Here is a 144179-nt window from a genome sequence, read left to right on the forward strand (position 1 = left end):
AAGAAGACACTATATAGCATCTCGTAGACCGGTATAATGTTCATAGTTGAAAACTATGACAACCAGGAGTCCTTTTGATAATTAAAATGATATTTTACTTATATTTTCTTGTTTAGATTGTCCATGTTTGTACACACGAAGTATTTCTCGTCATCGATGTTTTGTAATATCCCGAAATACATTTTTCATAATTCTACAAATGCACACATGGTTGAGAAGTAACGGTTATTCAACCAAACTCTGATCTGTCTTAGACGTTATATCCCCGTTTAAATCTCACATACTTTAGAGTCACTCTATTATATATTTACCACGTTTTACAGGTTTATAGGTTAACTTCTTGTTCTTCTTTGTTTAAAGAAAGTGTATTGACCCCAGAAAACAAATATAACAGTGCCATGGTATTTTAATCTGTCAAGGCAATGCTCGCATTCCAAACTGATTTATTGTTTCGACTCAGTCTTGTACAGGAATATAACTTTAAGCAATAATATTTGTTATCATCTGCAGGTAACAATAAATATCTGATCAAAGTACATTTCCAGTTGACAGATACCTTTACTGGGTGTATATTAGAAAATAATAAAATTTGTATTAAAATATGTTTTTAAAACCCCATATGAATGTTCATGTTAATAATTGCATCAGCAAATAACTTCACAAATACTTTATATATAGAACATCTAAATTATGTGTGGGAATCCAATAAACATTTAGGTACGATAAAACCCCGAAAAAGGTGTAAACTTCAACTTCAACTGGGATCACTGTTTTAAAATGGAGAAAATAGCATTATGTATGGCTAAAAAGTGTTATGTGAGAACCTAACCTACAAATGATGTCACTATTTCTCAGGTATATATCCTACCAAATTTATCTACCCTCAGTTTTGCCATGTACATCTTAATTAATATTAACCGATATTGTTATTTATTTGTCCTGTTAACAATTCCTCATATATTGTTTTTGAGAAAGGTGGGTAGGTTAATCAAAGGGGTCGTTACACAGAAACACTTCAAGATGTTCAAGATGAAGACCAAAATGTCGTTTCTTTTCTTAAAGTTACAGACCCAACACTAAGGCATATTGTTCACTATTACAGACGTTTCTGATACCTGATATCATACTTAGTTATATTTACAGTTATATTTTATTGTTCATATTATTAATTTTCGTACATCCGAAGTAGTATCCAGGCCTACCGGGCGCCATGACCTACTTTCCCGTGATCACGTGACCTTGGTAGGAAACAATGGCCTTTGTATAGGTGGGTGCAGGTGTCTGACCTGGGTAGGAAACAATGGCTTTTGTGTAGGAAACAATGACACAATGGTCTTTTGTGTGGGAAACAATGGCACAATGGTATTTTGTGTGGGAAACAAGGGGCCTTTGTAGTGGTGGGTGCAGGTGTCTGACCTTGGTAGGAAACAATGGCCTTTGTATAGGAAACAATGGCCTTTGTAGTGGTGGGTGCAGGTGTATGGCCTCGGTAGGAAAACAATGGCTTTTGTGTAGGAAACAATGACACAATGGCTTTTGTATAGGAAACAATGGCCTTTGTATAGGTGGGTGCAGGTGTCTGACCTTGGTAGAAAACAATGGGCTTTGTGTAGGAAACAATGGCCTTTGTATACGGGGGTGCAGGTGTATGGCCTCGGTAGGAAACAATGGCCTTGGTGCAGGTGTGCGTCCTTGAACTGAGCTGGGGGTGCCTCCCTCGGGTATAAAAAGGGTGCTTTTGGTTTCATTGTCATTCGTTCGCCGAAAAGTCTACAAATCAACGTTCATGTTTGTTGAAAGAAAATAGGCTCGTATTTGGGTATAAAAAGGGGTGTGTTGTTAGTAGCGTCATTTGCTTGCCGAAAGTTCTGTGAAGGATATCTATTTTTGCTTTTGGAGAAAGAAGACGATGGCATCGGGATATTCGAGCAGTGTTAGTAGCAGCAGCAGTAGCGACGAGGACGACGTCTTGGTCTGCAAATGTTCAGAAAGACATACAATCAAATGTAAAGGAGTGACTACCAAACAAGATGAGAAGAAGACGAGTATTCATTGTACGGATCAAACGGATGCTACACGTGAAATTGGGGTTGGAACTGAAGATGGCGAACTCGTGGATGAACCCACAGATCAGACGGATGCTGCCTGTGAAACAGATGCTGCCTGTGAGGAAGGATGCTATTCGAGACGTTACTTGTTCTGTCATCGTCCCGAAATGAGACATTTCTATACCCGGATGCTGACGTATGCTCGGTGGCCCATACAATTACGTCAAAAACCAAAAGAACTTGCCAAGGCCGGTTTCTACTACACGGGAGACCACGATGCCATCACCTGTTACTGTTGCGGACTTCGCATCTACCGATGGAAGAAGACAGACGACCCAGTGATGGAACATTACAGACTCTCTCCAAGATGTCCCTATGTGAACAACATGTTCAGACATTAAATAATTCAGACACTTGTGTGCTATGTTTTCATGTTGTATGTTGTGAATAAAACCGTGAATAACATGTTTTGCTTTCTTAGTTATGTCCTGCGTCCATGAGTGTGTCTCTGGACGTGTCCCTATGGTAGTGACACTGGTAAAGGGTAATATGTTGGTAACGATGTTTTTTGGGGAGCTCGCACGACGAGATTCGTGTTTGGGAGAAGGGGCACTGGTCATATGTATCACACACATTCAAACATTCCTGTACCATATCTTTATGCGTCATAAGGTATATAAATAAAATAGTTTTGGAAAACTCGTCATTTGAGGTAGAACCTTCAGAGGAGCAACATGTCAGACCAGTACAAGTTATATGTACCCGACGTGGATAAGTGGACCCGTTTCTATAAACTGCAGGCAGAGGTAAACTTCAACCTCATTTTCCAGTGCAACGTGGTGGGAAATGTCAGATGATGTACAGTGTAGATCGATGCCTAGAACTGTATGACCCTACATGGAAAAAAGAAAAAGAGGAACAGAACAAGCCCCCCGGCACCCAAAGTCGTCATGGTGTCCCCAACACAACAGGTGGTAGAGCAAGCCAAGGCCGAGCACAAACGTAAACGTGAAGAGAGTGGCGTGGAACAGACACGACGAGAGCAGACAGGGCAAAAACGGCACAAGCATTTTTGAGAAGACTATAAAAGGGGGCATGGCAGTTTCAACATCGTCAGTTCACGTCGAACACTTCAATAGTCAACATCATGAATCAGAATTGGTTTATTCCGGAACATGTCATGAACAAAAGATCGTGTCCCGTATGTCCAAAGACTTTTTCAAAACCATCAAATATGCTACGTCATTGGAAGACCTTCCATTCAACTCAACTCCAGGCTCCTATGGCTCCTATAGCTCCTGCTCCGGCTCCTATGGCTCATATAGCTCCTGCTCCGGCTCCTAGGGCTCCTATAGCTCATGCTCCTCTGGCTCCTATAGCTCCGGCTGCTAGGGCTCCTCTGGCTCCTCTAGCTCATATAGCTCCTGCTCCTATGGCTCATATAGCTCCTGCTCATAGGGCTCCTATAGCTCCTGCTCCGCTGCAGCAGCAGCCCCTAAGATTGTTACATCCGTTCACCATGATCGTGTCGGGACCCCACGTCGTGTGGAAAAACATGTCCCAAGATGCCATCGAAAGAAACATGAAGACATTGCAATGGAAGTTATTTAAAGACACGTACTCTCGCTTTCTGACGTATATGCATTACTTTGACAAAGGCCCCAACACGAGAAAAATTCTACAGTTTGTGAATCCAGACAGAGATCTCAGACCACAGATTCGTTCTAAATTAAATCAGTATCGTTCCTGGATCGGCGAATATTTGGACGAACAAGACGACGACGATACCGACGATGAGGATACTGATGATGAGCACGAAGATGAAGAGAAATGAACACTCATATTATTCACATGTCGCCCTTAAGGCCTCTCGATGTAACCCAATGTGTGTCCATTGCATGTGTAGTTGTCTCTAAAGAGACCAGCGATTGTACTTTAGAAAAAAAAAAAAAATTAAAAACCAAACCACTGCGGGTTTTACTCCATGACTAGATTTGTGATTGGATATTTCTACCGCTACTTTATAGTAGCAAGAGTTGTGTGCACAGGACATCACATACCACGGCCTTTGATATACCAGACATAATGCACTGGTTGGCTATAGCCTATTTGGCCATCGATGGAGATCGATCCTAGATTGATCACTGTATTTACCCATTTGGTAATTAAAAAGCCCTGTAAGAAGGCTAGTAGATAAATTTTCTGTTTAAAAATGCAGCTATTTCCCTTTGGTTAACACGTACTACTTGTTAAACCCATGGCGGCGCGCGTGTCGCCGACTTACACTAATGGATTAATCACGTGTGACATCTCTCTCTCCCTCCCTCTCTCTCTCTCTCTCTCTCTCTCTCTCTCTCTCTCTCTCTCTCTCTCTCTCTCTCTCTCTCTCTCTCTCTCTCTCTCTCTCTCTTTCTAGCTGTCTCTTTCTCTGTCTATCTCTCTCTCTGTCTCTCTCTCTCTCTCTCAAACATTGCGTTTGTTTTTTGTGTATTCTACTCTATAACTAGATTTGTGATTGAATATTTCTGCCGCTACTTTATAGTAGCAAGAGTTGTGTGTACAGGACAGCACATACCACGGCCTTTGATATACCAGACATAATACACTGGTTGTCTCTAAAGGCTTGTACTCTTGGGAAATACTCGTGTTTAAAATGTAGTTAAAAGAGCATAGGTTAGGTTGGAGCGTTGAGTTGCAGTCACGCGTTCTTTCTTCATAGGAATGGGCTGTAGTGTTTCACACACACACACACACGCACGCACACGCACACGCACGCACGCACGCACGCACGCTCGCACGCACAAAACGTTTGTGTTTAATTATGAAATACTGGCCCCATAAGGGGTATGAGATTGTATATATAAAAGATCCCTTGCTACTCATCGAAAAAATGTAGCGGGTTTCCTCTCTAAAACTGTCAAAATTATGTTTTTTCATCCAATAACCGATGATTCATAAATCAATGTCCTCTAGTGATGTCGCTAAACACAAACAAACTTTGACGGTCAGTGTGCATACCATAACAAATTTATTCTGCTACTTAAGACGGGCACGCGTCGGTATGTCTTTTGCAGTTCACCTGGTTTCATAAACACTCGGAGAGGCGTAATAAAATGCCTTTGTATGAGGGCTGATGAAGAGGTCTGATAAAGTACTCCTCTATTATAAAGCGAATGAATGAATGGCTGAATGACGGCAACAAAGAAAACGTCGACAATGTGCTAAAGAAATACAAATGAATGAAAATCATCACACACGCATTTTGTCTGGCGAAATGAAAGCCTCACTTTAAACCAGTCAGCAAACAGTTACAGTCCTTCCCCACGAGACATATTTTAACGGCTATTATTTTGGGTGTCTAGAATAAAACACTGTGAAAAAACATCCACGTGTATGTCCACTGTGAATACAAAAAAAAAAAACACAATAGACGTTATACAATGAAACCAAAACCAACGTCACTTACACCTGGCCTGTACATATTGTTATTATTAATTGTTGTTGTTTCTTTGCTTTTATTTGTTTGCTGACACCAGTTTGTTTGGTAATATGCAATACATTGAACTGAATACACCATGATCGCACACCTGCACCAAGGTCATTGTCTCCTACATAAAGACCACACACCTGTACCAACCTACACAGAGGCCATTGTCTCCTATACAAAGACCATTGTGTCATTGTTTCCTTGACCATTGTTTCCTACCGAGGTCAGACACCTGCACCCACCACTACAAAGGCCATTGTTTCCTATACAAAGGTCATTGTCTCCTACCGAGGTCAGACACATGCACCCACCACTACAAAGGCCCCTTGTTTCCCACACAAAATACCATTGTGTCATTGTTTCCCACACAAAAGCCATTGTTTCCTACACAAAGGCCATTGTCTCCTACCAAGGTCACGTGATCACGGGGAAGTAGGTCATGGCGCCCGGTAGGCCTGGATACTACTATCCGAAGTGTCTCTGGTCATCCTAGTGTTATTAATATCACTAAATGTATTTTTTTATATATTTGAAAAACGCACGTGCGTCTGAGAAGTAATGGTTATGTGGTAGAGGTTTAGTCTACTTTTTAAAGTATTTCACCGTATTAACGTCACTCTGTTGTAACTTTATCGAAATGTGTTGCGGGTTTGTAACTAAACTAACCTTAGTGTCTATTTTCACGGGCCGAAACTATGGACTGTGTCTTTAATTTTATTTTATTTTCAAAGGTAATTCCAACGTAAAACCATGCCGTCTAGTTTACAGAACTATTATGTGCACAATGTTAAGCTATGTACGCAATCTGTACTGATTGTGAATAACAAATTACAATTATGGCTATTATCAGATGGTTATGGAAGGATGTGTTTACTGGAAATTGCGCTCCACTTGTAATGTTAGATGCTGTATTTACAGCTAAATGAATGGCATATGATATATACTGTTTGTATTAATATACTGGTTGTATTCGTTTACTGTGTGTATTAGTTTACAGAAGTTAAGCGCCTTGTCGCACATTGCATATATTATATACACTGTTTGTATTAAAGGGACATTCCCGAGTTTGCTGCAATTTTAAAGATATTATCGACTAACAGAGACTTTTTATCGATTGTAATTACATATCAAATATATTTTTCTTTATAAAATATTAGTGACTATATATTAAACGTGTTTCTAATATTTTTACTAGGTTAAATTTCATTTTATTTCATAAAATATATTTTACAAAATCCAGTTTGGGCTTCTTACAAATATTAAGACGACCAGGAACACATTGAATATACAGACACTGATATTCTAAACAATAAAATATATTTAATATGTAAGTTTAATCGTAGAAATATTTTATTAGTCGGAATGAATGAATGTTTAACGACACCCCAGCACGAAAAATACAACGGCTATTAGGTTTGGCCGTCTTCCTTTACCATTCTCCTTTCTCACAACAAATACAGGGATGTCCTGATTAGGCTGAGAAAGGTATACGTTATCTTCCCATTGATCAGCCAACTTGTGTTTGCCATCAAACGCAAGGATCTTCACCAAAACACGGTCACCTGGCTGTACAACTGCACCTCTCACCTTCATGTCATAACCTCCCTTCTGTCGTCCTTGTGCAATCTTAGATGCTTCTGTCGCAAGTTCATATGACTGCTGAAGTCGTTCACGAAGAGCTGTTGCATAGGATGTCAACGAATGGTGTTGTTGATTGGTGTTAATCCCAAAAGCAAGGTCAATCGGCAATCGAGGTTCTCTTCCAAACATGAAGAAAAATGGCGAATAACCAGTCGACTCATGTCTAGTGCAATTATAAGCATGGACTAGGGGTGCTACATGAGTCTTCCAGTCCTTCTTCTGGTTAGGATTCAAAGTACCAAGCATGTTGAGCAAGGTTCTGTTGAAACGCTCACACATGCCATTCCCCATCGGATGGTATGATGTGATCCTCGACTTGTCCATTCCTAAAATTAAACAAAGCTGTTTTAACAATTTGCTTTCAAAATTGGCACCTTGATCACTATGTATTCGAAGAGGAATACCATAGTGCATCACAAAATGATGATAGAAAGCCTCAGCAGTTGTTTTTGCAGTCATGTTACGGGTAGGTATTCCCTGAGCATATCTTGTAAAATGATCAGTTATGATGAGAAGATGTTGGTAACCTCCCTTGGACGTTTCCAAAGTCAGAAAGTCCATACAGACCAATTCCAAAGGTTGTGTACTGGTAATACTTACAAGAGGAGCTCGAGCATTCGTTGGGGTCTTCCGTCGTAAACATCTGTCACAGTTCTTGATCCAGTCTTCAACATCAGCTGACATTCCAGGCCAAAAGAATCTGTCTCTAAGAAGTGACAACGTTCTATCACGACCAGGATGCCCAATGTCTGTATGTAAACCTTTTAAAGCATCATTTACATACGCTGATGGAAGCACTAACTGAAGTGTATCACAACCATCTATTGTTACCTTCCTGTGAAGAATTCCTCTTTGGAGAACTAACTTGTCAAACCTCCGATGCAATGAAGAGTGAACTGGAGTATGTGGATAGTCTTCACGGCTAGGCTTCTTCTTAGCTCTAACAAACTCTATCCAACTCCTCAACACATCACCCGACTGCTGAGCCATTCTCCAACCCCGATCTGTCATTCCATGGAAATCTGGTTCTTTCAGGTTAGCATCCACAACATCTGCTGATAAACACAAAGACTGTACAAAAGGTTGAACATACAAACAATTGCAAACAGCTTTGATTGACCCTGAGTCGATCTGTGTGGATTCCTGCTTTGCTTGTAATCCTGGCAATATTGATAACCCGTCAGCATCTGCATTATTCAAACCAGACCTGTAAATAATATCAAAGTTATAAGATGCAAGAGCAACTAACCAGCGATGACCAGTGGCATCAAGCTTAGCAGAGGTAAGTATATAAGTCAATGGATTGTTATCTGTATAAACAGTAAATTTGTTGCCATACAAATAATCATGAAACTTTTCAGTCACCGCCCATTTCAAAGCGAGAAATTCTAAGCGGTGAGCTGAATAATTCTTTTCCGACTTACTTAAACCTCTACTAGCATAACTGATAACTCTCTTGACGCCACACTGTTCTTGATAAAGAACGGCTCCTAGTCCTTGGCTGCAGGCATCAGTATGTAGTTCAAAGGGCTTGGTGTAATTGGCATACCCAAGAACTGGAGGTGAAGTCAATACTTCATTCAACTTTTGAAAACATTCCTCCTGGCAATCTCCCCATTCCCATGGTTTCTCGGGTATATTCTTGCTTCGCTTGGACTTTGTAGAAAGCACCAAAGCATACAAGGGTTTCGCAATTTTAGCAAAATCTTTTACAAACTTGCGGTAATACCCGGCAAAGCCAAGAAACTGTCTAACCTCATTGTGGTTCTTTGGTGTAGGCCAATCCTTGATCTTCTTAATATTGTCACTGTCTGCCTCAATACCTTGCTCTGAAACAATATGCCCAAGAAACTTAATTCTGGTCTTGAACAGCGAACACTTGCTTGGTGTTAACTTCATCCCAGTCTCCCTTATTCGGTGAAAAACTTGTCTAAGCCTGTTCAGATGTTCCTCGTAGGTGTCTGAAAATACAATAATATCATCAAGATATATCAAGCAAGATTTGAGATGGAGACCTTCAAAACATTCATTCATTAGCCGTTGATATGTTGCAGGACTGTTGCAGAGACCAAAAGGCATGCGGTTATACTCATAAAATCCTAATGGCCCAAATTCTGAATATAAAACACATTAACACTATTATTTGTTTGTGAAATTGATTTGTTTATTTTGCAGGTGTTGGTATTCTCACTATGGACAGGAGCATGGCAGTGACTGGTGAGTCTCTTGTCTTAAAATATGAAAGTGAGGTGGCTATTACAAAGCGAGTTACATTTACAGTGGACGGCAATTTACAGGGCGTCTGTGAAGATCTTTACGTTATTAATGGACGATGCGGCTCTGGACTTGGACACAATGTCACCAGAATCTCTTCACGTGTAATCACGCTTGAGATACATTCATTCAGTGCCTCAAAGCATGCTGGGACATGGCGTGTACAGGAAGGGTGAAATACATTTTCAAATAGTCTGATTATAAAAGGCCCATATAGAAGTACGTACTCTTTTTTTTTTTTTTAAGTTTGACATTATTACATGACTAATTTACTCTCGTCATTAATTTAAAAGAAAGTAAGCTTTCAGTCGCTGAATTTATTACATAACTAATTTACTCTCGTCATTAATTTGCAAGTAAGTAAGCTTTCATTCATGTTTCTCATCTATCACTCATTATTTAAAAAACCCACAAAAAAACCCCACATTTCTTCCAAAAATTCAAATTGTTTCGACCGTGTCTGTCAGTGTCCCCCGGTTCTGTCTTCCCCAGCTGTCCACATCATTGCCTACCTGTTTGAACTTCCTCCTCGGTTGCACTTTCTGTGTACTTCCTTGTAACCACCTGGCACCCTCGTCTTCCGTAATTTGGAGGTGGACAGCGAAAGAAGTTGAAAGATAGGAACTGCCAGAAGGGAACAAATGAGAAGGAATTCAAAGGGGGGGGGGGGGGGGGGGGGGGGGGGGGGGGGGGGGTTGGTGGAGAGAATAATTAAATTAATAATTAATCTTTTGACAAAAATCTTAAAAAGATTGGCAAAGTTTTGGGCTGACACCAATAGGAACCCAAGAAATACTTTTGTATAATATATACCGGTACACTGTCCATTAAGTTTAAAAGACAGGTTATTCTATTTTTTAACTCTAATTATTCAATTCAAAACCATGGTGTTTTGATGTGCTGATTGTCATGACGCGTACTATAATGCATGCTATGAACTATGAGCAATTGCAATGTCATTGGTGTGATCACCACATAGAATTTACATATACTACACCTTGAAGAAGTAACACAGCAGTTTTGGTTTCATTGTGTGATTAGAAGTTACCACACCAAAATTTTGAAGCATCGCCAATGTCCCTAAATGCGTTATGCTTCATTTAGGTTGCTTTCTCATGCATGGTGTGCGCAATAAACATCTGATTTGCTTGTCTTTCATTTAAGAGTTTTTTCTTCACAGTTTTAGAACATTTTCATTGACAATAAATTTCAGAAAAATGCAAAAGGTATGCTACATTTGTATGCCTCTACTGTAGTGAATAGTATTCATAATCCATTCATAACAATTGTGTTAATTAAGAATCAGTTCATTAAAAAAGAAACATATTTTACAAACTATTCACTGATATGAATGTAATGCCAATCAGTATTGACATCAAGTGTTAGCGATGAACGTTGGTAAAATGCGGACCGAACCAGAATGCTTGACAAACTGAATTTGTCTTTTAATTTTAAATTTTTTGACAAAGAGTTCACCGACTGTGCATAGTTAAGAACATATAGTTTATCATGTAGTGGCCTTAAACGTGGAAAATGACGAACAGCATATGCACTGTAAAATACTTTTGTAAACGCATGCGACTGAACGTAGTTAGAAACGTTGCACTCTTTCCTGTTTACTGGAGGGTGCTTCACTTTGGTTTACTAGAATTAATTTGTTTTACGTCCACATTGTTGATTTGTTACGTTACAATTGAGAGAATTAACAATTGAGGTGCATCTCGCCTCCCGCTGCTCTCGCCCCTTTTCTGGCCCTTTAAACATACCGAACAACACTTTATGATTTACATGGACAAGCCTGAACAGTTGTTCCTCTTCGCGCTCATCCCACCTGCCCTTTCTTAATTTTTTGAATGGTGAACCGTCGTTAGACATTACAGAAATTCTAAAAAAATTGACAATAAATTTCAATATAGCAGACGATTGTTAACCGGAAGTGTACGCTGGGCCGCTTGTGCGAAATACAAATAAGACTTTATAAAGTCGAAACTTTAAAAAGTTTTATAAGCATGGGTAGAGGCTCAAACTTTATAAAGTGTAGACTTTAAGTTAAAGACTAAAGTTTGAACTTTATTAAAGTTTGGACTTTAAGAGTTGTATAAGCACGGGGCCTGGAGTTCAGATTTAAAGTATCCAGCTGTACTGTTTCAAACATGTTTAACACTTGGATATCATTTATGTATACATATTTACAAGCTTTGGTATTTTTGCCAAAGTTGGAAATTCTGAAATCACATGTTCCAGAGTACTTTAATTTTTTTAGTGATACCAGAATTGTTTTAGATTGTTCCGAGATATTTATCCAAACTCCTTCTTTGGAAAACCAATCATTGACATTCCAATTATAAATTGCATAATACCTCTAAAGTTCTCATTGGAATAAGCATGACTGGTTGTTTTAATTTCAAAACTATGGGGTGGTAGTGCTTCTGATGTTGAAATAACCAGAGCGAGTGGTTTACTGGAACAATTAGAGCCTGGTGATGAAGGTATGGTATAGATAAGGGTTTTATACATTTGAAGAGATGAAGAGGAGTGGATATGTACTGTCCACCATTCAAATGTAAATAACAATTTTTGAAAACTGAAGTCGAAATAACAAGATGAATTGCATCTGCCAGAATAGATGTAGAAAGGAAAATGGAACAGATGCAAACATTCTGGATTCGTCAGGGAGTTATGCCACTTGCTCTTTGTAAGACAGCTGATGAGATTGTTTTTGTGTGTGGTGCATTGACAAATTTATTGCCACCATTAATAACTTAAAAATGTTATCATGAGTTTTCAGTCATAGCAAGTGTTCTGTTTATTCCCCTCAATAACAGTTAAACATATCCTATTTTTCTCCCAAATTATAAAAAAATGTAAGTTGGAGGTTGCTAGAAAAAATAAATTGATACATATAACATTATTGGAGGTGAAAGTCCATATTAAACTACTACAAAATCTTCAGATGATCAGAACTGTTTAAATGACTAAAACATTGGGGAGTGTCCCTTTAAGTTTCAAGAACATATGTTTAAATTTCAAACAACCAGAATCTATTTTAATAGTTTCTTATTTAGCTGAATTCACTACTAAATTGGATTTGTAACAGGTATTTAAAGTGTCTATAATAAGGTAAAATGGCATGAAAGTTTTCAATGAATCTGTTCGTTATTAGTCAATTTTAACAGTCACGATGTAAATAGTGATGACATTACATATGTTTTATAAACCTTTTAGCTAATTCATACTTATTTTCGCTGATGTTTTGTTTCTTACTATGTAAACATGTTATTAGATGAGTCTTTTTCAAATTCAATATATCTTCAAACGTAGTTTCTCCAGATGATAAGATATTGGACGAATCCATACCATAGGTAATTGATGACAGAATAATAAACCATTTCCCAATGACACAAGTACATGATGCGGTGGTTACTGCATTGGGTTAGCCACTGTGATCGAAAGCCTGTTGTAATCGATAAATGTCTACTATTGTTTTTAAATAACATTTTGGTAAAACAGCAGACACATACCCCCCCCCCCCCCCGCCCCCCCACCCCATGTCCGATAAACATTCAGTACTGGGGTTTTTTAACATCACCCTATCCTACGCGTTTTGGTTCGCGTTTTATCCCCAGCCAGGACGAAGTGAGGATTTTACCCGCCCATAATGCAAAGTTTAAAACACGAAACTACATGAGAAATACATGTAAAAATAAGTACAAAATTAATTTTACAGCGTAAGTTGCATTATATGCTTCTTGAAAAAAATACCTTATGACGTTGATGTAATCAGGTATTAAAAACACTTCATCAGGACCATAAATTATTATATACCCGACTTTGACCAAGTAAGTGTTTTTTGTTAAATTACTTTGTATAATATTTTATGATATTATGATATTTTATTGCATCTTTATAAACCACTTTTAAGATTTAAAAAGTTTCATTAATTAATGTTCAATTATTTCAAGTCTGTTTTCAAATTTATATTTTTGCGTTCAGTGTCGGGAAAACGCTTGTAACAGTATAGGCTACGTGTTAATGTTGGGACGCTAATTTATGGAAACAAAACAAGCTTTCTAATAAATATTGTAAATATTCATCATATTTTACAGTTATACTACTTGTATTATTATTATTATTATTATTATTATTATTATTATTATCTTTCTTCAATTTTTCTTTCTCTTTGACCATAGCAATACTTTTAGGGGTTTGTATGTAGACTAGTGCGTGCCTTAGAGGGTTTTTGTTTGTTTGTTTGTGGGTTGTTTTGTTTTTGTTTTGTTTTTGTTTGTTTTTGTTTGTTTTTGTTTTTTTAGGGGTGGTGGTTTGTTTTTTTGTTGTATTTTTTTGTTTGTTTGGGTTTTTTTGGGGGGTTTTGTGTGTGTGTGTGTGTGTGTGTATATATATTGTGGTATATTGAGAATAATTAGATTATCCTGTCGTCAAGTGCCTATGATCCATACTGGCGTTTTGGCAGTCGAATGTAAACGTTACCTACCCACAGGGGAGATAACCCTAAAGCACAATCAATTACTAAAAGAGGGATTTCAACTTTCCTAAGCACCGTAACTGGTTAATCCATCACCAGGTACATCTGGCGGCCAGTGAAGGAACTACAACATCCAGCCGCATGCGCTGCTGGCTGCTACTCCCGCAAACAAAATGGTAGCCAGGGTTTTATAAAGTTTTTCACAGAACAAAAATAAAATAAAAACATCTCCCCCCCCCCCCCCCCCCCCCCCCAATCCCTGATTTGTGTGATCAAAAGGACGATCGCCAACTCTTTTTTTCATTTGGCCTAACATCAAAATACGGCGTATTCAACTTGCACTAAGTATGAAACGAAATAAAATAAAATAAGTAGAAACTGATGTGCAGATATTATTTCGTGTTTGTTGTACCGTAGGCCTAATAGAGAGTTACGCGTCATACTAGATTACCCACGATCCATAGCGGCCGGCCATGTTGGTAGGTAAACAAAGCATCAACACCTAATAATAGCTAGGCCTACTTGTCGAATCTGTTTGTTAGTTTTCATTCGTCCTGAACCAACATAATGCCGACTACTTGTGGCGTTGTCAGTTGTAGTGCCCGCTACGGGAGAGACAATAAAGGATTTGTTTAAGGCTTACTATCATTATCACGCGTCAGGGTGAAGAAACTAAAGAAAAAAGTGAAAGACGAAGGAGGCCTTGGCTTTCAGTTATAAACCGATCGGACCTAGGACATGTACTATTGCTTATCTTGATAAAATTGTGTTTGTGTGTTGTGCCCTTACAAATATGTAGGCCCTACCCATCAGTTGTTCCATTTGACTGAAGAATAGAAATGCCATCACACACCTGTAAATATGTTTTATTGGGATATTTATAATTAGCATCTGAATACCCCTGGAAAAAACATACATTCAAACCAGATTCACTTGAAAAACAATTATCTCCAAAAAAAACTATATATGTTAACAAAAATAATCCTCCAAACATGTTTGCAGTTTATTACTAGTCACTGTTGAGAATATTGGTCATTTTCAGGCATTGATTAGTGAATAACCCTAACTGCACTGATGAGCCCTGGGGCGAAGCATGTTAATGAACTAGTTAATGGTCCAAGAAATGTTGGCCGCCTGTCTTCTACCTAGTATTTGTGTGCAAAAAAACAACAACAAAAAAACAAAACCCCAACCGATTTTCATATGAGTGGTATGTGCTGCCCAGTTTTTGGAACAGTTAAAAAAAACCCAAAAAACCTGACTATGTTCTCCACCAAAAAAATAAAATTCATTATAGTCATTTAATAAACACCATTCAAAATACACCACTAAAGCATATGGTTTATTAATAACCGGCTATTGGATGTCAAACATTTGGTAATTTTTACAAATAGTCTTAGAAAGGAAACCCACTACTTTTTTTCAAGTGGCAAGAAACGTACAAAATCAACACTTATCCGTTTATCCTGACAAGTGTAAATCTACTCGGGGTGGGGGGTGGGGGGGGGGGGGGGGGGGGGGGGGGGGGTGGGGATAAAATGTACCTCTGTGTATTGTTCAATGCATCTTCATTTCGAGCAGTCAAAACCAATGTCCATGTACTTGAATAAAACAAACCAGTTATTTGGACAGGTGACAATATTGGTGGACATGTATATTTCTAGATGTACTTGTCCTGTGGAGTAGTGAAACATTGTGCTTATTTCTATCGCTGGCAAGGAATATTTTATATGCACCATCCCAGAGACAGGGTAGCACATACCACATCCTTTGATATACCAGCCGTGGTGCACTGGCTGGAACACGGAATAGCCCAATGTGCCCATAGACATGGATCGATCCCACACCAGACCATGCACCAGACAAGCACTTTACCACTGGACTACATCCCAGACCCTAATCACAACCAGGTATGACCAAGGGATGATTCAGTTACTACTTGAACTTCTCAACAAAAATAACAACAACCCAGTTAGAGTTAATATAAATATATTAAAATAAAATAAACAAAAACACATGTTTAACAAAGCTTCATGGTACCAAATTACAAAGTTATGTTCCCCCTTTTAAATTGACAATTCTACAACATTAATTTCAGCCTTTCACAATCAAACATAAATAGTTAATTAAATTCATACAATGCTCTTATTCAGCGTTCACTGTGTTTAAAATTAACAGCTGTCAAAAGTTCACTATACATCCCAAGTGTCCTTCAAATGCTCATGTTGACTTCATGGTCACAAAACTGTTCCACTATTCCATTGTCCATGTTTCTCCAAATCAACGACAGTTATTGTCTCAAACTGCAAAATCACTAATGACTGTCACGTCTGTTCGTCTCCCGAACTCGTCTACCTCCCATGGCTATGACAACCATCTCAGCCTCAAAACCACCAACAAACAAAACTAAAACTTACAAGAAAAATGGGTCAACATACAAATATTGTGTTCAATAACACGACCCCTAAATCAACTGTCAGCGACAGTTCTGCAAATGTGCACACATGAAATAAATTAATTTCATAACCAATAGTTACCTTTAACTATGCGCCATACACCTTAAATACTAGCCATATGCTAGTCACAAAACGAGTCTACTACTATTTTGTAGGCTAATAAACAGTGGAATCTCGGAACATAAATTGTGAACCACTATCCTAACATAAGTTCTTAAAATACCTCATTATGAACATTTGATACCTCCAATATTTTCTATATATGTTGTAAAACGTTTAAATACACGCTAATTAAATCCATAATATTTAACTATTACCTAATTATATACAACAACTGGTTTTTTAACTACACCATACAAATGCTCAAAGTGGCGCAATTTTGATTAAATGCTATTTAAAATATTCTGCCAAATATTTCACTTTCTTCACTGCCACTCCCTTCCTATAGTCAATAAAATACCACTTTCCAGTGGGTGCTTTCTTTAATTCCATACAAGAAAAATGAAACCATTCAAATGGCTTGTGGGAACAGTCTGCTGAATCGCATGCAATCATTGGTGAATCATTAGCAGAATTATCGCAAATACAATATAGTGCTGGATCTTCATCTGATTTGTCAAGTGTAGCACCAGCAGTTGATGGATCAGTCGACAGTTCTGATACACTGTCTTTGAGCAAAGTACTCTGAGGATTTTTCATTTTCCACATTTAAACTTGTGTCAAGTGACTGGACCGCAGTTGATACTTTTTTTCTTGCTCACCAGCTGTTTACTTTTGTTGACACTGTTATATATATATATCTCTTTTTTTGTTACATCTGTCATCATATTACGTTATATATACAGTAGGCCTACATTTATCCCAGCAATAACTGTCCAGGTTTCCACTCTGCTCAACCCCTACCTCTCGTTCCTTCTTCTCTATCTCTCTCCAATTAATATCAATGGATTTGTGTTGTTTTTTGTGAGTGTTTTTTTTTCCCCTCCCATTTCTCTGAGCAAATCTTTACTATACGGTGAAAGCTGATCGTGGGCTTACGATATTGAATTTGTTCGAGTGCTAGAGGGAAGTCGGCATGTTCCTCGAATAAGGAAGGATAATAATGTAAATATACTTCTACAAAGTATGCCTTTTCTCCATCGGGATCCGTTCGTGACCAGTCTGTTTTCAAATTCGTGTTCATCTAGAAACCTGTACATTGCATTTATATCTAAAAACAATATCTGTGAAAATTCTTTTCTGTCATTATAACGAAGATGAAAACCCACCGCGCAGAGCACTTTCTACGAAATTAAAAATGTTAGGATCCATAAGATCAATCGTTTCTCCAGTCATTTTCAGACACGCATCTATCGACATGCCTGGAAGCGACACATACCACACTGGATCTGATGATGATAACTTGTTTAACGTGCCCATATACCACTAGGGTTTCGAACACGCCCATCCCGAGTCCGACCTCCGATAAGATCGGTGACCTGACTCGGGATGGAGGAGGGGGGGGGGGGGGGGGGGGGGGGGTAGAGTTGAAAATGGGCAGAATTTTGAAAATAGCAATTAGTAAAGAAAACAAACACAAAAAAAAATTACAAGCCAAAAATAAAAAGAATTGACTGCTCGGCCGAATAATATTTATATAATTTGGAGCATTTTAGAAGGACGGTCCAAAATTAAATAAGAGAAAGAAGAGAGGATCGGACTATTTAATAATAATTAAAAAAAAGAGAGTAATTTCGACATAATCTTTTGAACGCAGATCTAAAAGTTTAAAGTCCGATCGATATGTCCACGTGAGTGGCCTCGTTAAGGCCGTTTGGGTGCACAACTTATAGGGCCGAGATGGGTTACATCCCGTCAAGAAAACCCCTAGATTTACAGTCGATAGACGTTGAAGGTTTAGTGCTGTGCTGAAATACAGATCTTGAGAAGCCGGATCCGTCTGAACGAGAGAGAGTATCAGACTAGGGTATAGTCCAGTCGTCATGGGTTGGTATAGTGGTGCGGACGGGCCCGACTCCGGAGGATACGAGATGGTATCACTATAAAGCAAATAAAGTCTAGAAAAGAGTAGTAGGGGCCGACCCCGCTTCCTATTTCTTCTTAGAGTGGGGCGGTCAATCTTCCAGTGCTGCTAGGACAGGCTCGGACATGTAGAGACTAAACGCGAACAACCGTGGCGTTCTGCAGAATGGCCGTCATACGAGTCACGAAAAAACAAGTCAACATAATCAGACGAAGAAATGACGTGGAGGCGAGGAATCACGCTAAAAAAGAATCCAACCTGGTGGTGCAGACTGTCGAAACGAGAAGCGTTCCAGCGTTCAATCAGTTCCAATGGCCGCATACATCCCAGTAGAAAACTTCATTTCGCTGACAAAAACAACAAAATGAAGGATCCCCAAGTCGAGCACACGAAAGCACGTGCAGTGTGCACCAGCGAAACAAACACGTCTTACCGCGTGGAGCTCCAGACTGGGAATCACACTGGATCTAATCCATACATCTCTAAACAACTGCCTCGAAAACAGTGCATAACATCGGCCAGTAATAATGTATGCGACGTTGATAAAACTTGAAAGAATCAATAAAGATCAAATATTCTATCGAAAATGTTAAAAAATGCTCATCATTTTTGGTATACACTCTATTTTTCTATTTTTAAATAATCTGGCAGCGTTCAGGATTACATGTGCATCGTAATTTTGTAACTTATGCAATACTACTGGAATTCGCTTTTGAGTTTGAAATTTAGATTGTATGCATTGTGACATGTTCCACAAAGGCGGCCCGTCAAATGGCAGTGTCCTAACATTTTATCTTGACCCAGTGGGTTTCCGCACAGGTAACATGGGGTACGTCCCGCCTCCTTTAATTTATACGAAGCCTATGATAAGTGCATCTTGTACTTTCTTTAAACAAAATATGAATGGATGAAATAATGTTTAACAACACCCCGACACACACACACAAAAAAAAAAAAAAAAAAAAAAAAAAAAAAATCTAAGTAAAGATATATTTGTTTGCTAGCTATAATCACACACAAAGACAAACACTACTGAAGTTTAGAATTTATTTCAAGAAACACGAAGTAACACACTGGAATACACAAGCTAAAACAACGTGTAACAATTGGAAACCATCTTAATCAAAAACTAATAGCGTGTCTGTTGGAATATCTATATAAGATACAAATATCATTAAGATGAGTTTCTTATTTAAATAAATAAGAGTTATGTCAGTCTAGAGAGCTATGCTATTTAATTTTCAATTTAGTCGTTACTAGGTGATAATATAAAGATACTTTTGGGTGTTAAAATTCTAAACTTCCAAAATATATCTCTGTTTGTTTGTTGATATTGTACGAGAATTGCGGTATTAAGTTTCATAGCTATCCGATCAAAATTCAAGGTGAAGGCAGGCTTTCTAATGTTTAATAAAACTTATTTAATAAATATATAAATAACATTATATATCGTCTCGCTATTAGGTTGTTGAAACTTCCTCACAGGATCCTTGTACCAAGTTTCAGAATAAACTAATCAAAACTATAGGGAAAACAGACTTTGAAATCTGAACATAATTGTTTACATTTTAATAATTTAAAAAAATCACCAATTCACAACTTCTAAAATATCGCTCCACTAGTTTATGAAGATTGACCCTGGGAATCATTGTTTTTTGCCATTGTTAATGTTTCCAGCTATCAGACCCTTGTTGACGATTCAACCTTTGTTGTTTCCAATATTACACTCTGTACATCCAATGCACTTCTGATTGTCATAAGGTTTGTGCTAGTGTTAAATATATATTAATTCAACTATCAGACCCTTGTTGACGATCGAACCTTTGTTGTTTTCAATATTACACTCTGTATATCCAATGCATTTCTGATTGCGTTAAGGTTTGTGGTAGCGGCTTTGCCTAATTTCATTTTATTTCCCAATATATATTTGTCTTGTGCATACTCATTGAGAGATACACATTAGAACGATTAGAAACACACTGAATATATGAAACAAAATAATGGATTTAACAATTTTAACCACTGAAGATATTTCCTAAGCTGGAAGCAATATAATGGCAGCAAACTCCAGACAGTCCAAACACCAAAACCCCGAACAACAAAAACGATGTGTATCAACACTAATCATATTTTAATGTTATGTAATCTAATCTAAAAAACATTTACTCAAATATCTATGCAAAAGATAAAAGCATTATTTTTGTTAAGGTTTTATCAAAGATAAAATACTGCAGCTTGTCCGGGGGCGTTTGCAACTTTTAGGCAATTCCAGATATTAGCCCTTTTTCTTTACGAAGGTTACACCGAAACATTAAAGACAAAAACAAATAATTGTAGATTTTCTATTTTCTAAAGGACTCCTACTAAAATCATTAGTTTATTGGGGGAACGTTTATTCATGAGGTAGGTATCGTACAGTCCAGTTCTATACACCTTTATGAGTACTAATCCATTCCTGGTCACAAACGCATAGCACTTTTGTTGCAGTTTTGCACTGATGTGCAAAGACAAAAACAAAAAAACCTACAAAAACAAAACAAAAAACAGAACACGTATAAAAAGTATGATGAAGGAGAACAAAAAAATAAAATAAAATGAAACCTAATGACAAAGCATAAATGATGCATAATCATGAAACATTTAGCTATATACACCCAACAGGGGCGTTTCCAACCCTTGGCAATTCCTGATATATACTTCTGCTCTTTTTTTGGTAAATATATTCAATATTCAACAATGCAGATGTTTCTCATTCATGCTTGTGACAAGGTTTATTCATGAGGTTGGTACTGTACAGTCCATTTCGATACAATATATGAATATTAACACCTTCCTGGTTACATTAACATAGTGATTTTGTTAAAGGTGTGCACTTAAAGGAATATGCAGAACAAAAATCATATTAAAATATTGACCTCAACTAGGATGAAATAAAATAATAATAATAATAATAATAATAATAATAAACAAAATAAAATGAAAGGCAAAATTCGGTAACTAGTCCAGGAGCCATAGGCTGATTTCTTTTGAGAACCTGCATTTGCTGGATAATAATAATAAAGGTAGCTATTCATGACAGGTTTGATTTTAAAAGAGATTTACATCAAGCTGGATGGATTGAGAAAACAATCTAATCAAATGAACACTTGGCTCCAGGATTAAGTTCACAGAATGTAATAATAAAATACGTAAAGCATCTTTGAAAAATCTATCTATATACACTAACAAAAGCAATTCATATAGGTAATGCAATTCTTTAATTTCAGTATGCATTTAGAATATGTCAAATGGTGGCATACAACGGTTCATATATAATTTGGATACTATTTTAAAATATGTACACAAAAATATAAACACTGTTTAGGTAGAGGAACAATGAAAGGTAAAATTCCGTAGCTAGTCCAGAAGCCAAGGCAGATTTGTTTTGGGGGGTGGGGGATGGGCGAATCTGCATGTGCTGGATAATAATACTATGGGTAGCTATTGATGACAGGGTCGGGTTTTAAAAAGGAATTAAATCAAATTGGATGGATTGAGAATAACATCAAATGAAATGAAACCTTGGTTCCATGACTAAGTTCACAAAGTGTACCAATAAAACACATAAACTATCTAAAGAATACTTAACTGTGACACATCTAACTATATATGTCAACTAGTGGAAACTATTTTAAAATATGTACGCAAAAATATGAACACTATTTAGTGCATCTTTAAAGAAACAATAAAAGGTAAAAATCCGTAACTAGTCCAGGAGCCACAGGCTGATTTCTTTTGGAAACCTGCATTTGCTGGATAATAATCATAGGGGTAGCTATTCATAACAGGTTCGGGTTTTAAAATGATTTACATCAAGTTGGATGGATGGAGAAAAACATATCTAACAAGATTAACCCTTGGCTCCAGGATTAAGTTCAGAAAGGTGTAACAATAGAACTCGTAAACCATCTAAAATTCATCTAACGAATACGTAACTATATACATTATTAAAGGAATTCATATAGGTAATGAAATTCAATGTGCATTTAGAATATGTCAAATAGTGGCATATAACTCTTTTACAATATGTACACAAAGGATACAAACATTATTTAGTTAAAGAAACAATGAAAAGCAAAATTCCGTAGATTGATATTTTTTTTTTTTTTTTTTTTTTGGGGGGGGGGGGGGGGGACTGCATGTGCTGCATAATAATGTCAGGGTCGGGTTTTAAAAGGACACTTGGCTCCAGGACTAAGTTCACAAAGAGTAACAATAGAACTCGTAAACCATCTAAAGTCCATCTAAAGAATAGTTACTGTGACACACCTACACATATCAATTAAGTAAGGAATTCATATACGCATTTAGAATATATGTCAAATAATGGCATGTCATGATTCATTATATAGTTTGGAAACTATTTTAAAATATGTACACAAAACCACGGACACTATTTAGTTAAAGAAGCAATGCACAGTAAAATTCCGTAGCTACTCCAGGAGCCATAGGCTGATTTCTTTTGTCAATCTGCATTTGCTGGATAATAATAATAGAGGCAGCTATTCATGACAGGGTCGGGATTTAAAAAGATTTACATCAAATTGGATGGATTGAGAGAGAGAAAAAAAAACCCTAAGAAAATGAACACTTGGCTCCCGGACTAAGCCCAAAACGTTTAACAATAAAAACGCAAACCATCTAAATGAACACACGTAACAGGGTCGGGATTTAAAAGGATTTACATTAAGTTGGGCGAAAAAAAAAAAAAACCCCTAATAAAATGAACACTTGGCTCTCGGACTAAGGCCACAAAGTGTAACAATAAAAACGCAAACCATCTAAACTCTGTCGAATGAACACACGTAACAGCGATACATCTAACTATATACATTAAGAAAATAATTGATATAGGTAATGGAATTCTTCATTGACATAATGTTATAGTTTTAAAACTTGAATGTATGTTTATGTAATATGACAATTTAAACCCATTGCAAGTTTGCTATTGGGGAAGCTAGAAGTACTGTTCACTGTAACATAGTAGTGGTATGTGTGTGCCCATTCATACATAGTATGAACACGTCATATCTAAATTGAATAGGTACACCTGAATTTGACGTTGTAGTCAAATACCAGATGAACAATTTAAAGTTGGTTTTGTTTACTGGCACCACTAGAGCACACTGGTTTACTCATTATCGGCTACTGGATGTCAAACATTTTGTAATTTAGACATATAGTCTTAGAGAAGAAACCCGCTACATTTTTCCATAAGTTATTTTACATGCACCATCCCACAGACATAATAGCACATACCACGGCCTTTGATATACCAGTCGTGGTGCACTGGTTGAAACGAAAAATAGCGCAATGGGAATACCACATGATGACATTACATATTTTCATTATCAGTAAATGATGTTCAGTTACATTTAAAAAAATTAAAATTCTGCATTAAAATTAGTTTTGGGTAAAAGGATAAAGGAGCAAGCGTGGACTCCTGAATAGTGAAATAATTCATATGATGTTGTCTTGAATGGTGACATAATGTTTAGTAATTTGCTTTATAATGTAGGTACTAAAACATTAAAATTAAGTCAAGTATGAGACATCATTGTTTTCAGATAAAGTTTTGAACATATTGTTTTGGTATTTCGTAAGGCACTTACGTTATGGCTACACAAGGAATAACACGTTTTACTCGTTTTTAGGAATACACAGGTAAAGTTTGTTTGGTTTAACGACAACAGTAGAACACACGGATGTATTAATCAACAGCTATTGGGTAAGAAACATTTAATTTAATTAATCGTAATTTTGATATATTGTCCTGGAAATAAACCCGTTACATTTTTCCATTAGAAGCAAGGGATCGTTGATATGTACAATGCCACAGACAAGGCAACACATACCATGGCTTTTGATATACCACTTATGCCCACTGGACCGATGGGATCGATCCTAGACTGACCTGGGAATGCAAAGTATACAGTAAAATAAATTGTAACCATACAGCTCTTAGTTCATAACTTGAGTATGGTGTTCTTTTAAAAAGAAAGGTAAACAAAGAAAACAAAAACAAAACACGAAAAGAAGCCCCCACCTACGAACCACCCCGCTCCAACATCTCCCCACCCCCACCCCCCCAAAAAATTAAAAAAAAAAAAAACTAAAAAAAAAAAATGGAGCAGACAAACGGTTGTACTGAATGATTTTATTTATGGGAAAAACTAAATGAAATAGAATAAAATAGAATAGATTGTACTAGAAATAAAACAAAACAAAAAGTTAAAGATAAAAAGTAAACTAAAAATAGAAACAGAATTATGAAGAAGAAAATGAAAAATCAAATATAAGACAATATAAATAAAAATATCGTTAAAAGTCGTAAACAATCTTAAAGATGCAGTGTCAAAGTTGCATAATGGCAGCTTCAACATTTGTTTTTTCATTAATTTAACAATTCATCAGTTAACGTTTTATGCAAACAAACAATTGCTATTTTTAACAACTAATGTAAAACTAGTGAAATACTGCACTTCTAACTATGATACTGCAACTTTAGTCTGATTTCTGCAGCAATTGTATTGAAAAAAACAAACAAAAGAAACCCAAATGTAAAATACACCTTAAAAAGAGCCTTCTTTACTAATACAGTTGCATACGAATTGTAAAAGAAAACTGTGGAGTTCTAGCATTAGCATGTTTCTGTCTTCCATATTCAGATACAATATGCGGAAACATGCAGGGTTGTGAACTTAAATTGTGGTTTCTGTTAGTTATTAGGTTCGTTCTGCTCATCTTCGGCTTTCTTCTTTATTTTCCTGGAAATAAATATAATCTATCATTTGTGCCTAATGTTACATGGGACAAATTGTTATATTTCTTTTAAGGTTATGATAACACAAATATCAATGTGTTATGATATCAAAGATTAGTATTGAAATAGCCGAACTAAATAGAGGATAATAAGTTATTACCGAGTTATCAAGACATTGTACTTAGCAAATTACAAACACAATTTATTTCACGAGTGTCGTAATCTTGGTAACAACTAGTATGATAAAACCTCATACAAGCTATGAAACAGTTATTGTGTAAAAATAATGCCTACAATTACATCCGCCCATATCATTCCAACACGGAATGATTGTGCTGACGTGAAGATAGAATGTGTCATAAAGTGAACGAGATAGAAAGCTTTTTTCCCCACAAACATGGTATGAGAGTGAAGATGCAGAGGACAGGCACATTCAAGGTAAATCCGGTTACAAATCTTGAAATTTACTAACACGGATAGATGGCTTAACACAATTTGAAAAAAAAAATTTGATGGTTGATGGCTGAATGCATTCAATATCGAAAGGTAAATATAATGAAGGATGTCGTAAGAAAAATTATAACGTACAGCAATCAGCAGCGGGTGCTAATTTCTGTAAGGGGACAAGGGGGCCCTAATTAAAACAACAATTGTGCTAAATCATTGTTATGTGTTATATATACAACACACGCACGCACACACACACACACACACACACACACACACACACACACACACACACACACACACACAAACAAACACACACACACACACACACACATTAACTGCTATGTGAAATTAAATTACATTGTCACGGGATTAAGTTACATTTTCGAATGCCCAAACAGTTTAATAATAATAATAATAATAATAATAATAATAATAATAAATATATCACAGATGTTCTAGAATACGGTGGCCTGATGACTGAGAACAGTGTGTTTTTGCAATCTGGCCATTATAAGTTATTGTGTGCAATCCCGATGGCAAGTGGTAAAAACATTAAAAAAATAAAAAATCAGAGTAGAGAGTACATAATCAACTCGTGTCTAATCAATACTATATATATGTTTACATCTGTCAAATTCCTTATATATGTCTTTATTTGAAGTCAAAATCACACAATCATATATTGTTAAAATGTTGTATTGTTTAAAGAAACCAGTAGAGCACATTGGTTTATTTATTATCGGCCAATGGATGTCAAATATTTGGAAAATCTGACATAATGTTAGAGGAAACTACAATTTTTGTTTTCATTAATAGCAACGGATTTCTAAGCGCCATAAACCAGACAGGATAGCATACAACTTTGATATACCAGTCGTGGTGCACCGGCTGGAAGTAGAACGCGCCCAATGGGCCAACGAAGGGAATCGATCCTAGACTGACCACGTATCAGGCGAGTGCTTTACCACTGGGCTTTTGTTCCATACCTATAGCAAGAAGACATAATCTACAAGAACGACACCAGCAGTGGCATGCTAAATGTTGGAAGTCTTTTCTTAAAGAATAGTATACACATGCAAAAATAATATAAATGTTTATAACTGTGCTTAAGCAAGAAATTAAAAAAAAAAAAGTATGTTATAAAGAAATGATACTCAATAAAACAATTTAAAATCTGTGATTTCGCCCATTTTTCCATGATCGTGGACAATCATCGCCTTTACATCGTGAAACGAATGTCACCCTTATCCCCCAATCAGGAAAAGTTTTAGAAGCTCTAAATGGAAGTAACCATATGGAAACTTCAAATCGTCCAAGCTGTGAACCGTGGATTACATCCGGAAATAATAAAAGAAAGAACATATAGCAAACACGAGTAAATTAATGTTTGAAAGGCATTACTCAAATTTCCCCTGCGTGTGCTGTAACCTCACCGTGGTGCAGGGGTGTAACATTCTCTTTGCGAATGGCCAATACAGCACAAAATTGAAGTTTTGAGTAAAATTCAGTATCCGTAAAATTCTGTGATATTTGTGTTTTTGCACAGTTCTTTACACTGTTCTTTACACTGTTTTTGTTTAAACCTTGAATTTTTATATTGATGTTGATCATCACTTTATTTATTTGCATTACCATAGTTTGACACCCAATAGCCGATGTATTTTTCGTGCTGGGGTGTCGTTAAACATTCATTCATTCATTCATTCATTCAATACTCAAATTTCTACCCAAACACTTTCCATGTAACCATAAAGATCACAAAGTATTCAGCAGAAACATCATCAAAATAAGGACAGTTGCATGAAACGTGTCAATATTTATTATTATTAGTAGTAGTATTAGTATTACTATTATTATTACAATGTCCCAGCCATTATAGTCAACACTATAGTCCCTTTAATACATTTCCAACCGAAAGGTAACAGATTGGTTTTGAGAACATATTTCGAAGTAATTTCTTTGAAATAATGGCCTAAATATAGAGCAACACTTATTAGTTGTTATTATAGAAAATGTTTGACTACACATATAATTATATATTATTTAATTACCTCTTATAAAGTGTCCACACAGTAGGAATAGCAAGAGCCAGAACAACTGCGATCACAATTCCCGATATAGCACCTGCACTTAAGGCCGACATGCGTTCTGGTTCATCTGGAACAGCTAGAAATATACAACACTATCAATTGACATAGATATACTATGCACTGCTATAAGGCTTCCACCTAAGCCACCAATGTCCATACAAATCAGAGGCGTCTTGACAATATGTGACTGCTACCACGATTGCCGTATGTAGACATACTGTCATTTTGCTGGTTCACTATTTGTACAATGATAATTCCCTAACAATGACAGGTCCTTTGATTAAAATGAACAATGTTCAGAGTTTACTTTCCAACATTCATGATACTGCAGTCACATTTGTATCAACGAGCTCTGCACCGCATGCACTGTTTTCAATCATTTATATGTTCTGCTATTTTGATTGATGTTTTAAAAATAAATTGTCAAATGTTACTTTTCTGTTCGCAAATACTCATTGTTGTGTTTAGCAAACATTGTGGTCAGGTGTTGAGAATAAAGAGTCTGAACACAAATTAGTAAAATAAATTAAATTTAACTTACAGATTTTCTCCATAATTACTGCTCTAAAATACTGTCACAACAACAAAAATAATCCCACAAAAATGATGGGAGGGGAACTATACCCCATATGAGGACGGCGATGTATGTCGTTTTAACTACTCTATATGGCCTGCATATGTGACAGCCTCCCACTCCCCTCCCCACTAGACTGCTGTCTCTCCACTAGAGAGTGTGCTCTACCCCTATGTTTTTCTCCAGACATCTTTCCTATAGGCTACATTCTAATGTTTTATACTAGGTCAAATTTCATACATATCATTTTCATTTGCTTCCAAACAGCAAAGGACATTTTAAATAGCTAGGTAAAAAGAAATCCCGTCAAGAATCCAGAAGGTATTTATTGATATAATGCTTTCTATTTAAATCATGTTATGGTAAGATAAATATCCGCATATATACACATATACAAATGCACACACATTAATATTATTTCAGCCCATATGATATTTATTGTGCATGGATACAAACTGATGGTTTCTCGGGTGTTAATAAGAACATATTTCTTTATTTGTGTTAACCAGTAATTCACAAGTGTCTCTGAGTATTTGTTGGATGAGGAGAAAAATTCCGGGTTCCCTACTAATAGAATACTGAATAATTAGACAATGACAATAATCCCCATCAGCGTTAAACAGTATACAAACTCCCACTGCCCATCAGCGTTAAACAGTATACAAACTCCTACTGCCCATCAGCGTTAAACAGTAGACAAACTCCCACTGCCCATCAGCGTTAAACAGTAGACAAACTCCCACTGCCCATCAGCGTTAAACAGTATACAAACTCCCACTGCCCATCAGCGTTAAACAGTAGACAAACTCCCACTGCCCATCAGCGTTAAACAGTAGACAAAGTCCCACTGCCCATCAGCGTTAAACAGTAGACAAACTCCCACTGCCCATCAGCGTTAAACAGTACACAAACTCCCACTGCCCATCAGCGTTAAACAGTAGACAAAGTCCCAATGTCCATCAGCGTTAAACAGTATACACACTCCCACTGCAGGGTTAAACAGTAGACAAACTCCCACTGCCCATCAGCGTTAAACAGTAGACAAAGTCCCACTGCCCATCAGCGTTAAACAGTAGACAAACTCCCACTGCCCATCAGCGTTAAACAGTACACAAACTCCCACTGCCCATCAGCGTTAAACAGTAGACAAAGTCCCAATGTCCATCAGCGTTAAACAGTATACAAACTCCCACTGCAGCGTTAAACAGTACACAAACTCCCACTGCCCATCAGCGTTAAACAGTAGACAAACTCCCACTGCCCATCAGCGTTAAACAGTAGACAAACTCCCACTGCCCATCAGCGTTAAACAGTAGACAAAGTCCCAATGTCCATCAGCGTTAAAGAGTATACAAACTCCCACTGCCCATCAGCGTTAAACAGTAGACAAACTCCCACTGCCCATCAGCGTTAAACAGTAGAGAAACTCCCACTGCCCATCAGCGTTAAACAGTATACAAACTCCCACTGCCCATCAGCGTTAAACAGTAGACAAACTCCCACTGCCCATCAGCGTTAAACAGTAGACAAACTCCCACTGCCCATCAGCGTTAAACAGTAGAGAAACTCCCACTGCCCATCAGCGTTAAACAGTAGACAAAGTCCCAATGTCCATCACCGTTAAACAGTATACAAACTCCCACTGCCCATCAGCGTTAAACAGTATACAAACTCCCACTGCCCATCAGCGTTAAACAGTATACAAACTCCCACTGCCCATCAGCGTTAAACAGTAGACAAAGTCCCAATGTCCATCAGCGTTAAACAGTATACAAACTCCCACTGCAGCATTAAACAGTAGCCAAACTCCCACTGCCCATCAGCGTTAAACAGTAGACGAACTCCCACTGCCCATCAGCATTAAACAGTATACAAACTCCCACTGCCCATCAGCGTTAAACAGTAGACAAACTCCCACTGCCCATCAGCGTTAAACAGTAGAGAAACTCCCACTGCCCATCAGCGTTAAACAGTAGACAAAGTCCCAATGTCCATCACCGTTAAATAGTATACAAACTCCCACTGCCCATCAGCGTTAAACAGTATACAAACTCCCACTGCCCATCAGCGTTAAACAGTATACAAACTCCCACTGCCCATCAGCGTTAAACAGTAGACAAAGTCCCAATGTCCATCAGCGTTAAACAGTATACAAACTCCCACTGCAGCATTAAACAGTAGACAAAGTCCCACTGCCCATCAGCGTTAAACAGTAGACGAACTCCCACTGCCCATCAGCATTAAACAGTATACAAACTCCCAATGTCCATCAGCGTTAAACAGTAGACAAACTCCCACTGCCCATCAGCGTTAAACCGTAGACAAACTACCAATGTCCATCAGCGTTAAACAGTAGACAAACTCCCACTGCCCATCAGCGTTAAACAGTATACAAACTCCCACTGCCCATCAGCGTTAAACAGTAGACGAATTCCCACTGCCCATCAACGTTAAACAGTATACAAACTCCCACTGCCCATCAACGTGTTCTGGCTTTCTGTTGAGTAATCTTGCGTAAGATCATTGATAGTGTTTGTCAGTTGCTAGGTAGATGGACACGCGAAATTGGATTGAGAAATAGGTTTATTTTCCGGGCAGCATGCCTCGAACATGCTAAAACCCTGACAGATGCACGCACTTAATTAAAATAAAAAATGCAATACCATAAGTGAACATAATAAAGTGACTCTCAATTGGGCCTCTAATTAAAATAATAAAGTGACTCTCAATTGGGCCTCCATTTTCTGCTGCTATAAGTTATTATTCCAGGATGAAATGTACCTTCTTCCTTCATCAAGAGTTCTTTTCCAATATTTCAAAATATCCTGTTAAAGGTTTTCTACCATAAATATGTATGACCAAACACCTGTTGACGGTCTTGGAGGAAGAACGACGGACACTGATTAGTTCATAGGGTACTTAAAAAGGAAATCTGTTGGAAGAAACTCTCTTGAAGAAGGAAGTCCATTCCATCATTGATTGATTTTACTACACACAGTAGATTTTCAATCGCTTCTTAATGAAAGCCGGTTGGCTGATGTCATTCGTTGACCATAAAGCGCAGCGATTCAAGGTTCCGTGACATAGAGAGCGTCAACATTGTTGACATTATATATTATCACATGTGCTACACTTCAAAAATGCTTTGCAACAGACTGCAAATTTAACCGATGATAAGCAACACAATAAGCACTGCGCAATTTCTTTACGTTCTACGTTGCATACTTATATGTGTATAGATGCAGTTTTATTTATTTAATATTTGTCTTCAATTATTTTAAGGGTCAATCAGGTAAGAACTGACAAAGACAAAGACAATGTGCACTCTGTAGGTCTTCTTACGTCTTATTGCATGGCCGCCAAGTGTCATTTTGTTAATTATTAGTCTACTTACACAATCAATGCAGTGTATGTTTACTCTGTTGTACGCATGTTGCTCTTAATTTACCACATTACAAACTTATTTACTGTTACGGTATAATTATATGGCTTAACGTGTTTCCTTTAGTAGTCTCCTACCGGTCCAACCGGCCGGAGGCACAGGTTTCATCGCCAACTTCCTGTCTGTATCTGTCTGTCCGTCCACCTCTCCCACATACAGTGTCATCACCAACCTTCTGTCTGTGTTTGTCCGTCCATCTCCCCCACATACAATTTTATGCCAACCTTCTGTCTGTGTCTATCTGTCCGTTCAACTCTACCACATAGTTTCATCGCCAACCTTCTGTCTGTGTGTGTCCGTCCATCCCTCACATACACAGTTTTATGTACTTTTTCGACAGACTCAAGATATTAAGCTAGAATTTTGTATATAGCTTTACAGATCAGGTTTACGTTTGATAGTGATATTAAAAAATATATAACAGTCATGACCTTTGAACTTCGGAGATATGAACATTTGTTGTGTTGGTAGGGGACATGTATTCTTTTAGCAATGCGCTAAGTATGCTTGTTTTAATACAGTGTTTAGTGCATCTTGATCCCTTGCCATGTACTAAACATTCGTATTATCTTCATGCAGTATGTCTAGAATAGAATAGCACCATTACACATAGACAGTGTTCAGTGCATCTTGATCCATTGTCATGTACTAACATGTGTAATATCTCCATGCTGTATGTCTAGAATAGAATAGCACCATTACACATACACAGTGTTCAGTGCATCTTGATCCCTTGCCATGTACTAACAGTTGTAATATATTCATGCAGTATGGCTAGAATAAATAGCACAATTACATATAGACAACTAGCAGTCGTTGTTTGTTGCTACTATATATATTAGGTAGTCTCGTAGAAGTCGCTGGGACATTTTGAAACTGGTTCATTTTGTTAACTATATAGATCTATATGGTTCGAATGGGTGTATACCACCAAATCAAGTCCCATAGATGACAACAGTAACACATGTGGCTAAAACTCCTACATGCAGAGTATCAATCGAAATAAATACTACCACACCTCACCCTTAAAGTGAATCAGAAAAATCAAGAGTCAAGATGCTCATTTCGGAGATAACAGGTAGCGTGTATGACTACTATAGTTCCGCTTAAAATTTTAGTATGTCTTTGGGGTTTTTTACAGGTATTCCATACATATTTCAAGCACAAGGCTACTTGACAGAGCGTTACTAGATGAAATAAAATTGCATACATTTTTTGCCCAGATTGTGGGTGCACCTCGAACTTTGACCCTGACAGAAATTATTTAGTTTAGTACTACCTACAAGACCAAATCAGTTCCTATTGCTGATCATGTTTACGTTTACTAACTTATGTACGCAGCGTAGCAACACACCCAGAAAGTACATCAATAAAATGTGACACCTCACATCTAATCTACCTGGAAGAAAATGTGTGTTGTATGTGCATATGTTGGGAGGGGGGGGGGGGGGGGGGGGGGGTCACATACAATTTAACAAATTTAATTAATGTTTTTATTAGCAACCGTCATTTTTGCCACTGTATAACAAATAAAAGTGTATTTATTTATTGTCAATGGATAATAGTATTTGCTCAAATAACCAATGTCACATAGTATTACCAATCACGGTACACCTCAAACTTTGACACAGAACTCTATTCTTCCGTACCAGGCAATCACACGCAGGGTTCTACACTGCGAGTAAAATGCTAATATTTGTTAGTAAATTTTTTCACAGACGACTTTTGGATAAAAAGTAGTAGCCAATTTGTTAATACAGAATATTGGGCCTAGTAAGTATAAACAAGTTGAACATGCATATTAAATGATCAGTTATTAATGTCTTAGTAATTAGTATAACATGGTTTTGAAAACAAAGTATATTTACTTCCTATATTACTTCCAGACTCTAGTTAAGATCGTCTGAATTCGTCATACTAGAACAAATATCCCATTTATAAAACCTACATTGTACCGACATTTAGGATTAACATTTCAAAACAGTTGCAAATGATATTTTCATATCCAGAACATTATAGAAAAAAACAAGCAAAATGACAAATCTTCTTTGCTCGCTAAAATACCGGCTCTCCTAGATATTTGTCCATCCAACTACCTCGAACTGTCGGTCAAATAAGCACATATTCCCTGCCAAATGCTTTCAATCATATTGATGTCGTTGATAATTATGTTGGAAATCTTTCTTCCCATCTAGCATTAATTTATGGAACAATTTATCAATGAATGTTAAAAATTCCACATCTATCAGTTCTTTAAAAAAAATATATATATGTAAAAGCAAAATATTTGGTAGTCCCTGCTCATTTATGTGAGGGCGAACAAAGATTCAAATACTGCACTGCAGACTTCGATTAGGAATAAGTGATCTAAATGGCATTTACACGTTTCGTTGGTTAAAATCCATCAATGTACCTGTGGTCATCACGTTGATGAGTGGGATAATGTCCTGTTATTTTGACCTCTATACAATAGAGAGCGCCAGACCTACATCTACTTATCTGGGTTAACTTATTTACATTTAAATATCAACACATTAATATATGGCGATCCCAACTTAACACTATAAGAAAACCGTCTGAAATATATAATCACATATTAAGTTTGACAGGTCAAATATACAATAGTTTTTTCAACACTAAATGCACATCTTATACTTTCTAAAATGGCCTTGTTGACCAGCGAAAGGTCTTTATATAGTCTATGCCTGTTGACCAATCCCATCTGTTAATATAAACAAAAATAAATATTGTTTAAACCAACATATACTATTAAAAGAAAGTAGGGGGATGTAGGAAATATCAGTCAATTAAAGAAGTATCAAGAGGTATCAGTGTCTAGGAACAGATGTATGATAATGATATAAGGAATTGGGAAGACATGACAACCGACAATTCATGTTGGCTGCAGACTGTATGGCTGCAAACGACCTTGAAACAAGATAGGGATGACACGTGAAAATTTAATGTTCACGTCTTTTAATCAATAATGGGTACCGTATATCTTCGCCTATAAGTCTTTTTTTTGGTTACCAAACAATTATTTTATAAGTTAGGGGGTCGACTTATAAGAGGGTAAGACAATTTCACCAACAATTATTACCGTTTTAGGGATGATTTTGCAAGTTTTACTGTTGAATTATTTCCTCTATTTATACTCAGATACAGTAGAATCTCGTTGGCTCGACCTCACAAGGGTCCAACATACCGAAACGCTTGAACCAAAAATTAAGTCCCAAGTTTTTTGTTCAGAAAACACTTATATTAACAGTTGATGGGTCGAACATGTCCGTGGTAGACTACAGGCCTTCACTAGAACCCGTCTGTGTTATTAGCTATATTTCCCTTGAACTGATGATCCACCATATACTAAATGGGAAACCACCAAAAAGGACCAACTATTGCTGCACTTGCTCAGTTGGTTATTACAACCTTTAGATTAATTATTTAGGCAGAATGAATCATAGATGAATCAGTGAATCACAATAATAGCCATGCAATCCTTTCTTTATGTTGTTTGTTAAGCGGCTATCGGTAATGATCTTTCCTAGTACAGCTAATGTTACTATACCTGTTAGATGAACCGTGATACCAATCAAACATTTAGTGCACAAATGGGCCTTGGTATCAAGCGTTATATTGAACGCGTATGCAAGACCAGTTTTAAATGATATTATGGGCGAGTTAATCAGCTGTCATCACTTTAGCAACCACACATTTACATTCCCATTGCATTTCAACTTATTTTTGTGCTTATATCCAATTAAGTTTCAAGCACACTGTCCTGGGCATACCCATCAGCTATCTGGGTTGTTTGTCCAGGACAGTGGTTTAGATGTTAGATGGTTAGTGAGAGAGAAGAGGGTGTAGTAGCCTTACACCTACCCACTGAGCTCTTAAGAACTCGCCCAGGGTTGGAGCCAGTACCGGGCTGCGAACCCTGTACCTACCAACATGTAGTTCGATGGCTTTGCCACCGAGGTCTGTTTACATTACCAACATGGAGCTCGACGCTGCACGTCCTTTCGTGTATTTGACTTCAGAATCCTCATTTTGTTTTGTTTTTGTCAACGAAATGGAGTCTTCTACTGCGATGTATGTGGCCATTGGAACTGATGGAACACTAGAACACTTCTCGTTTCGACAGCCTGCACCACCAGGTTGGAGTCCTTTTTAGCGAGATACCTTGCCTCCACGTCAATTCTCCGGCTGACTTCTGTCGACAAGTTTTTCTATCATTCGTATGAACGCCACAGAAATATCCGATGTTGACCAAATGGTTCGGTGGAACTACCCGATAGGTCAAACACATTCTCGAGCACCGACGTGGTTCGAGCCAACGAGATTCAACTGTATGTTAATTTGAAAAATGTATTTTTGTGTAACTTATATTTTTGGCATAAATCGGTTTTGGTTATGGGGAAATCCATGCGATCTCACTCACAGGCCAAGACAGCAGTCCACTTAGTTAAAATAACAGCAATCACTATTAGCAGTGTTGAAGCCAACAATATCCCAACTGCCCTAGATGTCCCAATAGACGACTTCGGAATTCCGAACTGCACATGTACGACATTGCGGAAACAGACCCGATCAAAGGTCAATACCACATAGAAATGGTTCGTTTTCATCGCCAGTGACTTTAAAATAGATTGTTCTGTAAATAAGACATGCATTTTCGTGAAATACTTGTGGGATGTCATATGAATTTTGTAAACGTATATGAATAAAATTTTAAAAACGTTTGTCTTCAGCACAATATTTACAAATTTATTGATTTGTAAATCATGGTTGGGGGGTTAATTTCGTTTGTCACGTTGTGTTGATAATTTACTAAGTGCCCTTACATGCACATGGTGAGGAGTGGGTTTTGGAGGTCGACCTCCTCCTCCCTTACTCAAGCATATTTTCTTTTTTTTCCAATATATTTTTCTGGGGAGCATGTCTCGACCCCTTCTATAAACTTTGCTCGCCACAGTATAGACCTCCCCACTGCTAAAATGCATGCACACGTGCCTGCCTTAATAAAGTTTTCATATGACACCTACAACACATCATATGAGTAAGCTGGGGGGAGGGGGGGAGGGGGAGTCGGTCGGACAGACCCCCACTACCCGATGGGACTTACAGTGCAAAATTGGTCTATTTATATCCACGACGAAGTGGACAAATTCTCTAAATTTAAATATCAATTATTTTAATTAATGAATGTGTTTTGTGATACACAATATGCTGAAGTTCATGGATAAAAAACCAAATTGTCATTGTCATTGAGATTGTTACGAAAAAAATATCGCATGCTGAATAGGCGTCTATTATTTTGACAAAATAAATACAATAAAAGCATACTTTTAAGGTCATAATACATAAATTATGGTTGCATATATATTTAACTAATACAATGTAATAAAGAAAATAAATGTTGAATGTATAACTATTAATCCTGAGCAAATCAAAAGAATTAGTATGGTAAAAATGTAACATGAGTAACCGTGGAATTGCCCACATGTGTGTAGGAAAATTGAAAATAAAATGCTTTGCTAGGTTCATATTCTACACCACCTCCCGATCCAGACCACGATACACCCGTTAGTACCGGTGAAGAAAGAGATACAATGTTTTTACCATGTATTGTTCATAGACGAGTTTGAATTGCACCCCACTGCAACCATATTTGACTGAACATGATTACAGTCCGGACTCCCATTTTTGTTGGAGGGCAGACTGGTTTTTGCTCGAATTAGACAAAAATGCCTGAATCTGGATAAATACATTTATTCATATCACAGTAAAGATATACCCTAGTAACATGAGATGCAGATAGCACCTTATTTTTAATTCTACTAGGATTTCATTGACAGAGCTTTTCTTGTACAGTTGTCTAGTATCCGTCCGTTGTCCATCAACTTTACAAAAAAAGTGTTCTACTAGTTTTGACTGTATATTTGGCTACCAAATTCCTGGTTGGGCTACCACATATCTAAATGCGGTAGTCAGATGGGTTTCTCCGCAATCAAAAAGATGCTTAATTCATCGAGTTTTGACATTCCTCCATGCATGTGTGTACTCTGCTGCCACTATTTACTAACATAAACAGTATCTACATTAAAATCAAAGAAACAATATTAGATACTTTTAAGCAATTATGTTACAGCAAAACAATGACAACGCCTAAAGGACTTTTATATTGAACATTTTTTAAACTTAGAATCTGGCAGGTATCGAAAGATCGAACGACCAGAAAGAATATGTAATCTGTGTAATGCTAATGCTATAGAAAATGAATAATGCTTTATAATAGTGTCCACAATACAAACATTTGCGTTGTAAATATATAAAAATGTACTATTATAAGAAGCCAAGTGTGTACCGTTTTGTACAGTTATTATCCACTGGTAACAATAAGGAACTGAATAACCTAGGAACATATTTAGTGCAAGCAAATACAATTAGAGATGATAGTTAATGTAATAAATGCAACTTTATTTGTCCATGATTATATTATATAAACCACACCCACCATTTATTTTTTTGGCACGTATATAATTTTGTATAACTATGTTGTATTATTTATGTTATGTATTCAGCTGATGAGTTGAGTTGTAAAACTCAAAACAAATAAAGAACTCGAACTTGAACTTTAGATGTTTAATTCAAGAGGGTTCTGAGGATAACTCTAATTAATAGACACCAAGGGAACCTCACACAAAAGTTGGTGCTTGTATCCGCCAGGTAAAAATAATCTTTAAAAATGGCGCCAAACCACATAACTATAACAATTTACGTGTACTTCAGTATTCAAGAACAATATCGTGGGCTTTTTTTATTTTTATATTCCTTGTATGTTGTCTGTTAAATAATCTTTACACCTCTTGTTTTCTTACCCGGAAAGTCAGCAACTCCAATCAGTATGTCAAGCACTTCATTCTCATTCTCGAAAGATGGATGAATCAATCTCACCGAGACATGTACATGGCCAGTCATGGATTTGCCATTCATCGTAAGAACAGCAATGGTCTTCACTAGAGGAGAATCACACTCAGTATCATCAGTGGTAATAACTGGAGTCAGAGTCTAAAATAAAGAACAGCAATGGTCTTCACTAAAGGAGAATCACACTCAGTATCATCAGTGGTAATAACTGGAGGCAGAGTCTAAACTAAATAACAGTAATAGTCTTTACTAGAGCTTCCTGTCCTGGACGGAAGAGCCGGTTGAGGCAGGTACTTGTACCCATGACAGGCGTGCGCTACAACAGCTTGCTCTGAATGTGCATGTTAAACAATTTTCCAAGTTCCAAGTTACTAGAGGGTAGTTACACCCAGTATCATCAGTGGTAGTAACTGTAGTCAGACTCTAAAATAAAGAAAAGCAATGGTCTTCACTACAGGAGAGTTACACCCAGTATCATCAGTGGTAATAACTGGAGTTAGAGTCTAAAATAGCGAACAGCAATGGTCTTCACTATAGGAGAGTTACACCCAGTATCATCAGTGGTAATAACTGGAGTCAGAGTCTAAAATAAAGAACAGCAATGGTCTTCACTAGAGGAGTGTTACACCCAGTACGATCGGTGGTAATAACTGGAGCTAGAGTCTGAAATAAAGAACAGCAATGGTCTTCTCTAGAGGAGAAAAAGGAAGGAAAAGTTTTATTTAACGACACACACAACACATTTTTATTTATAAGTAAACGATTAGGATTTTGTATGCAAATGAGGTATCACTTATACAAAGTATATGTGACACATAGGTATATGGCGTCGGACATATTGTTAAGGACCACACAGATATTGAGGGAGGAAGCCTGCTGTCGCCACTTCATGGGCTACTCTTTTTGATTAGCAGCAAGGGATCTTTTATATGCACCAACCCATATATAGGATAGCACATACCACGGCCTTTGATGTACCAGTCGTGGTGCATTGGCTGGAGCGAGAAATAGCCCAATGGGCCCACTGATGGGATCGATCCCAAACCGACCGTATATCAAGCGAGCGCTTTACCACTGGACTACGTCCCACCCTAGCTCTCTCTAGAGGAGAGTTACACCTAGTATCCTCAGTTGTAATAACTGGAGTCAGAGTCTGAAATAAAGAACAGCAATGGTCAAACAGTATCAGTATTTGGCACAAACGATTTTGTCGTTCTTCTGTCAATTATGCAAAACCAATAGCAACATAAACGACGGATCGTTTGTGCAAACACTGTTATCACTCAAACAAACATGTGTTGGCTAATATCATTGATGTATTTCGTTATAAAATGCTACCTATATGTTAGCATACCACCAACATATTTACAATTTACGGAAGTTTGCCAAACTCCTGACGTCACGATATTTGGTGTTTGAAGCACGTCACACACACACGCACACACACACACACACACACACACACACACACACACACGCACACACATGTGCATATGTATACATCTATTATTTAGTAAATGCATTATATACTCTTGAAAGTACAGCTTTATGTACTGTTTATATACATGCATATACAATACAATCTACAGCAATGATTCAAAACCCACAACCTTCACCTTGCTTATGTTTTTGGGGACAATAAACAATAAAAAAAAACATTAAAAAAAATATAGATGGGTGTGATGAAAATCTCTGTTCCAAGAAAATCGAAATAATAATTCTGCCGAATAAGGATTCTCTGCGGAGTTCGACACGATTATGGGACATGTCATACCCAATTTGTCTTATCCCTGGATGTTTCGTACACACTACTGTTTTACACCCTTTATACATTTCATCCCCTGGTCATTTAAGACACCTTTTATGTTGAATTGTACATGCATATTGTTTGGTCTGTCTTAGTTGTTGTCTTCTGGGATTTTTTTTTTTTTTTCTTTTTTTTTCAATGTTCTTCATTCAGTTATAGTATACGTTGTAAATGATACCCTGGAAACAAAACTCAATGAAAATTTGTCACTAGATGAATGGGCCAATAACTCAACAACTCAATATAAAACATGTCCTAAATAACCAGGGGACGAATCATCTAGGGCATAAAATGTTTGTGTGTATGAAACAAATAGGGTACGAAACATCCCGTAACCTTCGACATTTGTATAGCTTCTTTCGAACTGAATCGGGTCTATTAATAGAGAACACGATGGCATTCTAGTGACTGAACCTAGTGTTGCACAAAATGTCCGCTAATATTAACTTTGTCACTGTCAAAGCATGGCAATACATAACCTCATCTGGTTCAGGCAAAGCAACCTGTGCAGCTACCCTATTGATTTAGATTAAAACACATTTTCACTGTAGCAAGAGCATGTAGTATTGTACCATGTATTAAGGGCATGCACTAATCCAAATGGACATTAATAAATGTTTGCTAAATTATATTGTGGTTTTAAATTATTTGACAAATATCATCTACCAGGGATTCTAGATTTTTTTTTAAATTCACTTGTCATAGGGCCAATGGATTTAAAAATTCACTGGCCATATAATGGTGAACTATTCACTTGCCAAATTTTAAATGTTGATAAAACAAAACAAAAACCCCCCAGTAAATTAAAATAATTAACTTTTTAATGTACATTTTGCATACTAAGATCAAGTTCAATTTACACAACATGCTCATTTGGCATATTTTATACTATGTTTAGAAAAACATGCAAACAAGTTTCATCTGTTTGGAATAAAGTTCCCCATTAATATTTAAAAATAATTGTTTCCACTAAAACCACCTAAGTTATAAAAACAACCCATGTTACCTATTACAACAATTAACAGCATTAAAAACAAAATAATATTTTATCACTTATAAACAAGCATATATTTATTTACTTATGAATGGGAACTCCCCCCAAAAAACCCAAACAACAACCCTAAAACAAAAACAAAGACAAAACAAAAAATGAAAAGAAAAGAAACGAAAAACGAAACAAGAACCTTATTATTAGCATAAAATGTATAATATATTACAGTTTATAGCATTCAAACCCCCACCCTACCCCACCCCACCTCACTAACCACACCAAATAGTAATTTTTCAATGTAGATACTTTGTTAAATTTATCTATTGTATAGTTAAAAAAAAAAAAAAAAAAAAATGTATGAGATATTTTATAAATTAAATTAATAATTTCCACTTTTAAAGTTTTGTAAACGTAAATGGTGGCTTGCAACCTTTAAACTACTAAAAGACTGGTTACCATTTTGCACATTACGCTTGCACTGTATTAATATTAGTATTAAGAGTAACAAATGTTTGGGTTCCAGTACAAAAACGAAAATGGCAGTGATACCATGAACTTTTAGTTTTTTCATTGTTTACACTTTATAACTTGAATAAAGTTGCATCGGTTGGTATATTGATGTCATGGATTGTTCAAAGATTACTGGTGGCCAAATATTTGTTAGTGAAATATTGCATCTGACAGTAAATTTAAAAAAAGTGACTTGTAGATGTTTCTTAAAGGGAGAGTAAACTCAAACAAGAGCCTTATTTGTTGGAAAGATGCATAACCGGACCACCAACACATACTGACACTTTAACAAATGAAAAACGTGTAATTTTAGAGTTAGTAAAAAAAACATGAGTATAACTTGGGGCAGCCATTTTGTTTCGTTTTTGTGACGTCCGGTGGTATAGCTTGGGACAAAGTAACGTCAGCTCCGTACATCTCCTCTATGCACAGTGTAAACAAACGCTCTAATTTACGACAAGGCACTTCGCTTTCATCAACCTGACTTGTAAAACAACATAAATGACTTGATAGTATAATAAACTATTTAACTAAATATATTTCAATTTGCATCAATAGAACAAAATGAAGTTACAGTATTTTTCTCTTTTAAAAATCCAAAGAAAAAATGCATATTATTAGGCCTATTCAGGGTTCACCCTGGATAAAAAATACCTGTAGCCAAAATATTAGCCAAATACAATTTTTAGTAGCCATATTGAAAATGCTTTAGCCAAATTTGTTTTACGCAGTACTGTATAGAGTATTTACATATGAATATGAAAATGTATCTTTTTCAGCTAATTGTGTACAAACTGGAATAAATAGGAATAACAAAACCTCAATGTGGGTAGGGGCAGTTAATATATTACTTCGATTTTTCAGCGGGGGTGGGGTTGGAATGGGGTTATGCAATATCTTCAGAGTTTGAAGCCAGTACCCATACCCCCCCCCCCCCACACACACACACACACTTCTAAGGCCTATGACATTAAATTAACAAACATACAGAAATATGGGGGTGGGTGGATGTTTATGGAGGGTGTTGTTTTTTCTGTCTTTCTTTTTTCCCAAATAGAGCTCATTATTTCTTTAAATAGCAATCTTTATGTTAGTTTGAATTGCTTTTTTTTTTTTTTTTTTTTCATAATTGAGATGTATTTCGGCCCTGAACTGGCATGTGTATTCAAACTGATACGCATTATCGGTCTGTTTTTATTACTTTGGTTCAAAGATTTTACAAAGTGAAAAACAACAAGTTACAGATTTTCCAGACAATGCATGCATGAATGCATGTCGTTAAATTAATAATCGTGATTATTAAAATAAGCAAACATTATAAGGCCTACGCTGTATTCTGCATGACACCGTTTTTCGTTACCGGTCGAGAGATGGCTATTACGCTAATTGAATATTTGGTAGTATTATTATGTTTGAAGTGTCGGATAGATTATGTAACCGTTTGTTCACATCAGAAGACAGAAAATGGCTTAGTCAAAAGTTTAGCCACTTGCAAATTTTATTAGCCATTTTTTGTAAAAATTAGCCAATGCCTCATTTGGCTACCGACAGCGTGAGCCCTGCTATTCGTAGGGTACGTTCGAGCAAAAACGGCCACTCACAATACCCAAGTGATAATTTTATTTTATTTGGTACTACGTAATTAGTCAGTTTTGTGATTTTAGATGGGAAAGTCTATATACTTAATCAAGGGTTTTATAGAATTACAAGGTACTTACAGTAATAAAGCAGGGCAGCTGATAATGTCCATTACGATTTGAGGGGTGTCCGCGTGGTATCACACAATACCCTGTGATCTTAATAAAAGAGACACATCTTTTTAGTGTGTCTAGACACAGTGTCCGGGGACCGTCTAAATATACACCTGTCAATCAGGAACCACAGGCACAGGCCATGGAAAGAAAATACCAATTAACCAAGAAAACACTCTGATTATTATTTCAGTACGAGGGTTAATTTATGTACACAATATAATACAGTTTAGTTATTTCAAAACTTTGACAATGGTGGTTTATTTTGTATTGAAAAATAATATATACTTGTAGCTGGCTTACTGGGATGGATATTATATTTCATTATTTCATTATACAAAGGGTCAAAAGTAATTCACAAGACACCTAATTTGCAGAAAAAAACTAGAAATTCTTGTTTACACACACGTCTTTCCTAATGCTTCTGACATCAACACATATTACATTATTTCAAAGCTAATTAACTCCGATAAAAAAACCCAGGAACATTTAAGACACTCAAATCCCTTCCATCAAACTGGCTTTAATACTTTATATTACTCAATTTATAATGTCAGTAGCATTACTTTAAAGAACACAGACATTTAAAATATTTTATGAAAATAGGTTGCCAAAAATTATGATTTGAAACAATGTGCCCAGTCAGTGTAACATCTGTCACAAAAAAATATGAATTGTTTATTTGAGAAGAAAATCATGTCCTTTGAAATTCTCTTAGCACTAGTCAAGGTAAAGATAATAAACATGTCAATGAGTCCTGAAATTATGTGATTTGAATTTGAAAGCAGAAAGGAAACTGTAATATCCGTCACATGTAATGTCTATCACAGGAGAAAGTGGAGTCAGTAACGTCTGTCAAATTCTGATAAGTCCAAAAAAGTCTTCATTTAGCATCTTTACAACAAAAGGTACTGAAATAATAATCAGAGTGTTTTCTTGGTTAATTGGTGTTTTCTTTCAGTGGCCGTACATGGATTAATTTATGTACACAACATAATACAGTTATTTCAACATTTTGACAATGGTGGTTTATTTTGTATTGAAAAATAATATATAATTGTTGCTGGCTTACTGGGATGGCTATTATTACAGAACATTGCGATGCATTCGCAAAAATCGGGTATGTTTTGTTTCTTCAGTTCGAAACCTAATTCCTGATGTGACACGTTAGGTATTACGTAACCACCAGCTCGCCAGAGGGCATATTCACTGGGATGGTACAAAATGTCTGCACCCGTTATATATAATAGTCGTCACATTTAACTGTTTTATTAATTAACTATACAATTATACTTGATGATATTAAAACAATAATGTGCATTATATATCGTTGAATATGTGGTTCCTGATTGGCGGGTGTACATGTATATTTAGACAGTCTCCAGACACTGTGTCTAGACACACTAAAAAGACATGCCTCTTTTACTGAGATCACAGGGTATTGTGTGGCAACCGTAATGGGCATTATCAGCTGTCCTGCTTTATTATTGTAAGTAATTCGGTAAAACCCTTGATTAAGTAGACCTTCCCATCTAAAATTGCAAAACTGACCAATTACATTGTCCCAAAGAAAAGAAAAGTATCACCTGGGTATGGTGAGTGGTCGTTTTTGCTCGAACATACCCTACCAATAGGCCTAATAATATGCATTTTTTATGTTGTTTTACAAGTCAGGTTGATGAAAGCGAAGCGCCTTGTTGTAAATTAGAGCATTTGTTTACACTGTGCATAGAGGAGATGGACGGAGCTGATGTCACTTCGCCCCAAGCTATACCATCGGTCGTCACGAAAACAAAACAAAACAAAATGGTTGCCCCCAGTTAGTAGGAATAATCATGTTTTTTTTATGAACTCTAAAATTACGCGTTTTTTTATTTGTTAAAGTTTCAGTATGTGTTGGTGGTCCGGATATGCATCTTTCCAACACATACGGCTCTTGTTTGAGTTGATCCTACCTTTAACAGCGACAGTGACACACTGATGATCAACAGTTGATGCGGAAAAACAGCTGCCAGGAACAAGCGCGTCAACGCCCAGTGTTGCACGGCCGTGGTGAACTGAATTGTGGAGGGCCCCGTCAGCTCCCTGTGAAGTCCGTGTCTGAAGACTGTGTAAGCGGCACATGGAAGCAGTGCATAAGCATGCCAAACAGTTGCGCTGGAAGGTCATGATGATGGGAACGCATACCGTCTGTGGATCTGGTATCTCTACTGCAAATAGCTCATGGAAGACCGCGGAAAACCGCTGCAGTCAGTGCTCTGATGAAGTAGATAGTCGGCACTTCTCTCGAGATGAGTAAGATGATCATCTCAATGCAGTCGCACAAATCCTGTGACCTACAGGTACCATATCGCCCATAGGCACGGTTGCAGCAAGCACCGTGACAGAAGCCGTAGGTGGTTGCTGGTCTGCAGAAGAACTGAAGCAGCTGATCATGAGAGCTGGTAATCCCCATAGACTGGCGCAGGAGCCGTCTCGGCCGTCACACAGGACCGTAGACACCGTAACGAGAGCCATCGATAGTAACTGGTCAGCTGCAAAGACAGTAGCTGAAGGACTGGCAGGAACCGCTGGACCGACATCCGTAGTGGCAAACACTGCAGTTATATCTGTCAGCAAGTAATTACAGTACTTCTGCAACAGTCCAAAGGAAGGAGGTGCGGCAGACAAGACCAGCTAAGTCTTCTTTGCCCACTGGGCGAGGACCCGAAGGTATCTGGTAAACTCCGATGGTCCAATTAGAAGAATGGATTGAAGACTTTCGTTAAATTATGATTTCGTTTCCGACTTCCGTTTCCGAATCCAGAAAACAGAAAATTAAATAAAGAATACGAGTTTCTGGTTTCAGTGAAAAGGAGCATGGTCTGATGTTGTTTTTTGGGTTGGTTCATCCTGGACAAAATAACTGGAAATATATGATGAATATGTTGGAAGTCGTCGAAACATTGTAGCAGAGCGTGGTTTAACTTCGTTTTCGCTGCAAAAAAATCCCCAAATAGTAAGGTCGTTTTTGAATTCGGAAAATTGCTGAAAACTGGGACACGGAACGGACAAGTATAAATTTGCAGGATGGACAGTTGAATGCAGAATTTAGCGATGAGGTGAGCGATGATGAATATTCAGATAAGATTATTCATTTAAAGAAAAATAAGGCCATGGCAAAAACATTCACAAAAACTAGAAATAAGTTGTTGAGATTAATGGACGAAGATTTGCCAAGTAGGACACAGGTTAGGGAATTAAGTGAAGAGTTATTTTCGGCTCAGGAACGGACACTAGATAGCATGATAGTGTTGTGTGATGTGTAGAAACATCATAAAGATAAAGAAAATATGAACAAGCTCAGTAAGGAAATGGATAAATTAGAAACTGAGTTTTCAGTTGCTGGTGAGTTGGCTCAAGAGTATTTGAATAATAAAAGGGCAAATAACTCATGTATAAAGTATGCAGTTTCGAAAGAGGTATATCAAGAGTTGGAAGCAAAAATACATGTTGAACAGGTGCGCAAATAGGTAAAAGAGGAACAGGATGAAATAGATAAAATAAGAAAAGAGTTGGACAGTCGAATGTTAAATAGTACAGCGAGATTGTTGGATGCAGAAAACAAAGTTCGTAAAAATAGAAAAATAGTTGAAGAAGAAATGGACCATGAATTACGCGCATCATGACGTAACTCAGACACAGACAATTATAGAACTGGTTATCAATTCAATTCTAGTCCACAGGCAATAGGTCATGATATGTGGAGACAGTTGAAGAAAGTTTTAATTCCCATTTTTGACGGTAATAAAAAGACTTATGCCAAATGGAAAGCTGCATTTGTTGCTTGTGTAGATCAAGCGCCAGCAACACCAGAGTTCAAATTGCTTCAACTTCGTCAGTATGTGTCAGGTTAGGCTCTCAAGGTTGTCGAAAACTTGGGACATTCTGCATTAGCATATGATGCTGCAAAAGAAAGATTAGAAAGAAAATATGGTGGAAATAGACAATTTCAAGCCCATGCGGGTTGGAAATTCAAAGGATTTAGAAATGTTTGCTGACCTCTTGGATGTTGTAGTTATAAATTTCAGAGATGCAGGCCATCATGACGAACTTTCCGATGGATCATTGTACTTAAAGTTACAAAAGAAAATGACAGAATCAATATTGGCTAAGTACAATAGATGGATTTTTGAAAACAGAAAAACTGAGTGTGTTGAATTGTTACGGCAATTCATTAATCAAGAGGCTGAGTTTCAAACGGTTGCTTTTCTGATGTACCAAGATACGAAGTGCTGATTAAAAGGAAGTCCAGTCAACGATCATTTTTTGGCAATGACAAGAAACCAGAAAATACCAGACAAAATTATAGAATGTGCAAAGTGTGTTCTGGTCCGCATGGTGTATGGGCATGTGACAGTTTCAAAAATAGGAATATTCAGGATAGGTAGGACATCGCGAAACATAACAATCTATGTTTTCGGTGCTTAGGCGATGATCATCATGGACAATATTGTAAGCGGACAAGGATCTGTGGAATTAACAGGTGTAAGAGTACACACAACAGACTTCTGCATCAGACCATGGAAAATTATCATACAAGAAGAATTGTCAATAGTGATAGTGTATCAGTATCGGTGAATGACAATCCAATTATTAGCACAGGACTGACAGATAATGAAATGGAGAATGATCAGTATAGAGAAAGGTCTCACACAACAAACACAGTTAATTCAGATTCGGTGAAGTTCGTTGCTATGAGAACAGTTCCGATAGTATTAAAAAATGGACACAAAAAGTTGACAGTGAATGCTTTGTTGGATGATGCAAGTACCGGTTTCTCGAGCAGAGTTGTGGACAGACAGTATGAATGTGCTTTGGTGGATTCGTGGTCGAAGCAGAAACTTCAAACCCTTCATAGCAAATCGAATTGGAGAAATTCAAAGTTCGACAGACACTATAAATGGCGTCATGTCCCAACAACAGGTAATCCTGCAGACATGCTCTCTAGAGGAATACCTGCTTCAAAGCTCGTCAGTGAAACTTTCTGGTGACTTTCTTGGACTGAATGAAGAAAACAGGCCCAACATGAATTTTCAAGTTGCTATAAACACTTCTGACATTGAGGTGAAAATGCCTTTTAGGACTTTATTTGTTGCTCATCAAAATGATCTGAAATGGAGATTGGATCCAAAACAATTTTCAAGTTGGAGAACATTGACACGAGTTCACGCTTGGGTTAGTCGGTTTATCAGGAACTGCCAGATGTCAAAAGATGAAAGATTGTATGGCGAGTTGCAACCAGATGAAATAGAAGATGTAGAAATGAGTCAGATAATCTTGATACAACAAGAGTTTTTCCCTGAAGAGTATTCAGTCCTCAAAAAGGGGAAAATATTACCTCTGAGAAGTAAACTAATTGGGCTACAACCGTTTATTGATGAAGATGGAGTTCTTCGCATGAATGGACGTCTCAAATTTGCACATTTCTTACCGCATGATGTTCGAATGCCAATTATATTGCCTCGAAAAAGTTGGGTTACAAAGTTGATTGTAAAACAACATCATGAAAAAGGGCATCATGTTGCAGGAACTAATCAGACACTAGCAAGTTTGTCAAGTTATTTCTGGATAATATCAGCTCGTGAAGAGATTCGTGAGTGGGAAAAAGAATGTCGAAGGCGGAAAGCTACACCTGCAAGAAAAGTGATGGCTCCTCTTCCTAATATCAATGTGCAGTGGATTTTGCTGGACCATTTATCACCGTTCAAGGCAGAGGAAAACATAGAGAAAAGCGGCATCTCTGCTTATTTATATGTTTGTCATCAAGAGCCGTACATCTTGAAATGGCTTATGGATTAGATACTGATTCATTTCTAAATGCCTTATATCGGATGACAAGTCGACACAGTGTTCTGGAAAAGATGTTGTCCGACAATGGAAAATGTTTTGTAGGAGCTGTAAAAGAACTTCGTGAGCTGGCTGATAAGGACAAATTGCTAAAATCTGCAGCAAATCGAGGTATGCAGTGGAATTTCAATCCTGCAAGTGCACCCCATTTTGGTGGGGTCTTTGAGTGTATGATCAAGTCTGCAAAACGGGTGATATATGCAATTTTAAGTAGTGCTGATGTAACTGATGAAGATTTAGTGACAGCGTTTGCAGGAGCAGAAGCGTTGATTAATTCGAGGCCGTTGACAATATTCCGTTGACACCTAATCACTTTTTACATGGTTGTATTGGTGGACAGTGTGCTCCAGAATCCGTTGACAAGAGTGATTTTCATCCTAGGAAAAGATGGAGAAGAGTTCAGGAACTTGTTAAACATTTGTGGAAAAGGTGGTTAAAAGAATGGCTACCTAGTTTGAATTCGCGGAATAAGTGGTTCAAGTCTGAAAGGGACATTCGTGTAGGTGATGTTGTGATAGTAGTGGCTACAGACACTCTTCGTGTTCAGTGGCCTTTAGGGCGAGTTATAGTTGTTCCCGGGCCAGATGGTCATGTGCGTGTGGCAAAAGTTGAAACCACGAATAAAGTATTGTTGAGACCTATTACCAAACTTTGTCCATTAGAATGTGATGTCGAAGAAAACTGATATTTCTAAATAGTGACGTTTACTGACAGTTCCAGTTTCTGTATAGTGTGTGGACATAGTGCTTATAGTATAAGTAATGAAGGACTGACTTATATTTTAGTAAAATAGTTACAGTGAACATAAATGGACCGAAATAGCATTAGAGATATTGAGTGTTGATATGAAAAAGGGTATTTCATATCGGGGGGGGGGGGGGGGGGGGGGGGGGGGGGGGGGGGGGGGGGGGGGAGATATGGATTGAAGACTTTCGTTAAATTCCGATTTCCGTTTCCGAATCCAGAAAACAGCAAATTAAATAAAGAATACGAGTTTCCGGTTTGAGTGAAAAGGAGCATGGTCTGTTGTAGTTTTTTTGGGTTGGTTCATCGTGGACAAAATAACTGGAAATATATGATGAATATGTTGGAAGTCGTCGAAGCATTGGTAGCAGAGCGTGGTTTAACTTCGTTTTCGCTGCAAAAAAATCCCCAAATAGTAAGGTCGTTTTTGGAAGTAGTCGAAACAGACATCTCGTCATGTCGCAAAATGGGTAGCAACATGGACACACATCATACGGGTCTTTCCCTGCCAGGAACTTCTTATACTTAGTGCAAGTACACACCACTCTGGCAGAACTAGTGTCTGACATATTCAATTACCTCTGCAATGAAAAGCAAGCACATACGTCTGTACAAGAAGCTGCTATTTTTTATTTCCAAAATGGCGACCAAGACTGTTGACCGGCACACATGAGAATTAATAATTTGGAAAACGAACACTTTAATAAAATGATTACAACCAAAATATTGTACAACAATAATGTAACAACATTTAGAAATGTGTTACAGACATCAAAGTCTCAAATAAACCAAGTAAAAAGGATAGATTGCTCAGATTACGACAGAGCAAAACCCAGGACGTCCAAACCATAAGACGCAAAGGAAAAAGAAGGAAGTTACAGTCACGTGACTGGAACAGGAAGGTGGGCGCAGTAGAAGAATTTGCTGTTGGGATGTGCACTATATGATCGAGTGCCTGCTGGGGTAATACACTGCTCTTATATATATGGCTAGCACTTCATCTATATGTCACAAATACTTTGTATAAGTGATACCTCATTTGCATACACATCCTAATCAGTTATTTATAAGTAATTTATACTTGAAAAGTATTAATGACTTACACTTCACTTATAAGTGAAATATACAAGTCATTTCCGTAAGGGTTTGTAAAGGCAGGAAATGAAAATGCTTTCAGTCATGTAGGACTACTGTGAAATGCTGCTGCATGCTTATGTGGAGCACAAGAGAATCATAAGCGTACAATACGGGAAGACCCCCCCCCCCCCCCCCCCCCCCCTCCGTGCTGGATAAAATCTTCACATTTGGGCAAAATTAGCCTGCCCAAAAACCTTCCACTAAGTATTTCCATCATTCTTCTCATAATAGTGGCGGGATTTAGCTCAGTCGGTTGAGTGCTTGCCTGAGGTGTTTGCGTCGCAGAATCAAATCACCTCGGTTGATCCATTCAGCCGATTGGGCTTTTTCTCGTTCCAACCAGTGCACAACAACCGGACAAAGGCTGTGGTATGTGCCTTCCTGTCTGTGGGAAAATGCATATAACAGATCCCTTGCTGCATTAGGAAAAACGTAGCGGGTTTCCTCTAATGACTACGAGTCAGAATTACCAAATGTTTGACATCCAAGAGCCGATGATTAATTAATCAATGTGCTCCAGTGGTGTCGTTAAACAAAACAAACTTCTTCTCATACAGTTAGTTCTAAGTTATGCAAAAATATGGAGTTGAACCCTATAAAAATAGCTGTTAGGTAGTCTTACAAATATTAATAAACATTGTTGTCCAGATTCTAGCATTTCGTTTAATTCAGGCAAAAAAAATCCCCTTACTTACAAATATGTTAACCCACAGAATGGCTTCTTGAACGTCTGTGTAAGTGACGATTCAAACAATAATACAAATACTGGAAATGAAAAGCACAAAAATGTTACCAAAATGTTTGAGTTAAATAATGAATAAGTGTAAATAATAACAATAACAGATGATGCATAACTATTATTACAGAAGTAACAGCATCATTTTCATACACTATTTGTCCCACTCTTCATAGCATACATTATACATTTGAGTCTTGACAGCAATAAAAGACTATAATTCCTCAGAATTAAATATATTGCTAACCTTAAATGTATTCTGTGTCGCTCATACATATAGTTGCATCCAGAGATATTTATCCCAATACACGTTACAGGCAAATCAATTAAGTTTTAAATTTTAACAATAAATTTTAAATTGTTTTAAAAACGTTCAGATGAACAAAGATGTACATAACTATAAAATAGAATTTGTCCCATGGCATATATTCGAAAACTCGATATCAATTCAAAAACTTAATACTGAGCTAAATGCTAATTAATAGTACTTTAATTAAAAACTAAAATTTTGAAATAATGTTTTAAACATGCATCGTGATAAACATACATAAGCATAGCTATACACAAAGTTTTGAGAAATGGGGCTAAACATAAATTTAATGTTTGAGCTAAATGTAAACGTTGACACTGCCGCCGACATCGCCGGAAACGTAATATATATATATTGCATTTTACTTATGTTAAAAAAACAAAAACATTTTTCTCACGATTTATCTACTCTAAAACATTAGATTTTGTTATTTTGCATCATTTGTGATACAGCTTTCCATAAACAACTTCGAAACATTTTATAAAAAACAAGTTTTAGAACATCCTAGGGCGCCCATGAAATATGTGCTCTATATAAAATTTGCAGTTGATTTTGCAGAGCAGACCACCATTTTATAACTTCTAAGATGATAAACTTCAAATAAAAAATGGTTTAACAAGGATAGCAGAAGGGTTGATAAAAAATTTCAGCCTTGCCTTCCTGACTAAAATATCGAACAAGTTAATGGATACAAAAGACAGAATGACTGTTCTTGTTACGTGACAAATGTGGCACCAAATAAGTCTTTTTGTAGTGGAAGATTGCCGAAACAATAAAAACAAAGTGTTTTCATTACTTATAAAATATAACTTCAATTGTTTGTATCAAACATACAAATGGACACAATAGAGGCTGTTAACATACTTGTTAAAATACTTGTTAAAATACGTTACGAAAACTTACTTGACTGTCACCATACACATCTACATCTAGATGTTCACTACGGGGTAATACAATATAAAGCAGAGAAAATCTTACCTGACTGTCACCAAAAATACTTACATGTAGATCATCACCAGGTGGGTAATAAAATATAAAGTATAGTGAAACTTAACTGTCACCAAAAATATCTACATCATCACCAGGAGCAGTGTTCGAGATTAACGGTATCCCGATATCCCGGGGATACCAGAATTTGATTTTGGATATCAGACTTCAATAACCCAGTATCCCACTGAGATGCCATATAATGTTGTTGTTTTTGTTTAATCCTGCGTTTTTATTTTTCGCTGAAACAATGAAAGTCGTCATTTACTGATGAAGTTAAGTAACAATGCCGTTCAAGTCTGTTACGATGTTATTTATGAATTTCATTTAAGTGGAATACTAAATTCTCAGGTAGGATACCAGATTTTGAAATGTTAGTATTCAACTGGGATACTGCACGCATTTATTAAATCTCGAACACTGAGGAGGGTAATAAAATATAAAGTATAGCATGTTCACTGGGAGGGGGGGGGGGGGGGAGGGGGTGTTAATAAAATATAAAGTAAAACTTACTTGACTGTCACCAAACACACCTATATGTTGATGTTCGCAGTGTGGTGGGGGGTGGAGGGGGGTTGTTAATAAAATATAAAGTAAAACTTACTTGAATGTCACCAAACACACCTATATGTTGATGTTCGCAGTGGGGTGGGGGGTGGGGGGGGGTTGTTATAAAATATAAAGTAAAACTTACTTGAATGTCACCAAACACACCTATATGTTGATGTTCGCAGTGGGGTGGGGGGGTTGTTAATAAAATATAAAGTAAAACTTACTTGAATGTCACCAAACACACCTATATGTTGATGTTCGCAGTGGGGTGGGGGATGGGGTGGGGGGGGGGGTTGTTAATAAAATATAAAGTAAAACTTACTTGACTGTCACCAAACACACCTACATGTTGATGTTCACCTGGGGGTGGGGGGGGGAGGGAGGGTGGGGGTGTAATAAAATATATAGTAAAACTTACATGACTGTCACCAAACACACCTACATGTTGATGTTCACCTGGGGGTGGGGGTGGGGGTGGGGGGGGAGGGGGCGTGTGTAATAAAATATAGAGTAAAACTTACTTGACACAATATATATACACACCTATATGCTATATGTTGATGTTCACCGGGGGGGGGGGGGGGGTAATAAAATATAAAGTAAAACTTACATGACTGTCACCAAACTCACCTACATGTTGATGTTCACCTGGGGGGGGGGGGGGGGGTGTAATAAAATAAAAAGTAACACTTACTTGACTGTCACCAAACACACCTATATGCTATATGTTGATGTTCACGAGGGGGGTAGGTGGTGTGTGGGGGGGGGGGGGGGGCGGTAATAAAATATAAAGTATAGTAACACTTGCTTGACTGTCACCAAACACACCTATATGTTGATGTTCAACTGGAGGGGAGGGGGGTAATAAAATATAAAGTAAAACTTACTTGACTGTCACCAAACACACCTATATGTTGATGTTCACTGGAGGGGAGGGGGGTAATACAATATAAAGTAAAACTTACTTGACTGTCACCAAACACACCTATATGTTGATGTTCACTGGGGGGTGGGGGGGGGGGGTTGTAATACAATATAAAGTAACACTTGCTTGACTGTCACCAAACACACCTATATGTTGATGTTCACCGGGGGTGGGGGGGGGGGGGGTGTAATACAATATAAAGTAACACTTGCTTGGCTGTCACAAACACACCTATATGTTGATGTTCACCGGGGGTGGGGGGGGGGGGGGTGTAATACAATATAAAGTAACACTTGCTTGGCTGTCACCAAACACACCTATATGTTGATGTTCACCGGGGGTGGGGGGGGGGGGGTGGGGGTAATAAAATATAAAGTATAGTAACACTTACTTGACTGTCACCAAACACCCAGGACACGTTCACACTTGGAAATGCACAATCAATGATGGTGCTGATGTTAAAATCTTTCTCAGAGCTAATCTGTTCCTGTGTCGGGAGGGCATTCGTAATATTGATGGAAGAGATGCTCAGAATAGCTGAAAACATAGTACAAGAAAATTAATTAACATGCAATTAATAGTGCCATCTAACTCGGACAATGTAAACTATTAATCAACTGTCATTATTAAATCAGAATATAACTTTTTTAAATTTCCATTTAAAAATATTGCTATGTTTAGAAAAACAAATCTAATTTCCATTATTATTTATACTTACCTGGTGCTACAACCGGTGTCATCTCCTCGATTGCAGAATTATCTTCCCTTGCCGGATATATATCCATATCCACACATAGGCAGAGCATCACCCTTGATTCAAAGTCTGGAATAACCGAATCAAGAGCAGAACTTCTAATGCCTTGGCTCTGCTAGCACTAGGTAATATAGCTTAAGTTGTAGAAACATCACGAGGGGTTTATGGATTTTGATATCCTCTGTATGTTCTTGTACACCAAATTTATCTTGCCAACATGTTTAATTACACGATTGTCTTCAAACACACCCAGGTGCATTAATAACGTCCAAACAAACAAAATTTCAATAGCAATGTCGTGTACCCAGTTTAGTGTTATTGTAAGGAGATGTAAAGCGACGACATTGGAATACTGACGTCATTCAAATTAAAAATTAGCTATATTATTGCAATGCTTCGCCACACTAAACTGCTTGCTTTTCTTCAATTTAATTTTCCGAGTGGTTGGCAAATCGTTTGACAGCCGCGTTTTATTTACGTTGGTAACAGACAAATTTCTGTATGGAGCATTAATACAATAACAAGTCCGATGTTACAGGATGTTATAAGAGATTAGACTCTGCCCATGCAGGGTACATGTATAAGGCTTTTGTCCAAGGCTAAATTAATAACCAATGAAATTCGAGTATTTTACTTGAAGGCAAGATACATTGTAAGTACAAAAAATATTTAATTAATCTGCTGCTTGCTTTGGGGGGAAATGGATTTACTATTGTCAAGTCTGGCTCTTTCAGGCAGTTTTTTTTTCATTTCGAAAACCCAAAATGTCTCAAAACATTGTCAAGCTAGACCAATAATTTTTTTCACTTTTGTAATCTACTCTGTCAATTTACTTCTTTCTTTTTAAAAATTTCTCACATAGATTTTGCAAACGAAAAATACACATATTATTTTTAGTATTATTATTGAGCGTTTTAGGCAGTGTTTTCTGTATGCTGCCTGCCGCCCACCAATATCAAGCCTTGCCATAGGTGGTTATGGGTTTGAAATGTTTTGAATTTCGACACTGCATTTCACATACTTTGACAAAATTAAAAAAAACATTTCCAAGTATAAAAATATGTATTATTTTTCAAGATATTAGGACATGTAATGTTGTATCCTCTGGCAGAAACCCTACCATTGACACAGACACACGCACATACACACACCACACACTCACACCACACACTCACACCACACACACACCACACACAAACACCACACCACACCACACCACACTCACTCACACCACACACACACACACACACACACACACATTCTTCAATTTCTTTAAATGTGTTGTGTCTTCACATGAGCAATCTAAGTAGCAGAACCACAACTTGTGTAGTTTAAAGTTGCACTGTTGCATGTCAAACAACCGCACATCCTACACTGATCATCTTTTGCAATGTAGTTCAATGTTCAGTCCATTGATTGATATGTTAACAGTCTTTTCAATCCATGCAAAGGAGAACGCATTTACTCATTTCGCCATGACTCCAGAAAACCGGCACGGTTCATTCCTCAATTTCCCGCCATCCTGGCCATGATCAGTGCACAATTTGTGTAATGCAGATGCCATTTCTTTTATGTATTTTTGTTTTGGTGGGAGGGTGGATTGGTGATACAAAATTGATGACGTCATCTCTTTCTGTTGCCAAGAGCATGTAAACGAATACACAAAATATATGTACACTTGTATATCTCCAACAGAAACACTCACCCAAACACTATAGCTTGACTACACAAGTAAATGCATGAGGACTTGTGACCAACCTAAACGGCAGAACTCGAAATTTGTAAGTTCTGCCTTCGTAGAAGAAACGCAAGTACCGCCGACACAAATCCGGCTGGATCGGTGCATGCAGGTAGGCATCCTTCAGGTCGATGGACGCCACCTATTCTCCCACCTGAAGCACAGCCCTGACCGACTGAACCAGACTGAACCATCTCCATCTTCATAGAAGGAATATTGATGCTTCAGGTTTAGCATTGATCTACACTCGCCACTATGCTTCTAGGCAAAGAACGGATGGGAATAAAATCATGGAGTGCCCAAATCCATCTTCTCAATGAGTAACTGTCTGTCGACAGATGGCACCACAGGTAACTGTGGTGAGGATGTCAAAGGAGGGGTAGACGACCCTGTTGGAAACATGAAACCATGATGCTCTCACCCGAGAACATCCTTCCTTTGCTGAAAGGTGGGCACTATCTGGCTGCACGCCTGACTCAGAAACCAACGGAATCTGGTAACTGTCACCCTAATCGAACACCGACCCTAAAACGAAGTCTGACTCGGGGGTAAACTCGGGCGGAAAATTATTCCTAAAAAAAGTTACACTGTGCGCTGATCCAAGAGGAAATGACGCTGCGTGGGCAGAGTGGTGACTGGCAATGAATCTGCAAACTGCTCCACCACAGGCATCGTTGTAAAACCAGGCGTTACGGAACTCAATTACACACACACACACACACACACACACACACACACACACACACACACACACACACACACACACACACACACACACACACACACCAGTCACCCTTTTCTCACTTGTTTCTTCCTCTCAGTGTATCGGGTCTGTTTCCTGAACTTAGCCCATGTTGTAGCAAACCACGAGGAACACTTGCCACATTGCTACTCAAAAGAGAAAGACCGGCAAGCGCAGCACAGCATGTGTCACATTTGTGTATATCAAAATGCGAGCACCTGCCCTTCACAAACCCAAACAGCCTGGTCAAACTGAACGGAACTGTGTTGGACATCCTACCCCGAGACAAACCAACCCAAACCAACCTTGTGTAAGTTGGCAAGTTAATGAGAACAAACGAAACCAAAAATAGACACACTATACAAGTTACAACATGTAAAATTAAGTTTATATCAAGAGCAAACTAAAAAAGTCTGAAACAATTAAGGAATGTAGAATGTAAGACAAGGTTGATGGTCTACATACCCATGTATTGATGTTATAATATACAAGGGAAGACGATTCTGCAGTGGAGGTTATGACTTGTGTTCCATTGTTGTGCTAGTACAGTAAGTTGAAGACGACTATTGACAGTTTACTTATTTAAATTTTGGATTGAGCACATAATTATATCATTTTTATTTCTAACGTAAACAAGCATTCTGAAAGCTAAAGCAGTACATAATTTTCATCTCCTAAATTCAAAGGCCATAACTCTGTGATAAATTGCTATAAACGTTATACTTGATCTGTAACATAATGTGATAAAGCTATACATAAAACTGTATACAATGGGCCGAATTTACAAAGCCTGTTTTAGACTTACACGTGTGTAACTATGTACATTTACAATGCTTAAACACCTGCGTTTAAGAAAAACAAGCTTCGTAAATTCGACCCATAATCTTGAGGCATTGCAAAAAAAGTCAGACTTTTTTTTATCTCCTACGTTCAAGGGCCATAACTCTGTCAATAATATATATGAGTAAATTACCGTAAAAGGCAAACATGATCTGTAACAGGACATGATAAAGCTTTATACAAAATTTCAGCTGAATATCTCAAGACACTGTGAATAAAAAGCCAGGAAAAAATATATGTGTGACAGATGGATGGACGGAGGATAAACTATAGTCCCCTCCGGTTGGACAGGTAGGGGACTAATAATCATATCCATATATAGAGTCAGCAATAGTACTTATATTTTTAAAGTGCTGTGCCAGACCATACACTAAAATTTCAAATTCCACAATTATAAGAGCCTTCTTAATTCATTGCAATAATATTTTACACCGCTGTGTAAATCAATAATCACGAAAATGCACCATACAAGTATTTAAAAATCACTCCCGTAGAACACCGCCGGGAACGACCGAGTAAAATTCTCAGTAAAAACATTTGCCTGTAAATAGCCGTGACGTCACAGAAACCTACTACAAGATGACTTCCAGTTAAGTGAAAGTAGGACCGACAGAGACTGCCAGGCTCAATTATCATGCGATTTTTCTTTTGATGATGAATAGTGTAGCGATAAAGGCTGGACTAATATTTGTGCAACACAACAAATAATGCCGTATCAGTTTGAACCTGGACAGGAAGTTCCCCAGGGCCAACACGTCTTGGTCCGTAAAGTAAGCGCTTTGACGGCGTGTAAGCGCCTTAAATCAATTGCCGCTACGCCTTGGTTTCAAGCGCTTTAGAAAAACAATTACCACAAGTACGATTACCTCTTGCAAACAACTTGTGTAGCTGTATCTCAAGCACACAATGATAGTAAAATACTTCCTCAGTGCCTACCAATTGACCAGTCTTGTGTTAATTGGTGTTTGGTAATTTTGCCAGACATCTCTTAGGACCGCTAATATCCACCAAGAAAACATGAAAGCATAACAGGATTCCCGTGCCAAGCAATCACGCCTCAAGGCCAATCAAAGAAGATGCCAATTGACAGAATAACCTGTATGAATAAACGATAGGTGAAGCACTTTTTTTAAAGTGCAGTTAAGTTGTTCCCGAAACACAAACGCACATACACACTGGAAGACCAGGGTAAGTTGGAAGATATAACATCTACATACCAGGATCACCTGGTAATCGTCTTCAATATCTCTCTTGACGAATCAGGTAACCTAGACAGATTAGTTGAGTCCGCCGACTCCAATGAACCTAATGTCCCATCCCAACCACCCGTAACTAATACTACAACGATCACAGGCAGTTTGGTCAAGTCCGTTTCAAGTGTTAAGGATAAGAAAGAAGCCGCTATCAAAGAGGTCAATTCCGATTATAACACCCAATCCAGCGCGAGTTTTCCCAAGCCAACCATGGAAGTCAACTCAGCTATTTTAAACGGAAGCTATATAGAGAGAAGAACTCAAGAGGAAACCATCATTTCAGGAAATAAAATATCTAAACCCACTGTGTTCATAGATAATACTGCGACCACAACTGAGAGGAAACCCGACACACCTCTCTTAAAAAAAACCCGGTCCGTTTATCTAAACACAAAACAAACCATAACGATCTAAATGTTTCTAATCGAAGTCTACTTGGGGGAAACACCCCTATCAAAAGAAAAGCGGAGGTTCTGAATTCCTCTCAAGAAGATGATAGATCTAATATAAACCCAGAAATTCCAATTTCTAACAGATGGAACACTTTAGAAAATATGTCAGAGAGTAGCATAGATTTTGACCAAGACTCTCTTGACTATTCCACCCCTAAAAAAAAAAAAAAAAAAAAAGTAAACCAAATTTTCCTTTAACAGATATCAGACAAGTCTGGTTTGATAACTCAAACCCATCAACCTATGAATTCTTGTTTTTACAAAATTCAATTGCTGAAATAAAAGTAAAGTTTGTTTTATTTAACGACGCCACTAGAGCACATTGATTTTTAATCTTATCATCGGCTATTGGACGTCAAACATATGGTCATTCTGACACTGTTTTTAGAGGAAACCCGCTGTCGCCACATAGGCTACTCTTCTTTACGACAGGCAGCAAGGGATCTTTTTTTTGCGCTTCCCACAGGCAGGATAGCACAAACCATGGCCTTTGTTGAACCAGTTATGGATCACTGGTCGGTGCAAGTGGTTTACACCTACCCATTGAGCCTTGCGGAGCACTCACTCAGGGTTTGGAGTCGGTATCTGGATTAAAAATCCCATGCCTCGACTGGGATCCGAACCCAGTACCTACCAGCCTGTAGACCGATGGCCTGCCACGACGCCACCGAGGCCGGTCAATTGCTGAAATCCAAAAACTACAAAAACCACAAATCAAAAATTAAGTTTTTTGTAATTCCCAGCTCCAAAGCGGTGAAACATTCATCAGAGGTGATGAATCTTCACTTAAAAGTATTGGTCTCTTTCTCACCCTCAGGCCAGACCCAGAAAATAACAAAGACATTTTAATTTCATTTCGAAAAATTACCCCCCCCCCCCCCCCCCCAGGAAGGCTACTGCCTTAATGAGGCTCGTCCACCCACCCCATCTTTCTCGGAGGATGAACTTGACTCTCAAATCACCCAACCCATAACCCAAAGCCTAAATATACATGTTAAATTAAAGATATTACATAAAAACAAAAAAGGAATCCAATCTGGGATCGAAAATACCTCTTCCAGCTCGGGCTACGATCACGTCCGCAATGATCACAAATAACACAGTAATAGCCACATCTGATGGTAATGACCTTGCGGGGGTGGGGGGAGACTCCGATATGGTTGTAGACGAATGTAATGAACAAGGTACGGAAAGTGTGCCGGGAGCGGTTACAGGGGGAACCAACCCGGACCACCCAAGTACTTCAAACCCGCTAGGTAAACCTAAATCTAAGTTTTGGGCCGATCCGCGTGCTAGGTCCGACCCGCGTAATGGCCGAACCCCCGGGAAGCACTCAATGGCGTCTGGGTGTGCTCTGGGGTTCTCTTTGGACTCGGACGAAGATGGTTTCCCCAAGTATAACCTAGAATCAGGTAAAAAAAAGAATTATTTGAAAGATCAAGATCAACATACCAAAAAACATAAAAAAGGAGTTAGATTGCCATCTACCAATGCCCACCCTAATCTGGTAAAAATAAACCAAAACTTAAAAGCCAAATTCCCGAGACCATTTCCCAAACCCAGATCACAATGAATGGAAATAAAATCGAGGAAACAACTGGTAAGAAAAATAATAGCTCTTTCTATACAGCAGTGCCAATCGGTAAGAAAAAGGTAAAACCCAATCAGGGCCCATCAAACGTCAACATTGACGAAATCAATACTGTTCAGTTTACCGAGGTTAATTCTACTAAAAGTCTAAAAACAGTTAACCCCTTCAGGTTTATTGTTAAAACTCAAAGTGTGGGATGTACGGGTACTGAGTTGTTGACCAAACTGAGGATTGAAAACCCTCCTCTTTGCATTAAAAATGTAGTGATTTGGAACAACCAGTATATGGACATCTTACTTCATGAAACCTCAAATGAGGAAACCATCTGCTTCAACGGTGACATTTTTGAGCTCTTTCCATATGTCATTAAACCTATAAAGTGCTCCAAGTGCCAACGTTGGGGTCACACCGCTCGGGGGTGCAGGGCGACTCGTACGTCCCCCACCTGCTGCCGGTGTGGTAAAAATTACCCTAAAAGACTGGGTCTTGAACAATGTCGGGAACAAATCTCTTGTGCTAACTGTCGCGGCCCTCATTATACTCATGACAAGGGCTGCCCAGAATAAAAGACAGCCCTTCTCGCATTATCTAAAAAAAATCAGAAACCAGATAATCCAAAAACAATTCCCATTCCAACTAAAACCTTTAGTTACAAACCAATTGTCTCTGGGACTGGGGGACTCTACTCCAACATAGTCAAGAATAATGCTGGAGAGGTGGCCCCCAGCCTGCCGACTGCAATTAATCCCAGTCTTCCTATAACCCCCCTTGATCTTGTCAGGCTCCTCAGTGGTCTCTACATTAATGGGGGCTTTGGTGGGGAAGCAATAGATTCTCCCACGCGCCCCCAGGTTGATAAGGCCACTGGACGGGCTTGTCACATTTTAAAAACTACCCTTGGAATCCATATTAACCAGCAGGACATACTAAATCGAACTTGTTTGTGGTATGGAGTCCCATGTACTGGTGGCTCCACATGGGAGGACTCTAATATTACTGAGGCTGTAGTTCATAATAATAATAGGGAAACAATAGATTAATTATTAATAATAATTAAACTGTTAAACTGATAAATTAATAGAACTGTTCCCAACTATATTATGGGAGACAACTATAATATGGCTAATAAGAATATTAAAAATAATAATAAATCTTGTTCAAATAAAATAGCTGATGGCCTATCCATTCTTCAATGGAATCCCAAGGGCCTTAAATCTCAAAATTATGGAGATGAATTAAAAGTATTTATGTCTACTAATTCAAATATAGATGTTATTTGTGTACAGGAGACATGGATTAATGAGAAACAACTAAATAAATCCATGTTCCCATTTAATATTAAGGGATATACTGCTCTTTTTATTAATACTAATATAATAATAATATAGCATATACTAAACTGCCCAAAATAAATTTACATGATAATATTGAGGCAAATGGAATTACCATTCATGGCAACAAAGATCAAATTGATTTATATAATATATACATTCATCCTGGAGGTAATCAAAAAGATATAACTGATACACATTACAATAAGTTAATTAATAATGATCATAAAAGTATAATATTAGGAGACTTCAATAGCAGAAATATTCTCTGGGGCTCTACTACAACATGTAAACAAGGAAAAATGATAGAACAATTTCTTGATAATCATAATATGGTTTGCCTTAATAACGGTTCCATAACCCATATATCAGACCATAACTCAGCATGTACGTATTGATTTAACATTGGTTTCATCTCCATCTGCGAATGGGAAGTTCTTAATAATCTTGGGAGTGATCATTTGCCCATTTTAACTACATATAAAATGAATAAAGAATGGAGGGAAATACCTAAACATAATAAAAAATGGAATTTTGATAAAGCAGACTGGCAATTATTCTATAATTTATGTAAACAAATTAAAATTAAAGATGTTAAATCTAATAATATTGATAAATTTAATGATGATTTAATAAATAAAAGTATTGTTATATCTGAAAAATCCATTCCGATTTCTTCATCAGGATCTAGGAAACATTCTGTCCCATGGTGGAATAATAACATAGGAGATTTAATTAAAATAAGGAATAAAAAAAGAGCAAAAATGAAAAAAAAAAAACTATTGATAATATCTCAGTTTATAAACATAGTAAATATTTGGCTACACAAGCAGTATTGGTAGCTAAAAAAGAATCTTGGGAAAAATTTTGTTCTAGTATTTCCCAAGAAACTAATATTAAAGAGGTTTGGTCTAAAATTAAACGAATACAAGGTAAAAAATATAATAATCAAATACCGCTAGCTAATAATAAAGATTTTATAACTAATCAACAAAAAGCAAATATATTTGCTCAAACATTTGGAAATAATTCAAGTAATAAAATTTGTTCTAACAAATTCCAAAAAAGTAGAATAGATAAAGAAAACATAAAAATACCACTAGATGCTAAATATAATTCAGAAAAATAATAAATTTAATAAACAAGAATTTATTGAGGGCTTCATCCACAAAAAAAGGTACCGCTACTGGACCAGACAACTTCAGTTATGTATTTTTTAAACATATGCCGGATGAAGCCCTAGATATATTTTTTGAACTTTTTAATGTAATCTGGAGTCAGGGATATATACCTAGTAGCTGGAAGGTAGCCACGGTCTTTAGTTTGCATAAAAAAGGTAAAGACGCCAGTAAACCTGTTAATTATAGGCCTATATCTCTGACCTCTAACGTCTGCAAAACCATGGAGGCTATGGTCAACAATAGACTGACTCTATATCTAGAAAAAAATAGGTTAATTACTAAATTTCAAAGTGGGTTCCGTAAAAATCATTCTACTATAGATCATTTAGTAAGACTTCAATCAGAAATTAATAGAGCGTTTTCTAAAAATCATAAGGTAGCAGCAGTTTTTGTTGACATTGAAAAGGCCTATGATATGGTTTGGCGTCACGGGTTGCTTGAAAAGGTATACAAAATGGGTATTAAAGGTAATTTGTTTAATTTTATTGATAAATTTATTTCTAATAGATCATTTAAAGTTAATGTAAATGGTTATTTTTCTTCTACAACAATATTGGAAAACGGGATTCCACAGGGATCAGTCATTGCTCCAACATTATTTAGCATCTTTATTAACGATTTGGCAGAAACAATGACTGGTAATATAAAATATAAAAGTGCAAAATTTAGTATCGGGCTATTTGCAGACGACACTGCTTTTTGGTGAACCGGTATGGATTTTAATATTCTTAAAAAAGCAATCCAAACCGATATTGATAAATTAGTTAAACGGTCCGAAACTTGTGGAGTCAAACTTTCTGAATCTAAAACTGTTTGTATCTTTTTCAAGCACAAAACTAGAGGCGGGAGCTATAGGCTCAATTTAACTCTTAATAATAAAGGCTTAACACAGGTTAATAAAGTTAAGTTTTTGGGAGTTGTTTTTGATCAGGCTCTTACTTTTAAACAACACATTAGTGAAATAGTAGCACATAGTGGCACTTACATTAATATTCTTAGAATCCTATCAGGAACCAGCTGGGGAGGAGATAGGAAAACTTTAATTATGCTTTATAATGCTTTTATAGTATCTAAATTACAATATGGCGCCCAGGCCTTCTGTTGTGCCGACCCCAATATATTAAACGCCTTGGATGTGGTTCAAAACAAGACGTTGAGAATCATCTCCAAGGCATTCATAACCACCCCCAATGCTAACATACAAGCAGAACTCGAAATTCCCCCCTTAACTCAAATCAGGAATAAGCTATGTTTAAAATACTGGATGAAATCCAAAAATATAACGCCATTTAATCCTGTTAATCAAATACAGACACATCCAGATAGTAAAATTGGATTGGGGTTTAAATCAACAGAGGGAGTGGGGTGACTCGTTTGGTATATTAATGCATAAATTATGTAAATCTCTCAAAATAAATAATCTTTTAAAAGCAATGATAGTTATAAAAAAATTTCACCATGGCTTCAATGTAGGCCCCCAGTCCCTCTTCTTATTAGGGATAAAATATTAGTTAATAATTATGAACCTTTTAAAAATATTGTATTTAGGGCAAATGCAGAAGAAATTTATTTTGACTGTGTCCACATATATACTGATGGATCCAAGGACCCGGCCTCTGGAAGAGCAGCCATGGCGTCCTATGTACAGCCCGACCCTCCCCTCAAACGTTTCGTGGGTAGAACCAGGTTACCTGACCATGTGTCGGTTTACACTGCTGAACTCATGGCTATCTTCCATGCCTTTTTATGGATTAACTCAAATTATAAAAATATTAGTAAAAATAAATATATTATTTTTTCTGACAGTCTTAGCTCCCTTCTAGCGTTGAAGGGGGCGGACTCAGCCAGAAAAGATTTAATACATAAAATATATGCGATAAATGATCTGTTAGTGGGCAAAGGTATCATAACCAAGTTGGAATGTGTCCCAGCCCACGTGGGGATCATTTGAAATGAGCACGCGGATACCAACGCAAAAAAATCGTTAAATGATCTCAATGTTGGTTGTAGGCTTGGTTACAATAATTCTTAAATCATGTCTATGGCCAATATTGAGATTCTTAAACTTTGGCAGTTAGAATGGACTAATAATAATAATACCTGTCATTTACATCTTAAAAATAAAATTAATACACCAGGTCCTACTTCACCAAATATTTTTATAACTAAAATATTAACCAGACTAAGACTTGGAATAATAGCAGGCCTTAATGACACTAAATTTAAAATAAGATCGGTTAAATCTCCTAATTGTATGCAATGTAACCTAGTGGATAATCTTGACCACTATTTATTCCACTGTACTAAATATACTAATATTAGAAATGTTTTTAAGAATAAATGATAGAAATGGGTCTGGCCTTTAACCCACGTAACATGTTAAATCCTGATAAATATAATAGTAAGAAAGTTTTTTCTTTACTCAGTGAATATGTCACTGAGACAGGTATACTTATTTAATAATATTTTTTGGTTGTTAAAAATAAATTTGTACTGAAGGTAAAGGGAGGAAACTTGTTCAATCTAGCTGTCACATTGGTGGAAAACAGAAGAGGTCGATTGCCGGTTTGGACCGACACACCGGGCCCAGCCTCTGGCAGGGCTGTCCCGGAGGTTAGACGGGACTTCTAGCTTAACCTACAGTTATTCCTTCCATGAGTTTTAATTATGACGCTTTTTTCCTTCCTTTTCTTCTCTTCTTTCCTTTTTTTTCTTTTTAATATTTTTTATTTTTAGGTGGATGCTGCTAATTGTTCCCTTTTTTCCTCTCTTCTATTATAGATTCCCTGGATATATGGTAACTCAACTATATTTGCATGAAATTGGCCTTTTTATGCTATAATTCATATTGTGCAAAGGGACCTTGTGAGTTGGTCTTGCATAATGCTTGGCTTGTTTTTAATTTTGCTTGTTTTTTTTTAGAAAATATATATACTATCGATTCCTGGCAGAATCCATTAGTAATTATTTTATATTTTATATTATAAGTTAGTTTTACAATTTTATTATAATGTGAATATAGGCCTGTGGTAAGATGGAGGCCTATATACCTTTTTATATTTATGCTTAATATGAATGGCTTTCTTTCTTCTTTCCTTTTACCGTTAACTGAATTGATCCCTGGCAGGATCAGTCCCAGCTCGGATTTGATGTTTGATGTTTGATTGGGTTTTTTTAAACTTTTGTATTAAATGCATGTTTTTATTACAGACAAGTTTAATTATTAGTTAGATATTTTTAAGATTTATTAAACTTTGTATTATTTATTTTAACCAAATGTATAACATGTTTTTATTTTATACAATTAAAGTGATCATAGGGCTAGATCGCTCCCTTGTATGTTTGCGGTACTATATAGTACCGTGTGCACACAGGGTATTTGTACATTAATGGCTTGTCTGGGCCATCCGTATAAGTGACACATTGGTACCAAATATGTACCTGCGTCGGATGCGAGGAGGACCTTGAGGATCGCCTATCCAAAACTTCATCCAATATACGTTTCACCACTCCTCTCGAGCTCGGCGGGTGAAAACCAACTTACATCGGGATCATCTCCTATGACCCCAATCCAACCACCACCTTGTGGTTAAAATATTGCCATCACCTTATGGCACATCAATATATGGTTGTATAACCAAAACACACCTAGGTGTGTAATAGAGCCCTAAAAAGCTCACTATGATGTTATTTCTCACCACTGGCCGAAATGGCCTCCCATGGCCTGAGGGAGGGGGGACGGGTATGCCAGAAATAGGGCTGTAGGGCGTTGGCGATTGGGTGTTAGGGTTAGGGCTAGGTTTGTCTGGCCTCCCCTGCCCGCCTGCCACTCGCCGTGGGGGTCCGGCCCGGATCGGTGGTGTATATTTTCACCCGGGTGTTGGACCGCGAATCCAGATTGAGCACGATGCCCACCCCAATCGTTAACCTTTCCTCCAGGGCCTAAAAAGAGTTAATATTAAATATTAGTATATTTTGTAAGCCTGATCAAAATTGGTGTTAACTAAATATTTCTCCTTTAACTGATAATATCACTTATTTATTGTTTTTTGGCCGACACACTAAACTTATTTTTAAAGTCCCTGATTTAGTGTAAGTTTCCAAATTAGTCTTTTAGGCTACAACTCTTCTGCCCCTGGTCGAACCGCTGGCCTTGCCAGGGGTGAGACCAGGGGGAGACATGCCTGAACCCTAGTGGATATAGGCATGTTAAAAATGGTGTCAAGTCAAGTATAGCTTACTATAGGCAAAATAATCGCACCCGCCGTCATGGCAGCTGGCAGCAAACCAAGCCAGCTGTCTGCGGAGGGCCGACTGACAGACAACACAGGAGTCCCAACAGTTGAGAAAAGGAAACAAACAAAACCAAACGGCATAGCCCCAAAAAAGTCAAACGGCAAAAACCAAACAGGTATCCCAACAATCAAACTGCCCCCCCCCCCCCCCCCGAGCTACTGCGATAAAAAGGTTAGCCTACCATAAAAACAGAAGCCCAATTAAAAATAACCTCAAAGCAACCAACTTCCTAAAAACAAGGGGGCATAAAGTAGGGCAATTTACCAAAAAAACAGTAGCGCCAGCCAACAAGAAACCCAGTAAAACCACTCCGCCAACTAACCAAACCAACCCTCTCACCATCACCTTCTCCAACACCATCCCCCCACCCTGCCTTACCCCCACCACTACCCCAGCCCCTGAACCCGCCTCCACCCCCTCTCTACAACCCCTACCCCAGCAGGCCCCACCAGCTTACTGTATTAAATAAAAAGATGCCTATAGACGTCATCAATGTATATAGCCCACTGGGAGCAGCCCATAAACAGCTAACCATAAATGACTACAATAAATTTATTAAACCTAATAATAACCAAATCCTAGTAGGAGACTTCAACAGTATTAGCCCACTGTGGGGAGGTCAGCACTCCAACACACAAGGAGACATACTAGAAGACTTCATTAACATAAACAACCTAGTATGTCTCAACGATGGCAGCGCCATCTACTACAACGACCAACTAGCAACCTCATCTGCCATCGACCTTACCATAACCTCTAATAATATAGGGGCAAACGCCCAATGGGAGGTACTTGATACTCTAAATAGCGACCACTTACCCATCCTAACCAACTATAAAAGTAACATAGAATATACCGAACAAGAAAAATTCTTACAAAAATTCAAATTTAGCAAAGCCAATTGGGCAGGCTTTACTAGCGAATGCAGCCAAATTAAACTAGAAACTAATTTAGATATCGATGAAGCGACCACTAAAATTACCAATGAAATAATTAAAATAGCGGAAAATAATATACCCAAAACCAAACAATCTAAAAAAAAATACACCCGTCAGTTGGTGGACGTACGAAATTAAAACAAAATGCGGCTTCAGAAACAGGATGCGAAAACTCTTTAAAAAAACAGGTAAACCAGAATACCACACCAAATATAAAATAGCAAAAAACGAAATAGGCAAACTAATCATTGAAGCTAAACAGACCAGCTTGCAGACATTCTGCGGGGAAATCAATAACAGAACATCTATTAGAGAAATGTGAAAAAAAGTTAAAGCTATTCAAGGACAACGCACAATCGCTACAGTCCTCCAAAAAAATAAAGTGGCTACCACAAATAAACAAAAAGCAGATCTCCTAAGTAAAACATTTAGTAAAAACAGCAGTAACGAAAACTTCCCTAACACATTTTTTGATAAACTTAAAAAAACAAAACAACTTACCAACAAATGATACTATGATGGACAAACAGCCTAACACGGATAATCTAGAATTTAATAAACCACTAACACTAATAGAACTAAAAACGGCCATTAAAGCAAAAAAAAAAGCACCGCCACAGGGCCAGATCAAATCAGCTATAGCCTACTAAAACATATGCCAGATGTAACCCTAGAGGTAGTGTTATCGCTCTATAACAGAATCTGGGAGGAGGGCCAAATGCCCACAGCATGGAAGCACGCAGAGTGTTTCAGTTTCCCAAAGGTGGGAAAGGACCACTCCCTCCTGGGGAGTTATAGACCGATAACACTCACATCGCACATGTGCAAAACGCTAGAAACCATAATCAATAAAAGACTAAATAACTACTTACTAGAGAATAAACTAATTACAAATGTACAAAGCAGATTTAGAACTAAACACTCAACAATAGATCAGATAGTTAGACTCCAAAATAGCATAAATGACGCCTTCCGCAAGTCCAATAAAGTACTAGCAATCTTTATAGATATAGAAAAAGCCTTTGATATGGTATGGCGCCAGGGACTACTGAATAAACTAAAAACTAACGGTATTAAAGGCAATATGTTCAACTTCATTAATAACTTTATTCATAACAGATCAATATCAGTCAGAGTAAACGGACACTACTCACAAAAAAACGAAATAATAAATGGTATCCCACAAGGCTCGGTCCTATCACCAACCATATTCAATATATTTATCAACGACATAACTAAAGCACTTGATGCTAAAAGTAAAATCAAATCAACCACCCCACTAAATACAGCACTATTCGCTGATGACTGCGCCATCTGGCGCACAGACAGAATAACCAAAAATCTATTTAGCCTAATGCAAAACGATATGAATAAACTAAATAAATGGGCCCAGGACTGGGGCATCAAACTATCGGAAACCAAAACAGTCTGTATGCTATTCAATAAAGTCAACTCAGCCGATAACCACCAAATAACTTCAAATAATAAACCAATCCCAAGAGTCAAAACATTTAAATTCCTAGGTGTCACCTTCGACTCAAAACTAACCTTTAGTGACCATATAAACAATATAATCAGACAATCTAAAAATACTCTAAACTTACTAAGAGCAATCTCAGGCACCAGTTGGGGGGCGCAAACGGAAGCACTGCTTATGGTTTACAAAGCATGTATACTCTCCAGGATAGACTATGAAGCCCAAGCCTACAGCTGCGCCGACCCAAAACTACTGCAAAAATTAGATGTTATCCAAAACCAAGCACTAAGAACAATAGCTAAAGTTCCACGTAATACTAGCGGCCAAAGCTTAGAAGTAGAATTCAACATCATGCCACTTAAATACCGCCGCAATATCCAACATCTTAATTACCATCTAAAAATCCATTCACTTAAGTTAGACCACCCAGTCCAGGAACTTACCCCTATAATAACTAAACCAGGACTAGAATTTAATAAAAATAAAAAACTCAATGACTCATTTGCCACTAGGGCTAGTAAACTAGAAATAGAGGTAGGAATTGATAACATACCAGTGGCTCTATATCATATTAATCAGCCTATGGAGTGCCACACTCCATATCTAATTAAAAAAGCCCCAGACGAAACACCATTTCCACCCTTTAAAAAAGTCCTGTTCGAAGCCGCAGCCAACGAAAATTACCCGGAGCACATCCATATCTACACGGATGGCTCAAAAAACCCAGATAATGGTAGGGTTGGCTTCGCAATAGTAAAAGAAAAGATATCTAAACACTCCAAACTTGTTAAATATGCCAGGATGTCAGACAACCGATCAGTCTACACAGCAGAAGTGACAGCCATCTACGAGGCACTAATCTGGATTAGAAATAAACAATATCCTAAAAGTGTTATCTTCTCAGATAGCCTTAGCTCAATCCAATCTCTTCAAACTAATAAATTTACTAGGCCAGACATCTTAGCAGCTATCCACAAAAAAACTCCACGAATTAAACCAACTTAACCTAACAGTAGTATTCGAATGGGTCCCAGCTCATGTAGGAATAATTGGTAACGAAGTAGCCGATTATGGAGCAAAAACAGCACTCTCAATCACCAGTACAATTACCGCACTACCACTAGGAATAACAGAGTTAATGTCAAAAGCAAAAAAACACTACATAAATCAATGGCAAGCAAACTGGGACCTTACAAATAATACATGGCACTACAACATCAAGCCACTAGTCAACTCAATAAGACCTAAATACAAAAACACCTTTGTGGATAAACTAATCACTAAAGTACGCCTAGGTAAATCTTCACAACTCAACAGCTGCTCATTTACCAAACTAAACCCACAATGTAATTGTGACACCCGGGAAGATATGAAACACTATCTCCTGGATTGCACGCTACATACCACATAAAGAAAACTAATGATAGAGTCAATAACCGAAGCCAACCATAATAAACAAATAACGCCCAGCTTCCTACTAAACCCGGATAAACATCTAAAACATAAAGCCTTCAAAGCAGTTTATCTATTCGTCCAGTCCACCAAACCAAAACTATAAAATAAACCAATAATAGGCACTCATAACCATTCACTAGTACGCCCCTAAGAAGGAACTGCTACCAATTCGAACTCTACTCGATGCTTTCCAACCTAGGGGCCAAAGGTGAATAGGTGAAATAAGAACCAATACAGTGTTAATAGATTATTCATAAGGATTGTTCAAAACCACTCACTTGTAAGCCCTTACATAAGAGCTGCAACCAATTTGGAACTCGGACCCGATGCACTCTACTGCAAGTGGCCAAAGGTGGGGAGGTAGCGAACTTCCGAAAATATTAATGTTATTATTAAGTTAAAAATCGTGTTGACAAATTGGACCAGTCCACCAAACCAAAACCACAAAATAAACCAATAATAGGCACCCATAACCATTCACTAGTACGCCCCTAAGAAGGAACTGCTACCAATTCGAACTCTACTCATGCTTTCCAACCTAGGGGCCAAAGGTGAATAGGTGAAATAAGAACCAATACAGTGTTAATAGATTATTCATAAGGATTGTTCAAAACCACTCACTTGTAAGCCCTTACATAAGAGCTGCAACCAATTTGGAACTCGGACCCGATGCACTCTACTGCAAGTGGCCAAAGGTGGGGAGGTAGCGAACTTCCGAAAATATTAATGTTATTATTAAGTTAAAAATCGTGTTGACAAATTGGACCAGTCCACCAAACCAAAACCACAAAATAAACCAATAATAGGCACCCATAACCATTCACTAGTACGCCCCTAAGAAGGAACTGCTACCAATTCGAACTCTACTCATGCTTTCCAACCTAGGGGCCAAAGGTGAATAGGTGAAATAAGAATCAATACAGTATAATAGACTACTCATAAGGACTGTTCAAAACCACTCACTTGTAAGCCCTTACATAAGAGCTGCAACCAATTTGGAACTCGGACCCGATGCACTCTACTGCAAGTGGCCAAAGGTGGGGAGGTAGCGAACTTCCGAATAGATTAATGTAAATATACTATGTTATGTTTTTTATTATTCTAAAATCAGGTTAGGTAAATTGGTAAATAGCACACCCAAATGAGATCGCAGCAAACCAACTGAGTAAGGCGCTAACCAGCCAACCAAAGCCAATATATCAACCAGGATAGGATCACTAACTATCAACCTCTCTTTTTACAGCTCGCCTATTGGTCCAAGTCAGCCAGCCACGACCTAGAACAACCACATGTATATATCGCACCATGCACTTTATTAATGATGAATAAAACTAGCAGACACGGTAAGTCACTTAGGGCACAGAAGGACAACTGGAAAACAGAAAACAGAAGACTGACCAAGTAAGACCAATATAGTAGAAGGGCGCAAGCCCAACAAACCCCTAGTATACAGTTGTCAACATATAGATATACAGTTGCCAGCATATAGATGTAATTTATATCATTAATCTTTTGAGGGGGGGGGGGGGGGAAACAAAATCAATAGTACGCAGAGTGACCGACGCTTATGTGATGTGACTATTCATTACTAATAACCTAACTATCTTTCTTTCCTTTCTTTCTCTCTTTCATTGATGGTAAAATAAATATGTTAAGCACTAGGCTTTTTTAACCAATACATACACCATAAAACACCCTTCAAATTAGATAATTAGAATAGACTAATTCCCCCCCCCCCCCCCCCCCGCCATTGTGTTAACAAAGCTACGCAAGGGCGGAGGGGGAGGGGTGGTCATGATGACCGTTGGAAACATTAGAATAGGGACGTAAAACAATAGATACAACCTAAACACCAAACTAGGATTAGACACAGACAACATGCTCGCCGCAACAGCACACAGGATGCATTGACTAATGATAACAATGCATCCGCCCCACATTCTAATGGCCCAGCACGTGCTCTAATAAGGAACCGGACAAAAGAATACCGGTTCCGAGTACACAATTGCAATGCACCCGGAGGAGGCCGAACAAAAGAATATCGGCAGCCCCTACCCAATCCCCAAATACTTGCTGCTGGGAAATGTACTTGGTGTCACTGAGGAGGAAACTGAAGACCAAACCAACATCAGCGCTTCGACCACCCCAGAACAAATCGCCTTGCCTGCCAGTGTCTACACAATTGCACGAGTCTCCTCTTGGTTGTCATGCCACGACCAGAAGAGGTCAGGTCCTTATCAGGACCCTACGGACAACCTAGGGAGACAACCAGCATCATGAAGGTCGATAAGTAACGAGCTACTCTCGACTCACTAACGAGCTACACTCGATTCAAAACCTATACTAGCTCAATCATTTACCTTTCGACCGACCGTTCAAAATTGCGCCAAAATTACTCAACAAAATTGCACACCATTTTCTCTTTGGCTTTAAAATGGCTCCACTCAAAAATTCCATAGCACCACCACCACCCCCACCCGCCTGCTACCGATTCAATCGGACTGCTGGTGCTCCCATGTACCTGCCAGTGCAGGCGGTCCCCCTCCCCCCCCCCCCCCCCACCTTTCCCGTCATGGACAGAGGGGCCGGCCAAGGCCGACTCTTGTGCCCACGACAGGCGTGCGCTACAACAGCTTGTTCTGAATGTGCACGTAAAACCCTATGACCTGACCTACAGCTGTGAACCAGCAAATGTTTAAAGAAAAAGCTACTCACGAGCTTCCCCAGCAGGTCCCCTCTCGGACCAAGGGACAGAAGGCACACAAATATATGGAGCAACAGAAAATTAACATTACATGGTAAAGTAGTTGCTGTAAATTCACTCGCCACCAGTGGCCTGTGGTATTTATCAAACGTTTTGGAACTTCCGGAAAAATATGCTAAACAAATTGATAAAATAATTTTTGACTTTATCTGGAGTTACAGAAAACATTTTATATCAAAAGAGCAAATTCAACTACCTAAGGAGTTGGGTGGTTTGGGAGTTGTAAATATTCGGTTGAAAATTAAAGCACAAAGAATCAAATTTGTCAGTAGACTTTTGAGTTTAGAAGGTGAAGGAAATTGGAAATCGCTAGCAGACTATTTTTTAGGCCAGTATACAAATTTAAATATTGATAGACATGCTTTAAAATGTAAAATTGTAAACAATAATGCAAACTTCAAATAAGTGCCGAATATTTACAAAGATATACTATTAATTTGGGAAGACCTTGACATAACACGTGACACAGAAAGCTACCAACACATTTTGTACGAACCGTTACATGACACTACAACGATAAGTAACAAACAATATAAAAGTATATGTAGTGAAAGACTAAATTTAGTCAAAGACATATGGGACTTTGCTACGGACGACTTTATGGACTTCGCTGGTTGTTCGACCAAATAAAAGACCTACAGGACAACTTTCCGCGACCTTTATTGTGGACATTGAAAAACGAAGACCCCTTTGATGGTGACTTAGACGCCATCTTTCGCATCAACGTAGGTGATACGAAAAAAGACGTGACAGTCGCGACAACTAGGGACATATATACAGTTATGCTATTAAGAACTCACAAAGATGCATCATTTAAAACCAAATGGTTAACCATTTTTAATGAAAACATAAACTGGAAAAATGTTTGGCAAACACTAAATTCTGGATTAATTGAAAATCACGACTTTGATTCAATTTATAAAATGATTAGAAATGTAATTGCAGTTAGAAAACACCTCTATGACTGGAAGATTGAGTCTTGCACGCCTTTTTTCACTGCAACAAAACAAGACTATTTATTAAACAAATTGAACCCATTTTCAAAAACCTTTTTGGCAAGAAATTCAAACTAAATCCATACGCAATGATTTTTGGAATTAAACATAAACCTGGTAATTGTGCGTCGCAATTGGGAATTTTTCTCTGGAGTAAAGCAATAAGGGTAATTTGGACAACACGTAAATTATTAGAGGGTGATAGGCCATGTAATGAAATGGCACTTTTCAAACATTTGGTTTATTCAAGGGTTGAAACAGAATAGTTTGCCGCATTAGAACGGCCCAATAGAAGAGAAAAATTCTTAAAACACTGGTGTTTCGAAGGGGTTATTGCATCGTGCAATGACGCCTTCGACATTACATATCAATTATGAACATTAATGGCTAAATATGCACAAAATGTAGAAAAACTAGGCCTGTAGCTTTGGGGGCCAGGTCCGCAAACCAGGTTAATTTCTTGTAAATATTTACTCTTTTAAACAACACACACTAAAGAAAGTAAAAGAAAACAAGAACACAAGCATGCACTAAACAATTTATTGATCATAATACAAGCACAAATACTCCTATGTACATAAATAGTTTTAACATTCAAGGAGAACCTGGTTCATTGTAAATAGGTTGGATTTTGAAAAATAAATGGGGCACCCGGCAAATCGTCCGGAAATGTCCGAAACTGAAAAAAAAGAAAAAAAAAAGAGGAATGTTTAACAGTAGCAGGTAACTGTTTGATTGTAATATTGTTATGATTTGATGATTTTTTTTTTATTGTGATGAATAGAAGATTTGGTAAATATGTGTATAATTAACTTATAATGAATGATTATTATATCCATGTGTATTGTGTATTTTTAATCTTGCAGGGTGTTGTTATTGGCATCGATTCTCCCACGAGAGTAAAAAGGTTTTCCAAACGAGACGTGTTGTTTTTAATACATATACCCTGTTACATGTATATGTTTATGTGCATTAATATTTACTCAGACTATATGAATTGATTCCTTGATTACATATACATATGAACAATACAAACTAACTTTTGTGTTGTTTTTTGGTAATGGAATTACAAACCGATTCTGTTTTATAATTCTAAGTGGATCATGCAATGTAGTACTTTGTTAGTGGTAAAACAAAAACACTAATAAAAAGAATATTACCTTCAATTGCATAACTGCTGTACACAAATTCTTAGTGTGTATTACGGAATTGTCATATTTTTTGTTTGACAGTATCTTCATAAAATGCCTAACGTCAACCACATCTATTTATTTTACAATATTTTACTTATCAGATTTGGATTCTCCAGACCATTTTACATTAGAAATAATCTTCATATATAAGTAATAACATAATTTAATTTTTTCACTCCCTGTCCACTTTGGTGCGTAATTGCCCATTAAATATAAATTAATCAATTACACTTCAACACTTCACATTTTCACCAAACATTGAACATGGGAGTACCGAATTTTCAAGCTTTGTCTACTAGAGTAGATAAAGTAGTTCCTTTAGGATAAGCAATGGTAGTCCGTTAGGCGACCATCGATTTTAGTGTCTGGCGAGTATGGTACTAGTTGAAAAAGAAACACACTGAAACTGAATCGAATGTGACAAAACACGCCACGTCTATGTTGGTTCTATGTTTTGACAGCGCCAACATAATGAATAAAGATAAAATTCATATAAAAACATATTAATTTATTAAGTTTTATAAACACATACCGCCTCAAATAACATTTTATTGGGGGTAAAAATGCAGTGTAAATTTAAAAACAAAATTGTTTTTTTTATAAATTACCATCAAACTGTTTTTGTATGTTACAAGTTTTAAGGCAACTGATGGAACATCCCAGGCAATCTGAATGACACAACCGTAATACATGATCGGGGCCGTATCTCTGCACAAAGCAGAGAGGAATAGGCATTTAGCAAAACAGTCGATGCTTCCATGGATCTCTATCTAGGAGAACAGTCACTCCCGAGGAAATCATTTGCTGGGAATTTCACCCCTCTTGTATCACCACAAAGTTTATTCCATGAATCTTGCATCGCTACAAAGAGGACTGCCACTCCTAGACTAGTTACCTAAAGCACGCGAAGTTCTACATTTAGTCTGTTTCTAGTGCATTATCTTTTACCCTGTACTGAAAATGAGATTTAATACGTTTTTTTTATTTTTTTATTTGAGTTGGTATGGGTTTTTATATCAATTTTTACTTTATTCATTATGAAGTTAAATGTTAATTCATCGGTTTTCTTTAACACAAACGGTTATTATTCAACAAAAAACACTGTAGTTTTAATTTTACCTGTGCAGTTAAAACTGCAGTGTGATAATTGGAGAGCTAGTTGAATTTGAGAAGGGCCAGTAAGATTTTTCTTCAAATGGCCCTGCTGGCGACCATGGTTTTGATATTAATTTTCAACCCTGGTATTATTTATTACACTAAAAACATGTTTGGGATTAAGCAAGGGCAAATTTAGCAGTCTCGGGCTGTCAACATTCATTATTTAATTGCAATTTATGACCAATAATACCTCTTCTTTTCTTTTTTTATTACCATGATCCGAAGATATAAACAGAATTTTAGTTCTGACCAAGTTTGACAAAATTTGTTAATAAACTTTAATTAAGGTCTCACTACACAGATCACTTGCGGGTGAGAGTTCATTCATCACGGTCCACTAAAGTTCCTAATTGTGACACAAGCTATGGCTCACATATTCACTTCTAGGAAATGGTGAAGAATTAAAACAATGCGTATGTTTAATGGTATTGTGCATTGACCTTTTGGGACATGGGTGTATAGCGCAAGAGACAGCCGGAGTGAATCGGTTAATGAACCATCTGTTCGGATTGATATCACAGCCAGATGCGGTCATATAGCAAAAAACTGCGACGGAAATGTTCTCAATTTTGGAGTGTAAATAAATGCTTATATAATGTATGTTCACAATGGTGTATGTTGTTAGTGCCAACGAGAACTCGTTCTATTGCCAATCTTCATTTGAAGTTGGGCAATTTAACATGCGTGTCAATGGCAGATAACATCTGTGTAGTGAGACCATAGTGCAAAACATGATATTACTCTCTATCCCCAAAAATATAAGTTTAGCAAGCCAAAATTAAAATGTACTAGTGTAGCATCCTTATAAAAGGTAATTTCATGGATGTGGATTTTAGCCAAGCTTATGGGGGCCCTCTTTGTGTAAATATTGCAAACATGTCAATTTTATTTATTTTTATTATTGTTATTGTTTTTATTTTTTAGCGGGGGTGGGTGTGGGGGGGGGGGGGGGGGGGGGTAAAAATATATATGCTAGTGTTCTGATATGCAATAAATACATTGATCTGAGTGTCTAACATTGAGTTTCTCGTTGTAAAAGGTCAAAATTCAAGGTCACAAGGTCAATATCCAAATTCATCCTGATTTTGTGCATAATGATTTTTTTGACTGTACAGTCATAGTGACAGTCTTGATGGTGTTGTGAATATATAACATAGTATTCTACTATAAAAGTAGAATTTCTATCTGCCATTAATAATGTGTGGATCTTCATGCTGAAATATGCAGAAAAAAACAGGATTTCAACACTTCACTTTGCAATAATTGTTGCCCACAGCAACAATTGATGAAAACAAATATTTTTAATGAACTAGAAAATTAGCTTCTTTGTATGTTGCTTATATCAGAAGTACCAAGGTCATACACTACAATGTAGTGATTGTTTGTTGGATGGCCATCTATTGTGTAGATGACCATTATTAAACCGACTTCAAACCAAGTTTGACAAGATCTGTTAATAAACTTTAATTAAGATCTCGCTACACAGATCACTTCCGGGTGAGAGTTCATTCATCACGGACCATTCAAGTTCCTAATTGTGACACAAGTTATGGTTCACATATTCACTTCTAGGAAATGGTGAAGAATTAAAACAATATGTATGTTTAATGTTAAGCCTTCTGGCTGTATTTGGCCCATGCTATTTTGTAATATTGTGCATCGACCTTCTGGGACAAAGACAGCCGGAGTGAATCGGTTAATGAACCACCTGTTCAGACCGGTATTACAGCCAGATGCGGGCATATAGCAAACAACTGAGAATTTTTTGTTCTCAATTTTGAAGTGAAAATAAATGTTTATATAATGTATGTTCGCAATGGTATATGTTGTTAGTGCCAACGAGAACCCGTTCTATTGGCAATCTTCATTTGAAGTTGGGCAATTTAGCATGGGTTTCAATGGCAGATGACATCTGTGTAGTGTCACCATATCTAAAATATACTACATATGAAAATACTACTTTCCCTTCTTTCATATCATAATTAGTATATTAAATTATTTATATAATGTCACGTCCTGGCTGATTTGACATATAAAAGTCAGTTTTATATAAAAAAAATATTTTTCAGAAATAAAAATCCTTTTTAATTCTCCTTCTTCTCAATGTTCCAAGTATAAATAAAAAGTATAATGATGACTGGTTGTATTACATGATTAAAATAACCACCACAAACTTTGAGCCAGGACGAGACATTGAGCCAGGACGTGACATTCAAGATGACATGTTAAATTGAGTAAAGATACCATTTTGCTGTGTATTGAGTCGTCTCAGACTTCAATGGAGATGAAAAGAATATGCGTCAACTACAAGTTCTCAACTTTTGCATGAGTCTCGCTGCACAGAAGCATAGCAGACATAAGCCTTAGGAATATGTTTTATTTTGAAGGCGCTGGTTACTGCTATTTACTAAATTATTTATCTTTGACAGTAGTTTCGAACTCACAAACGTCACAAACAAGACTGCTGACAGTTACATAATTTATTCAACCTTTCACAAGTTGTGTTCATTTATGTTGACGCCTTCTTACTGTGTATATATGTTAACAGTTGACCAATGGCAATTGACCTCTTGTAATGACTGTTGCGTGAAGGATATAGTTTGGAACCAGACGTCAAACGCGATTATTTACAATTATATTTTCCAAATAATTATTATTAAATGAAATAAATAAAAATAAATAATAATAATAAAATTTAAGCACTTTCCAGGGTGCGAACCCTGGTGTAATAAATTTAACTTACACATCTTGTTACATGTGGATTTTCCAGTTCCTGTTGGACCATCTTGACAAGTCCATTCACCAACATCGACTGAAGGGTTGAACGATTCTATTATAAGATTACATGCTGCATTAGCTGTGTCAGGAACGCCAATGTATCCAGTTATACCTCTAACAGGATCACATGCATCGTTGTTTGTGTTACATTCCATAACCACTGTCGATGTTCCACCATTAGGTCTCCACCATGTGAATCCACTACGTAATGTGCCAGAAATAACACGACAGGTTAAGTTTATATTTTGTCCAGGCTTTCCATAATCTAAGCAGTCAACAGATGTAGTGGCTTCACCTGGGAAAAGAACAAAAACACATTGATTTTTAATTTTTTTATTTATATCAGTGCTCAATTTTAAGGATTTTGGTTGCTTGTATGGGTCCACATTGACGTTGACCCTCCAAACATTTGGTTGCCCTGATTTCATCCATGTTTTGAAAATAGTTATAGTTATATTCCAATAAAACAGCAACCAACAGGTTTGGAATTAATATGTTGTCAATGTAAAATATGTATTCTCTGACAATAAAATAATCACTTTTTAATATTTTAAAAGGTTTTGTATTAGAAATTTACAAGTTAATTTCCCATGACTTTCAATGACTCAAATAACATAATTCCATGACCGTATAATAAAAAGGAACATAAAATGATTTATGGCAAAGGCGACATCTAATTTATGATTTTATCTGGCATTACCCACTCCTTGTATGCCGTGTGAGTGGTCCAGCTGTCATTATAGAAGGAAATGTTTTATTTAACGACGCACTCAACACATTTTATTTAGAGTTATATGACCTTAGACATATGGTTAAGGACCACACAGATATTGAGAGAGGAAACCTGCTTTCGCCACTTCATGGGCAACTCTTTTCGATTAGCAGCAAGGGATCTTTTATATGCACCATCCCACAGACAGTATAGCACATACCACGGCCTTTGTTACACCAGTTGTGGAGCACTGGCTGGAACGAGAAATAGCCCAATCCCAGATAGCAGGCGCCAGCGGGCCACCAGTGGCACGGGCGCAAGTGGCTTGCCACTGGCGGGCCGCTAGTGAGTTAAGTCGGCAACGCTGCGGAGGCAGTGCAGCGTATTGCAAACTGTGGGTCGCCGGTGGCTACTGACCGGTCTATATTTTTTCGGAAAACCGATCGATGCACTACCTGCCGAGTATATCCTTGATATTTAGGTCACCTAGTTTGACGAGCACGAAACTTTGAAGATTAAGCACGTGAGTATATAGATCTATAGAACATATAATTGGCATGCATAATCAGAGATAAGTTAGGAAAATTTATGGGCCAAATTTACGAAGCTGGCAGAGTATCGGGCGCTAGCAGACGACTAGGCCTATACTGCAGCGCATTCACTTGTAGATATTTCCCGCAGTTATTGCACATAAAACTAATAGAAAATAACAATACAACAGTAAGAATACTATGTCGGCTTTACTTTCGTGTTTTTAAATAAAAATACTTGGAAATGTTTAGTTCAAAAAGTGGTTTTCGAGTGTTTTCTGTCGAAAACAATATGGCGGAAAGTCGTGGTTATTTTTAGCACGCTACAGCTGATTGTAGCCTACCGCGAAAAGCCGTCTGAGTAGTGTTTTGGGGGCTTTTAAAAATTATTTTAGTTTGGATTGACGCTTGCAAAAAAGGAAAACAGTTTTGGAAATTAAAAAAACGAACTAGACCTATGTTTTCTGTGAATTTAAATAAAATTATTTTAAAAAATAAATAAAAATAAGAGAGAAGAAACTATTTTTGGCATTGTCTATTTTGATTACCTGCCATAGCAACCTAAATTGTGATTAAAAAAAAAAAAAAAAAAAAAAAAAAAAAAAATATATATATATATATATATATATATACCTCAAAACCGGACCCTCTGTAAACCGGAAATCAATAAAGAACTTAACCTCTCTAGACCGGATACCTCTAAAAACCGGACATTTTACTTGGTCCCGAGGATGTACGGTTTAGAGGGGTTTCACTGTATATATATACTTACATACTATAAAAAATATAAAGATAAAACAATTATGTTAGCTTCGTACACAATAGGGGCGGGACGTATCTTAGTTTTACAGGGTTCGCTCGATGCGCGGTCGGTCTGGGATCGATCCCCGTCGGTGGGCCTATTGGCCTATTTCTCGTCAGTCAGTGCACCACGACTGGTATATCAAAGGTCGTGGTATGTGCTATCCTGTTTGTGGGATAGTGCATATAAAAGATCCCTTGCTGCTAATCGGAAAGTGTGGCGACAGCGGGTTTCCTCTCTCAATATTTGTGTGGTATGTAACCATATGCCTGACGCCATATAACCGTAATAAAAATGTGTTGAGTGCATCGTTAAATAAAACATTTCTTTTGTACACGATAAATAAAACATATTTTCTGATATGATATATTTGACAAGGTACTTTGATTTATTTATTTCATCTTTTAAAACTTAAAATTAATATTTTGTCCCAAGGCTCGAAATTCATTTTGTTGATTGGGAAGGAATCTTTAGTTCTCAAATTTTAATTGGGAGGCAAATGTTTGAAATTATGAAGTAGTTCTAGAGCACAGGTATTACTATCCTTTTACTTATTTTTCGTGATACTCAGAACTTCTCAGCCGATTCCATTGATAAATAAGGGCCGTTCAGATATTACATAATGCTATTTTTGTCAAAATTAGACACCCACCCACCCCCTTGTAACACCCCGTAACGCTAGACCATACCCCCCCCCAATTTTTTTTTATTACGTAACGCTTGGATATACCCCCCCCCCCCCAACACACAGACAAAGCAACGTGGCAATGTTTATTTATACCCATGTGTATTACAATGACGTCATTAAAGTGACGTATTGCTGTACGATGGAAAAAAAGATGCAGGTTTTCACTTGTGCCGTTTTAATTGATGGTCATCCGGGGAGCTCTGGTTGAGTTGGCACGGAATGACCCAGATGGCCGGCCCCTACAGGGAAGCTTTGTGGCAACCAGCACCATCAGGTTAAGGGAGATACCAACTTCAAATAGTGGCTTCAACCCAAATGTTTTACCCGACAGTAGAGCAACATGGGGTGTATCGACAGATGATCCTGAAACCAGAAATGAACATTGCAGTTATCCATCGCATCTTCAAGCTGGTCCTACGTGCGACTACAAGGTCGATCAGCCCATCACAACACCGTGAGTTCCGCTGCCATCCTAGAGACACTTCGTCCCTAGGTTGGACTTTAAAATATGTTTGGCTCCTGTTCCAAACTTATGTTTATTATTTTTTTTAATATATATATACAGGGATTTACCTTGTTTTTCTGAAATGGGGGTCCCTTGGACTCACCTCTTTCTTTTCTGGGGGTCCTAACCTGAAAACAAAGGGTCCCAAAACCACACAAACGACAGAGAGCTGCAGACAACAAATCACGTGTATACTATATGTTTCATTAACGTAAATTTAACAAGCTGTGTTGTTTTTCCTTTCGGGAAATCAATGTCGGTATTCATTGTTTATTCTTTCAAAATCAACATTTCACTTTGATCTGTATAATTATTTGAACCATTTCCTGCAAGCTAAATGACACTCACAATACCATGCATTGTTTATGAATCGTGCTACTTGTTTGTTAATGCAAATCAGAACATTTAACCAATTTGTTTTATTCGCCCGGGAATTTCCGATTGTGTTCGGCCTGTTGACGAGAAGTTCCGAATGATCGCAAATCCGCGATCTCTTTCCGGAAATTACCAACTTTACCCGATTAAGCGCAGCAAAGGATAAAGACGCAGTGTTCCCAGAGATTAAAACATTTTGTTTTCGATATGGGGAATCGCCATTTCAATACGCAGTTTATAGGTAGAAAAGAAATAGTGTGTTACACAGAATGATTGATCTTTGATAGTGGACAGGGTTACTGAAAATGTCAGATATTTTATGCGTCACACGGGACGCAGTATCTCTATTTTTGCGGGTCCAGTTAAGTTTTAGTGCGTCCTATACGCAAGTTTTGTGCGTCCGGTAAATCCCTGTATATATATATATATATATATATATATATATATATATATATATATATATATATATATATATATAAATAGTCCAACACACTTTATTTTGGCAGCCTATCTAAAGTGCTCAAATCACCAGAATGTTTTTTTTCGGCCGAGCACTCGACGTTTATTTTTGGACTTTTTCCAGACATAGGTATAGAGTGATTTCCCTTTGGTCTTCTCTCTCTTTTATAAACCGCACAAATGTAGCAGCTTGTATGCCGAAAAATACGGTATATTTATCTAAAGTAATTAATTAACAGATAGCGCATATTAAATTAAGTTCCAATGTCTAAATGGTAATGTAATTGATATTATTATTTATTATAACAAAATACTAACGTTAAGCTAATTGCATGATGTGATATAGTCAACTGAGAGCGAGAGCACGGTTTGTATTATCTCAGAAGAGATAGTTTATTTTATGTTATTGTTATTATTGCTATTACTATAATTATATACTACATGGATTATAGAGTTTGTACGATATTTATGGTGGTTTATTCTTCTGTTTAGATCTCTACTGTCAGTTATCGGCCAGCTAGGTGTTACAACCTTAGTTACACACACTTGGTATGTACATGATAGTGTTGTTATATATGTATATTTTTGTGACGTTACAATGTAAATGGAATGTGTTAAACATTGATAATTAATTAGTATGGATTGATTATAAATGATTAACATATGGGCTCGGTTGTTCGAAGCCTCGGTTAACTTAATCACTGATTAACACTAACTGTGAGTTAAATGCCATAACCCAGGGTTGGCTAATCACTGGTTAAAAAAAAAGTTGCTGAAACACACTTTTAACTCTGGGTTAGCAAATTCAGGGTTAGTTTTCACTAACCCAGAGTTATTGAAAACTAACTCTGGGTTAAGTGCAGTTAACCAATCAGTGTAAAGTAAATGTACTTCATATTGTCAACATTACATTTGCCTGTCCGTACTGCTAGTACTTATGTAATTTTCAAAAATAAACAGCAATAAACAGAAAAGGTGAGGAATACGATTAGTGAGACAATTAGTGAAAATAAGACAAACACTAGAGGGAGAAGGCAGTTGCAAAAACATGCCAGGTTATATTACTAGAGTTGATGACAGGCCATTGCGGCATCATCGTTTTAGTTTCGCACACAATAAATAAATCACATGTTACTGTAATAGTTTATATGTCATATTTAACAGCTTGTGTAGTTTTTAGCTTTCATCTTTTAAGCTTTTTTATACATTATGAAAAATAAAAATATACTAAGTGTCCTTGGCTGATCAACGTGGAACAGACAATTGTTTTGACAGGGGGTGAAGATTACCTAGAAAGCTACGTTATGTCCCATCGTTTACACGTGTTTTAATTTCAATGACGTCAGTATTCGAATGACATCACTTTACATGTTCCTACAATAATAATAATAAACTAATCTAGATATTTCCATTTTTAAAAAGGTTCAAAATCTTTCAGGGTAAAATTGCTTTTTGTATGTGTGTTTAATTGTTATGAATACATATGGCTGTAATTAAAAAGCTGCAATATTTTTGGAAATGATACCGTTTGGTAAAAATGGACCTAAAGTGAAATGTTTGATGCTGTGTGTAAAAAAGAGAGAAAGGCTGACCTTGAGCTAGGAATGTCTGACGTTTCAGCCCCAAGTTAGTTTGCCCCATACCAGTTCGAACCCAACACATTACCAGTTAGCCCAACAAAAAGAAGTTCTATTCGTCTCTTGGGGTTTGGTGTATCTGTCCTTGAACGATGATAATAAGAAATAACCATGAAACAGATTACGTGTATTATACAACTAGGTAAAATAAGTTTTGTGGTGACGGACAGCCATAGGCTATTGCTTAATGCCACTTGGAAGGAAATTCAAATTCACGTAGAAAAAAAATCAAATTATAATTTGGTCCTTACTTTAAATAACATGTATAATATTCATATATTAGTGCACGTATATATGTAATGCAGATTTTAATAAGCTGGTATGAGAGATTGCCCATTACGGCCGTGACATATGACAGGTGCTACTAAGTCAAAAGCCCTTCGATCTACACCGATACTTAATTGTTAATTACCACAAATGACCCCATTCGTTAATCTCACTAGTAAGGAAAAGGCATAGAAATACAAATCATTTTGCACTAATAATTCTAAAACTGTTACTTGATCACGACGAGTACCTTTTCGTGACCCATAGCTAAATGGCCGATTATAAGCTTTGATTTTTACGTCAGTCAAATAGTTACTCATTTGTGTAATTTTCTAGAAACCCTGCACCCTTTCTCATGATGAATAAATTCAACATATCAAGGTGTCAAAATTATAAAATTGTATTGGGCTATTTTGATGTTATCTTTAAGTGAAAAATAAATTAAGTCTCTCTCTTGTTAAAACATTTCCCCTCTCAAAATTTGAGAGAAGTGACTTCCATTTTGGATTTAATTTAATTTAAATTTCATTTTAATATTTTAACAGACCAGATCGGTTCCCCTTTCTTGATCCTCTTGGTAAAACGAACAAACAATTTTCACCAAAATCATCTTTATTTAATATTTGACATATTTACGGGGGATGGGGGTGGGGCGAACTCAGAAATAGTTGAGACAGCAAAATATATATTAAACCAATCGGAGAATGGGTCCACCTTGGTGATTAGATCCTATGACGCAACTACCTCAGGCGAGCGCTCAACCGACTGAGCTAGATCCCGCCTGGTCAAACTGGGAGCGAACTGACTTGGGGCGAACTGGCTTGGGTACGAAACGTCTGGTACCTTTGACGAATGACTTGGGTCTACTCAAAGCAGTAAAGTATAAACAGTCTTGCAATTCATGTTTTTTAATTATTCATACTGTTCTTTAATGGACAATTTAATGATAAGAGACGGTTAATACAGATCGATGTGTTTCTCGATATTGACCACCTTCCACCCTCCCAATCCAAAAATAAAATCAATGAACCAACTATTCTACGTCATTCATTATTTTTTCGCGGGAATTTGACGTCACTGTAATTTATGCCGATACTCTATTTCAGCACAATTTTACATTTAAAACGCATCTAAACATACAAATGGAATCAAATTCGCTACTCTTAATCACTGGTTAGACATTTATCCGTAGGTCAGAGCTGTTTTAACTTTAACCCAGGGTTAGGGTATATTTAACTCATGGTTAGCGCTATGCATTTAGTATGTGAATGTAAAATAAAATAAAATAAAAATCAGGTTTTCTGCCAGAGGGTAAAATGGGTATGGCGCCATACCCAAAATTTAATTTTTTAAAGTTAACTTTCTGACAAAATTAATTACTCTCGTCATTACTCTATGATTTTCTTAGCCCTAACCCTAAACTTAACTCAGTTTCTTTCTGGGGGAGGTCCCCCATACACATGTGACTGTGGTTGCATTCAATTCCATAGTGCCATACCCAAAAATCTCTTTCTGGCAGAAACACTGAAAATTATTTAAAAAAAATTTATTATGAGGTTAGTTGAAGACCATGCAAGACTGACTTTACCAATTAAAAAAATAATAATAATAATAATAATAATAAAAAAATAAAATAAAAAAAATAACATTAGTGTTGGGAACTAAAGAAGTAATGAAACAATTGAAAATGGAGCATATATTCAACACACGGTATCAGACTTCAGTTTAGTGTTTTTGTTTTATATTTTTGTTTTATATCATTTCAGTTAAGTTGTACAACATAATTTTTTGTTTGTTTTACCGTTATATACTAGAAATATTATCAAGAAACATATTCCAAAGTATGTTATTTTGTCAGGAATTAGGGCCAATGGTTTCTGTTTTTATTTAGAAAAGTCAAACACTGACCTTGCACATGTTTCGAGCACATGAGGAACAGGATCACTGAGATCCAATACATTGCAATAATGCAGTACTTCGGTTCTCACGTTTTAGCGACAATCAGTAATCCTGAAAATAAAATATACATAATTTGAAAAGATTTTCAAAACATTTCAACTGCCAGTCACATAATACTAAATATTATCTAGTTATTCCACAAGTGAAGTGTGTTGGTTCTGATGGTCCCACCAGTAAGATTTTGCATATTTTGTTTGCAGTTTTCAAAACGAAAACGACAGTAAGCAAAATAAAAATCGGAAGACACACACACACACACACACACACACACACACACACACAATTATTTTAATGTGCAGTAATTTGTTGGGACCTAGTTATGGTATCCCATTCCAAATTATACTTGCAAGCAAGCAGGGGTGCAGAAAGTACTCGCCCTCTCGCCAAATGCAAGTAAAAAAGCTGACGGACGAATTGAAAAATGCTTCTACCAATCCGACAGGCGATCTATGTTTCTGTGACTGTATTATAATTTTATTTTATTATTATTATTATTATTTTATTTTTTTATTATTTTTTTTGCATTGAATCCGTGACTACGCATCAGTCATGCATGAATTCTAAACAATTCAAACAAACGTTTTAGAATGGTGTCGAAACACACAATATACATGCGCCGCATTGCTAATAAACGACTTGAGTTCCGAACTGCGCAAGTGCGACATTTTGTTCGTTTGCCACGTGATGTTGATAACTTACCAAGTGTCCTTAATGTTTTTGTCATTAAATATATATCTAGAGAGGCATCGAAATAAGCATTGTGTCTGGTAACCCATTTACAGGTTGTCATACAATATAGCCTGGGCACCAATTTACAGGTCGTCATACAATATAGCCTGGTAACTCATTTACAGGTTACCATACGATATAGCCTGGTATCCCATTTACAGGTTACCATACAATATAGCCTGGTATCCCATTTGCAGGTTACCATACAATATAGCCTGGTATCCCATTTACAGGTTGCCATACAATATAACCTGGTATCCCATTTACAGGTTACCATACCATATAACAGGTTACCATACAATATAGCCTGGTAACCCACTTACAGGTTGCCATACGATATAGCTTGGTAACCCATTTGCAGGTTGCCATACGATATAGCCTGGTAACCCATTTACAGGTTACCATACAATATAGCCTATTATTACCTTTTAGATAAATTTCATGCGTTTTGATTGGCCAATAGCTAATCCATACCACAGGTACACCGTGTCATTTTCCGGGTCAATACAGAATTTGGGCACCAATACAAAATTTGCCAGGGTGTACGAAACTATCACGTGACTTCCGCTTTGTAAGTTCGGCAGAATTGTTATCGTTTTGTTTTTTCACTCTCGCGCCTCAGCTCTTAAACTAGGAAATACGTATTGAATTCTGTTTGAAAGAGATTGCGATTTATGGTAAGTGTTTTTTTATTACTTTATTATTTTCGCATACTCATGCTACTGCATTGTAAATTTAATGACATGCATTCTTTGGAATGTTATACGGGTAAGTATAGTTTGATAAATATCTATGTGCCCGAGTGTAATCAGTTGTTTGGTAGTTTTCAGTGTAATAATTTGTATTTATAAATTGACAAGACCCGTGTCATTAAGGTGATAAGAGTTGTCCCCCTTTGTTTACAAATCGTCTGCGTTTGACAGCTCGCTACAATGGCCAATAAGAATAAGAATAAAAAAATGTTCTGCTATATATTAACATTTTCTGCATTAATAACAGAAGTTGAACATTTCATACATATTAAATCAACTTGGATAATTCACTTAAATTAATAATTAAAGTTAAAAATGTTTGTAGTTAAATCTAGATTAGTGATTTGTATTACCCTGATAAAAGTAGAAATATTTTCAGTTACTGTTATAGTATTTTAATTTCTATAGTATTATCTGGTAAATGGCATATCTTAGTGTATAAATAGTTTTTTACAAATGTTAGTATATTTCTAAAAGTCATATAAAGCGCATTCCTTTAAAAAATAATATTTTTGTGTTTTATTTGAAATTTTATCTTATAAAAATATTTTAAACCTTAAAAATCTTTGTGTGATTTGTTCAAAATGTTTGAAAAAGATCTAAAAGGTAATAAATTCGTTACGCGGTTTTTGCCAGGGCGTACGGGATTGTACGCCCTGGCAAAAACCGCCAGGGAGGGGGGAGGGGACACACACACACATATATGCACATACATACATGCTGCTACTGGATCAAGAAAAGTGGGGGCTCTCGAGCACCATCATGCATCGGAAACGGAGAAATTGGACGTTCGGGGGAGCATGCTCGAATATTTAACATGGATTTATGTACATACAAAAATACTAACACTAGTATCAATTAATTCTATATTTCTATGTTTTAACCAAGCAATAAATTATTGATAATCCACCAATTTAAAGAATAATGTATTTATGCCAAATGTTCCATTTTGTGAATCCAAACTATTTTACACATACAATAAATATTGTGTCAAATAATTGTTTAAATACAATGTGCTGCTAAAATCTTAAGTTTATTCCTTGGCAGATACAGGTATCCAAACATGAATTAGAATATATAAACCAACATTTCTCCAGTGAAGGATGTAATTGATAAAGATACATGTGGAAGATAAACTTGGGTTGGGGGAATTCAAATCAATTGTGTTGTTGAGATTTTTGCTATTGTCAACCGTCAACAGTTTATATTAATATGCATTGTTCATAGTTTGGCCTATCAGATAATGATGAACAGAAAGAAGAAACTGTCCAAAAACTATAATTGCTGCACTGATTAGGGTTCATATTTTGAATTCCATTTAAATCAGATGATCATAAAAATACCAACAAAAGGAAACATGGGTTTTGTGACATGGATAGCATGGGTAAGTTATAGGACAGAATGCGCGGAGGCACAGTAAATAGTTGTAGACACGAGCCATATTTTAATTTTTATATGGAGTAGGACGGAAAAAACGTGGATAATATCTCATCCACACCCCTCCGGACCCCAGGTTTCTACGGACTTGTATCTGTACTTTGTGGTGGTGGTGGGGTTTTGGGGTGTTTTTTTGTTGGTGGTGGTGGTGGGGTTTTTTAAAATTTATTTTGTTATAGATAAACATATTAAAGTGTCTGGCAGAAACACTGGTTAGCATTGATTATCGAGGACATCATTCTGTAAATTGCCTTAAATTATTATTAGAATTTTTACAAATATGCTCAACTAGCAAACATAAAAACCTATATGTTTTGATAAAACACTGAACACTTTGTTTATTTTTAAAGTTATGGCTGTAATCTAATCAACTAATGTTTCAGTTACCGAAATTTGTGACTGCTAATATTTATGGTTGATGCAACAGTTCGTGGCGCTCACGTGGGAAACTTTGCTACATTATAGCCAATTTATTACTCTTGTAGAGAGTAGACATAGAAATAAAAAGCTAACTATTTACATAGCAACTACCTCTTTATAAACATTGATATATTACAGCCAATTTAGTACTCATTTCAAAGGTAGAAATAGAAACAAAAAGCTACGGTAGCTATTTACATAACAACTACCTCTTTATAAACATTGATATACATTAGAACCAAATCGCATGCTTCCATTGAAACCGATCTATGCCAAGTGCATTATATTTGTTTATTTTTTATTTTTAATTCGGACGACTCAAAAATTGCATGGGCAAGTCAAAGTACTGACATGACTCACCCGAATGGTAAGTCAAAGCAAATCCCAAGTGTACACCCCGTTACATTACTCTGCAAATAAATAATGTGTTTGTTTTAAAATGCATATTCATATTAAATTACTCATGCATAGAACCCGGAAGTAAACGACATCGAGTAGTTTTACAAATCAAACTTTATTATTAAATGCTGTTACCTTTTTTCATTGCAAACACTCAATATCAGTAAAATATTATCAGTAAAATATGCACATTTTAATGTTTTTCTCATAATGGAGATTTGATAGCAAATTGTGAGAACTGCGGGGAGTAGCCTACGTGGTGGGGAGGGGAGGGGGGAGGGGGGGGGGGCACGATTTGACAGCAAGTACATGGACTGTTTATTCTTTTTCTTCTTCTACTTCTTCTTCTTCTTCTTCTGAATATGTTTTGTTTGTAACCACACACTGGCTGCAGCATTTCGTAGATTTGTATTGTCTTTTGATTATTGGCCATTCTACGTGTTAGTCACCATACATGCTCATAAGTAGGCCGGGAATAGTAGATATATCAATTGGTGTGTTTCGAAAATACAAATTTAGAAGCCCAAATTGGGTATAGTGCACGAGCGCCACCTGTCGGACAGTCGGTGATAGTTTCCTATTCTTCAGCTACATTATATGGTCGAGTGTTGTAAAATCGAGAGTATTCTAAGTTCGAGACTCGGCGAGTTTCGTGAAATTCACGATCACGCTTGCGGTTAATTCAACCGTTGGCTTTGCTAATAATAAAAAAATAATAATAATTAAAAAAAAAATCATCAGAAGAGACACCAAGAGATTATGAACAAGTTTTACAGAAATAATGCGATATAATAAAAACAACATTTTTGTTTATATACTTTTAACTGTTTTCACTAATTCCTGTTTTCCCGGGAACGAAACCCAGCATTATCAACAATATGCAAGTACCGGCCTCGGTGGCGTAGTGATTAGGCCATCGGTCTACAGGCTGGTAGGTACTGGGTTCGGATCCCAGTCGAGGCATGGGATTTTTAATCCAGATACCGACTCCGAACCCTGAGTGAGTGCTCCGCAAGGCTCAATGGGTAGGTGTAAACCACTTGCACCGACCAGTGATCCATAACTGGTTCAAAAAGGCCATGGTTTGTGTTTTCCTGCCTGTGGGAAGCGCAAATAAAAGATACCTTGCTGCTAATCGGAAAGAGTAGCCCATGTAGTGGCGGCAGCGGGTTTCCTCTCAAAATCTGTGTGGTCCGTAACCATATGTCTGACGCCATATAACCGTAAATAAAATGTGTTGAGTGCGTCGTTAAATAAAAATTTCTTCTTTTTTTTAGACAAAGGTGTTTATTATATCAGCAATGTTCCAGTGGATTTGATTTTCATTTGACATTACTATAAACATATTTATGTACAGGTAAGTAACATTTTTGCTGTCAATTTCAAAGTATGGTCTTTCCGATCAAGTCAAACCTTAGGGTCTCAAAATTGCAATACTCAATTATATATTTTATTGCGTTCCAGTCCGCGTTTTACCAACACCCACAGTCATCGACCTTGCCAGTCTTGGTGTAGGCCCCACTGTGTAATTTGGTCACTTGTAAAATAAATCATTGATACAACATGTTTCTGGCTTACAAGAACAATTTAGCATACACGCCTTCACTAACACATACAATTAAATATTAATTGCATTGTACTTTATGTAATATGCCTACTTACTTTTCAGCTGATCTTTTATAAACACGGCTACACCAACTAGTATTCTTCCTGTCCTGCGCAGCAGCGCATGCACGCAACATTTGGTGTTTGTAGCGGGTTTGTTCAGACGCCGTTCCGTACGTGTAGGCTATCGTCAACTCCCCTAATCGTAAAGCAAGTTACACAACAGGGGCGTAGCGTGATCTGGACCGGGGGTGGGGGTGGTGGGGGTGGGGGTGGTTGGTGTTCGAATATAAACCAAGTGGACCTTTTTCTGTTTTGTTTTTGCACCACCACCTGTATGTTTTAGTTCTGAAACGGACCATTTGCTTCAGCGCGGGGGGGGGGGGGGGGGGGGGGACCTTATAGAACTATATATGACAACATACATTTCCAAAAGGGAAATCTATTCAAACAAATATTCACATTCCTCAGTCAAAACGGTTTACTATATCTACACGGCCGCCATCATTGGTGCACTTGTGAAGAGGTGGTTTAATACGGAGAAGAAGAAGTCTACTATATTGAAAGCGATAATTATTATGTTTAGTTAACAGAAACAACACAATAAGAATGGTGAAGTTGCGTTTCATGTAATGTTATATGTAATGTTCTGTTATTTCAGTTGAAGTCTGGAATACGTCTACACGAAACGTAAACACAGTGCTGAATTTACTCTGGAAGGATCTGTTACTTATCACGACAATGGTGTCCCAGTTTGACGTCATTCTTGGTATGGTCGAACTTGAGTTTTCTACGTTACACATTTTAATGTTAACACATTTAATTGTTTACTATTTGCTTTTTATTGATTCAGTAAATTATTTTTATCAGGTTTTATTTATATGTTAGAACATAAATCGCGAAAAAAACCTAAAAAAAAACCCACATTACAATGATACAAATTCCACATACATACTATAGACCTAGGCCTAGCCGTCCGACAGGGAACGCCTTTTTTTCATGCTGTGGTATTTACTTTTAAAGGTTTTTTTTTCTTATTTCTGAGCTGATTTTTTTTTTTTTTTAATTGCACCCGTTTGACTTTTTCCAAAACATTTTTACTCTTCTACTTACATTTAACCAAACTTAAATTATTTACCCCCCTCCCCCCAAAAAACCCAACAAAAAACAACAACAACAACCCCCCCCCCAAAAAAAACACAAAAAAACAAACAACACTATTGTTGTAGGAGGATGGGACGGACTATAGACAGTCGCCAAGATCTCCTAGGGAAAAAACAAACTTTCATTTTTTATGGAATAATCTTCAAGAGGGGTGGAAGCTTCTGAAGTACTTAATTAATATGACGTCGTCACGTTTGCTTTTATACGGTAGATTACGTCATATTCATTTACCCATCTTTGAGAGAGTATGATAACGGCAAAAGGACATGTTTGTTTTTTTGCCATATATATGCGATCTGAGCGAAGTCTATATAGGCCTAGGTGACGTTGTTGTCATCTATAGTCCGTCCCATCCTCCTATAAAGATGTGTTGTTGGGTTTTTTACTTCTTTTTTTTTCTTCTTTTTTTGTAAATAATTTTAGTTTGGTTTGATGTAAAAAACAAAACAATAAAAGGTGTTTTGGCAATACCAAAAAAAACCCGACAATGTTTGGGTCCATTTAAAAACAAATATTCGGTTCAGAAATAAAACTGTAATAGACCTACATACCATAGTAAGAAAGCGACGCTTGCAGCGTTATGGCTGCTATTTTGTTTTATGGATCGTATAATCTTGCTTTAATGAAATGACTGATTATTTTCTTGCTGCTCCCTGTGTAGTGAAATTAAACAAATATAGTTATCTATTATCTATCCAAAACACTTTTACTTTTCTTCTTACGTCAATCCAAACTGAAATTATTGCTAAAATTCCTGCACGCGCGTATGCAGTGGTACTCTGTACGGAGCTCAGTAAAAAAACAAACCAAAAACAAAAACAAACAAACAAAAAACCACGAACAAACAACAAAATAAACAACAAAATAACCCTCGCCCCCCTCACCCCCCCCCCCCCCCCCCCCCAATAAATAAAATAAAAATAAATAAGAATAATAATCGCTTGCTCAATCCCCTGCTTAAGCAAATTTTGTTTTCTGTTTTGCCCCCGATAATTGTCCGGCGGAGCGTGTCACCCACTATAAACGTTGCTCACCTCAGTCTAGACCCTCCTTGCTAAAATTCCTGCACACGCGCCTGCAGTGGTCATGTCTACGATAGTTCCGTAAAAAATATATTAACCCCCCCCCCCCCCCCCAAAAAAAAAAAAAAGAAGACACAAACAAAACACAATCATAACAAAGCATAATAAAATAAAATAAATAAAGCAAAAAAAATAAAATAATAATAATAATAATAATAATAAACAAAAATCGTGAGTTTATGTTCCAACTATTTATTATTTTATTTCACTGTATTAGGTGGTTTGTTTTTGTTTGTTTTTGTTTTTGTTTTGTTTTTTGGGTCAAGAAATAATATATTTTAAATTATTTTAAAGTATCTATACACAGCGGCCGTGCACAGTATATACAATTCAAAGGTACTTTACACGGCTGTCGTATATATAGCCTCATCAATATTCGGTTTTGTCGTACGTTTTAGACTCTTTACAAAAGAGTTCCAATTTTTTTTAATTAAGCTGCTCACAGGTTGTCATGGGACTCCCTCAATCATGGTTCATTTAAAATGTTTTGGGTGATACAGTAGCGATGTTTGGTATTCCAAGTTAATGTAACTGTCATTTATAATCCATATTTAGAGAAATAAGGCCCACTAAATCTGTGTTTGAGCGACTTTAATATGGCGAAGGCATTATACCTGTAGCAGACATATGGCCGTTCCGAGCAATTTTGCTCGGGACGAAATTGAGGTCAAGATAACGACTACCATCACGTTTCCCCACCCTAATGGTGTATTGTGATCTATAGACCAAGAAATACTTACTTTGAAACGATCTTCACTTTGAATTAAAAGAAAAAAAGTCTGATTGTAGGTTTTCTTTTAAAACGCGCGGTTTAATTCGGTGAACAACATATAGAGATATTTGGGCAAACTGCTAACCTGAGACCTTTTTACCATGTGGGGCCATTCAAATATTACGTAACGCTTAGGGGGGTTGGGGGGTGTACGTCCAAGCGTTATATGGCGTTACAAGGGGTGGGGGGGGTGGGGGGTGTACTGAACAGCGTTACGTAACAACATTTTGTTTTCTCTTAAACGTGCTATGCCATGGCAACAATATATAATGTAGGTTTTTAAGAAGTAAATGTTAACCAAAAACAATTTTAAATCAGGCTGAAATGCTTTAATACACTAGATATTTTAATTTTTGTTTTCCCAAGGAGATTCTCGGGATTCAGGTGAAAGCAGAGGTGTGCCGTTAACAACCGATATATTGGTTGGAACTTCTAATCCATCGATGTCAACGTCGTCCTCATCAAGCCATTCAAATTCCTCATTTTCCATATATCGTATGACGCACATCAGTTCTCGCTGACGCTTGGCAGCCAAACGTGTAGGGCGGATACGATGCACGGCTGCTTGAGCTTCGTGGTTCAAAGTCGGATATTTATTTCGGCACATTCGGGAATGGGATGTCATCGACTTGATGGAGGCGTGATATAGAACACACCTATCACAAATACGTTTTTGTAGTTCACTCTGTAAGCTTGGACATGCAAAGTCGTATGGTAGTCCCTTAGCAAACTTGTTCTTTGTTCTTGTGGGAAGAACTGAATTCCCTAGTACTAAATGTACAAAGAGTGATGGGAACCGTGCCGTTACATCATTAGTGCAACACATCAAGCCATCTTCTGTCTGCGAAAGTGGCATAGGAGGGGGCAGGAAGCGCTCCTTGACAATGTCAAAATATGAACTTCTTGGCTCATCACAACATGAGTGGTTACGACATTTCACAATTTGCAGCATGTACTGGCTTTCCCGTACATGTTGTTCATGCCACAGGCGATTTTTTTCCAGTACAGGGTCGTCAGGTTGACTTGGAGGGATGTATTCTGCTACTGTTGGGTACCCGTCAATTACAGTGTTTGACCATACTTCAGCTAGAACGTTTGCAGCATGTTCGAAGTTTTGTTTTTCCATCTCATTATCCACCGTTTCACCCTGTGGATTAAGATGACTTCCGAAATGGTCGTGCGGCAGTACAAGTCCTGCAATATCATGGCTAAGCGGAGCCATGCGTCTCTCGACACGGTTGAACGCACTCCTTCCGGGGGCATTTGTTGCGATGAATAAAGCATCCAATTTGTATGAACAGAAGTAATCCACTGCACACTGAATGGTTTTTGTGTACCGAGGGTTTTCATCTGGGCCTCCATCCACAGTTATTATCATAATGGGTTTCGGTAGTCCATCTTGACAATACATGCTTTCTCGGAATTCAGGCAAGGATAGAATACGTTTCATATCATGCAAGTGATGCAGCGCAGATGATGAGGAATGTTTAGCACTTCGAATTCCCACATACGTTGGCCCAGAATAAGTAACACCGGGACTATCAAAACTGTTTTTTCCAATCGATATTGCTGCGATCACTGATGGTACCAACTTATGTTGAGCAGCAATGACAAAATCATGATCACTTAGTTTGATTTTATACTCCATGTGCATGATTAAAGGTGCCTGTTTATTGGCGGCGGTCAGTCCTATTGGAACTCTCGCTTTGTCGTCCTGTGAGTGAAAAGTGACTTCACCTGGTCCTAGAAGTGATGCCAACTCTTCCAAATTGGAAATGGATGCTCGAGCAAAATACCTGTCCTGGTGGCGAGAATGTTCATCGTTCTGTGCTCTAATCAGTTTGACAGGCACAGTTTTACAGTGTCTCTTACCCGCTAGAGTTGTAGCATTTCGAGGAAGAAGCCGAAGGTATACTGCACTTCTAGATAAATGGATCCCTTGTTTCTTCAAGGAGGCAGTCAAATCATCCAATGTTCTGACCGTCCTGATAACTTCAGAACGCCGTCTGTCATCTGCCGCTGAACCGCCTATGGCAATATCTACAATCACCTTATGCAAAAGATTCTCATCTTCAACAATTGGTGGCCGACCAATGGTTGTTCCTCTTAGATGTTTGCGAGTTTCATCATCTAAGTCCTCCAGCTTTCGTTTGAAATTATCTCGATAGCGCTGTTGCCTTTCTTTGTTTTTTATACATTTTTTCATATCCAATTTTACTCTATCCAGTTCTGTCTGTTTTTTCTTCAGTTCTTCACATTCTGTCTTTGAGAGCAATCCTTGATGTTTTTTCTTGTACAAATTGTTAAGATCCTCATTTATTTTAGATATAGCAGCTTCAAGTTTTTCTTGCTTCGGAGCTGTATGAACAGTGGTTTGGCTTTCTTTTACTGACTGATGGGTGTCCTTTTCTTCCTCTCCAACGATCGCAGTGTTTCCATTCATCTCAGATTCATCATTCACACCCGATTTTTCTAGGTCTGTTTTTGGAACCTACAAAAGATAAATTAATATGTAGGCCTATCTGTAAAATTAATAATGATTTTAAAATACGATAAAAAATATTAACACTCACCATTATATATATATATATATATATATATATATATATATATATATATATATATATATATATATATATATATATATATATATATATATATATTTAAAATACTTTGTCACAAGGTATCAAGTCAAATACATTGAAACTTGATGCATTCAGTGTACTGGGGAGGCCAACTGCATATACCATGTTTTCCAATTTCTTCTCATTTTCCGAAATAAATCAACTCAAACCTTTATTAACAGTTAACTAGAGACAGCGACTTCAATAGGCCTACATTTTTTTGGTATACACTGTATATTGGTATATACATTGACATGATATAACTAGATAAACCTTTATATTTTCGGTCACTGACCAAAAATATAGGTCACGTGATATATGCTCAACTCGATTCGATACTTTGTTTTTCAGCTACATACTAAATATATCGTTAGTTTTAATACAGTATCAATAAATGTCCTTTTGTGTTTCAATAATGAATCAACATTTATAGATTTATTTATTTCTCAAGAGCTTAGAGATGCCTTTTGGGACCTACACAAATGTATAAACTTAGTAAGTAACGTTTTTAAAAAACAAAAACAAAAAACAGTCATCTGTCATGTATGACGTCATACTGCAAGTGCGTGCTGGAATAATTATGATAAATTAACAATTTGGTATAAAACAGAAATTATAATGACTTTTATTTTACTATTCTTGTTAGGATAAATAAAATAACTGGTTACTGCCTTAGGATATAAAATTTATCCTGATCAGGTCGAATGAAGAATGCCGCTCAGCAGAGCCTCTCGGCATTAACCATTCTAACCTTCGCAGGATATTTAAATCCTATATCTATAAGGCCGTAACCAGTTATTCTTTATCTCTAAATATATATACCTATACATTTAAAAACACAACTTGTCAAATGGTTGGGTTCGAACCTCTTGCACTGATTCGAATAGCATTTGGCAGTCCACAACCACAACCACTCGGCTTTCGATATAGGCCCTGACTGAATATACACAGAATCAACTTGCATATAAAAATATATTGTGTTTGTTATTTCCAACACATTTTATTTAGGCCAAACGAAACTGACGTTGCCTACCTTTGACCAAAAAGAAAACAAACGTCCTCTGCGTTTCATTTCAAGTTGTTTCCATTCTTGAAGCTTTCTAGGACGTGCCGTGTGAGATCCTCTGGTTCCTTCTTCATTTCCTTCCAAACTTTAGCAACTTCAAGTTGAACCGTCTTTTTGGACAACTCTACGTTAGCTCGTCCATACCCTTCAATTAGAGATTGGTGTAATCTTTCTCTGTCAACCATTTTAAAATGGCGAAAGTGAAAACGTGCTTTCTTTATCCATCGTACAGCAATACGTCACTTTATTGACGTCATCATAGCGTTCATGGGTATAAATATACATTGCCACGTTGCTTTGTCTGTGTTGGGCGTGGGGGGGGGGGGGGGGGGTATCTCCGAGCGTTACGTAATATTTTGGGGGGTGTATGGTCTAGCGTTACAGAGCGTTACAAGGGGGTGGGTGGGTGTCTAATTTTGACAAAAATAGCGTTACGTAATATTTGAACGGCCCCTGTGTTTCCATCATTGTAGCCTACAAATTGTTTGGTATCCATTTAAAAATGTGTAGTAATTCATTTTCATCTCTATATAGCTGTTTGGTTACGTAGTAATCAATGCTGTTATCCAGATTCGGGCATAAACAAACTTGAAAATGTTTTAATTAATTACAGTACACCAATACTTGATTTATTGTATGTTACAATCTAAAGTATGAGAAGTGTTTTAGAATAATATATGTAAACTTACATTTTCGGAAGCAGCCTCAGAAAGTTGTGAATTTGAAATAAAAACACCCCAGAACTTTCCCCATTGTTTTAACTTGATGAACATATGGTTGCTAGGGTGTTAAATTAATGTGACTTTATATGTACTAAAGCATAGAACAGTATCAATGGAACAGGTTTCCATAGAACGAATGCATTCATTGTAACACATTGAAACTGGTCAGTTAGGGGCCGCCTACATTTCATAATTATGGTGTATATCATCTATAGTTGAGGTTTGGGGTATACTTAGAACATTCCAATATTTGCAATATTGACAAATTTGACATAAATCGTCAATATGGGCATAGCTTCTACAAACATCTGAGACAGTCAACTGCTTTAAATGTCCATTAATTATTGTTCAATGTGGTCAGTATTATGTGTGGGCCAAATTTCAAGAACATTCAATGTCTACTCATATTCAATGGGGATTATCTTTAACGGGGTACTAACTAAATTGAAGTTAAATTGCATTGCGAAGGTTTTTTTTTTATTATTTGCTTTTGTGGACTACAGAGAAAAATTACACCTCTAGTTCTGTTATATTTTATAGAAAACATGTTGACCAATTTTCGTTTCAAGGTCACGAGGGCAACAAGGTCAATTCCAAGGTCAAAGTGAAGGTCAAAAGGTCATCACACTTTAACTTACATATACCCAAACAATAATGGCAGATTTGGAATCCTTGGGCAATTTTCATTCAAACACTGTCATTTCCATCAGGATTGGACCAGTGGTTACTTATATATGGATATTCAAACATAGGCCCCATTGCCTAATGTTGGCGGTTTTTGCCAAAATGGGTAGGGTAGCACCCAAATCGCTGGTCTGATTGAGCTCCTCTTTGAAAATTGAGCAAAACCACCCTAGAAACAAAATTCCAGACAAATCTGAGGGGGTGAGGTTAAAAATACCTCTTTTTGAGGGGTTATTTGACACGGAATGATTCAAATAGTTGTAGTAGCTGATATGTGAGTAGTTTGTTAGCCTACCTTCTATTATACCGAGTGGTAGTGAATGGGACGCCACCCTCCCGTCCCCGCTCAGTTGTAGTTCGCTCCCTCGCAGTCACCCTCTCGTTTCACTCTGACCTGTCTACATGCCTAGAAAGAATATACAGAAGAAGAAAACACATTACTGGATGCATAGCTCATCATTTTTTTCCAGATGTATTTATTGTTTACCACTGAAAACTGAAAACCTGATGTAACCCACCATGTTACTGAACATTGATTGGACTTGCCTGACCACAGCTCTGGTGTTCCTCATTTGTCCAGGTTAGATAAGTATAAGTTTTGTAATATTTAATCCATACATGTGTCGTCAGAACTTAATTTGGTGCCCTGATGTTGTTTTTCTTAATTAAGGCAATACTTACCGTCCTCTCATATCACTAGTGTATGAAATAATAATAATAATCATAATCAAAAAAAGTTTTTTGTGTTTTTTTCCTTTGGCAAGAAAATGGGGAGTCACATAGCACTTACTAGTAACAGATTTAATTGTTTTTATTAAGTACCGTAATTTTTGCTGAAAATTTCATTTTTGGGGGTACCCTGCATTAGTTTCAACCTCTGGTGTATACTACATAATAGTCTAGTGGTTGAAGACGAAAAAGTATTTGAACTCTGAATAAGATTTGTGTAACACTTTGAAGGTCAGGGATAGGATAGCGCACTGAATCCACGCCTGGTAAAATACATTATTTACAAAAATATTCATAAGTTAATTTCTGTATAGATTGAGCCATATATTGACGGATTATAATGCTAAACGCTCGGGTTTTTAACACTTGTGGTTAAGATTGATTCCAATCTGCATGCATTAAGGGTGGAATTAGGTAGGGCTAGCCTAGAGGTTGGGTAGGGTGAGGGTGAGCAGGCGACCCGTTCCCCCTAAACATATTCATGTCATTTTGGGGGGGCTTAAAAATAAATAAATAATAATAATAATAATCAGGTTTGTGCTTTTTCATGTTTGTCCATGTCCCCATATTCCCTAAGCCCCCCCCCCCCCCTAGTGTTTCGCAAATATCAATGGTTAGGTGTAACCACTTGCAACGGCCAGTGTCCACAACTGGTTTATCAAAGGTTGTGGTGTGTACTGCTCTATATAAAATATCCCTTGCTGTTTAGTGGGCAGGCAGTCCTAGTGTATCTAAGAAACCTAATCTATTTGAATCTAAGACTTATCAGTTTTATAATTTACAATGTTAGTTTTATTCTGTAAGAATAAGTACTTCTAAATCCAGTATTAAAGTGCACAGTTGGTTTGATACAATCAATTGGGCCAATGAATACAAATACAGCACACATGCTCAGGATGACCAGAAGAATGTTGACTCTTGAATTTTTATATTGATGTTGATCATCACATTATATGTTTGCATTTGTCATAGACACCCAATAGCTAATGTATTTATCGTGCTGTGGTGTCGTTAAACATCTAGTATATTCTATTCAGAAGATTGTGGATGTAAAAGACTTAAATCATGTTAGAATTATTAACAAGAACATGGGGTGTTATTTACATGCACTCTACTTTAATGTACACCCATATGGCCTTTGCGCACTGGGTGTTTTGCCTTCACTGAACAGTTTAGATGTTTTATTCTTTCAAGCTAGAGTTAGTCGTGTTAGTCTGAAAGCTTTTGTTTGCAGTAAAAAACACGAGGCTTTCTTGAGCTGTGTACAAAAAAGTACAAGGGTTGACGTATGCAGGCATTGTGGATTCCTGTGCATGTGAGTGTCTGGGCATGTCTTGAAACCCATGAATAGTAGTAGTAGTTTCTTCTGTTCCAGTCATTGAATGTCGTTGACCTTGGAAACCCATAAAATCCTCGGTGGCTTTGGGGGCTGTTTAAAGTACTATGCCAGACCATACACTAAAATATCAAATTACACAATGAAGAGCCTTCTTAATTCATTGCAATAATACTTTACACCAATATGTAAGTCAATAATTACGAAAATGTCCCCAAAAATCACTCTGTAGAACGATCTAGTAAAATGTTTGATAAAAACATTTGCCTGTAATGAAGGGGACTCGCTTCACAGAAACCTACCACACGATATCTTCTAGCGCAAACGAAAGTGGTTCCGACAGCGACTGCCAGGCTCAATTATCATGTGATTCTTCTTTCGATGATGAATAGTTTAGTGATGACTACTGGACTAATATTTCATCTGTCCCGGGTCGGGTCACTGGCTATCCAGAGATCGGACCCGGGACAGACATGCTTGAAACTCCCATGGTATATGAGCATGTAAATAAATATTGGATTGGATTGGACTAATATTTGTCCAACACAACAAATAATGGCTTATCAGTTTGAACCTGGAACGTCATCCGTAGAACCACCGGCCTGACAGATGACGATGGAAATGTTCGTGTTCGTGGGAGGCAGCTTACCACTGAATTGCAAGTTTTATTCTTGTTTTGTTCTTCAGGTTTTTGTGCGAATTATTTTGCTATGTTCTAGTACTTGTGATGTAGTAGAAAAGACGATAAATAACACGTGCATTCTACTAGTTAAGTGGACCCGATATCGGTAATTTTAGGAAATAAACAAAAACGACTTATAGTCCATCCCGTCCTCCTATAAAGATGCTTTTGTGAATAATTTTAGATTGGTTTCACGTAAGAAAAACAGTAAAAGTGCTTATTTTTTAGTACAGTTTTTAAAACAACCAGCTCAGAAATAAATAACTTGTAGTAGATTCCATAGTATTAAAAAGGTGTTCTCTGTTGGAAGGTATTGTAAAATTGATTTACTGTATTTATAGTCTGTCTCACAGGGAACGCCTTTTTTCATACTATGGAATTTACAAATCATTTTTTTTCTGAGCCGATTGTTTTCTAAGTTGAAAACAAAAAGTGTATGTGTGGGTTTTTTTTTATATTTGCAAAACTATTTTACTTTTCTTCTTCCAAAATGAAATTATTTACCCCCCCCCCCCCCCCCCCCCCCACACACACACACACACATTTTTGGAAGAATGGGACAGACTAGGCTATAGATACTAACTTGTCTAAACTTTATTGTTAATGAAACTGTTCTCGAATTGTAAAGAAAAACCTCACAAATGAACGACATGCAGACGAAAACAAATGGGATGTTGATTACACGAACCGTGCATGAGAAAACAAACTGACCAGAGTTGGAATCATAACGCAGTTTGGAACGTTGACGATATTCACCCGTAAGTCGTTTCTGTGTGGATGGCGTCGGCGTGTTATCACTTGTTTTGTGGCGCAGAAAAATTGTTGGTGTGACATCTTTTTTAAAATGTCATAAGACATGATGTACGTAATGGTAACATTTTTCTGGCTGTACATTTTAGCAAAACGTGGAACTCGTCCTCAATTCTATAGTCCGTCCCATCATTCTATATTAAAGACGCATTCCTGAGTTTGCTGCACTTTTTAAGATGTTATCGACGAACAGAGAGTTTTTAACGATTGTAATTACATATCAAATATATTTTTCTGCATAAAATATTAGTAGCTGTATATTAAACGTGTTTCTGATCCTTCTGCTATTTGTACTAGGTTTAATTTCATTTTATTTCCTAAAATATATATTTTCGTACGTACGAAATTATTTGAAGACAAAATCCAGTTTGGGCTACTTACAAATATTAAGACGACCAGAAACACATTGAATATACAGACACTGATATTCTAAACAAGAAACTATGTTTAATATGTAAGTTTAATCGTAGAAATATTTTATTTTTTAGAAACATCTTACAATGCAGCACACTCAGGAATGTCCCTTTAAAAAAGAGTGTTTTTTTTGCTATATATTTCAGTTTTGTTTGACGTAGCAAGAAATGTAAAACTGTTTGGAAATAACCAAAAAAAAGAGAGACTTTTTGTGAGCCATTTAAAAATCATTCGGCTCAGAAATAAATATCGTGTAGTAAATTTCATAGTATGAAAAAAGGCGTTCCCTGTGGGATGGACTATAAAGTGCCCACTGCTGTCGCAATGGTCTCGGGCATTTTCTTCCGGTTCAGTCGTTCCAGGTTGTTTTAATCAAATTCACACACAGCTTTCTCACAGCAATATTACTACTAATAATAATGAATAATGAATTAATGTTTAACGACACCCCAGCACGAAAAATACATCGGCTATTGGGTGTTAAACTATGGTAATGCAAATAAAGTGATGATCAACATCAATATAAAAATTCAAGGTTTAAACAAAAACAGTGTAAAGAACTGTGCCAAAAATACAAATACAAATATCACCGAATTTTACTCTAAACTTCAATTTGTGCTGTATTGGCCATTCTCAAAGAGAATGTTACACCCCTGCACCACGGTGAGGTTACAGCACGCGCAGGGGCAATATTACTAGGACATGCGTGAAGACTAAATTAATCAGGTTTGTATTGCTACAGCCGCCAACAATACGTCGTTTAACCATAATATACACAACAGAAGCGATGGACAATGGCGTTGGCTATCGAAAAGAGTTCACTTTGTGACATCACAGATAAAATCTGACGGAAATTCCCGAAATTAATTCAGCTGGTTCTGTTTTTTAGGGGAATAATTTTAAATAAAAAATAACCCAGTATATAATTTTAAATTTAAATTTTTTAATTTTATAATATATATATTGATTGATATAGCTCAATACAACGTGTGTCTGGAACAGCACTTTAATGTTAACGGATGGTCTGTCCTGCTCTATAGTGTCTTTAGGTTTTTACATCTGAGTACTTTTCAGGATCTGGCGACTATGATTGTTCCGAGATGATAGACAACAATCTTGATATTCACACTTTCTAATTTGGAAGCAGTAGTGTCTTTCCCTGCAATGCTTATGTACCCATTCTGTATATACCTTCACTTTAGCTGTATACACGTTTGTGAGTTTATAGCATCGAAATCTGGAAATAGCTGATTTACATGTTGGTTGACAATGTCAATGTCTTGGTCACTAGCTGGGTCTAGTGTTTGAATGGGTTCATCTTTCAGTTGTAATGGCAAACACCTTTCTTGGATTTGATGCTAGACTGTTTTCACAGTCTCTTTCCATTGCCTCTTGATTTCCGGTTTCTTCTAAACCATAGTTCTCATTTGTTTCATACTTCTTGCAGTTTAGCTCTGATTCTTCATCACACCGAAATCTTTCTAGCAAGCTGTCTTGGAGACCAATTTTTAAGATGGTCATAACTCGTTTAGCAGGGTTGGCGTAACTGTGTCCAGAGTCGCACCGAGCATACACAGCAATGTCAAGAAGATGCAGATATTGTCACATTTTATTGCCCCAATGCTGTTTCTTTGACCAGTACCACCGTCGGTTAACTTAATTATCACTTTTGCATCTTCTTTTTTTTTTTTTTAGCAAGTTTGACGACAATGGCAGCATGGCAGAAGGGGTTGCAATACTGAAACACTGTATCATTCACAAAATGATAACTTTTCCTCTAATGCAAGATTTGGAATCTCACACTGAAGCATAACGGATGGAGTGAGAGAAGCTCTGAACATGCCATGATTGAGAGTGCTGAGGGTTGTTGTAACTGGAGCAATGGTCATTTTGCTTCTTACACCGTAAGGACAAACTTGTCTTCCTCATTTCTACAGCTTTTTCTTTGAGGCCCTTAAACTTCCAGCTTTTCAAAGAAATGACCATAGAGTCCAGGTCTGCCATGATTTAGTGTGCATAGATCTGCTACGATACTAGTGTGACCCGAATATAACAGGACTGACTGCAACAGATGCATCTAATGCCAAATGTTTGTATATATATTCAGTCACTGCTGGCGAAATGTGAGACAGATAGCTTATTTTTCTTTTGAATTCCCTTGTTTGTGTTTGTATGAAATTTGTGGAAATGAGGTCGCCTGTGCCCAATCAGCCGTACTCCCTCTGTCCGAATTTCAGATTCTAGGCAGTCCTTTTGAACCTTTACAATGTCAACTGTTGTAATTTCAGATCCACCAGGAAAGCATTGGATGATAGCGATTGGCACAGAGGGATACATTTGTTTTAAGAACCAAAATTTCTGAGTAGCATTTGTAAAAAGCATTTCGACATGTTTAGATTCATCAAAGAAAACTGAAGTGAACAACAGTACAGCACACGCCTGTTGATCAATCAATGAATATTTGTTTGCAACAAGTAGTACACGTTTTCTCCTGTGCTCAAGAGCAGTTCGCACAGGGTGATCTAGCTGGTGGTTCAGACTTTGCACACACTGCTGTTCTTTCATCAATATTCCCTGTGTGAAAGATGACTGCCTGTCGGCTCCATACTTGCCTGTGACAGTTTCTGCCAAGCCGAACTGCTGTTTCCTCAGGTTTTAACAAAAGACTGTGCAGAGCTTGACCATGACTGTCAAATTCTGCTGCTGTCATTGACTGGCTTTTCATGTTGTTTTTTGTTTTCCTTTTTAGATGGTTATAACTAACATGGGTGAACTAGAAGGACTTTGCTTATCCTTTGTGCTGGATCATTGATAACCTGGTACTGGTTCGTGGTATGCCATGAAGCATTACAGATGACGTGAAAATAGATAACATAATGAATAGATTTAGGAATATATTCACCAAAAATACATGTATCTTATTTTTCTTACATTTCAATAAAACATGTTAATACCTTAACTACTTTGTTTTATTTTAATATTATCCTTTTATTTTCAATTAAATTTTAATGTCATTTAATCTATGTTTTAATATCATTTTACCACTTTACCAGTGCAGACAGTTTGTGAAATGATACTATGTTTAAACATACACAATTGTGTGGACAGTGTGAGAGTTTGATGCTTTAATGGAAGTACTCGATTGTTGGTGTGCACACAGGGTGATCCAATGTCAGTTTATATTATCACTTCACAATGGTGCATTGTGGACATTTTATGCACCATATAAATGTATATACAAAGTTTGTACTTGAATTAAATATCCTCCATCTGTTCGTGATGCGCCCACCTTTGTGTAATGTCCTTTCTATACATGTGTTTACGTTTTCGAATTGCAGATCCAAACAAAGTCCCTTGTGTCTTTCAGTGTTGTGTATGAATGCTCATAGCGATACTTTGTTTCCCAAAATAAATCAAATACTAACCTTGGTTTCTTTTTTGGAGGGAGCGCTCTCTGTTTCCCCCATCAAAAGTTCAAAAGCATTTCCTTTGTTATAGTTTTTGACAACGCTGTCCATGCCTATTTCATTCGTTTTACATATAAATTTAATACACTTGTATGTCTCACATTTTTTAAACATCGCCTAGAGTTAAATTAACGTCCACATAAAAACTATCTGCATCGTTGCCATCAAACATGCTAGCATTTGTTGAACACTCAACGCATAACACATAACCTTTTGAACATGGTCCATGGATATTTTCAAATATTTGGTTAAACGAAATACTATTCGAAAACGATGTTTTGCTCTTGGTGTATTGAAAATAGTCCCATTTATCAAAAATAACTGCTACGCAACTACTCCCCACACTTCTGTAGGCCGCCATATTCATGAATATGACGTCACTTTTTTTCCAAGTCCGTGTGTAACTTTTTAGTGGAAACTGGGTGAGTTCCCAGTGACCACTGACAATAAAAATAAATAAAAGAAATGAAACGAATCAAAATTTTACTGACATTTAATCATTTGATTTAGCAGCAACCTTCATCAGTATCGGTAAACACTCCCTCCCCTAGTGTATGAGAAGCTCCCTAAATTTCTACAAGGCCAGTTTCTCTCCGGAGTAAATAGGAAAACATCACATATTTTCGTGAACACAGTTTTGTGACAATCGGCACACTCAGAAAAGTTACCAAACCTATCTTTTAATTTGAAGGGAAGTAACTCCATCAATCAATTGTTAGAAGAAAACGATTCTGTGGTACAAAAAAAAAAAAAAATAAATATATATATAACTGAACTTATTGCGTTTGTATTCTTATATTGCGTTTGTATTCTTATATTGCGTTTGTATTCATTGAATCTCCTAAGACAGGGGCTCTTCCTTAATGTAAACAATTGCACTGGGGTAGTACTATAAATGACAAAATATCTCTAAAAAAAGAAAAGAAAAAAAAAAGTGGATTTTAGCAGATTGTGGATGTTGTTCTACCAGAAAAAGCACTTCAAATGGCTACAAAATAATTTCTATACCATTTGTGTCAACGAACAGACTATAACAACTGTAACAAATAAAGCTGTAATTATTTATAGCCAATGGATAATAGTATTTTCACAAATACTCAATGTCACATAGTACTACCAACCACAGACAATATTTTACACAGTTGGTTTTACTCTTTGGTATCGAGCAGCCTTAAAATGTTTCAGTTATATACCTACTCCCATTATCCACGTGTTTTAATTAGCACTAATGTGTGAAGACAATTAATTACTCTTCGTCTGACAGAAGTACCTATAGTAGAGAAACACATCGTTTGGATATTGCAGTTACTAAGTGATCAATATCTTTGAATAGTAAAACCTGCCATTATCCTATAGACATGTTATTTCTATAATATGAAATTAACTAAATACTGTACATGAACATAAGTAATACCTAAATTGACTTCTTTTCTTTTCTTCAGATGAAAAAAAAAGAGTTCATGCAATTTTAACAATTATTTAGTTAATTTGTCTTTATTTTACTAGTTATTTTGCATTGTAGTTCTCAATTATAATGTGTGTATGTAAAAAGCAATCAAACACAACAACAACAACCCAGCAACAAAACCCCATCTAATTGTAACGTTATTTCCCTTTTCTATTTTGATCTAGTTTCTAAATTCCAAATTAAAATACCTGGAAAATATAAAAAAATAAATATCACGTTGTGTTAACAGAGCAAGTGAATCAGAGAGTTCACATTTACTAATTACTTTGTCATCTGCAGCTGTCTTTAAAAGTATTTGTATATTACAAAATAGCAGTCCTGCTTTGAACTTCATGAACTACTTGGGTTCAACAAATCTTTATAGGTAGTACTAAACCAAATAACTTCCGGCTGGGTCAAAGTTCGAGGTGCACCCAAGTCCTGTGATTGGTTATAAATGTGAGTGTGTTGGTATATATATATATATATATATATATATATATATATATATATATATATATATATATATACAAAGCGGCATCTATATATCACAACAAAGTGTTTTTTGCAGTTTTTAGACATGTTTGTCAGAGTTAAAATTTTTGCCTTGACTAAGCTGCGTGGTGTACATGTAGGATTACTAGTAGTAAAAAAATTAATGTAATTTATTTTGGCGTTTTAAAATGCAGTTTTATTCTTGGAGTGGACATGACTATGATGATATGTATAGGCAGATTGCCAGAAATTTGAATACAGAAGTATTTCTTCACAAAAAGTTATTATCAGTTGGACTTCTCTCTCAGTTTTATTATATCACAATTTACGACCTCAGTTTCCAAGTCTTTTTGCTTTCACAGTCTTCCTGAAACTATTAGATTTAAATAGTCAAATCAGTGAGATTTCCTTTTTTTTCAGCAGATTCTGCCAGTTCATCAGCAGATGAAGACAGTGATTCAATATATATTTTCTAACCATGCTCGCTTTGTCTCTAATTCAATAATCTGCTCAAGTAGCAATTTCCTTTTTCTAGAAGCCTCACTTTCAGTTTTTCGGTTTTCTTTTGCTCAAGGAATTGTGTGTATCTCATCCTGCCACTCTGGGCAGCTGATATGATCTCCTTGGTTATGTGCATATTTAATATCCCTCCACATGCTTGAATGCAATCATACACAACTCTTTGGGCAGAAATACTGATTTCACTCATATTGTCCACCATCAGGACTTCTGTCCATGTGACAATATGAGTAGCATCCTAATGACTGCCCAAAGAGCTGTGTAGGCATTGTCCTTATCCATGTACTCTCCAAGAAAGTTGTCAAGACAACAGCTTTTCATATCGAAGTCCTTGAACTTATGTTTATTGGGCCTCACCACTTCCTGCAAGAATGTGTCGTACTCCTTGAGCTGTCCATCACAAGTATGCTCCTTGATACGTTTGCAGTGCGCACGACTAAAACGAGCCCTGCAGTCTTCTGGATCAGCAACCATGTGTTCGGGTGCAAGGCACATCACATTGCGTGCCAGTGAATATTTCAAGGGACTCTTTTCCAGAAGCATGTCCCTACATTCCATTCAAAACTTCAGTTCCTGCATCTCAGATATTGTTTTAGTTGCTATCAGTTCTTTCAGTTTGTGAGTGGCTGAGAAGCCAACATTGACATGTTTGTAACATTTCAACACCTCACTTTTAGTGATGTCAACTTTCAGAAGAAGAGATGGAGTATCAGCTTTATTAAGAATGTCACTTTTTACACACCTCATCATCAAATTTCTCATGAGTTTCTCCAATTATTTGCTGAGAAATAGCAGCACTGGATTATCAGTCTGGAATTTTGCCAGAAATGGCAAAGATTCCTCGGCTAAAGACACAAAGAACTGGAGCTTTACTAATGTCAAAGGATCCTCACTAGCATCATTCACTCTTTTAAATACTGCGTTTTGGGAACAGTATATTTATTAGGATGTTGCTGGACAGTTTCTACATACTTTTCCATCAGTGGCAACACCTCCATTGCCCTGTTCGATATTGCAACATCCTCTACCCACCGTGTTGCACAGTGTTTCAGGGGATAGAGTTTACAACCATTGATTTCTTCGTAATCCTCCCTCCTGGCCGGTGTATCTTTAAACAGTGTATGCATTGCTCTCAAAAGTCCAGCAATATCCCAGTCAACAGAATCACAAGCACTTTTAAAACCCCCATGAATAACGTGCAAACCACAGCTGCCAATGTTAATGAGTGATAGAGCAGTATCAACACTTTTCAGTTCAGCAGAGAGTTTATCATAAAATGACCAGTTTACGTTGGGGCCAGCCATACTAAGCTGAATCATGTTCCTGAGTTTAAGTTTTTTTGACAATTCCGTGAAATGAACCATTATATCATTTGCTGTAGCATGGCCAATGAATGCAGAATCAAAATATATCGTGGTCACTTTCCTGGTATCTTTATCAAAAAAGCTGACATAAATATCAAGCTGCTTGTTCTGAGTTTTATGATTCAGTGATTCATCAAAAAACAAGACATAATCCAAATCACAGAACTTGTCCAGAAGTTCATCTCTGAAATATGGTGCCAGGCCAAAACAAATAACATATGCACACTTTTTCTCTCCACATGTAAATATCTTGGCTATTTTGCTATCAGGGAACATTTTCTGAAATAAGTAATCAATCTTTTCACAGCTTTTGTACGAGTAGTTGCCAACAACTGTTTCCAATGCCCAGAGAAGTTTGGCTTTCCAGTTATCATTTTGGTGTACCACATTCGTATGGATACCCTGTATAACAAAATAAAAATTCCCTTTACTATAAACATGTTCACATGCCTTTGTTGTCAGTTGTTCAGGCAGCAAGCAACGAGGGATCATGAGCGGATGCAGACATGCCACACGTTTGTTGTGCAGTGCGATAAATGGATGCCCTTTTAAAATCGCTGACCATCAGGCTGAGATTTTTTTTCCCAATACTATCAAAGCACTGAGTACATTCAGACGTTTCCCCCTCTATTCATCGCTCTAAACCCTAACCCTAAAATGAAAAATAAAACTAACCCAAAGGGGCCGTTCAAATATTACACAACACTATTTATGTCAAAATTAAACACCCACCCACCCCCTTGTAACGCTAGACTATACAAAATATAAGGTAACGCTCGAAGATCCCCCTCCAACACACAGACAAAGCCACGAGGCAATGTTTATTTATACGCATGTGTACTACAATGACGTCATTAATGTTTTCACATGCGCCATTTTAATTGATCACCATATAAATACAATGTTAAAAATTAAAATGTCTGGTGTATTAAAGCATTTCAGCTGGATTTATAATTGTGTTGGGTTTACATTTATCTCTGAAATCCTACATTAACGTATTTTTCAGACTATAACCCGCTACCTTTTTTTCATATCGGAGGGGGCGGTTTGTATAACAGTGCACTTTATATATGAATTTTATTTTCAATTTCAAATAATGTATAAGCCGCTTCTGTAAGTAGGATGTGTTATTGCATTTAGAAACTTGAACTGGTCGGGACAGCTGATTGTCGTTGCATTAAATCATTAATTATGTGGCGTGTTACCGTGTGCATGTTGATACCAAAAGTACGACAATGCAACGATATACACTTATCAGGGTTGTAATCAATTATACTGACCACTTGGCGCTATCACAACAAGTCTACTCTGCCAGTCTGATAGAAGTCTGTAACAAGTATTACCTATTGTTCATAATTAAACAGATTAAAAAAAACTGGAATACCGGAAACGAAATACAGTTGTTTTTAGCAATACGCGCCTCCCGCGTAACTGGGGCATGCAAGACGTCACGTGACACCGATAAGAGCATCTTAGTTGTGCGCGGTGGTCTTACAGACTGCTTGTTTTAAACGCACACATTTTGTCACAGGATTACTGAATATGGGAACAACAAATTGTACCAGTACTCTTTGTTTGGAATCACGTATTACCACAAGAATATTAAAGCCTACCTGTCGCTGTTCTGTCTCTGAAGCTGCTGGCATCTCGCTCTCGGCATTGGATTTGCTGGAGCCAGGTTTGGCTGTTTCAGGATTGAAGAAATTAGCAATCCTCGTGTTTGATGTGACTAGTGAATGTTGCTTGGCAGCCAAATCCCGATGCTTCTTCCCATTCAGGTGACTGACGACTGCGGCCTCACCCATATTTCCGATATCAAATGTTTTTAAACACAAAGTACATCGCGCCCTGTGACGATCAGGATCTGCTCCATCTTGACCTGCTTTCGCGAGCCAATCGTTGTACAGTTCCTTTGTTAACCACATGTTACGGAACACACACTTTTCGGGCATTTTAAATGGAGTCAATAGGTGCAATGGTCATTCAAATCATAGACACATCAAACTCGCGGCAAACTCGTGATGATCTGCGCAAGCGCAAGCGCAGATAGCCCGAGTTAATCCTTCGGGATCAGGCTAAAACGGAACCACTACCAAAACGGAACCATTTTCGTTGGCTAGGCTATAACGACACCTCATTATATTGGTTAAAACGGGGCGTTGGGTCGGGGCTAAATATTAGTGAAACAAACCAGTTTTTCATACATTTTATTTACGGCAAGGACATAATTTTCCATAACTTTTCCATAGCCAAGGTAACAAAACCTAATTTTCCAAAACTTTTAAGATCGTGGAAAACACTGTGACGAATTTCTAAAACTGTCCAAGACTTTCCAAAACGCGTACGAACCCTGAACCAAAGAACGGTCCATGTAGTAATTAGCTTTGTCTACACCGGCATGCGATGATACCTCTACTGTCTACACCGGCATGCGATCATACCTCTACTGTCTACACCAGCATGCGATCATACCTCTACTGTCTGCCGGTGGCCATTTTTTAAACAATGACGGAAGTTCGCCAGCGATTAGGACATCACAGAAATTATTGTGAGATAATCGTGTCTCTTTGAAGGCTTAATAAACAATTAACAACACCTGTAGTAACGGGTATAGGTAGCAAGATAAATCAGATTAGTATATGTATGCGTTCATACGTGCATTGCATCATACCGATCTGTTTAAAACAATAAATTGAGACCCCTGTTTCATGTGATGTTAATCAATAAAATAACATTATTTATTCTGCTTGTTGTTTTAAATGCATTTGGATTTGAACACATATTTTGAACATCAAATGTTAATATCACAATTTCAAAAATTCGGGACTGAAATTGTCTCCTGCATCTCGCAGGTAGGTAGGTAGCTAGGCTAGCGTGCTCATATACCACTTCTTCACCAATCGAGGTACCATTAGAGTAGATGTGATAAGACCAAAATGTCCAAACTTGCCTCTGTTGAGAATCAGCTGTTTTACGAAAAATCATTCTCTCCTGTTGGCAGGTTGACCTACTAATAGGTAGAACAACGAAAAAATAAAAAAATAAATATGTGGTCAAAGATAATGAATGGAATCCGCCAGATGCTAAGTCACAGGTCTGATGCGCGTCAAATCGACTGAGCAGTGGGGGGTTTCCCCAATCGTTTTACAAAAAGTTCTATATTAATAATTGGGATGGTATTATTTATTTTTGTATTATTATTTATGTTTTAATATTGTAATGTTTATGGGTTGTTTTGTTGTGTGTTTTTTTTTTTTGGGGGGGGGGGGGGGGGGCAATAAATGCTGTGTATTAATAATGCGCCATAAGCGTGGACCTTTAAAACAAAAGTGCTCGAACGATTTATTATTGAATTTTAATGAATGTGTATCTATGTATGGGGTATTTCAAGCTCTGACTGTAGCACATTTTCATCGGTAAAAGTATAGTTTTAATATGTGATATTGATATACTCACCCAGCATTTCTATATGTGCACAAATGAAAAATTGGTGTGTATATTTTGGAAAACAAATCAGCCTTTTCTTTAGTTGAAATGCATTTAAAAGACAGTTTTAATATCGAATATGTACTTGTCTGTTTGTTGGATTTAAAACACAGTTTTAATATCGAATATGTACTTGTCTGTTTGTTGGATTTAAAACACAGTTTTAATATCGAATATGTACTTGTCTGTTTGTTGGATTTAATTTTGAGCACTATAACTCGTTTTCTCTTTGTTGTATGATAGAAAACGTTAAATCGCATACAGTTAATTGGCATAAAACATGATTGATTTGATTAGACACGGACAAAAAACAGAAACGTCATAGCGATTTTTACATTCCAGTAGTATATGGATATCTTTATAACATGTGAACATTTCAAGATGGTGTAATGATTTTTAAATGATGACCAACTAGCAAGGTTTCACCTTAATGGGCACATTATGTTCCTCACCCGTACCTGTGTGTGTGTGTGTGTGTGTGTGTGTGTGTGTGTGTGTGTGTGTGTGTGTGTGTGTGTGTGTGTGTGTGTGTGTGTGTATCTGTGTATCTGTCTCTCTCTCTCTCTCTGTCTCTCTCTCTGTCTCTCTCTCTCTCTATCTCTGTGTGTGTGTGTGTGTGTGTGTGTGTGTGTGTGTGTGTGTCTGTTCGTTTGCTGATAAGTCTGTTCTTTATTACAGAGGCATCGCTATATTTGTCTGGATCATCTTCTCACGCATTGCGACACGAGTCATTTACCTTCACCTGTACAGTGACAGATGCAGCTAGTCTTGTAGACAGAACACAGTTCTTCAGAAATAGTACTGATGTCTTTGCTTCTGTCTACCAGAACATGGCTACATGTTCACTGGTCATTGATGCACCATTTGGTTATGAGTTAGTATGTGGAAGTGGAACAACCAGCAACTCTTCCACAACTAAGAACTATTCTGTTGTGATTCACACAACTGCAGACCTAGATGCTACAGCCTGGTGGTGTGAACAGTATACAGCTTTGCTTCGCAGTAACACCATTGTTCTGCAGGTTTTCTATGAGTGATTTTTTTTCCTTGCATCACAATTTGGGAGGAGAGGAAATATTAAACTGGACACCATCAAACCGGTAATGTTTCTAAAACACAAGTCCAAAACCACTCAAAATTAATTCAGATTAATATAGTGGTACCTTTTGCTATCAGTGAGTTTTTATTTTTGTTCTATTTTTCTGTCACCATAGAAACAAATAGCCAGAATGACAAAAATCACAGTTTCTAGAACACAACGCCACAACAGTTCAAGATAACTTCCTTACACTTTATACACAGACCAATGTAGTGGTCTAGAAGTGCCTATTGCTAAGAGGGAGTTTTCATTTGTTTATAGTTTTCTGTTTTCATGAAAGCAATTGTACAAGTTTATAATTTCTACTCACATATACTCACTTTCATGTTTTTTAAATACATGAAATAAAGTTCATATCTGAATTGTTAAGTATTATTTTCGTTGGGTTATGTAATTTTTAAGATATGGTGGTTAATGGTGGTTTTATGACCAGATTTTTAAAAAAGAAAACAAGCGATTCATATCTCAATATTTGGTGATTTTCGTTGTTGGTAAAATAATCAAATTTATTATCAAATTAGCTGTCATAATCAACTATCTATCTATCTGTCTATCTATCTATCTATGTATATATATATATATATATATATATATATATATATATATATAGAGAGAGAGAGAGAGAGAGAGAGAGAGAGAGAGAGAGAGAGAGAGAGAGAGAGAGAGAGAGAGAGAGAGAGAGAGAGAGAGAGAGAGAGAGAGAGAGAGAGAGAGAGAGATAGATAGATAGATAGCTTTCCGGATTTCTGCCCCCCCCCCCCCCCGTTAGCTACGAGCCTGTATATATATTCTTCAAAAAGTAGTGGAATTCTAAATTCTAATAAGAAAGCAGGAAAGCACGTACCACGGCCTTTGACCAGTTGTGGTGCACTGGTTGGAATGAGATAAAAACGAATCAGTTGAATGGATCCACTGAGGGGTTCAATCTTGTGATGCAAGCACCTCAGGCGAGCAATCAACTGGCTGAGCTAAATCCCACCTTTGGTATATCAAAGGCTATGGTATATATACTATACTATATATAGGCTGGTACATAGAAAACATCCCTTTATGCTGAACGAAACGAGTAGTCCATAGAGTGGCGGTAGCTAGTTTAAACTCAGATTATCTGTGTGGTCTGACACTATATAACCGAAGTTGAAAAATGTATTCAGCGCATCGTTAAATGAAACCTTTCTTTTCTTCTTTTCTTGTTACCTTTCAGCTCCTGTGAATAATGTCAACATTGAAATATCTGGATCAATGACAGGTTCAGTTAACATAACAGAAGGGGAATTGGTTGTTTTTACCTGTGTCATACAAGGTGCAAAACCAGCTCCCAGTGTCTCGCAGGTTACGTGGTACAGAGAGGTGTCACCAGGCAATAACGAGTCACTGCCAGGAATTCCAGGAACCCCGACCACCTTCGACAGAACTACATCAATCAAGACCAGGGCCAGAAGGTGTTCTGCGCTGCAACAAACAGCTTGATGGTAAACTGGAGTGTCCTTGCTGTTACCTCAAGTAACAAGATACAACTGGACATCCAGAGTAAGTATATGATGAGTTGGTCTGATTTTATTATCAAATATTTTGCTCAAAAACCCCATTGAACACTATTGAATCCGATCAAGTGTCATATAAATTTATTAAACAACATTAGTTCATTTCTTCCTCTAGAAGAATTACATTATGTGAGCAAGTCCACAGTTTGATATTGCATGTTTAGCCAATTTCTATGATGGGTATTTAGGGTCCGGTAGTGTTCACCTGTCCACCAGTGTAACAATGCACATTAGTAGTTGCAATTTCTATGCTGACTTTTTAGGGTGCGCTAGTGTTCACCTGTCCACTAGTGTAACAATGAACACTAGCGGTTACAATTTCTATGATGGGTATTTAGGGTGCGCTAGTGTTCACCTGTCCACATTGCAGTTGCAATGTTCACAGCTAGTGTAACAACGTGAACGGTAACATTCAACTATGTACACTATCGACAGTTAGTGTTCACATGACAGGTTTTAATGTTGGACGCCATTTTGATTTAGCCAATTTATATTAATGAAATGCGAAAGAAATATAAACTCAAAATCGTATTGCAACAAACAATAAAACTAGATATCATATTCAAAACCTATTTTTATACAAGAGAGAATTCAAGGGTATTTAGTTTTAGTCCATCAGGCCAGGGAGTCAACCGGTACCAGAGAGCTGACAAAGGTTCTTTTGAATCTTTGGAAAGGTATGCATCCATGGAGTTAATTTTTCCTTGATAGCAAGATGGAAGTGGTAGATTAAGTGTTGCACGACTTTTAACACACACCCCACCACCGAAATAACGACAAACACGAATTCGCACCAAGCGTACCCCTTTCCACCAAAACTCTCCCAGGCTTATTCACTGATATAACATGAATTGTATTTGATTTAAGAATTGTATATATTAATATATTAAAATGACATGCATAAAGTATGCCCAGGGGTGAGGGAGGTGAGAGTGGAGGTGGATATGATGTGCAAAGACATTACCGGGGAGACAAGTTGCTTTACAAAGTACCTACCCCAAAATATACTAATATGTTGTGAAATAAGGTCTACTTATTCACAATGTAACAATGTAGTACTAATAGTGTTAGTAACCATTGTCAAAATGTGTAGAGCTCTGTGTTGATGAAATGGTGCGGCACACAGCACTGCAGACGAATGACCAGAAGGTACTGGCTATAGTATCCACAAAATTGGTAGCTGCAGAGGCACGTTATCGTAAGTCGTGTTACAAAGTATATTGATATACAGCCTACACGAAGAAACCTGATAATACTGATTTACCAGAAAGTGCCGATAGTAAATACATGATGGTTGAGAAAGAAGCATACAGTAAACTATTCCTGTACATTCGTGCTACTCTGTTTCCTTCCCCACAGGTTATAAAGCTTGTCGAACTGACCAATAGGTTAGTACAATATCTTGAAGATATTTTACATGAACACGAATACAACATCGCAGTAAAGGACTAAATAAGGAACCACATACAAAGGAACCTTGAAGACGAATTTGGTTGTTCACTCCACACAATTCCTGATAAAATGGGCAAGCTTCTGGTTTTCTTTGATATCCTGACTATGAGCTTGCAAACGAGAATCAAAAGCTCAAGAATGAACAGGCAGTATTGAAGGAGTCGTCTGGTACCGAGTAAATTATCAAGGAAGCAACACTCAAGATCACATCATCCATGACTGTATCAAAACCATGGCCCCTTTTTACCATATTCAATGAAATAAGCATGTGATAGCATACCAGATGTTTTGAAGATATTCCTGTTAACTCTACTTACTGGTGAAGTTGCGCAAATGATGTTTGTGGCTTATGGATTCATTTTCACACTATTACATACAAGCTGTCAGTAATGTATCCAAGATTTCACCAAAACATATCTTGTTACCATGTGTTTTAAAAGCACTAACAGGGAATTTTGAGCCTATTAAAGCATTGAATCGCTTTGGTTATGGAGTATCGCACACCCTTGTTGAATGGGGATGTAACAGCACTATGCTTTGCAACACTGGCAGCAGGGGAAGTCAATGCAATTCTTCCTAATACGTTAGCTTGGGATAATATTGACAGATCAGAGTAAACATTGGGAGAGGCTGGTACTTCTCACAGGGTTAATGGAATAGCTGTTCAACCTGAATCCTTTAAACCAAATATTCCTTAAATCACGAAGTCAAAGACATGAAGTATAACTGTACCAAACATAGACCTTCCCATATATCTATATCACCGGAGAAAAGATCGGGTCACAGCCTTTACAAACAAATGAAACGAATCATAATAGTGGCGTCATGCAAGCTCGCATAAAGAATATGGTATGGTTTCGTACTCGAACTCGAAAGGTAGAATTTTCGCCCCATAAATCCATGAGTTGGACAGGTTTTAACATCATGGTACGTGATGTTGACGTATCACAGGATCAGATAGGCTATCTATCTAGCGTAAATGCCACAGCTACAGACATTACAACTGTGTACAAGATATTGAACAAATCTGAACAAATAAGGGGTGTACTGCACATCCAGAATATTGTACTTGTATTTGACCAGGCAATATATGCAAAAGCCATAGAAATCATCTGAAAGAAGCAAGAACAGTTCATGAACGTTAGTTTGAGAATGGGGTCATTTCATACAATTTGCAATGCACTGGCAGTTATTGGCAAAAGGTATAGGGATTCTGGCTTAACAGATATCATTGTAGCATCTGGTGTCCTTGTCCAGTGTTCGTTAGCTGCTGTTATGGATGGTGGACAATATAAGTATAACCTGACTAACACGATATGTCTTCAGAAATACTGTGAGTAATCAACAGCTGAATGGTCTTCTCTATTAGTTCTCAAAGTATATGCATTTTCTGAGAATGACCAATGGGGCACTCTCCGCCTTCTGGGCTAGCTACATGGACATGGTAGGAGACATTGCACTGGGACTGATACAAGCATCGCGAGAAGGCGATTGGAATCTACACAGTACGTTCACTCATCCCATGGTGTTTTGCCTATGGCAAATTGATCTATGCACGTTGTTTGAGTGCATATTATGCAAAGATGTCTCAGTTGCAAAGAAATCAACCCGATTTTGACAAACGTTTTATGGAAGGTGCATTCTATCCAGATAGGACTGTCAAATCCATGTTGGAAAATTCCATTTGTTCATACATGCCAAAATTGCTACGCTCAGTTGAAAACAATCCAGTGTGATACGCTAATGAAAACCAGTAATAACTTTTGCAACAGATAAACATAACTGGATGATTAGTGTATTTGGCCAACGTTTCTACTAACGAATTATGTTCTATTTGCCAAGCATATACGTTTCATCGTTATCACAAATTATAGGTCTACAAATTGTACGTAATCATGGAATACAGTAATTAAAAAGTTAATTCCTCATTTCTGTAGCTTTTAAAAAATATATATATTCCAACATATAAAAGTATAATTTGCGGATTATGAACCATTGTCAAACAGTTATGTACAGTAAGATGTATTCAATAACAGACATGTGGTTTTACTGTAGGCCAACCCCAGTGTTACATACTATAAAACCTTCAAAGAAATGTTCTTTAGTTATGTTACGCTTGCATGATGTGTATATAGAAAATTGCACGTGAACTTATGCAAGTTAGGAATATAGTAATTTTAACTTGAAATAAGAATATAAGCATTCAAATTTAGTACTGATCACATCACTGCACAACAGTTAATTTTGGATGTATTGCATTTTGATGGTGTTTTTAAAAACAATGCTGGTCATTCATAACCCTGTTCAAATCGCCCGACTTATTTGACAACATTCGTTACACTTCGGGTATGTTCATATCCCTTAACAGACGACAAGCGTTATTCATGCTAAAAATAACATGCCCCAGTCTTTTGCGGGTACTATGACATAGTTATTTGGTGTTATTCGGTGTTTTCTTTTGCTGTTGTTTATGGCATTTAGCCATGCTACGCTCAAATAGCATTTGCTACTCTGTTTGTCATAAATGCTACTCTCACTTGTGGCTAAGGGTTGGCAGCTCTGGACATGTGTAGAAACTGTGACGCCAATAAGGACACCAAAACACCAGGCAGAACCTGCCGTTTCAGACTGAAAATAGGGCTAGTAAGTCAGTACTACCTGACTGCTGAATATAGGATTGGTTATATCAGAATGTCCTGTGATATGCTGAACTTGAACAAGAGTGATCTTTATCACGCAGACTCTGCAGTCAGCATATAAAGAAAGATGAACACCAATAGTGGGTGTCATAGATGGTTTTGTGAATTATTGTTAAGAATCAGTTGATTTACAAAACATAGCTAATGCTACTGTATCTCCAAAGAACATTGCTGATGACATATTTACAACTCAGATGCTAGGAGAAGAGCTATATGAAACATCCAAGGGCTGGTGACATATTTACAACTCAGATGCTAGGAGAAGAGCTATATGAAACATCCAAGGGCTGGTGACATATTTAGAGCTTGGATGCTAGGAGAAGAGCTATATGAAACATCCAAGGGCTGATGACATATTTAGAGCTCAGATGCTAGGAAAAGAGCTATATGAAACATTCAAAGTACAGCCTCTTGACAGTGATCCTCCATCAGTTGAATTCCATGACCCTCTCCCAAAAGTCATGTTGAAAATATTCACTCACACCAATAAAGGAACAAAGATCAAGTCAAATGGTCAAACAATGATTCTCAAATAGCATACACATGAGATATTGACATGAGAGAAGTTCTTGAATATCCTCTTGACCTGTTCCGTGATCTCTAATAACTTCTGGAGACCCTGCAGAAAAATACAGCACTGGAAGAAACAATTCCAAGACACGCAGCTTGCATAATTGATGAAATGTCACTTGTGAATAAATGAATGAATGAATGAATGACTGTTTAACGACACCCCAGCAGGAAAAATACATCGGCTATTGGGTGTCAAAATATGGTAAATGCAAACAGTAAGTGATGATCAACATAAATATAAAAAGTCAGCAGTTAAATTAAAACACAGTGTAAAGAACTGTGCAAAACATACAAATATCACATATATATATATATATATATATATATATATATATATATATATATATATATATATATATATAAAGATAACATTTAAAGTAAAAGTCAGTATCACGTAAAAATTGTAAAACAAATTCTGGATGGAATCGAAATGATTCCATCACATTACGCTGGCCAAATATATATGTTTGAGTTTCTTCAAGATGCTTACACTACAGGAAAATGTGGCGCACCGTCAGAAGACACTGACAGTACACACACTGAGGTGGAGGATCTTTCTTTCAAATAAATGAATGGGTCAAATACGAGCACGACACAATTTTATTTCATCCTTCCTGCACTGTCTATAGGAGGACTGCCACTATCCCAAGACTGGCTTAATAGCACGAAGCTTGTTCACAGTCACACCATCCCAATCATGTTGCCAAGTCGAAAAGATAGACTGGTTGATATCATGTTTAAAATCAATTAGTGTACACCAACCCTGACTCAAGGTAACTCCAAAGCAGATTTGGCAGCAGAATCTGCCTTTTCATTACCCCTGATGCCAACATGGCTTGTCACCCAACAAAATACAATATCTTTATTGGCAATGGATAAAAATACACTTTCGTATCACCATCCCAATTAAGGGATTGTCCAGCTTTATATTGTATAAAGCTTGGAGACACGGAAGTGAGTTGGTAAAAATTTAAAATCTGGATGGAATCGAATTTTTAATTTCATCTAAGGCTGTAATGACTGCCCAAACTTCTGCACTAAACATTCATACAGAGTCAGGCAATTTCATGGAAAGTAGTGTGTCTGATGGAAAACCTGTAGCACAAGCCACAGAATTCCCATCCTGTGATCCGTCTGTATAAACAGGAATGTAATCATGGAACTTGTCTTGAATTTCCATGAAAAACTGTTTTTAAACAACAGCATCTGTATGATCTTTCTTCAGATGTGCCAGATCAAATACAATTTTTGGTTGTGTAATACAACAAGGTGGTAAAACAAAATATGAAGAACTTTCCAGTGTCAGTTAAATCAATGTTCGAAAGGGACAAAAAAACGCTTAATGAGAAAACCAAATTTATGAATACGATTTGGCCTTGCATCAAACAACTTCATATATTTGTTATCAAACACTGCATTATGTGTAGGATGTTTCGGTAAAGATTTAATCTTGGTAGCATACTGCAGAGAAAGCTTTGCACGTCTTGCACCCATAGAATGTTCGTGTGCATGAACGTATAAGCTATCTACAGGAGATGTTCTAAATATACCAAGGAAAAACCCAAGTCCCTGGTTGTGTATAGGATCTAGCATCTGCAAATAAGACTTGCATGCCGACCCATACATGATGCATCCATAATCAAGTTTTTACCTCACAAGAGATCTATACAGACAAAGCATAACCTTGCTGTCTGCTCCCCATTCCTTATTACCAATAACTGTTAAAGTATTGAGAGTTTTTAAGTCGTTCTTTTTAACATATTTAAGATGAGGCACAAAGGATAGCTTCCTGTCAAATATAACCCCCAGACATTTGGTCTCCTCCGCAACTTGAATTGGATTTTTGTTCAAAAACTATGTGGAGACCTTTTTTCTGGAGATATGCAGACAAAATGTTTTTGCCTTTGGACGATCTATAGCAAATCTGAAAATCATCGACACATAACAAACAATCCACTCCAGATGTTAACCAATGGGTGATGCTGTTAATTTTCACAGAAAATAGAGTTACAGACAGGATACTACCTTGAAGTACACCCATCTCTTGTGGGTGAATATCGGACAAAGTCGACCCCACCCGAACTCTAAAATATCTATCTTTTAAAAATTGAGAAATAAAAACTGGAAGTCGACCTCTAAGGCCCATGCCATGGAGGTCATTTAAAATCTTATACTTCCACGTGGTATCGTAAGCTTTCTCCAAATAAACAAACACTGAAACCAAATGCTGATTATGGATGAAAGCTTCCCTACAAAACATTTCAAATCTAACAAGATAATCAACCGTGCTACGTCTAGATCTAAACCCACATTGCACGTTAGTTAACAATGAGTGGGATTCAAGATACCAGACAAGTCTATGATTGATCTTCCATTCCATGGATTTACAAATGCAACTTGTCAAAGCGATAGGGTGATAACAAGTAGGATTAGTTGGATCCTTACCAGACGTAGGTATAGGAATGCTAATTGCTTTCCTCCAATCAGAAGGAAAGTCTCCAGAAATCGAGATGCTATTAAGCATATTCAAAAGATCCATCAAAGATGAATCAGGTAAATGTTTCAATAACTGATAATGAGTTTCATCCGGTGATACTGAAGTACCATGTGATCTACAAAGAGCACCCAACAATTCCTCTAAAGAGAAATGCCTGTTGTATACTTCAGCATTGTCAGATGAAACAAGTAATGGACTGCTTTTCAGCTTTAGTTCTGACAGAAGTAAAAGAATCTGTACTGAAAGCAGAAGACAAATTGTGAGAAACGTTGTCTGCCATTGAATTAGCAATGTCACAAGGGCAATGAACGCCAAAGTCTTAAGAATAGTTTCTGCAGCCGAGTACTGCACAGATGCCAAAAATTACCCAATTTGCCTTCACCAACCTCCACCTTTGAACCCTTTCAAGTAATGGAGGTCCATCAGTATCCAAAAATAAGGGAAAATGGACACTATCACAAGGGTCTGAACCAACATTCCAGGAAAAATCAAAAACAAGTGAAGGACTACAAAGGGTCTAGTATATAGAAGCGAAATAGCCATTTGCAGAATGAAAATATGTATGACTTCTATTATTAAATAAAAGCAAGTAATGCTTTGAGAATTAAGTCTTCCAGTTGTTTATCTCTAATATTTACATCCTCACATCCCCACAAAGTGTGGTGACCGTCAAACTATCCCATAATAATAAAGGGAGTAGGTAGCTGGTTAATGAGATATTGAAGATTCCTTGGATTAAAAGTAAATTGGTTTCGTGGAGGTAAATAAACTAAACACAGAGTTATAGTTTTATGAGCCGTGACTTTTATAGCCACAGCTTGTAAAGTTGTAGTTAATGTCAGTATATTCTGAGGCATGTGCTCTATTTTCAGTTTCTTGAAACTTGTGATAGAGGTTAAAGCCTCTCATGGCAATATGATCAGTGTCCTTCAAGAAAGTTTCTTGAAGACATACTGAAATAGGATTATGTTTTTGAATTAAAATACTTAATTCATCAAAGTTGGGCCTAAGCCCACGACAGTTCCACTGTAGGAATTTATTTGCCACTGGGTGGATGTATGGTGTTTATTTTGACCTTTTCCTTTGCCCTAGATCGTGATGGCTTTTGTGGCTGAGAATGATCCTGAGATGAATCATCCATGTCATCAAAAACATCCACTGACAAAGGATCAAAAGGGTTATGTATTGGGACGGATCTCTGCTCAATTTTTGTCATCCGTTCCGAAGAACTATTTTTACTACTTTTCCTCTCTGAGGGACCTGGCATCTCAGTGTTCAATCTACTTGATGGATTCTCAGAATCCAAAGACATTTGAACTGACTTACGTTATTTCAGTTTTTCAACAGCATATTTCGTTTTTTTTAACAGCTTCATGTTATCGCTAAACTTGTTTCGCTATCTGCTTTTTAGCTTTTTTCAGTATCCAAAAGTTGTTTTATATTTACTTTCATCATAACGCCATGTTATATCAGTGTTGACTGACACGCTTCTGGTAGAGACCTTAAAAGCAGCAGCATATGTCTGATATGCAGTGACATGTGCTGCGGCCTCCACTAGTTTCCTGGCTTCAGCAAAAGACAAGCGTTTTTCAACTTTTACCTGTTGAACCATTTTTTTCCAACTTCCACTTTGCACACTCTCGTGAGTAGGCACAGTGACTTCCCCTGCAATTGATGCAGCTGATGTCATTATCAGCCTACCCACAACAACAATATTTTGTCCATGACCATACTCCTGACACTTAAAACAACGCAAGGGATTTGGTATGTAAGCCTCAACATATACATTTAAATAACCAGTTTTAATCGACTGCGGAAGGATTGGCTCACCAAAAGTTAGGATAAAGATATTCGTAGGAACTAAGTCATTATTCCTACGAACCTTAATGCTCTTGACAGCAGAAACACCCTGTGATGACGTATTTTCGCAAATTTCATCATCACATACACCTTCCAAGTCACGAGACCGGATCACCCCCTTTGGTGTATTTAAGGGGGAATGAGGCATTACAATAAGATGGATATTGCAAAAACTGATGACCAGAAACCGTGGCCAGGAATCTGACGTTAACACCTTCAATTTCATTACAGTTAAAGAATTAGTCATAGATTCTTCATCAGACGATGAAGTATGTGAAACCTCAAGCATGTTCAAGGTCCCATCAAGAGTTTGAGAATGGTTTGAAGCCAACTTTGAGAATAAAATAAGCATTCCATGAAGCATCAGCTGCAAATAGTGATCGCATTGACATCGTCTTTGATGCATACTGGGATGCTTCTATCAAAGGCTTCCACAGTCATTTGCGAGGTCAAAATGGTGACATACAATACAAGAATATCACACCCAGACAAACAGTATTTCAGTTGAGAACATTTGTGATGAGCAGTGCCATCAAATCAAATCAGTCGATGCCTAGAATATTAATCTGTCTACCTATATCGTTTAATGGTATTCATTGAATAATTTGCATGTCATATTCAGCAAAAGCTTGTGCAATTTCGTCTAAAATGTAATTTTATATGTTTTATATTTGTCGTTTTTAGCGAGTGGTGTGCGTGTGTCTGGTCGGTCTTCGTTTACTAACCTTTATCTGTATACATGAACATTGCCAGCATATCTACAGACGGCACTCATGATAGGAGTCGCGTCTTGTCAAAACGTGTAAGAGTTATAGCTGTGTATAGTATTGCTATGTTGTATATTTCTAGATTATCCAGAACGCATGTCGGCCTTAAGTGCAGGTGCTATATCGGGAATTGTGATCGCAGTTCTTCTTGCTCTTGCTATTCCTACTGTGTGGGTTCTTTATAAGAGGTAATGAGAATAGAATATAATAGAATAGAATAGATGTTTAACAACACCCCAGCACAAAACATATATCGGCTATTGGGTGTCAGACAATAGGTAATTAAATCATATATAATTATATGTGTAGTCAAACTGATAACTCAAATTTGAAAGGGGCGATGCAATAGTTCGATTTTCAGAAGTTCGTATAGAACACCTCAAAATTGAAACAGTGTTGTAGATGAAGGATTTCATTTAATTTTGTAATAACCTTTGGTGTACTGTCCCCATCCCAAACTTTAGTATATAAATGGCAGTTCACCACACCGCTACCTGGCGGCATTTTCCGGCTCCTTTTTTGTATATTTTAAATATCAATAAATAACTAAATAAAACAGCTCACTTGAAAATTGGCGGAGCATAACAAACAAATTAAAATACTGGTTCAAAACAGCTCCAATTATATATAGTTGAACATTAACAATGTAAATGTTCAGACTAGTTTTACACGATCCACTTTTTGAGAGTAAAAATAAAAAAGTCAAATGTTATCACTATTTAATTACTACTATCTCTTGACTGTAACTAGACCATGTCTGTCAATAACGAGTCCCTCTGCACATGCACCGGTAACCAAACGCGTGGCCTTAAGTCTGCTTAGTCAGCGATCTATTATTATGTAATTAACGAGTCCCTCCGCACACGCACCAATCCCTAACCGATAACGAAACATATATCCTTCGTTCTGCTTATTCGCGATCTATTATTCTGTAATTAACGAATCATTTCATTTCAACTTATGTTTGTGCTTATATCCAGTTAATGTTCAAGCACGCTGCCATAGACACACACCTCTCTTATCTGGCCTGTTCAGGATAGTGGGTTAGTGGTTAGTGAGAGAGAAGAGGGTGTAGTGGCCTTACACCTACCCACCAAACCCATAAGAGCTCACCCTGGATTGCAGCCGGTACTGGGCTGGGAACCCTGTACCTTACAGCCTGTAGTCCTATGGCTTAACCACTATGCCACCAAGGCTGTGTTTTAACAAGTCCTTCCACACACACCGATTACCAAACACATAGCCTTCATTCTGCTTAGTCAGCAATCTACTATTCTGTAATTAACATTTGTATCCTCCAGTAGCTGGCATCAGCCGAAACACCCGAGCTTTGCTTGGCTATTTCATTCTTCTTTAAAATACTATATCATTTTCGAAGTGTGTTAGTACTAATTTGAATAGCAATTCGAACAGGACCATCGCTTCATTTTGAGAGGTCAGCGTTTTCGAGAAATCGAAGTTGATATATGTATGTATGTATGTATGTATGTATATATATATATATATATATATATATATATATATATATATATATATATATATATATATATATATATATATATATATGTACGTACGTATGTGCGTGCGTACGTATGTGTTTGTACGTGCGTACGCACGTGTGTGTGTGTGTGTGTGTGTGTGTGTGTGTATTTGCATTACTTGATTGGGTGGTAATGTATTGTTTGTTTGGAGGTGGGTTTGTTGTTGTTTTTTGTTGGCTTTTTTCGGGAACCGGGGGTAGTTAGGTTGTTGTTGTTTTATTTCGGTTGTTTTCATTTGCGTTTTGTTTAGTTTTTTTGTGTGTACTTTTTTTTTTCTTGGGGTTTTCTTTGGTGTTTTTTTAAGTACTAGTAAGTGGTTGAATTACTTGAATTGTTATTATTAAATATCAGTTGGATTGTTTAAAAATTCTAATCAAATGTGCTTTATCTTTATCCTCTGTTTATTTCGTATATTTCAATACTAATCTTTGATGTCAAAACACATTGATATTTTTGTTATAACACTAAAATAAATATTACTATTTGTGTCATGTAAATTAGGAATAAATAATGGATTATATTTTTTGCAGGAAAATAAAGAAGAAAGCTGAAGATGTGCAGAACGTGTCTAGTAACTAACGGGAACCAAAATCAAGCTCACAACCCTGCACGTTTCTGCAATTACTACCTGAATACGGAAGACAGAAACACGCTAATGCTAGAACAAATGTTTGTTTATATTAAATGGTATCTCATGAAGTGGCTTGCAACTGTATAATGCATACTGTTAAAATTCATATAAAAACATTATTAGTTTTAAACTCATAACATTTTCACTAACAAACGAGGGGGGGGGGGGGGGGGTGTGTTAAAAATTATGAACTATATACATTATATCTCAAAATGCTGAAACAGAGAATTTAGGTAGTTTTACCTGAATTGTTACTTATAATCAATCAATCAGTACGAGGACATTAAAGGCAGAATTACATGTCCAATTGCTTTATTTAGCGGTTTCATTTATACAACGTGTTTTGTCCTAATGTTTTAACAGCTAATACCTGATTTTGCCTTCCAATAATTATAGTTATTTTTATCTATATTGCCGTATATTATTGTCTTATATTTTATATATTTATCATTTTCTTGTTCATATTTCTATTTCTATTTTTAGTTTAATTTTGTTATTTTTAACTTTTTTGTTTTATTTTATTTCATTTTTAAATGAATCAATCCAATTCTATTCTATTTGATAAAAAACAGTTATTCCATTTTAGTTTTTCCCATTTAGTACAACAGTTTGTCTGTTTAGGCATCTTCTTTTTTATGGTTTTGTTTTGTTTTGTTTGTTTCTTCTCTTTTTTTTTTTGAAGCGGGGTGATTCGTGGGTGGGGGCTTCTTTTCGTGTTTTGTTTTAGTTTTATTTGTTTACCATTCATTTTAAAATAATAGCATACTCAAGTTATAAACTAAGTGCTGTATATTTACACTTTATTTTACTGTATACTTTGCATTCCCAGGTCAATCAATGGCCGATCCCTGTCGGCCCAATGGGAAAAATGTAACAGGTTCCATGACAATATATCAAAATTACAATTAATTAAATTAAATGCTTCATACCCCAAAAAAAAGAAAAAAAAAAAAAAAAGAAATGTTTTATTTAACGACGCACTGAACACATTTTATTTTACGGTTATATGGCGTCAGACATATGGTTAAGGACCAAACAGATTTTGAGAGGAAACCCACTGTCGCCACTACAGTTGCTACTCTTTCCGATTAGCAGCAAGGGATATTTTATTTGTGCTTCCCACAGACATGATAGCACAAACCATGGCCTTTGTTGAACTATTCAAGAGTCTACTCTTTCTCCTTTTTCCTTTTACCCAAAAGGAATTTTGAATAATTTGCTATAAAATTGAAATAGCATTTACTGGGAATGATAACATGTAATATCATCATCTCGTATTGCCCATTGCGCTATTTGTCGTTCCAGCCAGTGCACCACGACTGGCATATCAAAGGCCGTGGTATGTGCTATCATGTCTGTGGGATGGTGCATATAAAAGATTCCTTGCTAGTAATGGAAAAGTGTAGCGGGTTGCCTCTCTAAGACTATATGTCAAAATTACAAGATGTTTGACATGCAATAGTCGATAATTAATAAACCCCAATGTGCTCTAGTGGTGTGAATAAACAAAACAAAATTTAAACTTTTCATCTGGTATTTGACTACAACTTGGGAAAACATTTTTGTCTGGTTATAACTACTTTATCTCAAGGTTCAGCTTTAAGTTAAAGGGGTTGTCCAGAATTTGCCTTCATAGTAACGTTTCTGACTAATTCAGCTTTAAGTTTTCGAGCCCACGGTGCAACTCTTTTTCTCATATAAAACATGCCATACGTTCAGGTGTACCTATTAAATATAGACATGACGTATTCATACTATGTTTGAATGGGCACAAACAAACCACTACTATTTTACCATGTCAAAAATAGCTACCCCTATTATTATTATCCAGGAAATGCAGGTTCCCAAAAGAAATCGGCCTATGCCTCCTGGACTATCTACATAATTGTACCTTTCATTGTTTCTTTAACTAAATAGTGTTCGTTTTTTTGTGTACATATTTTAAACGTTACAAAACTGCATATGAATCGTTACATGCCACTATTTGACATATGTTCTAAATGCGTATATGAATTGCTTTCTTAATGTATATAGTTAGATGTGTCACAGTTACGTATTCTTTAAATGAACTTTAGGTGATTTACGTGTTTTATTGTTACACTTTGTGAACTTAGTCTTGGAGCCTAGGGTTCATCTTATTAGATTTTTTCTCAATCCGTCCAACTTGATGTAAATCATTTTAAAACCTGACCCTGTCATGAATAGCTACCCCTATTTATTATTATCCAGCACATGCAGGTTCCTCCCCCCCCCCCCCCAATAAAACAACAAAAAACAAACACAAACAAACAAACAAACAAACAAAAACAACAACAACAACAAACAAACAAACAACAAAACAACAAATAATAAAAATAAAAAATAAAAATAAAAATAAAAAATAAAATAAAATAAAAATAAATAAATAAAATAAATAATAAAAATAAATAAATAAATAAATAATATTAGGGGTCCTGGACCAGCTACGACATTTTACCTTTCATTGTTTCTTCAACTAAATAGTGTTTGTATATTTTGTGTACATATTTTAAAATAATTTCCAAACTATATGAATCGTTACATGCCACTATTTGACATAGTCTAAATACGCACTGAAATTAAAGAATTTCATTACCTATATGAATTACTTTCTTAATGTATATAGATAGATTTTTCACAGTTTAGTATTCTTTAGATGGACTTTAGATGGTTTACGTGTTTTATTGTTACACTTCGTGAGCTTAGTCCTGGAGCCAAGGGTTCATTTTATTTTGTTTATTATTATTATTGTTTTATTTCATCCTTGTTGAGGTCAATATTTTAATGTAGTTTTTGTTTGTTGTTTTGTTCGTTTGTTTGTTGTGTGGGGTTTTTTTTTGCACATTCCTTTAAGTGCACACCTTTAACAAAAGCACTATGTTAGTGTGACCAGGAAGGTGTTAATATTCATACATTATATCAAAATGGATTCTACGGTACCAACCTTATGAATAAACATTGTAACAAGCATGAACGAGTACTTTACTAGAAATGAAGAAACATCTGCATCATTGAATATTGAATATATTTACAAAAACAAAAACAGAAGTACATATCTGGAATTGCCAAGGGTTACACACGCCGATACCCCTATACCCACTCTCACCCCTGATATATAAAAAAAAAAAAATAATAATAATAATAATAATAAAAATAAATCATCAGTAGCTACCCCTAGACATTGTAACGTTTTGTATACATATTCAAAAATTGTTTCCAAACTATATATGAATGGTTACATACCACTATTTGACATATATATTCAACATGTACACTAAATTTGAAGACTTTCATTGCGTATAAACATTGCTTTCTTGATGTATATAGCTAAATGTTTCATGATTATGCATTCTTTAGATAGATGGTTTGCCTTTTTTATTGTTTCAGTTTTATTGTTTCCAACTTAGAAAATATCTTCAGTGGCTAACATTGTTTCTTAAATCCATTGTCTTGTTTTGTATATTCAGTGTGCTTCTGATCGTACTAATGTGTATCTCTCAGTGAGTATGCACAAGAAAAATATATATTGGGGAATAAAATGAAGTTAGGCTAGCGCAAATCTTAAGACAATCAGAAATGCATGGGATGTACAGTCTAATATTGAAAATAACAAAATTTCAGTCATCAGCAAGGGTCTGATAGTTGGAAACATTAACAATAGCAAAACAAATAATAATAATATAATATATATTTAACACCGGAACTCTCAAAGTTTATATTGTTTGAGTGTTTTGAATTGATATTTCTGAAACTATAAACAATGATTCCCAGGGTCAGTCTTCATAAACTAGTGGAGAGATATTTTAGAAATTTTGATTATTGTCATTTTTTAAAAATTAAATTGTAAACAAAGATGTCCAGATTTCAAAGTATATTTTCCCTATAGTTTTGATTAGTTTATTCTGAAACTTGGTACAAGGATCCTCTAGGGACGATTCCACACACTAATAGCAAGACGATAAATAATTGTATTTATATATTTATTAAATAAGTTTAATAGAACATTAGAACGCCTAGCTTCACTTTGATTTTTGATCGGATAGCTATGAAACTTAATACTGCGATTCTCTTACAATGTCAACAAACTAACAGAGATATATTTTGGAAGTTTAGAATTTTAACATTCAAAAGTGTCTTTGAATTATCACCTACTATCAACAGAACTGAACATTAAATAGCGGAGCTCTCTAGACTGACATACCTCTTGTTTATTTAAATAAGAAACTCATCTTAATGATGTTTGTACTTTATATATATATTCCAAGAAACAAGCTATTAGCGGGTCTCGTTCGCTACTGTCCCTCTACACACTGTCCGCGATTGTATTTGCGTTTGGCAAATTTGCCCTCATCGTGGATGGATCCAGGACATATATATATTTTTTTTTTTTTTTTTTCGGGGGGGGGGGGGGGAGTGCAAAAAAAAGGGGCACATTGGTTCGTTAAGTAAAAGTTTTAATATTTGCAGTTAATATGAATACGTTTGTGTATATGGACGAACGGAACTGTACACTAAATCACTAGCTGCGGTTTTCTGTAGCGCTAGCGGCGTTAATAAAGATTATTATATAAGCTTTGAAGGAAATGGTTTATTTAACAACGCACTCAACACATTTTATTTACGGTTATATGGCGTCGGACATATGGTTAAGGACCACACAGATATTGAGGGAGGAAACCAACTGGCGCCACTTCATGGGCTACGTTTTTCTATTAGCAGCAAGGGATCGTTTATATGCACCACAGGATAGCACATACCACGGCCTTTCGTGTACCATTCGTGGTGCACTGGCTGGAGCGAGAAATAGCCCAATGAGCCCACTAACGGAGATCGATCCCAAACCCACCGCGCATCAAGCTAGCGCTTTACCACTGGGCTACGTCTCGCCCTCTTATATGAGCTTTGAGGCCCGTCGGAACAAGTGCGGTGTGCTAATGATCAGGGTCGTTTCTAAGCATGGCACGAGATGTGTCGGGGGTCCGGGTATGCTTCCTAGGGGAAAGTTTTAAAACTGGATGGCTTTAAACGCCTTTTCTTGACATCCTGGAATGGCAAAATTAGCCATTTGTAAACAATAATTTATATTTTATAAACTATTTTAAGCGTTATTTTGCATAGTATTATAACCAAAGAATGGATTTTTTTTTTTTCCCTTGGAATCTTGATAGCAAAATTACTCATTTTCAGACAGTGATCACTTCCTCTTTTGTAACCCAAAAATATATATGTATATTATTTACAAGAGATCAAACTCGGTATTCTTATATCTCAATCACTAAATCGTTAATTTTAGTGTTGACTGTTGGCCGGAGAACGGGGAGGGGGACCCCGGAGAAACCTATAGAATCAACTTTGCTTCGTATATAAGTATGACTATCATATATTTCATTGTAATTTAACTTTTCTATTCTAGGGACGGATCTGTCTAGGTAAGCCAGATATAGCCTACAACAACAACAACACAACGATACAAAAGGGCACGTGTAAGCACTTGCAAATTAAAACTTTAAAAGGCACTATTCTAGGGACTGCTGGGTCTAGGCAGGGCAGTTATACATAAAAAAACCAGAACGATACAAAGGGACATTTGTAAATTACAGCTGTAAAGGGCACAATTCTAAATACAGCTGTCTAGGTAGGGCAGATATGCATAATAATGACAGAGCCTGCTATTCATTAGTAATTTTGAAGATCAGTACAATTTCAAAGAAAAAACTATTAGGCTATCATTATACAACTTTGATCACGCAACTTTTAGGCGCTCATTACTCGCGTTAGACAATGTGGTAAACGCCATTGAAACTCGGTAACACAGACACACATCTGCAAGCTTGCGAATGTAGGCACAACTTAACTTCATACAGCCGCCCCCCCCCCCCCCCCCCCCCCCCCTCTATTCCAATGATGTTTATCTTATCCGCGAAAATATCGCTAGTAATATGGTTTCCGAGGAAGGGTTGGTTTTGTTATTTGTTTGTGACTTTTTTTTTTATTAATAATTAATGCTTTCACTAATCCATTAGCAATATTACTGGTATTTATAAAATTTCTGTTAGAGTACTTGTTACTGCAGTGACTGCCGTTTGACGCGATGGCACCCACGCCCGTAAATCATACCTCGGCGTGCAGAAAAACCCCCAAAACCCGCTCCCCTTAACAAATTTGCAAGGTGAGAATTTTATATTGTTAACTTATATAATTTTTGGAGACATTGAAACTGAAGCCAAAAGTTTTCATTTAGAAAAAGAATACAGTGGTGTCTTCCTTAATACAACGTGTATCAACTGTTCTCATTTACTTGTTTACTTACCAGTAACTCACTGCTATATTTAATTATCGATTTTTCAGTTTTACTTTCAAAATGTTCGCGTGTTGTCCGGGGCCGGAAATTAGCGTTGACCAAATTTGACGCGTACACTTACGCCTGACGCCAGTGAAAATTTCACAAGAACAGTGTGATAATTAACTGTTTGACAGTGGTGGTTAAATAGTGATCGTCGTAAAGAACAGTGATTGATAATTAACTGTTTGACAGTGGTGGTTATATAGTGATCGTCGTAAAGAACAGTGATTGATAATTAACTGTTTGACAGTGGTGGTTATATAGTGATCGTCGTAAAGAACAGTCATTGATAATTAACTGTTTGTGGTTGATAGTGATCGTCGTAAAGAACAGTGATTGATAATTAACTGTTTGACAGTGGTGGTTATATAGTGATCGTCGTAAAGAACAGTGATTGATAATTAACTGTTTGACAGTGGTGGTTATATAGTGATCGTCGTAAAGAACAGTGATTGATAATTAACTGTTTGACAGTGGTGGTTATATAGTGATCGTCGTAAAGAACAGTGATTGATAATTGACTGTTTGACAGTGGTGGTTATATAGTGATCGTCGTAAAGTTAATCAGTGAGAACAGTTAGTCATTAATTATTAATGAGCAGTTAAAACTGCAAAATGACTGATTAAATTCATATGTGTTTTATGAAACTTGTCAAAAGGATGGATAATATAATTATAAATGACAGTGAAACAAGAACAGATATTAATTTTATTGTTGAATATTATTATGAGTTTGGTGACATTTACATTTTAAAAATATAGGTATGCTAATTTCTGAGGAGAGCAATTCAGGAGATATTGTTTTAGCTCCTGAAGATTTTACAAACGGCAGTCACTGGTTACTGGCACAGATGTCCATTAATGGTAAGGAATGTTGATCACTGGTGAGGAATGTAGATCACTGGTAAAATTGATCACTGGTAAGGAATGTAGATCACTGGTAAGGAAAGTAGGTCACTGGTAAGGAATGCTGTTCACTGCTAAGGAATTTTGATCACTGGTAAGGACTATTGAGCACTTGTAAGGAATGTTGATCACTGGTAAGGAAGGTTGTTCACTGCTAAGGAATGTTAATCACTGGTAAGAAATGTTGATCTCTGGTAAGGAATGTAGATCACATGTAATGAATGTAGATCACTGGTAAGGAATATTCATCACTAGTAAGGACTAGATCACAGGTAAGGAATGTAGATCACTGGTAAGAAATGTTGATCATTGGTAAGGAATGTTGATCACTGGTAATACATGTTGATCACTGGAAAGGAATGTAGACCGCAGGTAAGGAATGTAGATGACTGGTAAGGAATGTAGATCACTGGTAAGGAATGTAGATCACTGGTAAGGAGTATTTATCACTGGTAAGGAATGTAGATCACAGTTAAGAAATGTAGATCACAGGTAAGGAATCTTGATCACTATTAAGGAATGTTGATCGCTAGTAAGGAATGTAGATCACTGGTAAGGAACACTGATCACGGATAAGGAATGCAAATCACTGGTAATCAATGTAAGGAATATTTTGTCACTGGTAAAAAATGTTGTTCTTTGTTGAGGAATATATATCACTGGTAAGGAATTTAGAACACCGGTAAGAAATGTTGATCACTGGTCAGGAATATTTTGTCACTGGTAGGGAATGTTGTTCTTTGTTTAGGAATATATATCACTGGTAAAAAATGTAGAACATTGGTAAGAAATGTTGATCACTGGTAAGGAATGTAGATCACTGGTAAGAAATGTAGATCACTGGTAAGAAATGTTGATCACTGGTAAGGGGTGTTGATCACTGGTAAGGAATGCAGATCACTGGTAAGGAATGTTGGTCAATAGTAAGGAATGTAGATTACTCCTAAGGAATGTTGATCACGGGTAAAAAATGTTGATCACTGGTAAGGAATGTTGATCACTCTTAAGGAATATTGATAGCTGGTAAGGAATGTTGATCATTATTAAGGAATATTGATAGCTGGTAAGGAATTGTTTTCTTTGTTTAGGAATATATATCACTGGTAAGAAATGTAGAACATTGGTAAGGAATGTTGATCACTGGTAAGGAATGTTGATCACTGGTAAGGAATGTAGATCACTGGTAAGGAATGTTGATACTTGTAAGCGATATTCATAACTGGCAGGAGTTGAACAAATATTTTAAAACTCACTTGCCCTTTTGCATTCTTACTTGTCCATGCTATTTTGTTTCACGTTCCCATTCAAAAGATGTGTTTACTTGTTTAAGTGAATAATACTGGTATAATATGCTGTATGTAATTATTACAATACATTATACCAGTTTAATATATATGTACTATCTTCTAGTCTGTGCATCTTGCAAAACGTATATAACACAATCAATTGGAGTGCTGTAGAATATACTAATGTATGTAGACATGAAAGGAATAGTATAATTTGTTATAATTTCAAAATAAAAATATGAGAGGTAGCACTTTTTCCAAATACTTTTGTTTTAATTATCCCGAACCCCAACCAATGTCAGCCATGTGGTTGCCGTAGTCGAATTCAGCTTCTTGTTAAATGTCTGCTGTCAGCTACTTTTGTTTTTGTTCGTTCCAGCCAGTACACCTCGACTGGTATATCAAATGCCGTGGTATGTAATACCCTGTCTGTGGGATGGTGCATATAAAAGATCCCTTGCTGCTAATCGAAAAGAATAGCCCATGATATTTTAGGGGTACAAATTCAAATAAAAATGTAAACCCGGGGAAGCAGACGAAGATGTGCCTAAACTATAAGAAATGTATTGGATGAACAACTATAAAATGGCTTTCCAAAACGTATTTGCTTAATTTAGCCCCCACGGTGTACAAGCTTTTGTCATGACACTTTCAAAGTATATAAATATAACTTGTTTCGGTAAAATAACACCAAAAATGTTGATCCTGTTTTGCTTATTGCTGGCTTACCGGGATGTATATTACTAGAGAACATTGCAGTGCATGACTATTTTATCATCCCGCAAAAAACCCAGGTAAGTTTGTTTCTCTAGTTCTAAGACTCATTCCTGACGTTACGCGTTAAGTATTACGTAACCACCAGCTCGCTAGAGGGCGTATTGACTGGAATGGAACAAAATGGCTGCGCCCGTTATATACTTGTTGATATTAAGCAGTAATGTGCATTATATATCGTTGAATATGCATACCAGTCGAAAAGCCTTGCTTAAGCATTCCTTTAAGATCAATTTGTTTTAAAGGTGATTTTGTCAGTCTCCGGAGTATTTCAATAATGAAACTTTCTATATTATACACATTGAGGGACATATGTATTTTCCAGAAATAATATACATAAATCAACAGCATTTTCCATCTTTCATTTGAGCTGTACTCCTGCATGTAATTTCTAACATGAGAACTTGCTAGTCCTACCCCATCTAAAACCTCGCTACGCTATGTTTATATCATGTTCGGAGTGTTTGAATTGTAAGTACCACCTAAAAGAAATAGACGAATTGCACACAAGAGGAAGAAAACAAAAGTTGATTATTGTCTAAATACTTAAATATTAAAACATATTCTTCATTTCATTTCAACTTATTTTTTTGCTTATATCCAATTAAGGCTTAAGCACGTTGTTCTGGGCACCTAGCTATCTGGGCTGTCTGTCCAGGACAGTGGGTTAGTTGTTAATCAGAGAGAAGTCGGTTTAGTTGTCTTACACCTCGTCGTTAAAACTCGCTATGGGTGGGAGTCGGTATCGGGCTGCAAACCCAGCACCTGTCAGCCTTATGTATGATGGGTTAACCACAACATCAACGGGGCCGGTATCGGGCTGCGAACCCAGTACCGATCAGCCTTATGTCTGATGGCTTAACCACAACATCAACGTGGCCGGTACCGGGCTGCGAACCCAGTACCTAATAGCCTTATGTCTGATGGCTTAACCACAACATCAACTGGGCCGGTACCGGGCTGCGAACCCAGTACCTATGAGCCTTATGTCTGATGGCTTAACCACAACATCAACGGGGCCGGTTCCGGGCTGCGAACCCAGTACCTATCAGCCTTATGTCTGATGGCTTAACCACAACATCAACGGGGCCGGTACCGGGCTGCGAGCCCAGTACCTATCAGCCTTATGTCTGATGGCTTAACCACAACATCAACGGGGCCGGTGTAAAACATTCTAGAGACTAGAGCTTTAAGACTAATTATTACACACTTCACAAAATGCTTTAAGAAATTTACATACTGATTATGTTTAAACTGTTTGTCAGTACATATAACTGGAAGTTAACAATGGGTCAAGCAGCTCATTGATCATTTATCTCAGTAAACAAGGATTTCCAAACGTTTCTTATTTTTGAAGAATTTATCAGTTAAAATATCAATTAATTTGCAATTGACACACCACTTGGATGTTTCTTCGATTACAAAAAGGTTCAAATAAAATTATTATCCGAGAACACAAAATTATAGCTTGCGTTGTGGGTTATATTTGTCTTCATGTATTTTGTTTTGGCTTATCCGACAGTCTGTTAAGCCTTTGGAAAACCTGTCAAGTGCATTTCTGCAGGCCTAGAGCCAGTGGTATTTTAGTACCTTAATTTATTATAAAGGCTCAAAACGAGACATTTTATGAAACAAACTGTGCCGTTTGTGACGTATTTGCTAATAGTGATGTTCCATTATAACCTCTAAAACTATTATGGGGGTTGGAGGAGTCTAAAATAAAGCTATCATCAAATGATATACGTCAATGGAAAGGTATTTTCAATCTGAACACTGACAGTGGTTCCGTTTTATTATTTCACTGTTTTAAAAAATCAACAGAGGTTATTACCAGACTGATTTTCGGTATCGTCAATATCATATATTTAATATGATATTGACGATACCGAAAAACAATAATTAGGAATACAAATTGTATTATGCGAGTCGCTGACGAACATAACACATTATGTTTATTCCTAATATATACTAAAACGCAAAAGAAACGCAGGTCCTGAAAATGCGAAAGAATTGCACTTTGTAAAGCAGTATCTTTGGTGGAATTGAACCTCAACTGTGTTAAAGGACATGGC

At 36.9% G+C, this 144179-nt stretch overlaps 1 protein-coding gene and 1 long non-coding RNA gene across 2 annotated transcripts; one reads left to right on the plus strand and one right to left on the minus strand.

Moving 5' to 3' along the window:
- Positions 1-24797: 24797 nt before the first annotated feature.
- On the minus strand, positions 24798-95417 carry LOC121386800. Its single transcript, XM_041517816.1, has 7 exons — positions 95312-95417; positions 89862-89963; positions 81944-82273; positions 55434-55579; positions 38655-38844; positions 27719-27833; positions 24798-25221 (listed from the first exon to the last, which is right to left on the minus strand). The coding sequence occupies exons 2-7, from the start codon at positions 89911-89913 to the stop codon at positions 25173-25175; spliced, it is 882 nt and encodes a 293-aa protein (XP_041373750.1). The 5' UTR covers positions 89914-89963; positions 95312-95417; the 3' UTR covers positions 24798-25172.
- A 24598-nt stretch (positions 95418-120015) lies between these two features.
- On the plus strand, positions 120016-133754 carry LOC121386801. The gene is made up of 3 exons (XR_005959706.1): positions 120016-120746; positions 130691-130796; positions 132680-133754. It is a non-coding gene; the product is annotated as an uncharacterized LOC121386801 (long non-coding RNA).
- The last annotated feature ends 10425 nt before the right edge of the window (positions 133755-144179 follow it).

Source organism: Gigantopelta aegis, chromosome 12 (assembly GCF_016097555.1).
Source record: "Gigantopelta aegis isolate Gae_Host chromosome 12, Gae_host_genome, whole genome shotgun sequence".
Classification (NCBI taxonomy): Eukaryota; Metazoa; Mollusca; class Gastropoda; order Neomphalida; family Peltospiridae; genus Gigantopelta; species Gigantopelta aegis.

Coding starts and splice junctions, on each gene's coding strand:
- LOC121386800 (XM_041517816.1), bottom strand. CDS start 89,913: ATGTATTGGATCTCAGTGATCCTGTTCCTCATGTGCTCGAAACATGTG. Junction 38,845..55,433: donor GGGTGTTTGGTGACAGTCAA/GTAAGTGTTACT, acceptor TCTTTATTTTAG/ACTCTGACTCCAGTTATTAC. Junction 25,222..27,718: donor GTGTGGACACTTTATAAGAG/GTAATTAAATAA, acceptor ATTTATTTCCAG/GAAAATAAAGAAGAAAGCCG.